Consider the following 139902-nt stretch of genomic DNA (forward strand, 5'->3'; position numbering starts at 1 on the left):
GGGGGATCATACCAAGATCCAATGGGTACACATGCAAAGAAATCAAAGAAGAGACGCACCAATGAACAAGCCACGCCCAATGCGTTTCGACACCCCCTGACGAAGACCGTAGTCGAAACGCGTTGGGCATGGCTTGTTCTTGTGATGGAGTGACGTCCTTTCTTCCACCGGTGGTCCTGCTGATCCTGTTCGTCCGTGGCGAGGCTCCGGCGTCTTGGTGTTTGATCCTCTGGTCTGCAGCTGGGCGGCGGCGCTTTGTACTATCGGAGAGGTCGACAGTGGCTATATGTACTACCAGGCTGGCAAGCATATAATTTTAAACCTTAAATGTACGTGAGCTTTATGTGTGCAGTAAATGTACGTTGAATATATGCTCATTGGTGCGTCTCTTCTTTGATTTCTTTGCATATATATATATATATATATATATATAGAAGAGCATAGGCGGCACTTGGGCGTCTTGGAGAAGAAAAAGACCACACACAGGTTCTATATATATATAGTAGAGTTTGTGACCCGCCACTGTGTTACGATATGTTACTTGGTCCGGTGCCCCACATCCAATAAAGGAAAGATACAGCAACTTGTAAGTATGGCACTCAGGACGCTGAGGGCAGTATCCAATGATAAATTACATGATGTGCAGCGAATCCTGTTTAGGATTCGCTGCACACTTGCAGGGTACCGGAGGGCTGGAGCCAGCCCTCCCTTTCACCCTATTCAATGCCGCAGGGGCTCGCTGCCCCTGATGGCGAATTTGAACCCCTGCGGTGAGCCGGGGGACGGCGGCAGGCAGGGAGATGGAAGCCTCCCTGTCTGACCCAGAAGGCACCAGATCAAGACTCTGGGACCTACCTACGGGATCAAGATAGGTAAGTATCAGTGTGTGTGTAATGTATGTATTAAACTTTTATTTTTCAGGTGTCAGTGTGTATTTATTTAACTATTTTTTTACTGTGGAACTACAAGACCCAGCGGGCCCTTTAATGCCCTGCAGGCTGGGACTTGTGGTTCTCCAAGTCCCAGCTTGCAGGGGAGGCTTGCTGGGACTCATAGTTCCACAGTTTAAAACAATAGTTTATTCATCTTTTTTTTTTACACCAAGATCAGCTCGATGCCCACCGCCCAGGGGCATCGAGGACAGCAGCAGGCTTCAGCCTGGTCAGGTAAGTCCTGGAGGGGGGGGACCCCTTTATTGGGGGGGTTCCCACTCTCCCATGGCCCCTGGCCAGGCTGACTGGTCGGTCGGGTTAATGCTTTGGCCGGGGGGACTTGTATAAAAAGTCTACCCCCGGCTGTGGTATTACCCTGCTGGCTGGTTTGGCCTGGGGCTGGTTCTTAAAATACGGGGGACCCCTAGTCATTTTGTCCCCCGTATTTTGGGAACCAGCCCCGGACCTGGAGCCTGGGGCTGGTTGTTAAAAATCAGGGAACCCCTATTTGTCGGGTTCCCTGATTTTTAATTACCGGCCCCGGCTCTTTCAGCCTGGTGCTGGTTACAGCTGTGGGGGGGAATTTAATTTTCAATTTTTTTTACACCTTGCAGCCTGCACAGATCTGACTGATCCGTGCAGACTGCCTCTACTAATTTGTATTAGCGGCCGTATATACGGCCAACTAATACGAATGGTTACACCATCGGAGGGTTACAAAGCAGTCGTATCTGACTGCTTTGTACATATCCCTCCGGAACACGACTTTGCATACGACTGAAACAGTCGTATGTAGTCGTAGGGAAAATACTAATACGAAAAACTAGGTTTTTCATATTAGTAAATTTCCCCCAATGTGTCAATAATCATCCATCTGCTAAACACTAAAACCATACATTAAATAACTTAATGAACATACAATCCATAAATAACAAGCAATTTTAACTCTAAAGCTCCGTACACACAGGGAGATATATCGCTGAGCGATATATCGCTGAACGATATATCGCTTAGTGTCCCGTTTGCATCAGCGACCAGAGATGGTCGCTGATGAAAAAGAAACTTCCGTGGGAGCCCGGCAGTGGAAATCAGCTGGTCGCAGGAGCATGTTCCTGCGACCAGCGATCACTACAGGTGGAGAAAATGGGAGTGCGCACCCGGCGATATATCGCCGGTGCGCACTCCCATTGCGGGCAAAATGGTCGCTCAGTTACCCAATTAATGATAAGGTATCTAATGGAATTGAGATTATGCCGTGACTCTACAAAATGTTGAGCCACCGGCTGCTCGCTACCCCCTTTTTCAATAGCACCCCTAATCGCCGATCTGTGCGCAGCCATTCTGTCTTTAAATTTACAAACGGTCTTGCCAATGTAGGCAAGACTGCAGGGGAAAACAATTTAATACACCACATGTGATGTTTCACACGTAAAGTGTTCTTTAATGGGGTATTTGATACCATTATGGAGAAAATAATTACCCGTAAGTAGATATTTGCATGTGGTGCAAGGACAGCCAAAGCATCCAAGATGTTTCTGTGACAAGAAATGTTTTGAACCTGAAGATTTATTTTTAGTTACATCGGCTCTCACCAATAAATCACACAAATTTCTAGGCCTCGAGTAACAATGCATAATTTTTGTGTTAGCCAGTCCTAGATCTTTATCTGACTGTATAATTGGCCAATGCTTACAGGTATCTATCCGTTCTATCCGTTTCCTCTGTAAAAACTGTCATTTGCAGGCTCACACCCGTCAATACTGATGCTACGTCATCGGACCCAAAACACTTACATGTGCTTCATATGTGGGGTCCCTGGAGCTCTCACCTTCCTAGACAATCACATAAGTCACATAAAGCCATTAAGATATGTACATAAATATATACTACACCAACAACATAGAAAACATATAGAAAGAGATATACAATTATTATCCCTATAGATTGTAAGCTTGCAGCAGGGCCCTCCTACCTCCAAGTCTGTCTGTTGCTACCCAGTTTGTTTTATCACTGTCTACAATTGTAAAGCGCAACGGAATCTGCTACGCTATATAAGAAACTGTAAATAAATAAATAATGGACTAATTTAACCCCAAGGTGGCTGTACTGTTCAGAAACATAAGCCTACAAACAAAAGTTAATGAAATGGATTGACTTTCATGTTACTCTTCCCTTGACCCTTTCATTAACTTTTGTTTTTAGGCTTATGTTTCTGAACAGTACAGCCACCTTGGGGTTAAATTAGTCCACAATTATATAATATGCAAATTGGTACTTATATGTTAGTTGGGCGCCCACTATAGTTAGTACGCTCATACCCTCACTATCCATGTCGGCATGGAGTTGATTATATATAGTGTGGCGAGCGCAGCGAGCCACCCAGGGCCGGATTAACAATGGGCCTGATGGAGCTACAGCTCCAGGCCCACTCTCCAAATAGGCCCATGTTGTAGCTGAAGGCCAGGGCTTTCCTACGAGCCTGGCCCCACATCTCTAGACCCTGGGGAACTGGAGATACCGCCAAGCAAAGCTGGAACGTTTTCCCCATAGGATAACATGGGACCCACTAATTCCGACCCCCACCCGGTTCCGATGGCTGCCAGTTTCCCCTACAGCATCACAGAAGCTTGAGGTTGACCTCCCTCGAACCCAAATTGCTGGGCCTTCAATCTGATACCAGGCTAGTCCATATGGGTTCATTGGTTCTAGAGCAGGGCTGGGCAACACCGGCCCTCCAGATGTTGATGAACTACACATCCCAGCATGCCTTGCATCAGTTTCAGCATGGCCACATAGCAAAACTAATGCAAAGCATCCTGGGATGTGTAGTTCACTAACATCTGGAGGGCCCGTGTTGCCCAGCCCTGTTCTAGAGATATTGTGGGTAAACTGATTTTTTCATTTCTGAAATGTAATTTCATGGCTGTTCATGTTGTTTGAGGACAGATATTTCTGGAACCAAACGGTCCAGTTTCACGGGACCAAAATCATTCGAAGCCCACATGAAAATGGGTCAGTTGGTTCTGAAGATATAGCTGGTTGTTTAAAGGGGGGGGCTTGGTTTTCTCTACCCCTCACTCCAGAAAATACACTAGGCTTGTGTAAAAGGGGCCATGATCCTGGGACCATATTCCTGGTTAAGTCCCTACATTTTCTGGTGTGAAAGGGGTATTATTTGAAATAGCTGGGACCTGCAGTGCTCTGAATACAGCTGGGCAGCCCCCTGTTCTCTGCCCGGCTGTCAATGGCTGTCATTTCTGCCCAGCGGCGGGTGTCCCCCAGTTACCGCAAGCATGTATTCCCCTTTGGCAATGGGCATGTAATCCCACATGGCAATGAGCACGGAACCCCTGGCAATGAGCATGGCACCCCTGGCAATGAGCATGTAGGTAAGTAGCACTTATGTAGCATACTTTTTAATAGGCATTATGGTGTTTGGCATAATACGTAGTGGACATTATGGTGTGTCGCTTAACATGTAATGGGCATTATGGTGTAAATTTTTAATGCACGCCTTTGGCGCGCAATGCCCCTGTTTAGGAAGCAAATTGTGCATTATTGCTCAATCTGTTTGGTATAGTGTGTACTTTGGCTCGAACCATGTGGCAAAATGTGAATTTTGCCTTCATCTGTGGCATAACGTGAATTTTGACTCAGTCGGTGTAAATTTTGCTCATTCCATGTGGCATAATGTGTAAGAGGCAAGTACAGTATAAGATTGCTATAGAGTTAAGATTGTGTTGCATTAGTTGTAGAAGGGGTATATGGAGTGGTAAACTTAGGTGACCACATAAAGGCCCTTATTCAGATCTGATAGCAGTACAAATTTATTTGGAAAATGGGCAAAACCATGTGCACTGCCGTTGGGGCAGATGTAACATGTGCAGAGAGAGAGTTAAATTTGGGTGGGGTGTGTATTTACCCTGCACAGAAACAAAACAACTCACACAAATCTAACTCTCTGCACATGTTACATCTGCCCCACCTGCAGTGCACATGGTTTTGCCCAGTATTTACACAAATAGAGACATACCCATGAGCAGACCACCCAACCACTGGTCACGCCCACCACATTATTAGGTGCTGGCCACAACCCCTATTATTGCGCATAATAGGCCCTTGATCATTTTCAGCTCCAGGCCCATTTAGACCTTAGTCTGGCACTGGAGCCACCGAGCCCGAAGTGTGGCAAGCAGACGTGGAAAATTAAGTAAATAGCTTAGTGGGAGCCCAACTAACATATAAGTACCTAAAAATTTGTTTACAAATTAATATTTCCTTGCCTAGGTTGCAAGGAGGAAAGGGAGAAAACGAAATGTGTCACATTAAGGTGTAGCATACTGCACTATTGAGTCACCTCCTGCATTAACTTCAGTTTTACACATTGATCATAAAATACAGCTTGTTTTACAGGAACTTCATTTCTATCGTATATAATTAATGATGTGATGATCATAAAAGTCTTTGTTGTACATTGTTGTACATTCAGTATGTTTATACTGTACGACCCATTTTGTGTCATCTCTTCTGGGGAGACATATTCCTTCCAAAGTGTTGTGCACCCAACATAGCTAGCACACCTGGTACCTTTTATGGTTGGAATAAATAACCCATAGAAGTTATTACCCAAAATGTCTGGACCAACCCTGCAGTATTCTTATTTAGCTCTCTACTTTAAGTCATCAACTATCTCTGTTTTTCAACTTCATGTAATTCTAATGCCTTTGTTCAATGTATCATGTTTCCAAAAACTGGAATAAAATCCCTTATTCAAAATGCTCTGCCCTACTCCAATCTTTTCATGCTGCAAAACTACTGTACAAGCATAAGACAGATATTGTAGATACACATGTTGGTATTTAAAAAAAATAAAGCTATAACATAATAAGTATATATACATAGGCGTGTGCAGCACATTTTATTAGGGGGTGCATCACCTATTGTGCATGTCTAACAACACCCATTGGGTACACCTAACACCACCAATCAGGCGTGTCTACCATCATCTTTTGGCACTCACTACAATATAAAAGTCTCTCAGCCACAACATAATCTCCTGCCTATTTCAGTCAGTTTTTAATCTTCTTATTACTCTCTCATGCAAATAAAGTCAAAAACCTATATGGATGACAGAGGTGTGTAGTGATATGACAATGGTCTAGTACAATTTACAATGTAAAACACATAATTGAATGATGGGCTCTTCTTTTAATAGAACACAGTTCTAAAAAGCAGAAGTCTTTGTTAAAAGGTATTGCTGGTTGCTAGCGGCAGGGAGGTGTTTATAAGGGCGGGCACAGCATTAGGGGTGCCTGGGCACCCCTAACACTCCATGTGCACACGCCTATATATATATATATATTTTTTTTTTGTATTGATTATTTGAATGTTAAGGTGAGTTAGTTTGTTGTAGTGAGTGCTGGGCCCCCTGTGTTTGTATTTACTAGAGTGTGTGGTCACAGGCCACCGCACTCCACCCTGGGATGTGGGTGCTGTTTGCACCCCATTCCTAGGAATGGCGAGTGTGTTGGTACTTCTGTATCTATATATTTGGGTTGATTTTTAATTAACCTCTGTTACTGTGATCATAGCTTTCTCATGCACCCTTGATAAGCTCATTTACCTGAAACCTGTGACAGCTGCCCCTTTAATACTAATTCAGGTGCTGTGTTTGGGATTGTCTCACCTTATAAAAGCCATAAGTTACTTGGCAGTTGAGCATTAACCCAGGAAAAAAAACACATGTTCATTTTAGCTATGATGTGTAAGGAGGTGCCAGGTTCCCAAGAAAACCAATTGTTAGTGTAGGACTTGCAGTGAAATGGGGTCCCTTGGCGATGGGCTGCAAGCTTAAATGCATTGATCAATTCATGAACTAAAACCCCATTATTTATTTAATTGATTATTTGAATGTTAAGGTGAGTTAGTTTGTTGTAGTGAGTGCTGGGCCCCCTGTGTTTGTATTTACTAGAGTGTGTGGTCACAGGCCACCGCACCCCACCCTGGGATGTGGGTGCTGTTTGCATTCCATTTCTAGGAATGGTGAGTGTGTTGGTACTTCTGTATCTATATATATAATATATATATATATATATATATATATATATATATATGTTGCAGCACCCTGATGAAAATTATAATAAATCATTGAAACGTTGGTATACAACACCTGACTGGGACATCTTTCCTGATTGAGTGCCGTCGTCTGCATCCTATAAACAATTCGGGGATTTGTACCCGTCTTTTGGAAGGCACCGTCTGTTCAGTTTTTCCCACTGCCGAATTGGAGCTGAGTGCCGCTACCCACGGATATATATATCTATATATTAGAGTTTGTGACCCGGCACTGTTACGATATGTTACTTGGTCCGGTGCCCCCCACATTCAATAAAGGAAAGATACTGTACAGCTACTTGTAAGTATGGCACTCAGGACGCTGAGGGCAGTATTCAATGATAAATTACGTGATGTGCAGTGAATCCTAAGATTCGCTGCACATTCGCAGGGTTCCGGAGGGCTGGAGCATTCGCTGCCAGCTCTCCCTTTCACCCTATTCAACGCTGCAGGGGCTCGTTGCCCCTGACGGCAAATTTTAACCGGGAGAGCTGTCCGGGGACATGGGTAGGGAGTCGCTGTACTGCTCCCGCTCGTGCAGATGTAATGAGCGGGAGCAGTGTGAAGTGAATATATGAATATGTAAATGAGTGGCTCCCGGCTCCCAGACCCCTGCTGGCTAAAATATTTTTTTTTTAAAAATAAATAAATAAAAATGAAATATATATTCATGTGCTTCAAGCACATGAATAAAAATAGCATGCCCCTTCACAAAAAAAGAAAAATCTGATTTTTTGACACAAAAAAACCCTCTATTTTAAAAGATCACTTTCCAGTTCACCTTTAAAAAGATGTTAAATGCAAAATGGTGAATCGTGGCGAAAATCAAGCTGAAAGCTGTTCTCCATCCTAACATTGAATACACTCTTGGCGAATCCCAGTGAAAACCCCATTGAAATACATGAGCGAGTTGCAGCGAGCATGAAACTGAGAACTGGCCTGCATTCACTGTTCACTGTCGGTGAACAGTGAACATTCAATAAGGTGAATCAGATTTTCAGTGAATAAGATTTACCACAGGGAGTGAAAACAGCTTGATTCGCCAAGACAAACGGTAAATCCAGAGCATTGAATACTACCCTGAGTCAGAAATCACGGCAGACACAGCAGGTTTTGATCAACGTTTCATTTCTTTATAGAAATTTCGTCAGGAAAACAATATTCCATAAACAATCTTACCTTATATCGCACTCCAAACCAATGACAAATGTGCAGCCCTCTCCCCGTTCCCACACCACGCACACCGGCAGGTGAGGTCATCAGGTACATCCCTGGCACCTGCCAACTACATCAGATGCGTTGCCCTCACAACCACATCGCGCAGTAATAGCAGTGTCTGCCAGAGCGCTCACTGACACGCCCCACCTCCGACGCCTTACCAAGGGGACGAGGATACAAAAAGTACAGGTGCCAGTAACCACAATACATAGCAGAACAGTTATAGAGTAAAGCAATATAGCAGATATAAATCAATATGCATATGACAATAAAAAATGCTTATGATATCAATAATGAGTAATATGGGGACCTGTATAAAAAATATAAAAGGTCCACATCGTGATAAAATATCACAAACAGTAAAAGCATCCTGTATCTAAAATATACACAATGGGGGAAACTTATTAAAGGAAATTTGTAAAAAAATAGGTGTATTTGTATCCAGACATACACTTATTTTTGACATTTACTATCCCGAAAATACGGCAATTCGTAGTCGTATTGATGTTCTATCAATAGGAATACAAATTACCGTATTTTCGGGTTAGTAAATGTCAAAAATAAGTGTATTTCTGGATACAAATACACCTATTTTTTTACAAATTTCCTTTAGTAAATTTCCCCCAATGTGTCAATAAACCTCCATCTGCTAAACACTAAAACCATACATTAAATAGCTTAATGAACATACAATCCATAAATAGCAAGCACTTTTAACTCTAAGAAAAAATCCCAGAGAAAATATTTTAGACATCCCTCAAGAAACAACTCAGATATATATCTAAGTCATGAGATGGAAACAAAAAAACCCAGATCATTTAAAAGAGTATAGTGTCACATTGTCATTTAAGCCCCCAGGAGCAATCACATTTAAGCGATGAATCCAGGATGCTTCTAAGCGAAGCAGTGCTGCACCTCTATCACCTCCTCTTAAAGAGGGAGCTACCCAATCAATTATACGGTATCTAATGGAATGGAGATTATGCCGTGACTCCACAAAATGTTGAGTCACCCACCGGCTGCTCGCTACCCCCTTTTTCAATAGCACCCCTAATCACCAATCTGGCGCAGTCATTCTGTCTTTAAATCTACAAACGGTCTTGCCAATGTAGGCAGGACCACAGGAGCAAACAATTTGATACACCACATGTGATGTTTCACACGTAAAGTGTTCTTTAATGGGGTATTTGATCCCGTGATGGAGAAAAGAATTACCCGTAAGTAGATAGTTGCATGTGGTGCAAGGACAGCGAAAGCATCCAAGACGTTTCTGTGACAAGATATTTTTGGAACCTGAAGGTTTATTTTTAGTTCTCACCAATAAATTACGCAAATCCCTAGGCCTCGACTAACAAGGCATAATTTGTGTGTTAGCCAGTCCTAGATCTTTATCTGACTGTATAATTGGCCAATGCTTACAGGTATTCCTAATCACTGTATTGGATTGACAATTCAATTGGTTGACCCATGGTAGTTTGTCCTGCAGGGTTTTTGGTGTTTTCTTCTTAAGTAAATTCCTCCCTGGTAATATTTAGAACCTTCTCCTTCGTTTTAGTCATCAAATTTATTATAACCCCTCTGAATGAAACGTATTATTTATTCATCAATTTGAAATGAGGCCACTTTTATATCATCATTGATGCGCCTTAGGCGCAACATCTGTGAGTACGGGAGACTGTACTTAAATCTTTTTGGGTGGCAACTTTTAGGCAACTCGAGCTGAGGCTCGAAACGCCATTGACGCATAACAGTAAACACTGATTATTTTCATCACAAGTCCTGGAGTGACGTTTTTCTTTTGCTGCTATCCATACATTGGAGTTTTCATCCCCAGGAACGGGCACCCAGGCAAGTCATTATATGCTGATCTGGCAGCTGGGCAGTGCCGGTCTTTTCTACACACACACACACACACACACACACACACAGGATTGATAATAAATAAATACTGTTATGATATATATTTACAGAGTTGATAATAAATCAATAATTTACTGTTATCTTTTTCTCTTGATCTTCTCAACTTTCATGTAATGTAAGCATTAATAGCCCTTATGCATCAGCTACAAAAATCAATAAAGTTTTACCTTTTTTAAGTTTCGATGAGTAATGAAGCCGAAGAGTAGACAAAAGGCTATGATCAAATAATATTTATATTTTAGTAGGAAGTTCATTTTGCCTGCAGGAAAGACAGAGATGAAATTTGATTTTAGTATATCTGTATACTGTAACTGTCTAATAAAACTAGTCTGTACAAAACAAATGAAATATTCATTGTAAAATATTTAAGTCAAACTCACCACATTGATGTTTTCAGTATTAGATACCGTTCACAACTGAACAAGAAGCAGTGCATTTGAGAAACCTGTTTAGTTTAGCAGACAGACTGGTTTGACTGCACGGAAAAAAAATGCACACTACTTAGCCAGTATTTCTAATGCTTGGTAGTCAGGGTACTAATTAGGTCACCTCAGGGGCGTAACTAGCACTTCATGAGCCCCATAGCAAAATCCTGAAAGCTCCCCCCCTCACTAAAATGTCCACAGGGGGGGGGGGGGAGAGAGAAAGCTTGAGGGAAGTGATAGCCAAACGGGTTGCAAAAGAGGGATCGCAGCAGGTATCGGAGATATCTGCTGCTATCACTTCTACATACTGTACATGCCGGTGGTCCTATATTTGCGGTTAACCACCGAAAATGTGTGTTTCCTGGGAATTAGCTACAAATATTACATGATGAATGGGCCCCTAAGTGGGGGAGGGAGAGAGATTGTGTGATGGAGTTAGGGTAGGGGAGTGAGGGGTGGGAGGAGGGAAAGCAGGGTTTAAAAGTATTCTGACAGATATTACTTTGTCTCTCCTAATACCCCTCCCCCTTCCCAATACAGATGACAATATGTACCTCCTCCTTTCCCCCCTTACCCCAGTGCAAGCAGTGCTGTGTAGGGGAAGTGAAGGAAGGGCTCAGAGGTGGTAGAAGAGGGATCTGACATAAATATTGTGCCGCCCGTCTCCCCAGACCCCTCTCCCCCCTCCCCCAGTGCACTCACCAGGACGCAATTCATTTCACTGTCACAAGCTCTAGGTCAGCGGCTCAGACTGCTGGGTCTCCTGCTCGGTGACTCCACTGGTCTCACGCTTTGTGCTGCTACTGGGTCTTTCATTCGGCGCAGCAGTCTCACACTCGGTGGAGCCCTTGGCCAGGTCTCGCTCTCGGCGTAGTCTCCTGCTCGGCGGAGCAGGGTCTACGCTCGGCACCTCCACTAGCCAGGTCTACCGCTCAGCAGTGCCACTGGCTAGGTCTAGCTCTGCACCGCCGATGCACGCCATCATCAATGCCCAGGTCACCCACTCAGTCAGGCACTGTCCTGGCAGCAATATTTTAAAATATAAAATCAAGATGGTGCAGGGGATTGCTTTGGGGCCCCCCAAGCCGCCGGGCCCCATAGCAGTTGCATCCCCTGCACCCTCTGTAGTTACACCACTGGGTCACCTAATCTCATGTATGGATATCTTTAAAAACTGGACTGTTAAGTAGCTCATACACGTTGCGATTTTGTGTGCTGTGCGTTTTGTACTGTACAATGGTGCTGTGCATTTTTTCCTCTTCGATGCAATGCGATGTGTAATGTGTACTGTGCGATGCGATTTTACCCTTTTTTTAAAGTATATAGTCCCTAATGGTCACTAGGTACATCGCATCGCACTGTACTACAAAAGTGATGCGATGCAATGTAGCACAAAAAGTACTGCCTGCACATACTTTTTGTGCTATACAACATTGTACCTGTGAGGAAGCACAGTGGCGGATTCAGGGGGGGGGGGGCACCAGGGCACGTCCCCCCTATCATTTGTAGCTGAGGACCAGGGCTTTCCAACGAGCCCAGCCCCGTGTCTCTAGCCCCCCGGGAACCGGAGATATCGCCTGGCAAAGCTGTAACGTTTTTTCCCCGTAGGATAATATGGGACCCGTCAATTCCGATCCCCACCCGGTTCTGACGGCTACCAGTTCCCCCCCTGGCATTACAGAAACTTGTGGTTGATCTTATTCAATTCCAAATCGCTGGGCCTTCAATATGATACCAGGCTGGTCCATATCGGTCAATCGGTTCCAGAGATATTGCATGTAAACCGATTTTTTTTTTTTATGTAATTTCATGGCTGTTCATGTTGTTTGAGGGCAGATTACTCTGGAACCAAACGTTCCAGATTCACTGGACCAAAATCATTCAAAGCCTACTCAAAAGTTCTTAAATATGATACTTGTCTCATGTAAATGGGTCAGTTGGTTCCGAAGATATAGCCGGTTGAATGAGATAACTGGTTAAAGGGGGGGAGGGGTGGTTTTCTCTCCCCCTCACACCAGAAAATGCAGGGACTAGGCTGGTGTTAAAGGGGCCAACCTGGGAATGCCTTTTCTGGTGTGGGTATTATTCCAAATAGCCAGGACCTGTAGTGCTCTGAATACAGCCAGGCTCTGCCACTGTCAGTGGCTGTCACTTCTGCCTGGCGGCTGTCCACCATATACCACGAGCATGTATTCCCCCTTGGCAATGAGCATGTAATCCCACATGGCAACGAGCATGGAACTTCTGGCAATGAGCATGGAACCCTTCTCCCTCTACACCACCTCTCTGGGCACCCTCATCAGCTTCTATGGTTTTCATTACCACCTTTATGCTGATGATACCCTATCTATCTCTCCTCCCCCCGACTTATCCCCATCACTCCTGTCCAAGGTCTCCGAATGCCTCACGGCCATCTCAGCCTGGATGACCTAACGCTTCCTGAAACTAAACATGGCTAAAACTGAACTTCTAATCTTCCATCCCCCGAACATCCCCTCTTCTCCCACTATCTCCATCAGCATTGGTGAAACCGAGATCACGTCCACCGACCAAACGCGCTGCCTCGGTGTCATCATTGACTCCTCCCTCTCCTTCACCCCCCACATTCGTGCTCTCTCACAGTCTTGCCGCTTTCACCTACGCAACATCTAACGCATCAGACCATTCCTCTCCACTGACGCGACCAAAATTCTCATTCACTCTCTTGTCATCTCCCGCCTTGACTACTGCAACATCCTTCTCTCTGGGCTACCTCTCACCCGCCTCGCACCTCTCCAATCCATTCTTAACTCTGCTGCTAGGCTCATCTTCCTCTCCCGCCGCTCTACCTCCGCCTCCCCCCTCTGTTTATCTCTTCACTGGCTCCCCATTCCTTTCCGAGTTCTCTTTAAACTCCTCACCACCACCTACAAGGCTCTCTCCTCCTCCACAGCTCCCTACCTCTCTTCACTGATCTCTATCCACACTCCCTCCCGTCCTCTTCGCTCCATCGCTGACCGCCGACTGACCTCTCACCTAATCACCTCCTCCCACTCCCGTGTCCAAGATTTCTCTCGCGCTGCCCCCCTGCACTGGAACAACCTCCCGCCAGCCATCAGGCTATCTGATTCCCTTACCTCCTTCAAGCGCTCCCTCAAAACCCACTTTTTTCGACTAGCCTATCCCTCCTCCTAACCTCTTTTGATCCTCCTATCCTGCCTCCGTTCCCCTCCGTTCCTACTTATCCTATTGTATTTCGTTCGTCCACCCACCTATTTTTAGTATGTTAACTCTTATGAGCAGGGCCCTCCTTCCTCACGTACTCACCCTACCTGATTACCTCACCTGTGCTCCTGTCCTGTTCTTCCCTTCCTCTACTTCATCTTCAGTCTCCTTGACAATTTTGACACCTACTTCTGAACTGATGCTGATTTTAGTTCTACCAGCTGTACCCCTATTTATACTGTATCTTTCAACACACCCTGCACGTTACCTTGTAATTTGTTTTTTTTTATTTTCTATGTACGGCGCTGCGGACACTTTGCGGCGCCTTATAAATAAACGTACTACTACTACTACTACTAATGAGCATGTAGATAAGCAGCACTTATGTAGCATCATTTTTAATAGGCATTATGGTGTTTGGCATAATACATAATGGCGTGTAACTTAACGTGTAATGGACATTATGGTGTAAATGTTTAATGCGCGCCTTTGGTGGACAATGTCACTGTTTATGAAGCGTATTGTGAATTTTGGCTTAATCTGTGTGGCATTATGTGAATTCTGCATCAATCCGTATGGCATTATGTGAATTTTGGCTCAATCCATGTGGCATTATGTGAATTTTGTCTCAATCCGTGTGGCATTATGTGAATTTTGGCTCAATCCGTATGGCATTTTCTGAATTTTGGCTCAATTCGTGTGGCATTATGTGAATTTTGACACAATCCATGTGGCATTATGTGAATTTTGGCTCAATCCATTTGGCATTATGTGAATTTTGGCTCAATCCGTGTCTTATGATGTAATCTTTGGCTCAATCCGTGAGGAATTATGTAAATTTTGGCTCAATTCAAGTGGCATTATGTGAATTTTGGCTCATTCCATTTGGCATCATGTGTAAGGGGCAAGTATAAAGGGGTCTATTTTTTTGTTGCATAATGTTTAGAGGTTGTATATGGTGTTGTACACTACACTCAAGGACACTACTGTTGAGTGGCCACACCCACTATTCCGGAGTGTGCCTTTGGCGCGCGCACAATTACATCCTTCACTTTTGTCGCCATGGTGGGCCTGCGTACTTTAAATGCCAGGGCCTATTTTTAATCTCATTCCCACCCTCTGTCTGCCAATCTCTTAGCATGTACACTGGCACCACTCAAGCCAATATATGCAGTGTACTTAGCTGTCTGCTGCATGACCCTCCATGGTCCTGAGGATAGCGTTGCCTCCAGAAATCCAGACTGTAAGCAATAAGAAAACACTCTCCTCTCAGCTCCACGCAGTGTAGATAGAAAGGTGCCAAACAGCAGAGTGAGGAAAGAGACTAAGGGGGAAATTTACTAAGATGAATTCATAAAAAAAATTGTATTTTCATACAAAATACATACGAAAATACAATTTTTTTGGGCGTATTCGTATTTTTGGCATTTTACTATGCCAAAAATACGAATTTTCGTATTGGTATTGATGGGACATTCGTATTTGTATTTACAAATATGAATGAATACACCATTAATACAATATGACAGAAATCATCATTCACCTTTAGTGTAAAAAAATTAAATAAATAAATGCAAAAAAGAGCCGGGGCTGGTAATAAAAAATTAGGAAACCCGGCAAATAGAGGTTCCCCGATTTTTTAAAACCAGCCCCAGGCTCCAGGGCTGGATCCCAAAAATATGGGGGACAAAATGAGTAGGGGTCCCGCGTATTTTAAGAACCAGCCCCAGGCCAAACGAGCCAGCAGGGTAATGTCACAGCCGGGGGACACATAAGTTCCCGTGGTTAAAACATTAACCCTACTGACCAGTCAGCCTGGCCAGGGGCCCAGGGGGAGTGGGGACCCCCCAATAAAGGGATCCCCCCCTCCAGGACTTACCTGACCAGGCTTAAGCCGGTGCAAGGCTTCTCAGCACCCTAGGCAAAACTTCAAGCTACCCCCCCCCCCGCCAAGTCCCCTGCTTTTCCTCTGCACCCTCCCCTTTGCCACCCACAATAGAGTACAAGGAGTAGGGGGGCAGCAATGTAGGAAGTATGGAGGTGAGGTCTTAGAAGTTCCACAGCAGCCACCTGCATTATGTACAGCCTTGATTTTTTGATTTGCAGACTTGGTGGTGCCCCCAAGATCCTGGCACTCTAGGCAGCTGCCTAAAGCTGCCTAGTGGTAGAGCCGGCCCTGCTGGTGACCCTGGAGCGGTGGTCACCGGGCTGATAAAGTTGTGTAAAAAAAAGAATAAACTATTGTTTAATACTGTGGAACTATGAGTCCCAGCAAGCCTCCCCCGCAAGCTGGGACTTGGAGAACCACAAGTCCCTGCATGCGGGGCATTAAAGGGTAGTTCCACAGCATTAAAAATAGTAAAATAAACACACTGACACCCTAAAAAAATAAAACTTTAATACATCCAGAGCCCACACATACTGATACTTACCTATCTTGAGCCCGTAGGTAGCCCTCGGTTTTGGTCCGGTGTCCTGGTCCAGGTCCGCTAGGCGGCCAATAGAATCATTCAGAGGAGAGGTGCTGAACATGAACCATCAGCGTCTCTTCTATCAGTTCGTGACAGGGGACCGCCGGACACTCACGTTTTTTTGTTTTGCGAAGACCTAGACTACTTCAGGATAGAAGAGGACAGATCTTCGCCAGAGGGGGCTTGCAAGTAGAATTTGCTTCCACAGGTCCCTTATGGATTACTTCGGACCCGGACGCCCACATGGACCCGGACGCCGACACGGACCCGGACCAAGATGTGCCCAATAGATGAGCTCCTGTACCTGGCTGCGACCTCCTAGGAGTTCAGCCAGGAAGCCCCTTCCAAAATCGCGGGCACCATCGCGGGTTCGCCCGTCGCCCAAGATCCCCCCCTATGCAGGGAGCCGGCTCCGGGGTCCCCCAGGGCCCAGGAAAACCCCCCTAAGATCGGAGGTTCAAGCGCTGCTCTGAGAGACCAGAGAGCGTCTCTCAGCGCACAGGGAACTGACAGGACGCGCTTCTGTCAGCCCCTGCTGCGCTGTCAGTGTGAGGATTCTTAAAGAATCCTCACACCATGCCTGCCTAACTAAAGTGTAAAATTAATAAAAAAACAAACACCCTAGCTAGCTCTCTTTGTGGCTGCTCCAGCAGCCCTTCAGCATAGCACCCACTCCGGTGGGCACCTAAAACGAAACTGAAGAGATCTGGGATGCAGGAGGGAGGGGCCTGCCTCTCAAGTCTTTAGCATAGGTGCCTAGCTCCTTCGGACCCTCCTACATCCCAATGTTGAGCTGTGTCACCGGGATGAGTGAAGAGAAATGTGCCTTTTTGCAGATAACACAAAGGTATGCAACAGGGTAGACACCCCAGGAGGGGTAAAACAAATGATTGATGATCTAGGTCAGGGGTGGCCAAACCTATCCTCAAGATCTTCCAACGGTGCATGTTTTCGAGGCAACCTGTGGATCTACAGTAGGAATGAATGCAGCATGTTTTAAAATGTGACAGTTAGTAATGACTACAGCTGTGCACCAGCTAGGTAACCTGGAAAACGTGGACCGTTGGTAGATCTCAAGGACCGGTTTGGCCACCCCTGACCTACAGATGGAGCCGGGCTTGTCTGTGCAGGGGATGGCGGCAGAATCGCCAGCCGCCATCCCCCGCCAGCCGACATCTGTATCTGTGAATGGGGACGCGTGCGCATGAGATGCGCGCGCGTCCTCTTCCAGCAGCGCTTCCTCCGGGTCCCCGCCAGCTTGTCGGCGGTCACCCGGGGTCCCCACCGCCTCCCCGCACCCCCCCTAACCCTGTCCGTCTCCCTGAAGCGTAGATGGACAGGGTTACTGTCGCCCCGCCGCCCAGAAACTGAGACGTGCGTGCGCGTGAGACGCACGCGCGTCTCAGTCAGATGGAGCGCCGGGCTGCTGGCGGATCGCCAGCGTAGGCAGTCTGGCGATTCGTCAGCAAGAAGGAGCCCGGCTCCATCTGTAGGTAGATTAGAGGAATGGGTACAGACAAATTACAAATGATGGTATACCCACTGGCGAGACTGGATTTTAAACTTACACAATAAGGTATCTTTAGTAAAATGAGGGTCAGAGTCTGAGGTCTGAAAATCTCAAAAAACAAAAGAAAGAACCATAGTGCAGTTTTGTAAAACACTTCCAACGTTTTTAATTTTCACAGGCCACTCACATGATATGGGTCATAAAAGCGCATATGACAGGTCTTTGATAGCAGATTGAAGAGCTGTTTCAGACCTAAATGGGCTTGATGAAAAAATAAAATAGTGCAATCCTGTGGCTTACAAGTTGGAACAATTTATTGGTAACACTCACAATTTATAAAAGAATAAAAGCATATCACCCATTCCGGGTATGTGAGAACACGGATCATCAGTGGTTTCCTCAGGTAGAAGTATCCAGAGGTGGTCCCCGATGTCCGGTCCGTTTGGTGGTGATAACTGTGCTTGAGCGCGCTTTCGGGCCAAATGTGCCCTTCCTCAGAAGCATAATAATCACCATCTAACGGGGCGGCTCTTAAATCCCCCGTTCAATCAATACAACAATAAACATTCTATTTGTTAAAAACGAGTGGATGGAACTAATCAAAACAGAGGAATAGCGGAGACTTCCTGTGGAACGCAAACAGGAAGCCTGCATGGAACGCAGAACAGCCATCTCCTGCGTCACTTCCGATTAGGAACCCGGCTATACATCCGGCTAGGAACGTTTCTTGCAGAGACTTTGTACATAGCCGGAAACGAAATAGCGCAGGACATGACGTCACATCCGGCCGAAATCAGCCGGAGTTTCAGCTGTTAATTGTTGTATTGATTGAACGGGGGATTTAAGAGCCGCCCCGTTAGATGGTGATTATGCTTCTGAGGAAGGGCACATTTGGCCCGAAAGCACGCTCAAGCACAGTTATCACCACCAAACGGACCGGACACCGGGGACCACCTCTGGATACTTCTACCTGAGGAAACCACTGATGATCCGTGTTCTCACATACCCGGAATGGGTGATATGCTTTTATTCTTTTATAAATTGTGAGTGTTACCAATAAATTGTTCCAACTTTTAAGCCACAGGATTGCACTATTTTATTTTTTCATCAAGCCCATTTAGGTCTGAAACAGCTCTTCAATCTGCTATCAAAGACCTGTTATATGCGCTTTTATGACCCATATCATGTGAGTGGCCTGTGAAAATTAAAAACGTTGGAAGTGTTTTACAAAACTGCACTATGGTTCTTTCTTTTGTTTTTTTAGTTTTTCAGACCTCAGAATCTGACCCTCATTTTACTAAAGATACCTTATTGTGTAAGTTTAAAATCCAGTCTCGCCAATGGGTATACCATCATTTGTAATTTGTCTGTACCCTAAGCTACTTGTGGTGGAAGCTTTTCTTGGTGTTACCCTGGGCTGGGACTTTATTTGCGCTGTGGATATCAGAAATCTTTCTTTTGAGATTAGAGGATTGGTCAAGAGCATGGCAACTACAGTTTAATGCAAAAAAATTCAAAATCATGCACTTGGGTCTCAAAAATCCAAAGACTATAGTATAAATGGCACTATAATGGAAACTACTGAGCAAGAGAGGTGTCACTATTTCAGGGGACTTAAAGGCAGGTAGACAATGTAACAAAGCAATGAAGAAGGCAAGTCAGATGCTTGGTTGCATAGGGAGAGGTATCAGCAGAAGAAAGAAAGAAAGAAAGAAAGAAAGAATAATGCCACTGTATAGGTCATTGGTACTGTGTTCAGTTCTGGAGGCCATATCTCCAGAAGGATATAAATACATTAGAGACTGTCCAAAGAAGGGCAACTAAAATGGTGCATGGCCTACATCACAAAACATACCAGGAAAGACTAAAATATCTTAATGTGTATACTTTAGAGCAAAGAAAGGAAAGGGGGGACATGATACAAACTTTCAAATATATCAAGGGTTTTAACAAGGTACAGGTGGGAGACATTCTTCACAGGAAGAGGAGCAACAGAACACGAGGACATGGACTGAAACTAGAGCAGGGCTGGGCAACACCGGCCCTCCAGATGTTAATGAACTACACATCCCAGGATGCTTTGCATTAGTTTTGCTATGTGGTCATGCTGAAACTGATGAAAGGCATGCTGGGATGTGTAGTTCATCAACATCTGGAGGGCCGATGTTGCCCAGCCCTGAACTAGAGGGAGGAAGATTCAGGGGAATATGAGGAAGCGAAAAGAGAAATGTTGTAAGCAGCGCTTAAAATTAATGATGGGTGAATCAATTATGTTAAAAAAGGACACATTTAATGTAATACAAATGAATAAAATAATTGCAATAGGTATAATCTTAAAAACAATGTAAAAATTTAAGATTATACCTATTGCAATTGTTTTATTAAATAATACATTAATGTGTCCTTTTTTAACATAATTGATTCACCCATCATTAATTTTAAGCGCTGCTTACAACATTTCTCTTTTCGCTTTGATTTTCTTGGGGACCGACCCACCCCATTTAAGCAGCTGCTATAAGGAAGCAAAACAGATTAAAGCGCTCTCCAGTCAGAGGCAATCTGTCCCTGACTTTTGTATTCTTCGAAATTTGAGGAAGAATTACTTCACAGAAGGAGTAGTAGATAATTTTATTAGCCTTCCATCAGAGGTGGTAGAGGCAAATATAGTAGAACAATTTAAACATGCTTGGGATAGGCATGTCGATATCCTTTCAAAAAAATAAGGATCAAATATGGTTTGAAAAAGGGGCAGACTAGATGGGTCAAAGTGGTTCTTATCTGCCAAATTATATGTTTCTATGTTTCATATATTCACTTGTCTCTGTCTTTTAAATGCAATCTTACATCTTAATTCCCAAATTAAAAGCAGTTATCTGCACTATGGGGGTTATTCAGGTTGATTCGCAAGGCTGCGAATTCGCAGCCTTGCGAGTCCACCAAACCCCGCCCGGCGAACGCACGCCCCCCCCCCCCCCCCCAGCAAAGTGCGGCTTCGTCCGCACAGCAGCGAATGGATGTTTTGCATAAACATCCATTCGCTTTGCTGGGGTGTCCGCCCACATCATTCGATGGTCGGTGACCATCGAATGATGTTTAGCGTGCACGCTTATATAAGTGACTTTTGAGTTACTTAGTTTAGCGTGCACGCTGGCGTGATATGGGCGGGCAGCTGACATCCGGTGATGTCAGCTACCCAGCCCACACACCCGCGTCACTGCCTCATTAACATGAGAACGCCCAGCGTTCTCCTGGAAATGCCCATGGAACGCTGGCCGTTCCCATATGGTAATGGGGCAGCCTGGCGCTCCCCACCCATCTCCGCCCCCCCCTCGCTGCCATGGGTGCGTGCACCCGGCGACCCGAAAGGTCGCCGTGGGTGCACGCACCATGCGCCTGCACATGCGCAGAAACGCGCCTGCGCAGACGCACAACATCGGTACTGCGTGCAAATGCGCGCAGTACCAATGAAATCTGAATAAGGCCCTATATTTGTTTTCTTTTGCCTCCCTGGTAACTACCTACTGTGGGAGGTTATTTATACAGGTTACCTCACAATAGTCATCCACATTCATTTGGACTTTTAGTGTATCCACCATAGAAAAATTGACTTTTCACACCCACATGGGTTATATCATATAAGTATTTTATTATATTTTTGTTTGTACATTTATGGTTATTCTTTGAGCGCTTACAGTATGTATGCACATTTTTTAGCAGCCATACCTGGCATAATGTATAGAGGCAACTTTACCTGGCATAAGCCAGAACCTAGGGGCACCAAATTGAAATTTTATCTTGGCCCTGCCAACCAAAAAACATTCTGACGCCCCTGATACAAATTGCTTAGTACATACCCTCTCCATGCAGGAGAAAATGCTCTGTTCCTGGACTTCCCTGGTGATGTATGATTGCCATCACCTGTGGTGAAACACCTTTACTTAGCTCCCCCATACCTCCCAACTTTCAAATAGACGGAGGAGGGACACAGATAGATGCGCGCCGGAGGTGCGCCGAAAATTCTGGGGCGTGGCCTAATTAAAGGGGCATGGCATATACTCGCAGCTCCCCCGTGAGGCCACGCCCCATTCCAACGCTATGGGGGCATGACCCAGAGCCATGACCCTGTGAGCCTCTAGCCATGCCCCCAGCCTGCAGGAATAGACGCTGTGAGCATGCTCACAGCGTTTATTCACCGCTGCTCAGCAGCTGACAGGGGGACTCCCAACATTCCCCCTAGCCGCGGGACACTGCCGGCCGTGGGAGGGACGCGGGAATGTCCCTGAAAACGGGGACATTCCCGCGGTAATCGGGACTGTTCGGAGGTACGCTCCCCACAGGTGATGGCAATCATACATTACCAGGGAAGTCCAGGAACAGAGCATCTTCTCCCGCATGGAAAGGGTCAGGTAGGCAAGTATGCCTTAGTAGGAAAACTTTTTGGTACTCTTTACCTAGCACGGCGCCCATCGCATGCACTAAAAAACGGGTGCGACGCGATGGCCGCGATTTCCCATAGGGAACAATGTTAAAAGTGTCAATGGACGCGATTTTAGTGTTTAATGCCTCAATGCCCGCGATTTTTCCATAGGAAACAATGTTAAATGGGCCACAGAGCCCAAATAGTCCCCCTGAAGTCTGAAATGGCCCCCACAATTGTTAACGCCACCCCACGATCAACGTGAACCCGAAGCGTGGCGAGCGCAGCGAGCCCGCGAGGGGCGGCGGTACGCGTCCTCCGACCTTTTCATACCCCCACTATCCACGTCGGCGTGGAGTTGAGAATAGAATAGTGTGGCGAGCGCAGCGAGCCACCGAGCCCGAAGCGTGGCGAGCGCAGCGGATACCTTCACAGGTAAACGCGTCCCTTCGCGGGCTTCACAGGTGTCCGCGTCCGCTCGCCACGCTTCGGGCTCGGTGGCTCGCTGCGCTCGCCACACTATTCTATTCTCAACTCCACGCCGACGTGGATAGTGGGGGTATGAAAAGGTCGGAGGACGCGTACCGCCGCCCCTCGCGGGCTCGCTGTGCTCGCCACGCTTCGGGTTCACGTTGATCGTGGGGTGGCGTTAACAATTGTGGGGGCCATTTCAGACTTCAGGGGGACTATTAGGGCTCTGTGGCCCATTTAACATTGTTTTTCTATGGACAAATCGCGGGCATTGAGGCATTGAACACAAAAATCGCGTCCATTGACACTTTTAACATTGATCCCTATGGGAAATCGCGGTCATCGCGTCGCACCCGTTTTTTTAGTGCATGCGATGGCCGGGATTTTTTACCCCCGATAACCGCGATGCCAATCGCGGGCGCTGTGCTAGGCAAAGAGTACCAACTTTTTGATGTAAGAAGGAACTAGGGATACCAAACAACTTGCCCACTTTAATTATGGCATATATATATATATATATATATATATATATATATATATATATATATACATACACACACTTTAAACTTCGTCTGGACTTGCGTAGCTCGTCACGTTTAATCCATATATGGTATTTCCTAGGCATTCGGCCAATCGAGCGCTTTTTGCTTCCCGTGAGCATCCTGGATCTTGGTTTTGCGAACGTTATCAACTTGTCAGCCGTGCGCGCTCCCGGCCCATGAAAAGCGGAAGTGACGACGAAGGCGACGCGGTGCTCGGCCCCGGAGATTCAGTTCCCCTTCCTTCCCGGCGTCCATTGGGGGGGGGGACCCAGGCATTCTCCGGTATCAGCATCTTCCCCGTCTGCGCTCACCATGGCGACCAATTTGCGGAAAGGAGGCGGCGGGCTGATCGGGCTGGTAAAGGACGCCTTTCAACCACACCACCATCACCCGGCAGCGCAGCCAGGGGCGGTGGATCGGAAGACCGTAGAGAAATGCTGGAAGCTTATGGACAAGGTGTGCTTTAGTTGTTTTTATTCTTGGTGCTCGTATGTGACGTTAACCACAGTGTGTTCCGCTTCTGTAACGTCATATGTCACCGTGCGCTTTCTCCAGCGGGCCCCTTACAGAAGCGCAGGTGACACATGTAAAGTGCCTAGTGTAGCCTTCTCACCCAGATTCTATAAGGGTTTGTAGCCGGATTTGTGTGTTTGTGTATGCTTTTTAAAGTTTCCATGTATTTCATTTCGAGGTACTTCCTCATCTTTACGGCTACGCCAGTTACGTTAGCCGCTACAGCACCGTTGTCCCCTCGTGGGCCTGTTTCACTCACGCTTGGGGCTCGGTGGCTCATTTTGCTCGCCACAACTTTGCTAGGGGTAATTGATGGTGGTGTGGATCCAGGGTGGTGGTGGTGCTGCCGTACAGTACGTAAGATCCGCAGCATAAGCGGTGGCCGCAAAGATGAGGAAGTACCAAATCGATTTTGTCCTAAGGACAAGTCAGCCCCGATTTCCCCTGGCAGCTCCCCGGGGGAGCTTGATAAGATTTGGCACTTGATGTGCCATTTTTTTACATGTGATAAATCTGATGTGATTTATCACATGTAAAAACCCAGGGAGCTGCAGGAGAGCTAGGGGACCGGTCGGAGGGGGGGCGTTGCGGCAGGAGCAGACTGGGCGTGGGGACCGGTCCAGGGAGCGGCAGGAGCAGACTGGGCGTGGGGACCGGTCCAGGGAGCGGCAGGAGCAGACTGGGCGTGGGGACCGGTCCAGGGAGCGGCAGGAGCAGGCTGGGAGTGGGGACCGGTCCAGGGAGCGGCAGGAGCAGGCTGGGAGTGGGGACAGTCCAGGGGAGCGGCATGAGATGTAGCGGCAGGCACGGAGCGGGGACCGCGGCGCAGATGCAGAGCAGAGAGACCGGGGGGCGCGGCGGGAGAATAGAAGAAATCCTATTCAAAAGACTGGGTGGCCGCTGATTGGCTGGGAACTCGGGCAATCAACGGCCGCCCAGTCTTTTGAATAGGATGGTTTCTATTCTCCCGCTGCTCTGCGGTCCCCATGGCGAGCGGGAGAATAGAAACCATCCTATTCAAAAGACTGGGCGGCCCTTGGTCACCTTACCCCACCCCTCCTTTCCCCCCCATCACCTCACCTCTTTTCCCAACCAAGCACGTCACCCTCTCTATCGGTTCCCCTGTTGCCTCACCCACTCTCCATCACCTTACTCATTTGCCCTCTGACACCTCACCATGTATCACATCACCCCCTCTCTCCCCCTGCTGCTTTCTTTTGTGGGTGAGCTATAGTGCCCATACATGGTACATCTTGTACCATGCGATTCTGAGCATTGCATGGAAAAACTATGTGCAGCACATTCTTTCTGAACTAGATCGCATCTACAGATGGAGCCACTGTCATCTATCCCTATTATAGGATTAAGTGAGTAATTGGATTACCCTGCTAATCCCCTAAGGTGCGTACACACGGGGCAATATGATCGCTGGCAATATATTGCTAGCAATATATTGCTCAGCAATCATATTGCCCCGTGTCCCGTTTTCATCTGCGACCAGAGATGGTCGCAGATGAAAATTTAAACACTGCTGGGTGAAGAGGCAGGGGATGTCGCTGGTCAGAGGAGCATGTTCCTCCGACCAGCGACCATTCAGGGGCTGAAAATGGGAGCGCGCACCCGGCGATTTATCGCTGGTGCACACTCCAATCACTGGCAATATGGTCGCTCAGCGACCATATTCCCAGCGATTTCAGCCCCTATCGCCCCCGTGTATACACAGCATTACTCTATTGTTCTATGTATTGTTTTGCAGCTGAGAACAATAGGCTAGCCATGCTGAGCCATGGCCTAAGGAGGATAGATGAGATGGGCTCCTACTGTAGTTCAAAACGCATGCTGTTGTAGCACTTGGCATGCGTTTATGTAAAATGTGATGCGATCTAAATAAAATGTATTGTGCACATGGCACCGTGTATGGGCACCCTTAAGCTTGTCTGGCTCCTAGATTTTAAAATTTTTTGTCAAGCCCTGATATATAGTAAGCTCCACTGGGGCAGGGACTAATGTGACTTCAAATATTCTCTGTAAAGCGCTGCGGGATATGTACGTGCTATATAACAAATTTAATAAATAATTACATGGCAATTAAAGACTGTTCCATCAAATTACATGACATTGACAGGCTATCAGGGTGGCGGATAAATATTCTAATGCTGGCCACACAGCAGACCAACTTTCCTCCAACCATTAGTTGCTTGGATGGAACAAAAATATGGTACTGGATGGGAACAAATGTAATATTTACTTCAGAAATTTGCTTCCAAAATCTGGAAAAGTATAAAAATTGTTGTTCAGACATGGTACTGTAGTTCAACCTGTTTAATTTAAACAATTTGGCTGAATATTTTTGTCCATTTTCCTGGGTTTGTAAGCACATTTCTGATTGTCCTTTGCTCCCATCTAGTACCATATTTTTATTCCTTCCCAGCAACTAGTTGGATGGTTGGAAGAAAGTTGGTCTGATGTGTGGCCAGCATTAGAACCGCACATGAGAAGAGAGAGCCCTGATCGTGAGAGCTTACATTCTAATGGCAGTATTCAATTCTCTTGAAACAGGGCTGTTTTTTTGCCGAAAGGCCGGCCAATTTTCCGTTTTATAATCGCTGTTGTATTTCTATGGGGATTTTTGCATAGTTCGCCGAAAGTATAATCAATGCCAAAATGAAGAACTGTGTTCACTTTTTTTTGGGTGACGTTCGCTTAATCAGCTCATGGGCTCCAGTATCGGGAATGCTGGCGGCTGTGGCCATCCCCCCTGGTGTTGTCTGCGCCAGATTTCACAAGTTTCGCAGTCAGGGGCAGTGAGCCCCTGATGAGTTGAATAGGTTGAGAGGGAGGGCTGGCGGCAGACAATGAGGATGGCGGAAGCACGGTGAGCACAGGCATAACCCAAAACAGCGTACACTGCCCTGCGCTCGCCGTGCAGTTGAATGGCCGCTGATATCGTTGCACAATATTTGTTATACCTGTGTCTGTTGTAGTTAACTATATCAGTCGCTGCTCCCGTTGTGTAAGGTGCATAGCTAAAACATAATGTAGAACACTGGCTCAATTTTATCTTTATTCTGAGCATATAGTGGCTCCTGTTAACTTTATAATAAACCTTTTGTGCTTCCTCTTAGTCATTGTACTTTTAAGTTGGGTACACACTGATTGATGTTAATGAACTATCATTATTCTGTCCGTTAGCGTATATGCTGTTGCTTGTGATTATCGCCAGTTTTGATTTGCATCACATCAAACTTAACATATCTAGCATACACACCCGATATCTGACTAAGGGAGCTCGATCACCTAACCCCCCGTATCGCCTTGCCTGAAGCAGGATAAATCATCTGATGGTTGGTGTCCATCTAATGATTTCTCCTGGGCTCCGAAATATCAGTCAGTGGTGGCTAACTTAAATTTGCAGTTGGATACAACAAGATATTGGGAAACCACTGGCGCTTTAAGGATGAAATCAGCCTCCTTTTAAACAACGGGGTTTGGGTGCCCAGTCACCTTACAGTGGACATGCGAATGGACAATCCAAAATCAGTCACTGTAAGCTTGCAAGTGGACAGACACTTACTTCAAAGTTCTGTCCCGCTTGCACATAACGGTTTCTTTTTCTCCCTCAATAGGATATAGCAGCACACATGAGTCAGAGACGCTGACACTTACTTATTAATTCGGTCACGCGTTCACTCAGCAGGTTCTTTTTCCCTCGCCAAAACGGACTCTTGTGCTTCAAATAACTATTTATTCACACACGATAAAACCACAGACAAATGCAAGGTAGGCAGACAGGACACAGGAATTCAGGGCAGTGTAGTTGCTCCGGCGGTACGGCGCTGCAGACGCTCCCGCTGTGACGCTGTTCCAGAAGCGAGTCTCCCGTCCTCCTTACGTGCTGACTGACTTTAGCAAAAAGGTCAGCCCCGGCAATCAACGCGTTTCGGAACAGATGTTCCTTCTTCAAGATCTGCCGTTGTATCTCCTGGACCTCTTTTTATAGGAAACTCCACTATCACATGGCTCCTTTCTGTCCAATGTGAGAGAACCTATAGCCTGGCTTCATTTAACGCAACACATGCTGATACATTTTAGTAATCACTAAATTACAATGTTGCAAGGTAGTGATACAATTTTTAAAACAATGCCATACATCCAATATGGGTAATAATTATACATCAATAAATAAATATAAAATGCAGTACATAAATACAAAAATATATATAATAAATATATATGATTAAAATTATCTCATAAAACACATATTTAATAAGACAATAATATAAGCATTAAAAAGCCAGGCATGCGAGAGAAAAGGAGATAAAAAAACATAATTAATATAAATTCATACATATATTTTATAAAAAACATTTATATTCAAAATCAAGGTTTAAGCCACTGGGTGTTAAAGTTTTGAGCTCAAAAATTGTTCTCATCTCTAATTTAGCAAGGTCACTTTCTACATTACGTTTTCTCCAGTTTTTATTGCATAACTTAATGCCGCAGAAAGATTTTAACTGTTTAATGTTACAGGAGTGCTTTTCTTTGAAATGCATAGAGACACTATGCAGTTCGTATCCCTTTTTTACATTTCGAACATGCTCTCCTAATCTTTCTTTTAACATCCGGCCTGTACGGCCAACATATTGGTATCCACAGTTACATTCCAACAAATATACGACATTTTAACAGAACCACACGTAATAATGTCCCTGATAGCATATGATTTGTTGGTAACATTGGACTTATATTCAGAGACCTTATTCACAGTAGTGCAGGATTTACACATGGTGCATTGGCCACAACGATAAAACCCCTTTGATGTTATTCTAGATGGTCTTTTATCAATAGGAATGGCGCTTCTCACCAGAAGATTTTTAAGGTTGTCGGCCCTCCTATATACAAATCTAGGTTTAGGTCCTAAATATGTATTGAGGCCAGGATCCTTGATAAGGATTCCCCAATGTTTATTAATAATCCTTTCTATCATACGATGGTGTGAGGAGAACTTGGTAATAAATAGTATCTCACTGTTATCTTGTTTCGACTTAGAACACAAATTTTGGAGAAAAAAATCTATCTGGGATACTGTACTTATCCCTCGCTTTCCCAATGGCCAAATCATCATAACCTTTCTCTCTGAAGTTATGCTCCATTGATTTTGCCTGCGTCTTGTAAGTTTCAACATCACTACAATTCCTTCTTAACCTTTGGAATTGACTATTAGGTATACTACGTATCCAATTGTAATGATGGTTACTGTCAAAGCCAATGTACGTAATTTCTAGTTTTTATAGATCCTTCCTCTATATAAACAGTTAAATCTAGAAAATTCACCTCTACAGGACTGATGGTAAAAGTAAGTTCTATATTGACTGTGTTGTTATTAAGGTGGGTGCAGAACTCAGCGAGGGTAGCATCATCTCCTCCCCAAATGAACATCACGTCATCTATATAACGTGTCCAGAGGGCCAAGTTGGCAATCCAGGGGTGGCCTGTCCATACATTTTTGTCCTCCCAGTGTGCCAGGAAGAGATTGGCGTACCCCGGTGCCAACTTCGCCCCCATAGCTGTGCCCCGCCCCCATAGCGGTGCCCGCCACCTGTAAGTAAGGATCGCCCTCGTACCAGAAAAAATTGTTGTTTAATATGAGACCAATCCCATCCAGCATAATTTTTTTTTTTTTCCTTTTCAGATATATTATGTTTATCCAGATGGTAACTCATGGCCTCTAATCCATCACTATGCTGGATGATGGTGTACAATGCCCTAACATCGGCTGTCACCAAGCAGTAATTTTGTTTCCATTTTATCTCATTTTTTTTTTTTTTTTTTTTTTATGACCGATATTGTATCTTTAGCATATGATTTAGTATCTTTGACCATCGGTTTGATGCGGTTATCTAAGAAACTAGACAGATTGGCCGTCACTGACCCTATACTGGCCACTATGGGCCTCCCTGGAGGTTGTGTCATGGATTTGTGTCCTTTCGGTAACACATACAGAACAGGTGTTGACGGGTTTTCAACAAATAAGAACTCAGCCTCTTTTTCTGTGATAACAGATTCAGCTGTGTACAAACTGATAAACACTTCCATTTTTTTCTGCAGGGTGGCAGTGGGATCACCTCGTAATTTTTTATATGTGTCCTTATCCATTAACTGCCGTATGATTTCGGCACACTTCTTTGTCCTGCCCCATTTGCGTTGGGACGCCCATGAAATGCTGGGCGATCCCATGTCCCAGTGCTGCCGCCACCCCCTTCCCTCCTTCCACGCTGCGAACGGCCTGGCAGCATTGTAAATCACAGAGGTAGTTTGCAGTAGGGGTTTGCACATGTGTACAAATGCGCATGCGCATAACCCGACCATCGGGGCAAGGACCCGATTTTGGTTCATTGCAAATGAAGTGGATGCCTATGTGTATGCACTTTAAGATGGTGTTTTATTGAGATGCTAGAATCTGACTTGATCCAGAACTGAAACTGGCAATGTTTTGGAGAAGTTGAATATTTCAACTGCTTTTTGAATATTGACCTGCATACAGGAAGTTTAGAGCATTCCTTTTGAATTGTGGAACTGCTGTGGAGTCACAAAGTTTAGTTGCATTTCACAGTAACCTAATAGAAAGTATAGGGATATATATATTTTTTTTATAAGTTGAAAATAATTCTATATTTTTTCAAAAGCAATGCTCAAACTCTGTCCTCAGGACCCCAACACTGTTCAAACTCACTGACAGTTGCACTCAGTACTGACTGACAACAGATTTTTAAAGATCCACGGGTGGAGCTAATTATTTCACTTGATTCTGATCCTGAGGACGTCTTTGAGAACCTGTGGTCTAAAGTGACAGAAGGCTGTCGAAAGACTTTTTAAGTTAAATTGTTGCACAGTTTCTGACACATGACACTATTGTTATACATTGCAAATGAATGCATTTTAGTAGAAAATATGGGTTTGGTGTGCTGCACAAGCCTACTAATGAAGACCTTTGCAATTTCAAGCAATTTAATAAAGGGTTCCCTCCAGTATCCCAGGAAGGCAGGGTGCTGGAGGAAAAGGGGCACTTCATATGCGGTGGGGCGGGCACACCGACGTCACTAATGTGGACGGGCGCACCTGGTGACGTCTACATAGGGGTGTGCAGAAGTCTGCAGCGGGGACAGGCGGGCTAGGTTGTTTTAGTAGTGCACCGCAAAACGGGCAGGGTTCGTTTTGCCCTTTAAAAATCGGGCAGGGCGTGACGCCCCACTAAAACAACCTAATTAAATGCAGTTTTGGTAAAACAAAAATAAATGTTCTTTAACATATTTATACTCGAAAACTAACAAATCATAACACATACAACACTTCTAGCCATTATTATATTCTCAGATTTTTTTTTTTTATTTTTTTTTTTTGATAATCTATGGCAACCACCTAAATAGTACACATTATACGCTACAGCAGGGCTCAACAAATCCCTGGCGACCAGGTTCTGCTCTCTGGTGAGCAGATTTTTTTTTTGCAAGGAGGGAGGAAGCAGAATCTCGTTGTGTGCATATCACCCTCCAAAGTGATTGCAAATACGCGTGGACAAGGTAAACGCCAACTTGTCACATCAGTGCTGGTCGTACAGGTGAGAAGTGGACGTCATGGAGCTGGAGACTGCCGGGGTGGCTGCTGTTGCCGGGAGCAGGGGAGATGGCAGCAGGGGTGGGTGCCTCCTCTCCCGACCCTCACCTCTTCCACCTCAACCACTCTTGCTGTATACTCACTCCCTCTTGCTCCTGTCACCTCACTCCCTCAAACCCCCCTCACACTCATCTCACCTCCTCTGGCCCCAGTCACCTCACACCATCACCTTAACCCCTATCCCCCCCCCCGTCTATTTCCTCTTTTTCACTCTCTCCTTGCTGTCTCTTATTTGTGTCTCTCTCCTCTGCCCCTCTATTTATCTCTGTCTGCATCTAGACTAGCCATCCACCCTCCTTTTTTTGTGTGGGGGTGGGGAGGGGGGTGTTATAGTTCCCATACATGGTACGTCTTTTTATCGCATCAAATCACATCGCATATAGTTCAAATGCACCTTTTTTTTTTTTTACATAATTCTGCATTGTCCCACTACCACAGAATAACTGGTTGATTTCTTCAGGTCACTTGCAGAAATGTTATTAGAAGTTTGAAAATAAGTGACATCAGTGCGGGCGGCGGGCCTGGCATCTACAACAGTACTGGGCTTCCACCAAGTGCATCGGCCTGGTTGGAAGGTAGGCTGTTCTAGCAGGGTGCTACTAGAGGGCAGGGTGCAATTTGCCCTTTAAAAATCAAAACTGCAATATGTTAAGATAGTGTGTATCCCCAGGAGATTTGAAAATGATTGCAGACAATTTGCCTATGACCTGAACGATGCTATGTGGCCTTAGACCTGGTTCACTACAGTGGTCCACATGTTCTCCACGTTTGGAAACATGCATAGTGTACCCTCTAAGCTTAATTTTGCAGGGTGCCGCACCCCTTTTTGTGTGGCACTGTGCTTCCTTACGCTGCCCCCCACCGCACTGAGAACTTTCGTGTGTGCCATCATGTGTAATGGACATTATGGTATGTGGTATAATGTGTAAGAGGCATTACAGTGTGTGCCATAATGTGTAATTGTCATTATGACAGAATATTTAATGAGCATAGCAGAGTGTGTGTGTGATGGGTGTAATCCTAGTGCAGTGTGTTTTTTTTTTTGTAATATAAAACGTGACCTCCCGATTGAAAAAAGCACCCTGTCCGGTGGTCCGCACTCTACCCTAAAAAAAATCCTAGAGTGAACACTACATGCACTTGTGTGTATAAATCTGTAGGATATGGATGCCATGATTAAGGTCCTGCGCTAGGACTTAAGTCTGCTTTTTGGCTTTGTTTGTGCACTGTCATTTTCAATAATGACATTTAAACTGCAACTGCTTGGATTTGGTGAATACTCAATATTTGTTTGATTTGTTGGTTACAGTTTCTTTAAAGGGTGTGTGTGTGTGTGTGTGTGTGTGTACACACACACACACGTACAGATTTTTCTGTCTGATCTATCTGGTGGGAACAAAAACCTGGAAATGTATGGGAGCAAATGACAATCAAAAATGTCCACCCAAATGCAGGAAAAAAAAAATGCTTTGATAAATTTGGGTACTTGTGTACTAGCACGGCGCCCATCGCATCGCAGACCATAAGGCATACGATGCGATGTTGCGCAATGGCAGGTGATGTTGTTATACAATTTTAAATTGTATACCATCGCATTGTACCATCGCATTGTATCGCATATCCAATGGTATGCGATTTAAAATTGTATAAGCACCCTTATGGGTTTTTCAATGTTAAAAGTGCCCCCTATAAGATAATTAAATGTCATGGGTGCTTACTATGTTAAAAGCACCCCCACTATCAACGCCAACCCGAAGCATGCGAACGCAGCGGTACGCGACCTTTTCATACCCCCACTATCCACATCGGCGTGGAGTTTATTTTATATAGTGTGGCGAGCGCAGCGGAATACATGTAAAGTAATACGCGGGGCTTGCCACGCTTCGGGCTCGGAGGCTCGCTGTGCTTGCCACACTATATAAAATCAACTACACGCCGACGTGGAACGTGGGGGTATGAAAAGGTCGGAGGACGCGTACCACTCGCCACGCTTCGGGTTGGCGTTCATAGTGGGGGTTCATTTAACATTGTAAGCCCCCATTAGGGTGCTTATACAATTAAAAATCGTATAGGGGGCTTATACAATTTAAAATCGCATCGGGTGTATGGCATGCGATTATAAGTCGTACGACTTAATATCGTGGGCGCCGTGATAATACACAAGTACCTAAATTTGTTATATCAGAATGATTTAAACAATTTGTCTGACTGATCAATGTCTGTTTTTTGATTGTCATTTGCTCCCATACATTTCCAGGTTTTTGTTCTCACAAGATAGATCAGACAGGAAAATCTGTACGTGTGTACGCACCTTTACCTGGTGTCTATAAAATGAATCATCTATATTGTGAGTGCATTGGATTAATACTGAATACATCACAACTATGAAAGAACATATTGTATTATGTTTTATAAAAAAAAAAATGTAAAAGTTTATATTTTAGATTCCTCAAATTAGCCCCCTTTTGCTTTGATAACGGATTTCTCAATTTGCTTCATGAGGTATTTGAATGGTTTTGAATTTACAGGTGTGCCTTGTCAAGAGTCAATCTGTGGAATTATTTGCCTTAATGTGTTTGAGACAGTTGGTTGTGTTGTGCAGAGGTAGGGTTAGTACACAGAGGGCACCCCTATTTAAATAATATTGTAATCCATATTACGGCATGAACCACTCAACTCAGTAAAGAGTAACAGTCCATCATTACTTTAAGACATGAAGGTCAGTCAGTATGGTAAATTTAAAGAACTTTGAATGTATCTTCAATTGCAGTTGCAAAAACCATCAAACACTATGAGGAAACTCTCTCCTGAGGACCGCCCCAGAAACGGTAGACAGTCACCTCTGCTGCAGAGGATACATTCATTAGAGTTAGTAGCCTCAGAAACCACTACAGATTAAAGGCCACACAAATTCTTCATAATTCAGGTAGCAGACAAATCTCAACATCAGTTTTTAAGAGGAGACTGTGTGAACCAGGCCTTCATGGTTGAATTGCTGCAAAGAAGCCACTGCTGAGGATCAACAAGGAGAAGAAGAGAATTGTTTAGGCCAATGATGGCTAATCTTGACACTGAACTACACATCCCAGCATGTCCTGCATCCGTTTTAGCATGGCCAAATAGCAAAACTGTAGCAGGGCATGCTGGGATGTGTAGTTCAACAACATCTGGAGTGTCAAGGTTAGGCATCGCTGGTTTAGGCCAAGAAACACAAGGAATAGACATTAGACCAGTGAAAATCTGTACTTTTTTTTTTTTTTTTGGTTCAAACTGCTGTCTTTGTGAGACGCAGAGAAGGTGAGCAAATGGTTATATATTATATTAAATTATAGACCAGTCCAGCAAGAAGGCACTTAAAAACTTTTTTTCATCCAAAATAATGCTGTATTGGATGGACATTTGCCAAGTACTTTCGGAGTCTCAGCCCCATCCTCAGAGTCCACTCAAACATCACACACACACACACACACTACATAGTGTCTTTGTTTGCGGACAGGCGCTGGTACCCCCTCTCTCGGAAGTCTGATACCCGAACTTCCGGTATCATGAACGCGGGATGTAATTTTCATCATTTTTGTAAGACTTCATGAGCGGTACCATTACATCATAAAACACTGGAGTCACGGTTATTAACCGATCAGTCGTGCAGAATACAGTATAGGTGAAGTTTTCCAGTAACACCTTTTAGATTGTTGTAGGCAATATTAAATCAAATTAGTACCTCTCATTGTCCGATAACCTCATATGTGGGGTGGCCCAACTGTTGCTAACTTTAAGTAGGGTAAACCAGTCTCCAAAGAAGTAACATCCAATGGATATCTCAGTAAAGTAGATCTTCCTCGTGTCAGTGTTCTATTCAAGTTATTTGTAAACATTATAAAATAGTTTATTGTGGACGCAAGCTGTGTCTGTTAGCATATCGTACCTCTGATGTGGTTTATCACATGTTAATATATTTTAAGAGTGTACAATTGCATATGCTGTTGTATTGTCTTGTGGTTTAACACAAAAACATATTTAGTTAGTAAAGTTATAATAGCAAATATAGATAATTACAGTTTAGTATGGCTCTAACAGTATAGATGGAGCCGCTCTCATCAGAGCTGCTCCCGGCATGACTACTGCCATGCGCCAGAATGGGGTGCGCGCACATCGAGACGCTCGCATGTCCATCTCCTGATCGCCTTTGCCAGAAACCTGCGGATGGCATTCTGGCGGAAACAATGAGAACAGCCCTCTAGTGTTCACTCTAGGATTTTTTTTAGGGCAGGGTGCTGACCACAGGGCATATGTTTCAATCGGGAGGGCACATTTTACATTACAAAAAAAAAATCATATACAAAAAATTGAGACACTGCGCCATGATTACACCCATAACACATTGTTACACTCCATGCCAATCATACATTATACACCACACACACTTTACGCCACACCGTAATGAACCTTAAGGTCCCTACACACACAAAGATGTGTCACATCTTTAACTACCATCGTTCATTTTCACCCTTGAAGTGAAAATAAACGACCTCAGCATTGCAGTGATCGCTGGTGCACGACTGATGACAAACGACCACAAACGATGCAGGTCCTTTTTCTATTGAAAAAACAAACAATGTTAATGACCATAGCCAAATTGACCTGCATGCATTGACGATGGCTATGGTCTTTAACGACCCACGGGTACGCGCATCGTCGGTAGTCGTCCGTCATTCCCAGCATAAACACTAGACGATGTTGAAAGATTCACCTACTGAACGACTAAGTCGTTCTGGGTTGTTCAGGAGGTGATTTTATAATGGGGTCGTTCATCATCATTAAGGCATCATCATAGTGTCTGTATGGGCCTTTACACTATACACCACACAATAATGCCCATTACCCTATATGCCACACACCGTAATACCACTATATGCCTCCAGCTGCTGTAGTACAAACCAGGCGGCGTTACTTTAGCGCACTCACGGGTACAAACTAACTCCACACTATGTCATGGCCAGTTAATTAACTAATGATAAAAGTGCTGTGCAGTAGTAGTGGTGCTGTTACTGCTTTTCCTTGTTGGTGTATACAGTGGCAGATCCTGGGGAGCAGGAACAGGATGATCACCCCCTTATAACTTTTCCCAGTGGAGTGGTGCAACGGCCCCTGCTGACAGCTGCTCCATGACTGGGTTGTTATACACTGCTGCAAAAAGGGAATGAGTGCTATAATGTACAATAACCTGATTGTGATTCCCTTCTCTGGATTCAGCACTGGGTGTACCTTTTAGATAATTTTTTTAAGAATGATAGATTTGGCATAAAAAAAGAAGGCACAATCCTACTTATCAACACTGTTTGGGACATAAGAAAAAAAAAAACAACTTGGCTCAGTAGATAGTATATTCTTTATTATTTACTTTTTTTACTTGTAAGGTGTCAAAGTTTCCGCAGCACCATATAAGTATCTGTACAACTACAAGTCCCAGCACATGTACTCTGACTAGCCTGATATTAGTCAGGGAACGTGCACAATATTGACATCTGCAGCCACCTCCCCAAATATATATGGGGCAACCAGACATTTGCACCAATGTGGGAGAGCATTTAATCTGTATGTCCCTCTGAGCTGAGCAGGGATTGGCTGAGCCCTCTTGCTGTGTGGCTATGTGAGGTGCTGTAAGTAGGGGCCGGGCCGGGCTGAATCTCCAGGGCACTCGACTGACCCACTGGAAGGAAGGAGACCTGTGGCTGTGATGGGGCAGGGCAGGCTTCTCCCGCCTATCAAAGCAGCAGCTTCCCGGCGGCGCTCCCCGCAAACACTGCCATCTCCCCCCAAGCCGGCGGGTCCCGCAACGAGGGTACCTGTCACAACTGGCGATGGCAGTGGGTCCCATCATTAGCGGGTCCCGACTCCCTACATAATGCCAGTGACAGTGGACCCTGTCATCAGCTCGGCAGTAGGGGTGCCTGTCATTAGTGCTGGTGGCAGTGCCAGCGGATGTAGTAGATACAAGGACAGCCTCTGTAATAGGAAATGCGGGCATGGGAGGGACGCGGACTGCTGGAAGGGCTTACACGGCCACGCTGTTCTGAGTTAAGCAGAATGTCCGCTCTTCCAGCTGCGCTGACAGGCCATTCAACTCATTGGCTGAGAGCAAAGTATCAGCTGTTCCAGCCGAACCCTCTCCCTGGCGGAAGGGCGCACAATATAATCAATTTTCAAGGGCAGGGAGGATTTTCAAGTAAAAAAATGGGCAGGGCGCGGCGCCCTGCAAAACAAAGCTAGCGTGAACACTACTCTCTGTAGTTACAGCATAGATGGATCTAATATAGATGATCATTATAATCAACAAATACATACGTATGCAAGTGCTCCCTGGGTCCAGGATTACCCATGGCCAAGTAGAAGACATAGATTGTTACTGTACTGTTCCTGGTGCCAGATATTTATACACTGTCTCCAAGAGCACATTACAAAGGTGACTTTTTCTCTCATTAGTATAAGCAACACGCCCTCCAAGTTCTTAACGGCCCAAAGGCTGGCTCTCATGAGAATGAGGGCTGATAGACATGCAGCCCCTCCTTTATCAATAAATACCTTTGTACATACCTACTTACTTATACCCTTTTCACACCGGGCCATTCCTGGGCCGATCATGCCGGGCCATTCCTGGGTTGGCCCCTTTCATACCAGGGTGTTTAACAGTCGGGATCCTGGCGACGGGTAAATGCCTGTCCGGCACCCATCCTGATGACTACTATTGAACAAAGTCTGTTAAGTGCTGTTTTCTTACATGGGAGTTACTGTATTTACATAGCACTGTTTTCCTATATACACTGCTATTTATACGGCACCCCATCGGCTACCTAGACACAGGGGTGAGAGTGCAGGTTGTGTGTGTGTGTGTGTGTGTGTGTGTATATATATATCAGGGACATGCGGTGAGGTAAATGGCTAAAGAGTCCCTGACAAGTACCAGAGCCAGATTTGCACACATTATAGGAGTACATGCCGGCATTATACACATGTACAGAAGTATACACTGCTGGAAATTCGCTGGGTTTTGATAAGAGATGTGCACGAAAGGTAGCCAGGTGAGGCACTGCCTCACCTGCCATAGACTTTTTACTCCAGAATATTGACTATAAAAATAAGAATTTCTCTACCGTCCAATGGGATACTGGGTTCACTACTATGGGAATTGAGACCTCCGCAGGAGAGACAGGCACATAAAAGAACTTTCAGTGTTGGTGCACTGGCTCCTCCCCTCAATCTCCCTCCACTAGTCAGTTTTGAAAAATGTGCCTCAGGGAGAGGCAGTGCTTCTGGATGCTCCAGAGTTTTTTCGACATTTTATTTACAGTTAATTATTTTGGGGCGCTGTGGTGACCACACAGCTGTCCTGCTTCGTGGGTGTCAGGGGAAGGGTCAGTCCCCGGCCTCTTCAGGTGCAGAGCTGACCCTGCTGCAGGACACTTCGGTCCTGTGTGGGGCTTGTCACCGCACAGCATTGCGCTGTGGCGAGCAAGCCCCCCAGCCGCCGCACACCGCTGACAGGTCAGAAGACTACAGTGGTGAGTACAGGGGGTCCCACAAGGGGACTCCGCAGCCATTTGTTGTGCGGCATGATGACGGGCAGTAATGGCGGCTCTCTAGCAGGGACCGCGTGAACCCCACATCAAGTGACACTGGCACAGGGGTGCTGCCGCTGGACCACCAGGGACACCCCTTAGGTTGTTTTTAAAAACCGCCATTATGTGCCAGTATAAAATTAGATGAAGCGCCAGCTCCGTGTACAGGGGGGGCGGTGCTTCACGCAGAGCGTGACCAGGCTCTGCTGGGCGCGCGCTGTCACTTCCTGCTTCTTCACGCTGCAAGACTCCATTACAGAAGGGCTCCTCACTGGCGTGATGGATCCGGTTCCTTGCAGCACGGCAGAGACAGCAAGTTAATAGCGATTTAGCGCTGCAGCGCTATCTGGCTTGTTTATAGACACTGTGTTCAGATCACTGTGTATAGCGTTACCAGCTCACCCAGATCTGTGAGTTCAGGTTAAGGGTGCACTCGGTTCCCCAATTGCTCTGTTTTTTCCCCACTGATTAGTTACAAGGCACACATACTACAAGTCACATAGTCTGTTTAACAAATACCAGTGGCGTGGTGTGTGCGCGTGAGTGGCTGCGTGGGGGTGAGTTGTACTGCTGTGTATCAGAGGTACTGTCTCATCATGGTAATGGTGTGTAGCACCAAGTTTGTGCCCAAGTCACAGTCCCAAGTTACTTGTGAGGCTTGCATGTCACCACAGCCCAGTGGTGCTGACACTCAGATCAGTGGGGTGCCCCCACAGCTTGCGGGGACGTCTCAGGCAGACGAGCAGGAGCCTGCTTGGGCCTCCAACATAAAGACACTGTTGGATTCTGTAGCTTCGCAGCTTTCCACTAACACTCAGCAGACGCAGAGGGTTCAGAGGGAATTGTCCATGTTATCTGCCAGGGTTGATATTCTTCATACCCTTAACATTCCTCCTCCTCCCGCACATCCCCAGAAGAGGCCGGCTGCTGCGATGGCCCCTGACTCGGATGATGACGATGAGGACATACTGGAGTAAGGAGAGGAGCAGGTTCAGCAGGATCCAGTCCCTGAGTTAGCAGTACATGGTCCTGAACCACTAATCAGGGCCATTAGGGATGTTTTAGATCTCCTGCTGGAGGCATCCACAGAAGGGGATCCTTTCTTCATGACTCAGAGGAAACAGCCAGTGTACTTCCCTGAGCAGGCAGAATTAGAAACGGTTTTCAGGGCAGCATGGCAGAACCCTGATAAAAGGTTCACTCTGTCTAAAAGATTTACAAATGCATATCCTTTTGAACCTGTGGGCAGGAAAAAGTGGGAGGAGCCACCGGTAGTGGACTCATCTGTCTCCCGCCTTTCAAAGAAGGTTTTGCTGCCAGTCCCGGGTGTATCCACCCTTAAGGACGGGGCAGACAGAAGGCTTGAAGCTACCCTCAAGTCTATGTACACGGCTAGTGGGGCCTCTCAACGCCCAGTTCTAGCCAGCTGTTGGATGGCTAAGACCATTCATACCTGGTCAACCCAGATTCAGGAGGGGTTGTTAGGTGACATGACTGTGGCCCAGATTGGCGACAGTCTGCGTCACATTCAGGACACCGCAAGGATCCTTTGTGAGGCACAAAAGGAATTGGGCGCAATAAACGCGCGCAATTCGGCCATGGCGGTGTCAGCCAGATGGGCCTTGTGGCTACGTCAGTGGTCTGCGGATGTGGACTCTAAAAAGAGCGTGGAGGGTATTCCCTTTACAGGCGAATGGCTCTTTGGAAGTGAACTAGATGGCTGGATTTCCAAGGCCACGGCAGGAAAATCCACCTTCCTTCTATCAGCACCCACAGTAATAAAGCGCACCTTCACAGGTAATTCCCAGCAGTCCTTTCGTGGGAACAGGTTTCGCCCCAAGGCAAGGGGCGCCTCCAATGCCAACAGAGGCACGAGAGGAAAGTTTAGGAAACCAAACACCTCAGGTATCCAAGAACTTACCAATGCCACGGCTACCTCTAAGCCTGCAGCATGACAGGGTTCTCCCGCCACGAGAATCTCTCGAGGTGGGAGCGCGATTGTTGCATTTCAGCCATGTATGGGACGCCTCCGGCCTGGATTCCTGGGCCAGGAGTCTCATTTCTCTAGGCTACAGGCTGGAATTCGACAAGCCTCCTCCCAGAAGGTATTTCAAGTCGGCCCTTCCAGCATCCCAGGAGGATCAGGTTCTCCTTCAGGGGGCCATTATCAGGCTCCTTCAGACACAGGTAATTGTGCCAGTTCCAAGCACGGAGCAAGGCCAGGGATATTATTCCAACCTATTCCTGGTACCGAAGCCAGACGGCTTAGCAAGGCCCATCCTGAACCTAAAGTCACTGAACCCCTTCCTGTGGGTGTTCAAGTTCAGGATGGAGTCCTTGCGGTCGGTGATTGCCAGTCTAGAAGGAGGGGAATTCTTGGCCTCAATAGACGTAAAGGACGCCTATTTACACATTCCAATTTGGCCCCCGCACCAAATCTACCTCAGGTTTGCCTTAGGAAACGACCATTACCAATTCCGGGCCTTACCCTTCGGGCTGTCCCGCGGGTTTTCACGAAGGTAATGGCGGAAATGATGTCACTGCTCAGGCTTCAAAGGGTAAATGTCATACCCTACTTGGACGATCTGCTAATAAAGGCAGGGTCGGCGGAAGCCTTGCGCAGTGCTCTCAATCTGACCATGCAGATTCTAAGCGACCACGAATGGATTCTGAACATGTCCAAATCATCGCTGGTTGCGACCCAAAGGATGTTATTCCTGGGCATGATCCTGGACACATCGGTACAAAGGGTTTTCCTGCCGATGGAAAAGGTCAGTGCGATACAACAACTTGTCAGGGAGGTCCTACTGACTCCCTTGGTACAGATCCATCTTTGCCTCAGGCTCCTAGGCAAGATGGTGGCTTCATTCGAAGCAATACAATTTGGCCGGTTCCATTCCAGAGTCCTGCAGCTGGATATTCTGACAAAATGGTCCGGCTCCCCCCTGCAGATGCGCAGAAGGATTGGCCTTGCAACAAGAACCAGGATCTCGCTACAGTGGTGGCTAGATTCATCCAATCTGTTGGCAGGCCGACGGTTCCAGGACTGGATTCTGGTGACCACGGATGCCAGCCTGAGGGGCTGGGGGGCTCTGACACAGGGAGTCCACCTCCAAGGTCGGTGGTCCCCACTGGAGTCAGGCCTACATATCAACAAGCTGGAGTTGAGGGCGGTCTTTTTAATATAAATACTAGGCACTAAATGTGTATGTTTGTCTTTTTATTGTAAAGTATCACTGGCCAGTGAATATATGTTTAAATAAATTTTATCTTTTTCATTTACATTGTTTCAGGCGCGTGTTCATATATGTGTATATGCATGCATATGCATATATGTGTATGCATCTATACTTTTAATCTATTTCTTCACCTGGTATATATCTTTCCTCCGTTCCCAATGATACCGAGGGTGTTGAAACGAGTAAGGTCTCAGCAGGTGCAAACCATTCTGATAGCACCGAACTGGCCCAAGAGGGTACTCCACCTCAGAATGTCTATCAGTGGAGTGGTGGCCTCTTCCTCTTCGTCAGGATCTGCTAAGTCCAGGGCCGTAAGCCAGTCTCTGCTGCAAATTTTCACCGAGTATGGAAGATTTACATCAGGTGGTGTGAACGTCAAAAAGTACACACCTTCAGATTCAAGGTATCAGATTATTGGAGTTTTTACAGGATGTTTTCTCATTGGGACTGGGTTTACAGTCTTTGAAGGTACAGCTTTCTGCTTTATCTATCTTTTTCCAGAAAAGGATAGCTTTTCTGCCTGAGGTTCAGACCTTTTTACAGGGTGTTACCAGGCTAAAGCTGTCTTATAGGCAGCCGGTGGCGCCGTGGGACTTATCTTTGGTTCTATCTGTACTTCAGAGCCCTCCTTTTGAACTGTTCAGGTCAGCTGACCTTAATTATGTGTCTTGGAAACTTACATTTTTGTTAGCCATTGCTTCGGCTAGGCATGTTTCGGCATTAGGAGCGTTGTCCTGTAAATCTCCGCATTTAATTTTTCATGAAGATAGGGCTGTGCTTTGAACAGTACCTAAGTTCTTGCCAAAAGTTGTCCTTTCATTTGAACCAGGATATTGTACTCCCGGTGTTTTCGCCTCCAGAAGGGGCTAAAAATAGGGACAAATGGAGAAAATTGGACGTAGTTCGCGCCTTGCGAATTTACGTGGAAAGGGTAAAGGACAGCCGCAAAACTGATCTGTTGTTGGTTCTGTATGATGTGCATAAGAGAGGTTGGCCTGCTTCTAAGCAGACTATTGCCAGGTGGCTTAGATCAGTAATTGCCTTTTGCTTATACCAAGGTAGGTAGACCGGTTCCTTCTATGATTAATGCACATACCACCAGGTTGGTAGCTTCCTCTTGGGCTGTGCGTCATGGGGCTACAGCGGAGCAGTTGTGCAGGGCTGCCACTTAGTCCTCTGTTCACACCTTTACCAAATTTTACAGGTTCCATGAGTTTGCGTCGGAGGACACTTCATTCGGACGTTCAGTGATTAGAACTGGCGGTCTGAGCGTATTCTCCCATAATACCGGCTCATGAACGTCCCAAGGTGGAGCTGTGTCTCCAGACTTGATGGAAGAAAAAAGGGGATTTTTGTAAGAACTTTACAGTTCGAACCTTATGAGTCCTGTCCGGTGACTCAGCGATCCCTCCTCTACGCTCAGTAAGTCATGCCGTGCACGTGTGTCACGTTATGCAAGATGTCGGGCATTGTACGGAGTTGTGTATCCTAGTGTGCTTTTTAAGATTGAACTGGAGCATGCTGGGATGCAGAAGGGGAGAAGCCTACAGCCATAGGTGCCTTGGCTCCTGCGGACCCTCCTACATCCCAAGGTGGAGCTGTGTCACTGGACAGGACTCAGAGAAAGGGGTTCGAACGGTATTTCTGTAGAGAATGAATGTATGGCGCCACTTGTGTGTCCTTAATAAGTTTTGATAGAATATGCAATGTCCCCTTTCCTTTTATGGGTTTTCAGCCAGTCTTCAAATGGAAAGTAATGGTAAGCTACTGTACTTAGAAAAAGTAAAACGCCTCCATCACTGAAGGGGGCGGGCCCGGCCGCCCCAAAGGCTCTGCACTGCCGGGTAAGCTCCAGCATCGCTGTTTACTGCAGCGCTGGGCTTCCCTGGTACCACCAGGGGAGTAGGAGGTAGGTTGTTTTAGCGGGGTGCTGCCAGAGGGGCAGGGCGCATTTTGCCCTTTTAAAAAATCAAACGGGGCACAGCGCCCCGCTAAAACAGCCTAGTTGATTATGTAAATAAAATGAGATAAATTTAAAATGTAATAATGAATGAAGGTTACATTTTTGTGTAATACAAGAAGTGGATCACAACTGTGATTACTAAGTGAATATGAGACTTAACCAATAATATTGTTCCTAAAAGTATAAGAAACGGTCCAGACAGAGGGGACAAGTGCTCTATGATAAAGCTCCACAGGCAGTGCCAGAAGAAGCCTTCAGGAGGGCCCGGGGCACTTTAGACAAGGGGGCCTCCTTGCACTTGTCATTACTGGAGTCCATGGGTGGTGATACAGGACACATTTTGCCGCACCCAGGGTGTCTTTTTAAACATTAGTCTGTTGAAAAAGTCACCCTAAGTGTGGTAAAATGGTCTGCACTGTTGCCAGATCATTGTGCCCTGTGTCCTGGCTTGCTGACCGATGTTCGTGATATTCATTAAGTGGGAGCCGCCGCTACCTGTCGCGCTCAGACGAACAGCCGCGGCTGAGCTGCCATCCAAACCTAGCTGCCGCTACTACGAACTCACAGCTAAATACAGGAAGAGTGCGCAGTGCATATGTAATTTAATCTTTACCATTTGAAACCTGAGTATGTTGGGATCAGAAACACAGTTCCCTGCTTACTGACCGGAACAGACCGCTAAAGAAATCTTCACACAGAACTAGCCTGCAGTCATATCATGCACATTAATAGTGCATCATCTCTGTGCTGCGGAGGAAGAGAGAACTGTTTTACCCTGTGGTGCTTCCTCTTGAATTCTTAACACTATTTCCTGTGGCTAAATCAAGTGACAACTCTGATCTGCTGCATGCAGAGGTCCTTATCGAGCGGAAGCAAAAACGCCAAGATGTCTGAACATATTGGCTTCTGAAGTAAGGAAGAAAACTTCTCCCTCATGGCTATCCCTTTTAGTCCTTCACAGCAATTTGCAGGTCTTAACCAACAAACATTCCAAGGTCTCAAGCACAGTAGGGCTTTCCCAGATGCCACCACTACACCGCAAACATCAGCATGTAATCCTGCCGATACGTGACCTAAAAAGCCAAGTGTGTGGCTTTTTTTCTTTTTCTTCTAGAAACCTATCAATAGGTTTCCATCGCCATAGTATGATGACGGGAAAATTGTTAGATTTTTCAGATACCATAGACCAGTGGTTCTCAAACTCGATCCTGAGGACCCCACACAGTTCACGTTTTCCAGGTCACCCGACAGATGCACTCGAGTGGAGCTAATTTAACTTGAATCTATGAGGAGACCTGCAAAACATGCGCTGTGTGGGGTCCTGAGGACGACTTTGAAAACCTGTGCCATGTCATTTTTCTGTTATTGGTGGTGTCTGTAAATCCCCAGTTTGTTGTATCACAGGGGTAGATTTATTAAGTGGCGATCAGGGGAATATACGCTATCCCCGTGTGTTATGGCAGGGAATAGCGCTTCCCCTGATCTATGACACCCGCCGTGCAACCAGAGATGGTCGCTGATAAAAGGGAACCTCTGTCGGGGAAGCCGCAGAGGGACTCAGCTGGTCGCTGGAGCAAGCTTCTGAGACCAGCTATCATTAGGGGGCTAAAAATGGGCGCTCGCACCCGTCAATTTATTGCTGGTGTACACTCCAATCGCTGGCAATATGGTCGCTCAGCGACCATATTGCCAGCCAATAAAGCCAGCGTGTACGCACCTTAAGCCTAGTGAAGAGATAAAGAGGAGATAACCAATCAGCTATGTTTGGAAAATGACAGGTGTTGATTGACTGGTGCGTTATTTCCTTCATCTCATCACCAGGCTTAATATATCTACCCCATTATAAGCCAGTGGCCTTTCAGTAAAATAGTGTGCTCTGCTTCACTGCAAAAAAATGTTCAGGGATTAACTTTGCGTCCAAATTCCCCATCTCTTATCCGATCCATCAATATGTGAGATGTGCAAAAACACATTCGAGCCACAAAGGCTCCACTTTACAGGACTTAATAGATCAGTGCTAACAGAAACAACCACATCACAGATAACGACAGTTTTTATTTAATGTTACAGCTATTAAGTATAATTTGAATTACGGAAAGAATCCATAATAACTGGAGGATAGTCATGTAAGAATATGCAAACTTAAATGGCTACTTTTTTTTTTTTTTTTTTTTTTTCTCAAAAACTTCTCAGAATTAAGTGTTTAGAGGGAAGAGGAGTACTGCTCTTCAGCAGCCACTGGGTCCGAAACACTCACTGATCAAGCAATCAGCTGTGCGGCTGGCATTAATGGTCAAAATAGGGTATCCACTGGTGAGCCTATTAGCAGTAAAGTATTGCTGCTAATAGGATATCCCCCTCAGATGCATGTTTTCACACACAAAAAAAAAGACTCCAGAAGCTGGCTGCGTGGTGTATTGAGGTGTACAGTATATGAGAACACATCTGTACATTTAAGTATAGCTACCTCCTACAAATTATGTTATTACATTCCTATTCTATCTGGGATAAATGTAAGGGGTATGGGTCATAGGGTCAACAAGAAGGTCGACCACTGAAGTTCGTCATGGGGTTAGGTCGACACAAGCCTTAGGTTGAAAGTCAGAAGGTTGACATGGGGTTTTGCACTTTTTTTTTTTTTTCTTCTTTTATTCCCCAATGGTGAAACAGTCCACATGGACACTAAAAAAGTGCACCGCGTTGACTCTGTGCTACACTCAAGACACTATTTTAGTCTTGCACCACGCCCTAGTGGAGGTTAGGGCATGAAATACCACCTGTCCGCTCAAACCCCCCCCCCCCCATATTGACCTTCATGCACGTCGACCTAATGCATGTCGATCTAGTGACTGTATACCATATCTGCATTATCCAATAAAAAGATTCTAAAAAAAAAAAAATAATCTGTTTTATTTAAAAAAATTCTTGGAACTATCACTATTGTTTTTTTTTCTGAAGTAATTCTACATTTTGCTGTGGGTTTATGAATGGTGCAATGTATTTTCTTCATTGTCACAAAAATGATCACTAGACATAGCCTTCTTGCAGGTTCTCTAGGTTAATTCTGAACCATTTGTTGTATCGATTCAGCCTTTTGGGTTAACTGTAATGGCTGCTTGCATTATTTTATTAAAAAATGCTTAGTAATAATTTTTAGTGTTAAATGTATTTTATGAAGTTGATGTCTGGGGTTGGGATCGTTTGGTCGAATGTCATTACATCGAATCCATTAGGGCGAATTGCTAAAAGGTCGACATGATTCTAGGTCGACATGGGAAAAGGTCGAAATGATTCTAGGTCGAAAGGTCATTAGTTCGACAGGTCATTAGGTCGACAAGGTCATTAGTTCGACATTGTCTAGGTCGACATTCACAAAGTCGACATGGGGTTTTTCACTGTTTTTTTTTACCTGAATGTCAACACAGTCGACATGGACACAGTTTAAAGTGCACTGCATCCCCTCGCATCGCTCGCTATGCGTCGGGCACGGTGCCTCGCTACGCTCGGCACACTATTTTATTCTCCCACCACGCCCTAGTGGATGGTAGGGCATGAAATACCGCCTGTCAGCACATGTCGGCTCAAAAAACAGTGAAAAACCCCATGTCGACTTTGTGAATGTCGACCTAGACAATGTCGAACTAATGACCTTGTCGACCTAATGACCTGTCGAACTAATGACCTTTCGACCTAGAATCATTTCGACCTTTTCCCATGTCGACCTAGAATCATGTCGACCTTTTAGCAATTCGACCTAATGGATTCGATGTAATGACATTCGACCATAATGCATTCGACCAAATGACCGCATCCCGATGTCTGTATACATTAGGGCCGATGCAATAACATGGCAAGGTTCTGCCAGTATGACTTTGCAAAATGTTTTTCATATATTTTTTTTGTTTGTGGTCTACTAAGATGCAAGTGAAAATTAGCTTATCTTTTCTTCATAGTGGCTTTTGTGCAAAGGTAACACATTTCAAAGCTCTGGCTCTGGTGTTGGTTTAACCCATTGAGTGCCATGTGAATTAGTCAAATATAGGTGTGAAAATTTCCAAGCAAACCTTTTTTCTCCACAAAAATGATGACCGGTACTGTTTACCTTGTTTAGGAAATATATAATCCTTTTTTTTTGTTTGTTTTTTTACACAGCATTTTTTATTTGAATTTATATAACCAATGTGAGCTATGCATCTCTCAAATGTTGGCACGCAAAGGGTTAATTTTTCAATCTCCTCGTGGTACAAACCTCATTTGAACAGGGCCTTTCTTACAACATTAAACAGAAAAGTATGTACTGCTCTGTGTAATATATGTTGGCTCTTATTTTATAGACCTTTTTTTTTTTTCTCATATGTATTCTTGTATTCTCTTGTTATATTTTTGGAACAATTTAACCTATTATTACTAATATTTCCTCCCCACATAGGTTGTTCGGTTGTGCCAGAACCAAAGGCTTGCTTTAAAAAACAGCCCTCCTTATATATTGGACCTGCTGCCTGACACTTACCAGCATCTCCGTACCATAATGTCTCGATATGAGGGAAAGATGGAGACTCTTGGAGAAAATGAATATTTCAGAGTTTTTATGGAAAACCTTTTAAAGAAGACAAAGCAAACAATTAGCCTGTTCAAGGAAGGCAAAGAACGCATGTATGAGGAGAATTCCCAACCAAGGTTTGGTTATATATGTTCTTTCATGGATAGTCCAATTACCTTTTGCCAGATTAATTTCTTTGTCCATTTGCAGAGTATCTGCTCATGCAAGTTTCCATCTAAAACCCACGCATGCCATTGCATCATCTTCTTGAACCATAGTAGTGCAGATAGGGATGAAATAGAAGACCCTTAAACTAAAAAACACTTTTCTCCAGAAACAGGCCAGTGTTTTATTTGCCTTTAGGTATTTAGTGTGTGATCTCCCTTGTGGGATTCTGGTCTCTGCTGAGACCATCTGGACTTGGGAACTTGCAGGCACCAAGAGGGGGAAACGGTCATCTGTCAGATCACACTTAGGTCGACAGTCATAAGGTCGACCCCGGAAGGTGGACTGGCCCCAAGGTCGACAGGGTTAAAGGTCGACATGGTTCTAGATCGACAGTCATTAGGTCAACATGAGTTTTTCACAGTTTTTTTGAGCCGGCAGGCAGTATTTCATGCCCTACCATCCACTAGGGCGTGGTGGGAGAAAAAAATTGTGTGCCGAGCGTAGCGAGGCACCATGCCTGAAGCATCTCGAGCGATGCGAGGGGCTGCGCTTCAACTCCAACTGTGTCCATGTGTCTGGTCTCTGTTGCAGTTTTAATGGGGCTGGGCAAAAAGCCACCTAGGCCTGCGTCATCCACTAAAGTTGAGCTGAGTTCCCACTGGCAGTGCTGACTTCTGCGGTTGTCTGCATAGTGAGCTGCTCATTTACTAATGGATTTCATCCATGGTGGGAGGTAAAGCACAATAGTTAAGTTCATCTGTGACTGGGGGGAAGGGGACCTCTTGAAGGCTAAGTACAGATTGCTTGTGTTTAGTTTTTTGTGCTACTGTTGCTTAAGCATTTTCTCCTGCTTCATCTGCCAATCACCATGTAATGGCAGATGATACCGGTATTCTGTGCACCGTTAATGTGCTTAATGCAATGTTAAGTAGCAAGTTGGACCCTGGTGCTATGCCTTGACTGTCGTGTGGGGTACGTTAACATGCAGGTGCCAGGAGGTGCTGCGTTTTGAAGCTGGTGTTGAACAGACTCTCCGGTAAGTCTCCTAACGATGAGCTGTGTGGGAAGTGCGCCCCCCAGACCCGTGTCTCCAGCCATTCTGATACAATTCAGTCACTTCCTGTTTAAACCTTTTAATCAGGCTGGGGGACACTTCATTTCCTACTGTTCTGTTTAGATTCTAACAGTTTAACGGTGTTCCTGATGCTCCTTTCTGAATTCTGTATTGTTGCACTGGCCTGGTGGGAGTTGTGGAGGAGATGATCTTATTTAAAGTAGCAGACTTTTATATCAGTAGCCTGCTCAGTACCCGTACATAATCATGCGGCTCAGTGGCCCCATCTTAAGAAAAATGTATTTAACTGTAAATGACCAAAAAGCCTATTTTCCCATGAAATGTGACTGTAGCATAGTTAGAACCAGAATTTGAGGCATTGATTTTTAACCCTTATTAAGCTGACATTGTGGTCAAGAAACACAAAGGAAATGTGTATAAGTTAAACTTTCATAAAAATTAAAAAGCCTATTCAGTAGTGATAGCAAAGTAAGAAGGATATTCAGTTAGCTGCATTAATTTTCCATTGCTAATTGACCCTCCTGGGACTATATAATACCCCTTTCATACCACAAATGCCATGTCGCACCCAGGATCAAGACCCGGTTTATTGCACTTTCACACTTCCCCTTGACCAGAATTCGTGGTTTAACGACCTGATGATCACCCTAGTTCAGAATGCGGTATGAAAGGGGTATAATGAGCCCAGGTGCCAGGCAGGCATAAAAAAAAAACCCTTGAAACAATTTCATGTTTTCAGCCTTGACCACCTATATAGGGCCTTATTCTAGTTCACTTTTTCTGACAAAATCCTTCTTAGATGGACAAAACCATGTGCATTGCATGGGGACAGATGTAAAATGTGCAGACCGAATTAGATTTGGGTGGGTTATTTTGTTTATGTGCAGGGTAAATACTGACTGCTTTATTCTTACACTGCAATATAGTTCTCACTTTGAAGTAAAACCCCACCCAAATCTAATTCTCTCTGCACATGTATATCTTCCCCACCTGCAGTGCACATGGTTTTGTCCATCTAAGAAGGATTTTGTCAGAGTGAACTAGAATAAGGCCCATAGTTCCAGGAATATGTTTTTCTTTTTGCTTGCCTGAAAATCGGGTAATTATTTGGGGTGCAAAAAATGGGAAATAATTGAAGTTCTCACCTTTCTTTCTGTCTGTGTCTCTCACTGACACTCACACTCTCTTTCTCGCGCTCTCTCTTTCTCGCGCTCTCTCTCTCTCGCGCTCTCTCTCTCTCGCGCTCTCTCTCTCTCGCGCTCTCTCTCTCTCGCGCTCTCTCTCTCTCGCGCTCTCTCTCTCTCGCGCTCTCTCTCTCTCGCGCTCTCTCTCTCTCGCGCTCTCTCTCTCTCGCGCTCTCTCTCTCTCGCGCTCTCTCTCTCTCGCGCTCTCTCTCTCTCGCGCTCTCTCTCTCTCGCGCTCTCTCTCTCTCGCGCTCTCTCTCTCTCGCGCTCTCTCTCTCTCGCGCTCTCTCTCTCTCGCGCTCTCTCTCTCTCGCGCTCTCTCTCTCTCGCGCTCTCTCTCTCTCGCGCTCGCTCTCTCGAGGTCTCGCGCTCGCTCTCTCGAGGTCGCTCGCTCGCTCTCTCGAGGTCGCTCGCTCGCTCTCTCGAGGTCGCTCGCTCTCTCGAGGTAGGTCGCTCGCTCTCTCGAGGTAGGTCGCTCTCTCGCGCTCGCTCTCTCGCTCTCTCTCGCGCTCTCAAAAAGATTATATTAAAGTTAAAACCCCAGTTTGTGGGGGGTTTTTGCATCCAAATTTTACCTATTTGAGATGAAAAAATTTATGAAGCTTTGTATTGCAGGAAAATGTTATTCAAAAGTATAATACATTTGGTATGTCCTTTGCAGTCTAGTATTACCTGTACAACTGCAGCTGGCTCCTCATAAGATGGAAGCATGAATAGCCATTTCATGCTTTGTAGTTAGTGTTTGATATTCTTACTAAATGTTTTTGGATAAAAGTAGGAAGTTTGAGTATAAGTTAAGGGGGAAAATGAGGAAGTGTAAATAACCAGACAGAAGCAGTCTTTGAAACCGGAACATTGTGAAATGGCCTAGAGAAATGATAATATAATGATTTGAGTTAAAAAGAGCTGGGGGAAATGTCTGTGCATTTTTTTTTTTCTTGCCTCACTAGTTTCCTTGACACAATATTCATGTGGCCACATAGAATATGTGATTACTGCTGCATAAATTACTTTAGAGAGCATATTGTGGCTAGTTTACACGGGATGTGGCCACAAATCATAATTTGGATATTTTGTTGCCATTGTGGATAAACTACAGTTATGTGTTGTGATGCACACGTATATATTAGGTCTAACAGTTAAGTTTCAGTCATCATGGTAAATACCTCATCACTCTCAAAGTACTTTCCTTGGGCAGCTATGCACAAATTTCAGTGTCTTCTCAACCCTTTAAAACTATTTTTAAATAGTTTTGTGGAATAACCTTCAGTTCTGCTGTCATATTACTCCTGATGCCTTCCTTTTTTAATATCTTTTATCATTGGTTATACCCCGTTCTCACTGCCGCAAAAACCCGGGTATTTACCAGGGCGAGCGGTAATTTCCTGTGTCGCGTCTCGTTGTGAAAGGGTCTTTGAGAAATTTCCGGGTGTTATGACCCGTGAATTACACATAGGTTTTTTGCAGGGTTTTTCCTGGGTAATACACAGGCGTACGGCAGTGTGAACCGCCTAGACATGGGTTTTTCACACAAGTCGCCAAAAACAAACATTGGGGGATGTAATCAGGTGACATGTGAGGTCCATTTAATGCTGCACAGAGGAGAGCAGAGATTGTACACTGGAGGGATGAGAAAGTGTTGGAGCTGCTGGCTGTGAGAGGAGAGGAGGAGATTAAAAAGCAAGTGACTGGCACAGTGAAGGACTCCACAGTTTATTAGAACATCACCAAAATCCTATCTGCCCGTGGCATCCTCAAAACACAGCAACAGGTAGTGCATAAACGGAAAGCTCTGCGCAAGCAGTATTCTAAGGTCCATGACCAAAATAGGAGGACAAGTGGTGGTTCTCGAGTGGACTGGCCATTTTATGACCAGTACAATGTGATGTTTGGGAACTCTGCACTGGCTAGCACCATTTCACTGTCCTCCTCCAGCAGTGTGTGTTCTGAGAATGCAGCAGCACCCATTGACCTGGAGGCCATAGATGGTGAAATGGATTCCTGCTCAGTCTAAGAAGAGGTCCTGGATACATCAGTTCTCTAGCAGAATTCCACAGTGGGTGAACCATCATCAGCATTGTCACCGTCGCTAGGACAGCGACCACCATTGGCGTCTCCATCAGCGTCTGGAACAGCACATCGAGCTGAAGGTATTACAGCCCGTGAAGCGACGCCGGTCTGTACAGATTTAGGAATCAGTATTATGTTGTTGGGTGTCATTATTTAAAAGTGCTTAAGTTTTATAGCGCTAAAGTTGTAAAGTTTGATATTTTTTTTATATTTTTTTCTATACAAAAACTTTATACAGTATGTCCACACACAACAATACAATTTGCAGTGAAAAGCACTTTATATTGTACATATGAATAAAATATGTACATAAAAACAGAAATGCCTTATTATTTTTATTATTTTTATTACTATTTTTATTATTATTATTATATATATATTTTTTTTTTTTTTTCTTAAATGGGATAATAGCCATGATAAAAAAATTAATGCACTGTGCTGGTGGGAAAAAAAGGCCTCTTTAAATGACATCATCTTTGGCCAGCCAATAAAAGCTGCTTTTTAAACAGCCATCATAGCAATTTTTTACAAATTTCCCAACAGCCAATCAAATCTGCTATTACATTTCACACACCTGTTCACAGGCAGACCAGGGGAAGCAGTGTGAAAGGGATATTCCCGGGTCTGAGGTGCAGTATGAAGGGGGTCTGTGAGCGGAGATGCTCTGTGCCCCGTCAAAAATCCGGGAAGAAAAACCCAGGTTTTTGCAGCTGCGGCAATGAGAACGTGGTATAACTGAAAAGTTTTCTTCATAGCCTAAACCATGAAAATTTGAACTAAAAGCTCTTATGTAGAAATATTTACTTTCTATTCAATCCAGATCGAATCACCTGCCATGTACACATTAGATTTAAACTAAATAGTAGAGGTATATACTATATAGTCTTGCCTGCACAGTCTATTTACTATTGGATTGCGATGCCGTGCATCAGGATCGAATAGAAATCAAATGCCTTCAATTTCCGCTACGATAAATTTCTTTATATAAGCCAAATCGAAAAGAAAAATAGACTACATTTAAACCTTGTACTGTATATGCGCTATTACTCTTGCCAAGTTTTATCAAGATATTTAACGTACGTTTGTTGCTTTTATTCAAGCTCCAACTTTCTTGCGGCAGCACACAACTCACACACACACACACACACACAAATTGACACCTCTCAGGAAGAGTTTGCCATCTATCAACAACAGCTGTGAATCACTGGTGTTCTCAAACCAAATTTAATTTTTTGTCCAGTGCTGCCATGGCAAGCGTATGTGGCGAGTTCACAAACTTAGGGGGGTATTCAATCCCGGGTCGACTGTTGATCTGGCCGTACAGCCGTGATGCTGGCCTGTTTTCGTTTTGTTCGACCGCAGATCGCCAGACGCGATTCAATGTCCCACTTCGCGATCGGTGAAAAGGGGACATGTCTGCGTAAACTGCCATGGATTGTCGATCTTCGGCCGCAATCGCGTCAATTCACGGGCGAAATCGTCAAAACAGGCCCGACTGCTTTTAAGTCGGGCCCATTCTGTCGATCTACCTCTTCAATGCTTTCGGTAAAGACAGCATTGAATTAGGCGTTCACCGCTATTTCCCCCATCGTAAATAGTGGCCCAGATTGAATACCCCCCTTAATTGTCAAATCTCGTATACAATCTTGCCACTTTGTGTCTTAATTTAAGCAAGGTCACATCCTTGCAAATTTATCAAATACAATTAAAATTGTCCCAATTTAACCAAGAATATTTGGACACCTGCATATTAAGTTTGCTCATGCAATTTATTTACATATGAAGGATTAGATTTGGTTATCGATGAGTCCTGTGGGTGCCACAGTGTCCCTATTAACCATGTATCTTGGTTCTTCCTTGTTTGTGCTTAATGTACTGTAGTCCCCATCTCCCTCTCCAGTTTGGTTTTAATTCTGTGATTACGTGAATTGAAATAATCTTGGATTGCTCTTTTGGAATTGTTTTTAATATGCGGAAAAGAGGCAAAACTGCGCAGAATCATATTATTACAGTATATCGAATAGCAATGTATTACCAAATGACAAAATAAAAAGCAAAAATATCTATAAAACTAATTTGTAGCCACAATTAGTCCAAACGAAAACACAAATATTCGAGCTACCGTTGGTGCCCTCGCGCAGCTTCCCCTCACCTCTCCCTCCGATTTGTCGCCTGGGTGCTGGGTCGCCATAGGCCGCTTGCAGGTGTCTGTGTGGGGCCTCCGCTAGGCCGGACCACTGCTGGGGGATCCCGGCCCTCTCTCCTCTTCTTTTGATATCTGACCGCTCACCCGTCTTGTGATCCAGCAGTGGGGTTGGGGGGGCCGGGGGATGGGAGCTCCAAGGATGGAGCGGGGGCTCCACCGTGTACTACCACCCCAGGGGCAGCCCGCAGGCCATTGGTGCTGTGGGGGGGGGGAACGCCGCGCTGCTAGGCTTCGGCCCTCCTGCTAGGCTTCGGCCCTCCTGCTCCAGTTTGCAGATCCTGCTCATCACCACGCTGCACGCCGCCCGCTGCTCCAGAGGCCGGGGATGGTGGAGCTCCGTGGATGGGGAACCGAAGCTCCACGTGCATGCAACCTCCCCGGCCTCCACCTGAAGTGTAACTAGCAATTAAAAAAGACAATGACAATACAAATAGTATAAAACACTTTGGGTACAGAACCAACAAAGCAGGTGGTTATAGGCGTTGCAATACGGCAGTTAGTGCAAGCTGCACACCCAGAGTTTGAAAAAGCAGGCATTAATAGGTTAATCTGTTTTTTATGCCAACAATGTTGCTTGACAGTCCTGTATCATCACAGGAGTGACAGATTCATCTTTATATAGCATGTTAGTGATGGTAAAGAACAGATATGTGCAACATAGATAGCATGCCATATGGTTACCTTGCTCTGGGTTCAGTTCAGATTCATGTCTGGCCAGATAATAAATAAAATACCTTGCAGGGTTGCAATATGTGGGATATTCCTTTGTGCCTCCCAGTTGTTGACACTGATGCCGTGTTCTCACTGCGAGTGAGAGACACGGCTTTTACCCGGCATTAAAATGCCGGGGACTGACGCGCTGGGACCCCGTTCTCACTGCAAGGCAATTTTCCCGGGTGAAGAAGTTCTACCCGGGAATTTGCCTTTAAACACAGGTTTTTCGTCAGTGTGAACGGGTCAACCTGTGTCTGCATATCCGGATCTCAGACACGGGTAAAAAGAAGGGTTTTACCCGTGTATGAAATCCGGATATGCAACCCGTTCACACTGCCAAAAATCCTGTGTTAAAAGGCAAATTCCTGGGTCTACATGCTAGACCCGGGAATTTGGGTGCAGTGAGAATTGGGCATGAATGTCTTTTAGTAGGCAACTGTATCCGGAGTATCCACCAGTGTGGAAACTTCTGCAGGTACAAGATGTAGGTCGTCTTATGCATATAAGAGAAGGATGTTTTGAAGCTCTGTTTTTAATATGTGATGACAAATGGATGTTCTTGTGATCCCTTTCTGATGTTATATGCTCTGTTTCCCTAACTTTCTGATTATTCTGGCTTTGTACAGTTTCGGGCATGCGAGAATGTGTATTATAACCTTACTTTGGCATGCAAGTCTTTTCTATTGTTCTGATAATGATGTTTGTTGAAAGTGGAGATCACCTTGTTTGGGTTTCATGCTCCTGTTGGTGGTTCAGAAGCCTTTTCTTTCTAATGATGTGTACACACGGGGGCGATATGGCTTGCGATGTTGCAGATATAGTGCATGTTGGAAGCCATATCGCATACCGATTGTGTACTTTTGAGGGCTTGCAAACCTGATGCTCTGCCAATGCGCGCTCCCAAGTGAGCGCAAATCGGCAGCGACATAGTGAGGGCAGGCAAGACTATATAGTGCAGATCTGCACTATATAGTCTTTGTGCCTAATACTCACTATAGCTCCGGCGGCTAGAGGGGCTTCTCCTGGGGCTGCGCTGCAGGGCTGATGACCCGGAAGAAGTCCGCCTAAAGAGGAGGGCGGGGGGTGTGGCCTGATGTCTGCACGGCGGGGGGAAGCTGAAGCTGTAGCTGTGCCGCGGCCCTGGGTGTCGCAGCACGCTGACTTCTGTGCCCCTGCCCGGCACCTAGTGAGGTGACGGGTACTGTCCTTTCCTTAGTGCTCTCCTTCATGCCGTGCGATGCAAGTCCCTATGCCATCAGATCGCATCGGGACTCGCAACGCACGGCAGCATGTCGACCTTGTGTACACACCTTAACCCTTTTTTACTTTTTAAATTTATTTACTAGTCTTGGTTTTTATTTTGGGTGCTTTTCTGAAAACTTAGTTTTTTTGGTTGTAGAATGTCCATGATTGCTTAATTTCTTACAAGGATGGACCAATGCTTGCTAATGGTTCTCCTAACGTGTGCTTGTCTAGTATTTTGTGCGCCCAAATAGTATTTATTTATTTTTGTATTCTAGAAGTGCCCCACTTTGTCGTGCTCAGTCAAATGCATCTTTGTCTAAAAAGGCCCATACACACTGGGCGACTTTGAGCTGAAAGCCGCTCAATACAGCAAGTTTGAGCAGCTTTCAGCTCAAAGCCTCCAGTGTGTATTCCCCGGCGGTGAGCGCTGCTGCGCGCTACCGTGTCATCGCCGGGAAAGCCGCTTATCTGCTGGTATTACCAGCAGATGATCGGATTTCAGGATGGCTTTGCATAGCACTGCGCTAAATTGCCTAGTGTGTATGGACCTTAAGTTCGTCACATTGTTTTTTCAGCAGTTGAGATTTTAGTCTTTGTACTTGTGTCATAAGTCATTAATTTATTTGCAGTTTCCCCTGATACTTTTGAACTGTCTCTTTTGATGTGTTCTAATTAACCAATCTGAGAAGAGAGCTTGATGCTAGTATAAAGATGTTTTAAGTCTAACATAAAAACCTGTAGTTTAATTGAAAGTTGGGTACTTGTGTATTATCACTGCGCCCATCGCATCCCATACCACTAATTAAGGTATGCGATGGGAGCCGATTTCAGACTTTCCCCGGGCTGAGTATACAATTTTAACATTGCGTCGCATCGCATGCCATTATAATGGCATGTGATGCAATGCAACGCGATCATGCCCGATATGGGCTTATTCCCATGTTAAATGCCCCGCCAGACCCGATTTTTTTTATTGTATCCCCACCCTGATGGGTAATGAGTATGTTAAATGCCCCTCCATTGTTAACGCCACCCCACTATCAACGGCAACCCGAAGCGTGGCGAGCCCGCGAGGGATGGCGGTACGCGTCCTCCGACCTTTTCATACCCCCACTATCCATGTTGGCGTGGAGTTGACTTTATATAGTGTGGCGAGCGCAGCGAGCCACCGAGCCCGAAGCGTGGCGAGGGGACGCGGAATACGAGCCCGAAGCGTGGCTAGCGGACGTGGATTACTTAACATGTATTCCGCGTCCCCTTGCGGGGCTCGCTACGCTCGCCACGCTTCAGGCTCGTATTCCGCGTCCCCTCTCGCCACGCTTCAGCTCGGTGGCTCGATGCGCTCGCCACACTATATAAAATCAACTCCACGCCGACGTGGATAGTGGGGGTATGAAAAGGTTGGAGGACGCGTACCGCCTTCGCTCGCCACGCTTCGGGTTGCCGTTGATAGTGGGGTGGCGTTAACAATGGGGGGGCATTTAACATACTCATTACCCATCAGGGTGGGTATACAATTAAAAATCTAGGTCTACTAGCATTAGGTCGACACAAGCATTAGGTCAACATGGGGTTTTTCAAAATATATTTTTTTTTTGGGGAGCTGACATGAATAAAATAGTGTGCCCTAGGCATGGCTAGCACAGCGGTGCTATGTTTCAGTGTCGACTATGTTGAAATTCGGGACAAAATAATGTGAAAAACCCCATGTCGCCCTTTTGACTGTCAACCTTCCCCACGTTGAGCTAATGCTTGTGTCGACCTAATGACCATGTCGACCTTCCTGCATGTCGACCTTTTCTCCTTTCTACCCAAAGATCCAAACCCTTCTGAGATTACTTGACTAGCATTTAGTTCAGTGCTAAATTTAAATCCTCAATCCTTTTTTTAATAAGGCTAGTTTCACCTTTTAAATTCTTATTATTATTATTATAATAATATATTATTATTATTATTATTATTATTATTATTATTATTATTATTATTATTATTATTATTATTATTATATTTTATTTATTTATTTTTTATTATTATTTTTTTAATATTCAATCATATTTATTGGTTTTTGCAAAAAACTAAAATGAGAAAATATCCCCATTGTAAATAGACAAATTATGGCAGGCATTGATGGCTTATATCAAAATAATATCGCAGTAGTACAGCGGAATATAAATATTTTAAGGATATATACTGTAGCATAGACATGTAAATGGTAGTATTCCTAACCTAAAAATATAAAATCCCAAGTACTTGTAGGCACCATACAGGCACAGTGAAACTTACAAATCAATAGGAATAAAAGGATCAGATTGAGAAGTTCCCGCCATAGCCAACTAATGCATTAATAACTGGAAACACACACACGTATAACCCATCCCTAACTCAAACATACTTAGATCCCTCATCCTTGCTCCCTCTATCCCCCTCTAAACTATGCTAATCTAAACAAAGTCTAGACTGTTTAAAAGTAGTATATATTGACTTTTTTTGCAAATTGTGTAAACGCTGTGACGTTAAACATATATTTAGGGGGGTATTCAATCTGGAATCCCCAGGACGTTTTCAGTCCCCTTGACTGCAACTCGACAATCGGAATTCAATGTTCCGACTGTCTAGTGTCTCAAAGTCCAAAGATTGGAGAAATTGGCCGTGGATTGTTGAAAATAATGAATTTGATAATTTGCTTCCTTTTCTGACCAAACCGATCAGACTTTAAAAAAAACTGCCTTTTAATGCTATCGGAACAGCATTGAATAGGCGACGGACGCTGTTTTTTATGCATCTCTCATTTATTGCCAATTTGTTTTTAAATATATTTTTTTCATGTTTATATTGGCAACAGGAATATATTTTGATAAAAAAAATCACTATATCCTTGTTGCACGGCTTTGCCCAGCATGCAGTATTCTACCCAGTGCTATTTTTCAGCCGGAACTGTGGGGCAGATTTATTAAGCTCGTGAAGTGATAAAGTGTCTGGCTTTTATCACCGGCCAATGAGCTCCTAACTGAAGTTACAGGCTTGGTTTGAAATATGACAGGTAGGAGCTGATTGGCTGGTGATAAAAACCCAGACACTTTATCACTTCACTGAGCTTAATGAATCTACTCCTCAGTTCCTGAACCTCTAATTAAATATGACATCAGAAACTAGGTTCCAGAACCGGTTCTGGGCCAAAGTGTACTTTCCATAAGATATGTTTTATTTTAAAGTCACCTATGAGTGCCTTTGTTTCTAAATACAATATATACATATCTTATTCTGTCTGTCGGTGTGTCTCTGTCTCTTTCTTTCTTTCTTTCTTTCTTTTTTTTCATTTAATCGATTCACCCCCAGACTCGGAGTTCATGGACCTGTTTTCCAGAAAAATAGTACTGGTTATACCCATCTAATACATATTTTACCCAGGATTCGGTTCTCCCCCAGTTTACAAGCTTGTTTGCGAACAGAGCACAAAAAACAAAGTTTAGTAAAACTCTGCAGCACATGTCAGTGCTGCAGGTAGTGAAAATGCTGTAGGACCACGCTACAAACACAGTTTATATAGAAACTGTTGCGGCGGGAAGGTAAAATAGTACATGCTCCTTTCCACCACATCAATGGGGGGGTATGCAATGTGCCACCACTATTTCTGATGTGGGAAATAGCGGCGGCTCCCTATTCAATGCTGTCATTAAAGACCGCATTGATGCGGGATCACGGCAGAACAGGCCTGACTTCAGACGCTGTCGGGCCCGTTCTGCCGATAACGGCCGTGGATTGGCATTATCCGGCCACACCCCCTTTGCGCCCATCGGCAGGCGGGACATTGAATCCCATCTGTCGTTATGGGGTCGATCTGACCACAAACGGGTCCCAGATTGCATACCCCTAATGTATGGCTAGAATTAGACTGCAAAGTAAATTTAATGTGTTCAGATCCCTGTGGCTTAGTGGTCTGAAAATACACTCAAGTTGGAATTAGGGTGTATATAATAGAGCCAGTAAACTGTACAATGGTTAGACCGGATTTTTTAATAATAGTCTTCTCATGTTGCTAGCAGATATTGTACATCCAGGGCCTGATTCAGATCCATTCGGTACGGCGTGCATTCGCACGCAGTACCGATGTTGCGCGTCTGCGGTATCTACGCATGTGCAGGCATATGGTGCGTACACCCACGGCGACCTTTTTTTTTGGGGGGGGGGGGGGGGGGCAGAGATGGGCGGGGGGTGCCGGGCTGCCCCATGCCAATCTGGGAACGCCCAGCGTTCCATGGGCGTTCCCATGAGAACACTGGGCGTTCTCATGGTAATGAGGCAGTGACGCGGGTGTGGGGGGCGGGTAGCTGACATCACCGGAAGGCTGTCCATCCCGGGGAAAATGAACAGACCGTTATTCAGCCCTGCAGTCGACACCCATCCCCCTTCCCTCTGTCATCTTGTCCATATATGCTGGGCAAGATCGACCAGTGTATACAGACCTTTTTTTAGATACATATTGTGTTTTTATTAAATGTTGCACAAATAAGACTGACTGACTTGCTTCTGCTCTTCATCCACCAGGAGGAACCTGACCAAATTGTCTCTCATCTTCAGCCACATGCTTGCAGAGCTTAAAGGAATATTTCCTAGTGGATTGTGCCAAGGGGATTCTTTCCGGATCACAAAGGCAGATGCTGCTGACTTCTGGAGGAAAGTCTTTGGAGAAAAGTACGAACTACAAATGGTTGTGTCATGTCAATTAGCACAATTTCTTGAAATTTGCGTAATATGAGCAGAAGTAGAATTTATTTTATGTTTTAAAAGATCCTATATTGGCTTTTTATTTTTAGCATTTCCAGCTAATCACCAATGTGTAGATTACACACCACCCTGGTAGTTATGCCACTTTCCCTGGCAGATACCTGGTTACTGACGGTAGAAGGCACATTTTTCGGTACTTGTGTAGTATCTGGGCGTCCGATTTTGTGATTGTATGCCTTACCTTAAGGCATACAATCAGATGCGATTCGATGCGATTTTGCATAGGATTCAATGTTAAGAAGGTCCTGTTCATTTCCCCACTATCCAAGTGGGCATAGAGTTGATTTTATATAGCGTGGCGAGCGCAGCGAGCCCGAAGCCAGCCCTGCGAGGGGACGCATATTTCTTAAAAAGTATTCGGTGTCCCCTCGCGGGGCTCGCTACGCTTCGGGCTCGGTGGCTCGCTACGCTCGCCACAGGTTTATATCCAACTCCATGCCCACTTGGATAGTGAGGAAAGGAAAAGGACCCCTTTTTCCCATTGAAATCTATGTTAAAATGGACTCAGACCATTTTAACATTGAATCCTATGGAAAAATCTTGACCATCGCATCGCATACGATTTGGTCGCATGCGATCCGATTTCTAAATCGTACGCCCAGATACTACATAAGTACCCATTTTTCTACTACCTTTTCTGTGTAGTTGCAGCTCTGTCTCCTAGTATGTCACCCATTACAGAGTGTGCCTCCAAATATGAACATATAATCAGCAAAACATGCAACAAGCACTCCTTAGGAATTAAAAGTTTTCAGTGACTACTAAAGTCCAGTCATAAACTAGCTTCTTAATCCTTCTCCCAGAGAAGAGTGTTAAGATGTGGGCTAAACTAAGGATTCTGAATTACCACACTTGAGCTCAGATTAAACAAATGTCTTTTTCACTTTTTCCTGTCATTTAGAATGCAAAAAATGACATTTTCTTCACAAGAAGTTTCTGTAATATGGGTATTTCAGTGTTTGCAAATCAACATTACTGCATAAATTGCTTAACTTTTTTTCTTATGAGAGCTTAAGCCTCTTTCTCTTCCAGTTCATGGGGAACACTGGATACTATGGGGTATAGCTGGTGTTGAAGAAGTCTGTACACTAAAGAGTTAAACTTTCAGAACAATTTTGGCTCCTTTTAACCTTTAGCACACCCCACAGTAGCATGAAAACGTCCGTATCCCGGGGTGCCTCTCCCTTCAACAATCCTTCCAACCTATATCATGTATGAATTTATCTAAATCCTTTTTTTTTTTTTCCCTACTTAACTTGTGGTTCCACCTCTATTCCACCTGTCTATACTGGGATCTAACACTTTTTAAAGTCACCCAACTGCTTTGTCTATAAACTCTACAGCTCCGTTTAGTATCTCATATTGGAATGGTAGAGGTATTTACACTGCCAGGATACAAACATGCAGGCAGTATAGTTGGCATTGCAAAAAAAGCATATCTACCCATTTTATCTATTTCTTGCCTTTTTAATTCATAAAAGTGCCATTTGTATGAAAGATTGATACACCTCTAAAAAAGTTTGAAAAGCATAATTGGAACATCCATCCAACCCATGCCTTCTTAAGTGCCATGATTTTATCTCCCGTCAAGTGGGTTTCATTTAAGAAAACCACCTGTGCACCATACTGTTTTATCTGTTCATGACAGCCTTTTTTTTATTTTGATGTTTAAACGACGTACATTCCAATATACTGTTTCACCATTCCTTATTTAACATTTTCTGCCCACCCATCAATGGTTTTAACTAATTGACTGCGATTACCAAACAAAATTTGAATACCTTGTCCACCCCTGTATACCACTACTCCAGTAGTATACCTAAATCCCTCACAACTACCATGTTGCACACTGTCCTCCCTTTGATGGTTACCGAGGGATGCTCTTCCACCGGAAAAAATACAACATACAACCCCCACTTGGGGCAATAGCACCTGATCTATGATCACCCCTACATGTGATTCCCCCTGACATGGCTCATCTTATTTTATAAAGTGCATACACATGCTGATTTACATTTTGGTTTAAAGAGAAGTAGAAAAAAAAATTGCACACTTCTAATAACATCTGGTACTGTTATTCCATTAGTAATAATATGACTATCATTCAAGCTCGCTGCCTAGGTGTCATCCTGGACTTCTCAACTTTTTCTTTGTTCCCCACATTCAGTCTGTCTCTAAATTATGCCACATGCACCTAAAAAAATGTTCAAAATTCCCCCTTACCTTATACAAGACACTGGAAAAACTCGAATCCATGCTCTCATCTCATCATCTCATCATCTCATCATCTCATCATCTCATCATCTCATCATCTCATCATCTCATCATCTCATCATCTCATCATCTCATCATCTCATCATCTCATCATCTCATCATCTCATCATCTCATCATCTCATTCATTGATTATTGCAATAGTCTCCTTATTGGCCTTCCCCCAATACAGACTCTCACCACTACAGTCCATCATGAATGCAGCTGCGAGGCTAATCTTCCTAGCTACAGTAGGCGTTCATCGTCTGCAAAGCTTCTCGGTCAGTCACTTCATTGGTTACCTGTAGTCTACTGTATTCAATATAGACAGTGAATAGTTTAAAATATAGCGCAACCAAAAAGCATGCAGCAGTGGGTGAACCGTGTTTTTTGTCACAACACCAAGAATACAATAGAGGTCAGAAAGTGGTTTGTTCACCAATCAGCGCTACTTTGGGATGTTCCCATTAAATACACCATTAAGTAATGGATAGATATTCATACATAACTTTTTTGTAGACAGATGGGATTTCCAATAATCAGAGTGTAGATTGAATCTGAAATGATACAAAAGTACCCTTTTGTCCCCAAAATTTTGGGACTCACATTAAGGGTACATAACACAAACACATCATATTGTAGTATGTTAAAAGCAATTGAAGTTTTTAATGTGTTAAGAAAACTCACAAGGTTTGACGAAAAATAAAGCATGAATACATGGAATCCCCAGGCAAAAAACTGCTAACACGTTCCCCAGACTTGATCCTCAGGAATGTGGAGTCCAACTCTGGAAATCGGGTCACCACAAGAGTCCTCGGAATGGAGGGCAGCAGCAGGCCAGCCAGCAGGGATCCAGGAACAACACCAGACAACTTAATGCATTCTGGGGAGTCTGGGGAACATGTTAGCAGTTTTTTTGCCTGGGGATTCCATGTATTCATGCTTTATTTTTCATCAATCCTTGTGAGTTTTCTTAACACCTTAAAACTTCAATTGCTTTTAACATACTACAATATGATGTGTTTGTGTTATGTACCCTTAATGTGAGTCCCAAAATTTGGGGGACAAAAGGGTACTTTTGTATCATTTCAGATTCAATCTACACTCTGATTATTGGAAATTCCATCAGTCTACAAAAAAGTTATGTATTAATATCTCTCCATCACTTAATGGTGTATTTAATGGGAACATCCTAAAGTAGCGCTGATTGGTGAACAAACCACTTTCTGACCTCTACTGTATTCAATACAAAATTAGGTACTTATGTAGTATCTGGGCTGCCGATTTTTTGATTGTATGCCTTAAGTTAAGGCATACAATCAGATGCGATGCGATGCGATATCGCATCGCATCGCATGCGACCATCGGATGCGATGACCCGATTTTTCCATAGGAATCAATGTTAAAATGGACTGAGTCCATTTTAACATGGAATTCAATGGGAAAAAGGGGTCCTTTTCATACCCCTACTATCCAAGTGGGCATGGAGTTGGATATAAACCTGTGGCGAGCGCAGCGAGCCACCGAGCCCGAAGCGTGGCGAGCGAAGCGAGCCCCGCGAGGGGACGGTATTCTGTGTCCCCTCGCGGGGCTCGCTACGCTCGCCACGCTTCGGGCTCGGTGGCTCGCTACGCTCGCCACAGGTTTATATCCAACTCCATGCCCACTTGGATAGTAGGGGTATGAAAAGGACCCCTTTTTCCCATTGAATTCCATGTTAAAATGGACTCAGTCCATTTTAACATTGATTCCTATGGAAAAATCGGGTCATCGCATCGCATCCGATGGTCGCATGCGATGCGATGCGATGTACCCGATTTAGAAATCGGCAGCCCAGATACTACATAAGTACCCAAAATTATTTTACTTCCACATAAAGCCATAAACCAAACGACACCAACATACACCTCTTCTCTTCTCTCAAAATATCTTCCGACTCAACCTATACGCTCCTCACAAGATGAAAGTCTCTCATCCACACTCATTACTCGCTCCCATTCCCGATTGCAGGACTTTCTTCGAGCTGCACCCACTCTGTGGAGTGCCCTCCCAAGCACAATATGACTCTCCTCCAGTCTCCAAACCTACAAGTGTTCCCTGAAACCTCTACAGGCAAGCTTATCAAATTCCAGAACTTTCCAATCACATCCCCACTGTATAGTCCACACATATCCATTCTCTTATTTTTCACATTTTCCATCCTCCTGACCCCTGGACAGACTGCTGGGTCACCATATCATACATACACCAGGAACCTTTGCATTCTTGTGGAATTAATGCAATAAAGAATATCTATCCTTGTGTATCAATGCCTGTATCCCTATAGATTGTAAGTTTCCAACCATGCCCTCATACCTTTGACTGTCTGTAAATACCCATTTTGTTGTATAATTGACTCCTATTGTAAAGCGCAACAGAAAATGCTGCGCTATATAAGAAACTGTTAATAAATAAAAGTACCTTTTTTTAATGTCCTTAATTTTTAGGGCCGTCCAGCCACACTGATACCTCTTCTGGCCTCATAAAGGATTTAGTCTGTCCATCTGCTACCATCGTCCAACTTTGCAGGGAAAATCATAGAGTACTGAATATTAAGTTCCCTTAATCTTTTCTTAACATTGATCAATTTAACTTTCTTTCCTCTACCTCCCCCATGGCAGCCATCCCCTGTGGGTTCTCTCCCATCTGGGTAGTACTTGGAAAGGAAAAAAGACACCTGGGCCTATATAAGGCTCCTCCCTGGTCTCTGTCTTTTTTTTTCCTTTCCCACAGGGTAGTGCATGGAGCAACAGGTTAGGGAATTTACATGTTGAAGCTGGCTTACCCCGACGCCTGGAGCGCTCCTGCGGGTGAAAGAAGGAGATGCCGGCCTTCAGAGGTATCATTGCCAATTGGTCCTCTTCAACAAATTTTCGTGCCCAAAGAGGAATCGAAGGCAGGTTCTTCCCAAAACCGAACACGTAATGACACCAGGCCTGAGGCGGTAGGGACCAGTTTGCTTCAGTTCAGAAGCACCTGGCAGGAGTCCACTTCAGACAAGTGGGTTTTAGAAATGGTGAGAGAAGGTTACAAGATCGAATTAAAAAAACTGCCAGGAAACTTTTTAAAATAATCCCCGGTGCCTGAAGACCAAGTGGAAAGGGATGCTTTATCAAGTCTACAAGTGGTGATAGAGCAGGAAGTGGTAATAAAGTTACAAGAGTCTCAAGTGGGCAGGGGATGGTACTCCAGATTCTTTGTTGTACAAAAGGCGTTGGGCGGATTCAGGACGATATTAGATTTAAGGAGGCTAAATCGCTTCGTTCAAGTAAGAGCCTTCAAGATGGAGTCTGTAAGAGCGATACTACTGGATCTAAGACCGAATATGTTTGATGTCTATCGATCTGAAGGATGCCTATCTGCATGTACCAATATTCCCAGGGCACCAGAAATTTCTGCACTTTTGCCTCAGTGGAATACGTTATCAATTCACGGCCCTTCCGTTCGGGTTAGCAACATCCCCTTGAACAGTGTTTTTCAACCACTGTGCCATGGCACACTAGTGTGCCTTGAGCTGTTCTCAAGTGTGCCCCCAGATCTAGATGCCTAAACCAGTTTACAGCCACTACCACTTCATCTATTTACTGGTCGCCTCTTTTCATGTGAAGAATGGCCAACGTATTTTATTTTTGTTACCTGACGGGACCAGTGTGATTATTTTTTTATATGGGGGCCAATAGGTTTGGTGTTTTTTCTGTGGGGGCCAATGTGTTTTGCCCTGTGGGGATCTCATGGTGTGCCTTGGCAATTTTTAAAATCTTATTTAGTGTGCTGCAAGTTAAAAAGGTTGAAAGTCACTGCCCTAGAACTTTTACCAAAGTGCTGGTTGTGGTGATAGCGAAACTATGAAAAGAAGTTATAATGCTTTGGCCGTACCTGGATGACATATTGATAGTGGCAGACACAAGAGACTTGGCGCTAAAGCATACAGAGAGAGTATTGAAGTGCTTGACAGATCACAGGTGGCTGATAAACTTGCAAAAAAGCCAATGAAATCCGTCAAACCAAAGAAATTTGGGCGTGACATTGGATATAAGGTTAATGAGAGTGAAATTAACTGAGGAGAGAAGGCAGAAGCTGGTACACTTCATGGTATCAATGAGAGGGCGAAGTTCCACATTAGAAAATTGCAGAACTGTTTTTTTGTTTTTTTTTGTCCCAGTGGGACAGGGACCGCAAGAACCTGGTACAAAGGATTGTAATTTCAAAGAGAGCAAGAGAAGACATAAGATGGTGGTCAGAAGTGAGCCGATTGGAAAACGGAAAATCGTTTGCAGCATTGGATCAAGTAGTTGTCAAGACGGCTGCCAGCCAGACAGGCTGGAGAGCAACATGCGGATAGGAGATAGTACAAGGGCTATGGCCAGTACAGTTCCAATCAGCCCATTCCAACATAAGAGAAATGCGGGCAGAGAGCTTAGCTTGCAACCATTTTGGCAAGACTCAGAGACAGAGTCAACAAATGATTGTTGGTCAATACAAAAATTGTTGGTCTAGGCGGAAGACAATGTAGTGAGTATGGTCGCGATATTCCTAGCCGGAAAAGAGAACCTGTTGGCAGATGGGTTGAGCAGAACCACATGCGTGCCAGGAAAATGGGAACTGAACGAAGAGGTGTTCAGATCTTTGATAAAGAAGTGGGGACTTCCAGAAGTAGACCTGATGGGTACGAGGGAAAACTGGAAAGTCCCAGTATATTATTCAAGGTTCTGGGAGCCACAAGCAGCTCATATAGATGCTTTGACTGCCAAATAGTCCATGAAAAATGCCTATGCAATCCCTCCTTTTCCAGTAATACTGAGATTTCTGAGGAAAGTTCAAAGAGAGAGTGGTGGTAATAGCGGTGTTACCCTATTGGCCAAATTGCTACAGATGGCAATAGACAATAGACAAACCTTGGAGACTTCCTCAGGCACCGGGTCTATTAATACAGGGCAAAGTTCGGTGTCCGCAGCCGAGAACGTGGAACTTGACAGCATGGCTGTTGAGGCCAGAAATTTGAAAAGTAAAGATCTCTCAGGCCTAGTACTTAGCACTCTGCTGAGAGCAAGGATGGAATCAATCTACTTCTAAAATCTGGAAAAAATACTGTCCCTGGTGTACAGGAAAAGGGTGCGTGCCATGAGAAATCCCAGCAATTCTGGATTTCTAACAAATATTGGAGAAGCGGTTATCATTAAGCAGAAAAAAGGTACAGCTATCGGCCTTAGCAGCGATGCTAGACCAAAACCTAGCCGAAAACAGGTATGTCAAAAGATTTGCGCAGGTGGCAAAAAAGATAAGGCCGACCTTTAAGTGTCCAATGGCACCATGGGACTTGAACTTAGTACTTATGGAGGAGCCTTTCGAGCCATTAATGGATATTTTCTGTTTACATTTTTTAACTGGAAGGTGGCGTTCCTGGTCGCCATAACTTCGGCCAGGAGAGTGTCTCAGATTGAAGCTTTATGGGCATAAGAGCCCTTCCTGAATATTTTTTTTGAAAACAAAGTAATCATACGTACAAACCCACAGTTCTTGCCAAAAGTGGTATCCAACTTCCATGTCAACCAGGAGATTGTGCTACCATCACTGTGTGCAAACTATATATGTTAATATATGTTAAGAAAAGTCAGGAAGACAAAAATCTGTTTATCCTAACAGAAGGAGTGAAGAAGGGGTCTGGCGCATCAAAATTGAAGATTGCCAGATGGATTAAAAGCTGTATTTATAGAAGCATACAAGATCAATAAGCAGGTGCCACCAGAAGGATTAAAAGCGCACTCAACTAGAGCTTTGGCCACTTCATAGGCAGCAAAGAGGCTGCATCAATAACAGACTTATGTAAAGCAGCTGGATTGGCGTCGGTGCATACCTTCACCAGGCATTACAGAATTGATGTGATGTCATTTTTTTTTTTTTTTTCCTTTTCAAGTACTACCCAGATGGGAGAGAACCCACATGTTATGGCTGCCAAGGTGGAGTAGAGGAAAACATATTATCAGGTAAGAATCTGATATTTCTGGACCACTTTGGCATAATCAGGGAAAATCATTATATGTACACCATCGATCACCATCCGACTTTTACTTCTGGCTGTGTGAATTATTATGTCTCGGTCTCTATAATTCAGCAATTTTGCAATCCTTGTTCTGGCTGGAGTGCCAGGTGGTTGGGGCCTTATCGGTACTCAATGGGATCTTTGAACACAAGTGTGCAGAAAATACTTCTTTGCCAAACAGTCAGCAGCCACTTCTCCAACCATGCATCCAGATTATGTCCCTCCGTTTTTTTTTCTGGAATACCAACCAGTCCCATATTATTACAGTGAAGGCAACCTTCCATCTCAGATAATGGATTATGTACATTCTTAATTAACCCTGTAAGTGAATTGACCTGGGTCACCAATGGGGCTTGCTTATCCTCCAATTGAGAAATTCTGGCCTCTGTTTCAGTAACTCTGGTTTGTATACTTTGCAAAGAATGTCTCAATAGTGCAATTGTGGCCTGGGTCTGCTCTTTCTTTTCCCCTAACCTCGCTTCACTGCCATTAATTGCCTCCAACCATTTTTGAAACGTGGCCTCTGGCACAGGGTCAGCAAGAGTCGACTTAGACATTAAGATTTATTGGGTGACAGACTCCCGGGAGTCCACATTTGTGGAACTCGTTTGATTGCTCGTTCCTCTTTCATATTTCTCAAGCTTTGCAGCTGTTGCTGTTTGCTATGTTTTCCCCATTTCCCTGTCTGGTAAATACTAGCACAGAACTTGGCTATTCACCCTTATTATCTTTCAGGTATTCTAAGGGAATATACTTGGTTGGTATAACACAGTCCGGACTCCACACTTTTATCACTCCTGCAGAGAGTATCAGTTCTGAGAAGGGATACTTATTCCCTCGACATTGCTTTATAAAGGGCAGCCAGTTATTCACTCCACAATATATATCCGTCATTGCTCACCCTTATTCAACCCCAGGTACCTGAGTATTCCTGGTAAGTGCTGCTGCCTTCTTGTGATTTTGTCCTCATATTCTGTGACCGCTGTTTGGCCCCTGCTGTTTTCCTTGCTGCTACCAAATGGCTTCCGTGCTGCTACTTATTTGTGGTCCTCTGCCACCTCCTCCCAGAAGGGATAGGTTGCCGCTGCAGGGACCCCCTCTGACACGCCGGTGCACTCTCTCTCCTGTGACGACCTCCGTGCGCCAGCCACCCAGGCCAGTGCCGCTGGCAGTGTAACTCGCAGCACAGGATGTGCAACTTAGCAGCCAGCTACCCCTGTCTTTCAGAGCCTGCCGCTCACAGGTCTACTGTCCATCTCCTCCACACTTGAGGTGGTTAAATCGGCAGTTTTGCACTGTGCCTTGGGGGAGAAACCTCTCCACGTCACGGCCTGCACCTCAAGCTGCTAATCAGGACGCCATCATGTCAGAGGCCTATGTGGAGACTTCCGTGATCACTCCCCCCAAGGAATTTTAATTTCAATATAATTTTATATAAAATTGCAATAAACCCATATATCACATTGCACAATACTAATCCACCTCCCATGAGTATAAAATCAATAAAAAAAAATAAAAATAGACCGTAATAAACCGTATTAAAATACACACATCCTCAAGCCCTGGGAGCTTGTATTGTACCTGCTCACCAGGCAACATAAAGCCTCTCTTCTCTTAAGATTCTATCAGAGGACGGTATGAGGCTTATCTTGCCTGGTGAGCAGGTAAAGGAGAAAACTATATGTTTGTGCTTACTGTTAGATTCTATGTCTTTCGCTGGACCATTCAGTATATGATTCTTTTGGTACTGGTTTCCTAGCACGGCCACAACGATTAGGATCTCGGGCATCGCAGGTAAAAAAAAATCGCGTCGGTCGCATCGCATGCGTGCAAAAAAATCGCATGCGATGCGACCGACGCGATGCCCGCGATTTCCCATAGGGAACAATGTAAAATGCCTCAATTTACCCAAATAAACATAGGGAACAATGTTAAATGGCCCAGAGACCCCAAAAAAACACCCCTGAAGTGTGAAATGGCCCCCCCAAAAACTGTTAACGCCACCCCACGATCAATGTGAACCCAAAGCGTGGCGAGCGCATCGGTACGCGTCCTCCGACCTTTTCATACCCCCACTATCCACGTCGGCGTGGAGTTGAGAATAGAAAGTGTGGCGAGCGCACCGAGCCCGAAGCGTGGCGAGCGCAGCGAGCCCCGCTGATACCTTCACACGTATCCGCGTCCCCTCACGGGCTTCACAGAAATCCGCGTCCCCTCGCGGGGCTCGCCACGCTTCGGGCTTGGTGGCTCGCTGCGCTCGCCACACTTTCTATTCTCAACTCCACGCCGACGTGGATAGTGGGGGTATGAAAAGTTCGGAGGACGCGTACCGCCGCCCCTCGCGGGCTCACTGCGCTCGCCACGCTTCGGGTTCACGTTGATTGTGGGGGGGGGGGGGGGGGGGCGCATTTCACACTTCAGGGGTGTTTTTTGGGGTCTCTGGGCCATTTAACATTGTTCCCTACGTTTAATTGGGTCAATTGAGGCATTTTACATTGTTCCCTATGGAAAATCGCGGGCATCGCGTCAGTACCATCGCATGCTTTTTTTGGCCGCATGCGATGTGACCGACGCGATTTTCACCTTTTCAATGCATTTCAATGGCAAATCGCGGGTGTCGGTCGCATCGCATACCATTATAAATGACCCGCGATGCCCGCGATTGTGGCCGTGCTAGGAAACAAGTACCATTATTTTTGCTGTTTGTTTTGGGATGTTTGGTCACCTAGTCTTTATTTTTTTTTGTTTCGGTTTCTTCTTGGTTTCGTTTATTTAAACCAAAGTCAGATGGTTTATTGAGTTCTCTCACACAATAAACCAGGCCAACTCTTTTGGAAAAAAGAAATCCGGGTGCCACACACACGCCGTCTATACCCAAGTGGTCTTTATGTGTCCCCTATGAAATTAGAGAAGTGGACTTTATGGTAAACAAAATAATTCTGATTCTGGAATATTGTGTATTCTTTTTCAAAGACGTTAATAGCTGCAGTTTTGACCAAGGTACTGTTTACTTTGTAAAAAACAATCCTTTTTTTATTGATACATTTTTTTCTCCCCCCAAAGAACTATTGTCCCTTGGAAGAGCTTCCGTCATGCCCTGCACGATGTCCACCCTATTTCCTCTGGACTAGAAGCCATGGCTCTAAAATCCACTATTGATCTCACCTGCAATGATTACATCTCTGTTTTTGAGTTTGACATTTTCACTCGGCTTTTTCAGGTAAAGTAAATTATAATTAGGGATTCTCAGATACTTGATGCGTCTGAGCTTATACAGATAAAGTTTGATATTATGGAGGATATTAAATAGAAACGGTATAAACTATATAATATTGTAGAAAAAATAAAAAGGATTGTGCCAGCGCTTAATTATTACGAGACGGTTCAATTTAGAATTTTTATATACATACATACATACATACATACAGTCTCTGGATGGAGGCACTCCCGAAATAAAGAACACAACCAAAAAACTGGTTGTGTTCTTTATTTTGTGAGTGCCTCCATCCAGGGACTGTATTTCGGACCCCTTGCTGGGGTAACCTAGGAGGGCACCCCATTACCTAAGGTGAATACTGTGAGTGCTACCCATCTGGATATATATATATATATATATATATATATATATATATATATATATATATATATATATATATATATATATATATATATATATATATATATATATATATATATATATATATATAATTTTTATTTTATTTTTATGTATTGCAAATAAAATACATTTGACATCAAGCTAAAACTTGAGCTGTATTTGCTGTATGATGGTATTCAAATTTAGATCACACACTCCAACTGTGTAAACTTTAAATTTGTGTATATTACCATTCCATACTGGTGAGATGAGATTCACTTTATTGTCATTACCACACAACAGGGCAACAATATATAATGGTATAGTGGCTGATGGGGTCTGAAGATGAATGTTAAGGATGTTAGCATCCCACGTTCACAAACGTGCCTCCCACAGATCCCTTTGTATACTCTATAATTTCAAGAGCTCAGGACTCCTTGAGAAGACCATTCCAACTTAGCTGGTTCAATGAGCGTTCATTTACACTTCCAACCCAACTCATCACCATCTTCCGGCTGATATTTCCTGAGACTTCACCACTCCAATAAGAACTGTACCAAGCACATTGGACGATTTGCTTTTGTTCCTAATTAACCAGCTAATCTCATCTCACCAAAATGGAATGGTAATATACACAAATTTCAAGTTTACACAGTTAAGAAGTGTGATCTCAATTTGAATACATCATACAGCAAATACAGCTCAAGTTTTAGCTTGGATGTCAAACTTATTTTATTTGCAATACATAATTTTTGTTGTGTTTTATATATGTCTATATCTCTGTAGATGGAGGCACTCCAAAAAATAAAGAACACAACCAATTTTGTACTTCAACGTTTCGTGGCTTTATTCACTGCGTCATCAGGATATATATATATATCTCCATGGGGTGGGACGACACTCACTTGAAAAGTTCATTAATGCTGGGGTGCAAACTCAAAATAGTCCTCCATGTGGAGTATATTTAGTATATACGTGCGTACAGGTAAGGTCACTCGCCAGACTGAAGTTTTTAAATCATTGCTTTATTTCATCATATCCATACGCTGCCAACACTCTGGTCAAGTTTCGACCCGAATTAGGGCCTTTATCAAGACTTGTTTTGTCAGCCATCATAAATACATCGAACAAAATGTTACCATTGGGTTTAAATTTACAGAGACCCAGATGGGTGGATTCCCAGAAAAGTATTTCAACAAATCATTAAAATATGAATTTATTAAAAAGTATACTTATCAGCGGTTATTATCAGCAGAATTTCCAATACAGCATACACATCAGCAAACTCAGGAGCCCCGCCCTCTGCGACAAGAGGCTGAGTTGGTTTCAATTCTTCCTGACACTTCTGCAGTCAGTGTTTCATCCAAGAATGAGGTATTTTTACACTGACAGAGTCCCGGGCAATATAGTCCACAGAACTCCTGAGCACGCTGTTTCATCGGTGCAAAGTTCAGACTGTAACATTATAATACATATACCTCAACCATGAATGTATTTTCCCAGGATTAAGACAGTGTTGAAAAACACTTGACTAGTAGTGACCTTTGTCTATTGACTAAAAACATATATTAGAAACTAAAATAGTCTAAATCAGCTTAAGTGAATATACATATATATACATATTCCCTTCTTGTCCTACCACCATTTATATTCATATGACAAACACCCACTATACTTCTAAAGATTACAATGTATACCAAAGCAATAACATATACATTTATAGTATATTCCTACCAAGTTATATTACAACCCTTTCTGACATAGAATTGAATTGTCAGTATACTACCTGACGTAGAATGATTAACTACTGTGTCAGCATAGGTATGTGTACTGAGGCTTGTTTGACTGAAGGTAGTACAAAACAACCTGAGATCACTTAAATCAGACTAATGAAATATAATGTATATATTTTATATTTTCATCAGTCCTGCTACACAAGTACACACCTATATAAAGACATAAATACATATATACAGATCTGATTAGAAAGAGTGTATCATTTCCTGGGTGAGAATCAGTGCTCATTTACAATTTAGTACTATTCCATCCAGCTATCGGGTACCGCTATGGGGTCAAATTTGGCTCCGGCCTATTCAAACATCTTTATGCAGAGCTATGAGGATGAGTACACCTTGTCTAGATATGGTACCCAGATACTGTATTACAAAAGATTTATTGACGACGTGATCCTGATATGGACGGACACCGAAAATTCTTTCCATCAAATGGTAAACTGTCTTAATAGCTTGGATCATCCAATCAGGTTCACGTCGGAAATTAGTACTACGTCCATAAACTTCTTAGACGTGACGCTATTTAAGGAGGGGGATAAGTTGGGTTATGCCCTATACCGGAAACCCACAGACCAAAATACGATGCTGTGGGCTACAAGCCATCACCCGGATTCACTAAAGACCAAATTGCCCATATCTCAATTTCTAAGGATACTCCGTAACAACTCAAGCCTTGGGAAAGCTGAGGAGCAACTCCAGGAGTGTTGCCATAGATTTCGGTAACGTGGGTAGAGGCGACAAGATATTGAAAATTGCCTTAACAAAGCCAGACGAAAACACCAGGACCAGAACAAGGATGGCATACAGAAGAGAAAAGCACCATCCATGGTATTGGGCACTGAGTGCAATACAGGTTTAAAACGTGTCCGACGTGGTATTAAAAGGAATTGGCATCTCTTCTCTTCTGATCCTGCGTTCACCAACATGGAGAAAAAAACACCTCTTTTGAGTGTGAGACGAGGTCGCAACCTCAAAGATTACCTGTTGAGACCAAATATGCCTATCTCCTCTGTGAAAACAAAACCAACATGGCTGTCCCAACAAATTGGGTGTTACAAATGTCTGGGATGTACAACATGTCGATCTTTAATAACTGGACGGACATTCAATCATCCACAGACCGTTGAGAAAATTACATTACGTCATCGCCTAACTTGTCTTATGGACTATGTAATATACTTTTTGAAATGCCCTTGTGGCTACCTTTATGTAGGGAAGACCATTAGGACTTTTCGCGAAAGAATGACACAACACAGGTCTTCTATCAGACTAGCATACAGTACTGGGACATCTGATAAACCTGTAGCAGTCCATTTTGTGAAGGAGGGCCACCAAATATCGTCATTGAAATATGATTATTGATTGGGAACCCCCCTCTGAGAGAGGAGGTAACCGCAAAAAGGCTCTCTTACAAAGAGAAGCTCGGTGGATTGCAAAATTAGACACTGTAGCGCCGAAAGGCCTGAATGAAAGCAATTCTTTATCAGCTTTCTTATGAAATTATTGTGTTCTTGATGTGTATGCTTATGTTATCTGAGGTAATAGGTGGCAGTGATAGTAATAAAATTCTCAAGTGTATTTGTAGCTATTAGAATGCCCTCTAGATGGCGCCTAAGCAGGTACAATGTAAAGAATAAAACCTGTTGGTTGGATTACATGCAACTATTTTAAACAGCCCCTAGATGGCGCTGGAGCATAATTAATAGCCTGCTTCCGGCTTCACTATGAGAATTTGCGTCTCCGGTGCGTTCCAGGCACCCTGAATGACGCGATAGAGATGTGACAATGCACTACTATAGTAGCGGGTCATGTGACACGCTTGTTGCGGTCACATGCCCGGAAGTAACTGGAGCATATGCGGTTCAGACAGACGCTGATATGCGTCTCAAATGACGTTTTTGGCGCCCAAACACACAATAAATAGTGGGTAGGTTTTCTGGACAGTTGCACACGGCATTGGCACGTGCAACAGATCGTGTTGCTACTCTCTCCACACCGCAAGGTATGTTGTCTAACCTGCTGGGCACTTGGCATGCACTGTAAAATATTAGGATAATGGATAATATAACTCTTGTTAAAGTGGTGGGTAGTTTGATATATGTTTAATGTTTAAAACTACTTGACATATGTAATGAATAATTTTTAAAGCTATTTGGCATAGGTAATGAATAATATCTGGATAGAATAGTACTAAATTGTGAATGAGCACTGATTCTCACCCAGGAAATCATACACTCTTTCTAATCATATCTGTATATATGTATTTATGTCTTTTATATAGGTGTGTACTTGTTCGATGTATTTATGATGGCTGTCAAAACAAGTCTTGATAAAGGCCCTAATTCGGGTCGAAACGTTAACCAGAGTGTTGGCAGCGTATGAATATGATGAAATAAAGCAATGGTTTAAGCCCTCTGACGAAGGGCTTAAACCATGTATGGAGAGGTAAATTCATCTGTCCTCTCTTTCAGTGAACTGAAGGAGAGAGGACAGATGAATTTACCTCTCCATACATCACCTCATTTTGCCCCATTCAACATCGCTGCAGATTTTTTAAATTACCTAAATCGGTTCAAGATCTAAGGAAGAACCAGTCTCCTTTTTTTAAGCTGAAAGCTTATTTCTATTGAGTCATTTTTGTTGTACCCCTGATGAAGTCCTAGCGACGAAACGCGTTGGGTCATTGGAATGATGAAAATATGACTACATAAGAATGAAATATTGCTGAAAAATTGTTTTATCTATTTTTAATAAATTGTTTAAATTACGAAAAAGTGTTAAATATACACCTGCTTTATGGTGGTGGTGTTGACACACACAAAGGCGCACTCTATATCTTTGTTGCATTTTCCGTTCTCCTTCCCCCACTAACAGGGGGGACTTGTAGAGGTGCGGCCTACCATTTCAGCGCAGTGAAAGGGTTATTTCACACATATATATAAATACATCCCCAGATAGATAGATAGATAGATAGACATACATACATACATACATACATACATACATACATACATACATACATACGTGTGTGTGCATATGTTTTTTTTTTTTTTCATTTAATACTGGGTGTGCCACATTCGTTTTACCACATGGTGGCAGTATATCACCAAAAATCACTAGATTGCACAAAGCACTGTGATTACTACCTTTATCCTTTTCCTTGGATCCATATACTACAATTGAGAAGGCAAGCTGTGGATAAAAGGAGATCAGAGGAAAAGGTGGGATCCTTAAAGATACTGTTATAAGCATTTCAAAGCGTATCATACGGTACGCATATCACTTCACTATTTAAGGATATACATATTGTATATATTCTGTATACACTGAAGGCGCAGGTGTCTATCCTAGAGATATATATATATATATATATATATATATATATATATATATATATATATATATATATATATATATATATATATATATATATATATATATATATATATATAAAAAATTATTAACATTTTAAATAGAACCGTCTAATATTATGGAGGATATTGTATGGCTGTTATTTTAAGTGAGTCATGTTTTTTTTTTTCTTTCCAACAGCCATGGTCTTCCCTCCTCAGGAACTGGAATAGTCTGGCTGTGACTCATCCTGGTTACATGGCCTTCCTGACTTATGATGAAGTTAAAGCTCGCCTTCAGAAGTTCATCCACAAGCCTGGAAGGTGAGTACATTTACTCTTCCATTAAGAGGAGGCAGAAAAAGCAGTTTGAGGGCTAATAAAATTTCTTCTAGGCCAGTGGCTCCTAAACTGTGTGGCACTTGCAGGGGTGGTCTAGGACCAGTTCAAATTATTTATTTCAATGTAATCAGCAATACTAGTGCTTTTGGCTTCCAATCATATATCTGTAGGCAAACAAAAGCAACTCCTGTCCCTCATCACTTAACTGAACCCAAGGATGACTATATAAACCTATATAACTGTATACACAATTAACTTGAATTTCTCAATAAGAAAGTTTTGGCCATGGGGTACCATGAAAATTTTTCTAAGGTACTATGAATTAAAAAAAAAGTTAAGGAATTACTGTTCTAGGCCTGTAGCATATGGATACTTTTTTAAATGGAATTCTACATTAAAAATATAAATATTAATCATGTTACTATTTTAGTCCAAATTATGATCTGGAAGATGACCAAGGACCACCACCACTAATAAACTTATGATTGAATTTTTTTTTTTATTTTTTAAGTTTAGGACATTATTTGTAATATAAGAGAAACAAAAAAATATGCCTACATAGTGTCTAGCATGTGCTTCCCCACACTGTGCCCATAAGCACCAAAATTACTTCCCATACCCTTATGGCATTAAATATATTTCCAGTGTTTGGAGGGGTCCACATTCCCCATCTTTTTTAGTGCATAAACTGCAGACTGCCCTTAGCACAGCATTGTAGGGTGCAATTTTGCCAGTGATGTTGGTAATCCCTAATTGCAATATAGTTTCTTGGGGGATTATTTACTAAGATGGAATATTTATTTATTATGGGATGTTGTCCATAGCAACCATTCAGAAACCTACTTATTTAGCACCTTCTTGTCTAGAAAATAATATAATCTGATTGGTTGGCAATAACAACATCCCGTTTTAGTAAATTTGCATCTTGGGGTCCAGAGGAGAACCATTCTGTACTAATACATAGAAGGAGCAGCTCTCATCAGAACTGCTCCTGGCAATCGAATCGCCAGAGCCGGAAGGGGGCGCAGGAGACGCTCGCGTGTCCAGTTCGAACGGAGCACTGAGGCAGCTCACCCAATGCCCCCAGCTCCCCGCTAACCTGCATGTCTCCCTGAAGCAGAGATGGGCAGGGAAAGTGCTCCGTGTTGACGGACGCGTGTGCATGTGAGACGCGCCTGCGTCCCCGTAAAATACATTGCTTCTCCGCCAGCTAAGGGAATCTGGCGATTCCCAGCGCTGGTTGAGAGACGCTCCATCTGTAGTAATTTAGGCTGAAGAAATATGTTAGACTAGATCAGTGGTTCCCAACCCTGGTCCTCAAGTACCCCCAACAGTACACGTTTTTCAGGTCACCCGGCAGGTGCACAGATTATTCAGGCACATTTTAAAAAGATCCACAGGTGGAGTTAATTATTTCACTGATTCTTTGTGGAGACCTGCAAAACGTGCTCTGTTGGGGGTACTTGAGGACCAGGGTTGGGATACAACCGGACTAGATAAATAGGTTAGACTCAATTGACTAAGTCAAAACTATATAATTTCATTAATGTCCACGAATTTATCAATTTTTATTTTAAATGCATTTATTGTACTCTCCTCTGTAGTTTTAGGGAGAAAATTCTGTTTAAACCTTATTAGTCAATATACTTGCCTTTTCAATAGAATACAATCCCAATTCATAATGTCTAAAGAATGTTGTCTGCAACTGATCATTTTCCGGTGTACCTTTCTCTTGTAGTTACATTTTCCGTCTGAGCTGCACAAGACTTGGTCAGTGGGCAATCGGATATGTTACAGGGGATGGGAATATTTTGCAGACCATTCCACACAACAAACCACTGTTCCAGGCTCTGATTGATGGCTTTCGGGAAGGATTGTAAGGGCACCATGAATCACTTAATTTTCAGAATTATTTTTCATCCTTACAAACTAAGGTTAATGCTAATCATATTTTGTTGTTTGCAGCTATCTTTTTCCTGATGGCCGCAACCAAAACCCAGATCTGACAGGTCTATGTGAACCCACCCCTCAGGACCACATCAAAGTTACTCAGGTACACCAAAGTATGATTTATTTAATAACCATTCCTGTAACTATAATGGCTTCTGTGTGTGTGTGTGTGTGTGTGTGGTAAACAGACTCCTGCACCCATATAATTTTACATGCATCTCCTGAATACGTTGTCAGTCATCACTGTAGTGCAGGTGGGAAAATGGGCCATTTCTTTTTCTATAAACTGAGTATAGGCATATCGACTCCAGGAACCAAAGAGTTACAGATTATTCCCAGCAGTCCTCTATTCCCGACCCTTAGCTAAAGCCCACCGTTTTTTTCCTTTGGTGGCAGGAGCTGGCCACTTTTCAGGTGGGAGATCTTATTTCAGATTACAGATTTTTTTTTTTTTTTTACTAAACTTAACTATAAGGCATCCATTCTATGACCATATTGTTACTCCGCCCCGGCGGCGGGAGCACTGGCGACTGGTCCAGTGACTGCCTTTGCTGGTCTCAGGGGAATGCACACCTTCCGGAGCCCGCAGTCACAACTGGGATGCTGGAAGGTAAGATTGGCTTACTTTATAGGGAGTTGCAGCGATGTTCCCTGCAGTTTGAAGCCTGTGTTCTACTTAAATGTGTGAAGAATGTATTGTGCGTTCTTTACATGTCTTCCATGGGCAAAGCTAATAAGGCCACTCCTCCAGTACCTCCTACTTGCGCAGTCTGTGGCAATATAATCTCCCTATAGGACCCTGATAATGGCGGTCTATGTGGGTTGCTTCACAGCTCCGACTCTTGAGACCCCTTCAGCTGAGACAGCCTCTCTGGATCCGGTTTGGGTATTGACGCAGGTAATCACCCAGCTTGCTGATCGCCTGTCAGCCCCCGCACAGTCTATACAGATGTTATTACAAATGACCGCTTTGGTGCAACAGCACCTAGACAGGTATAGAACATACAGACACAGACTTTCTGCTAGGGAAAGTTCTACCCCAATATCTGAGGGAGAATCTGACCCAGAGTCCATTTCAGAACACAGTTAACTCAAACTTAAGGTGCTCCCGTCACACAGCTCATCGCACAGCACAAAAAGTATGTGCTGCACATACTTTTTGTACTAGATATCATCTCATTGCATCTCATTGCTTTCCAAAACCTGGGCGATGCGATCTAGTCCAAACTGTATATAATAATTGTACCGTGTATGGACACCTTTTAGAGTTTTCCTCTGTAACTGACAATTCTATATTTATTGCTGAGGTTGAGACGTTTCTTATGGCAGTCCATATATGTGCTACAAATTGAGGGTGCTGACCCATCACCTAGGGACAAAGCTCCGTTATTTAAACACCAAAAGAAGTCCATCCGGTTTCCTTCCTCTACTCTTTTAGCAGACATTTTGGAAGTAGCATGGTCTCAGCCTACTAATGTTTTCAAATCTGTATGGTATCTTTTTACCTGCTGCCTCCTAAGGATCATGCTAAGTGGGAATCCTCTACAGTGTACGTACATGTGACTAGGTCTTCAGTCCTGATCTCAGATACATCTTCCCTTAAGGACCCTACTGATAGGAAGTTTAAAATGTCCTTAAAATGGCCTATTCTCACTCAGAAACTGTTGCTCACTCAGCCCTGTGTTACTGTGGGTTACTAAGGCCATTTGGATCTGGACAGAAAAATGAGTGCAGGAACTTTCTTTTTGTAGAAGTAGGAGGGAATTGCTCGCTCATGTGCTGAATATTCAAAGGGCTAGTACCGATGGAAAAGAGCCATAGACACAGTGGCAGCATTCCTAACTTTGGCAGCTCCATCCAGAACCAAATCTACTTTTTGATCCTTTGGCCCACCAGGTAGAGCAAAGCATCAGGCATCCTCTCTATACCAGGCCCCCTGCAATGGTGCAAAGTACCATGCTACGCACTCATGGGCTAACAGGCACCCATCTCCAAAGCAGACTGACAACCATGACAGGGCGGCCTCCACTGGGGGACCGCCTTATACCGTTTGTCCCCTTATGGATAGAAACTACGTTGGATGCCTGGATCAGAGATGTCTCACAGGGATATGTCCTGACCTGGAAACAGTCCTTTTCTACTGGATTTTTGGAGGATCTCTGGAAAGCAGAAACTGACCTCCAATGTAATCGCAGTCTCCCCTTCTTAGAGGGTACAATGGGGTTTATTCAAACATGTTTCCGGTAAAGAAACCGGACGGCTCCTACTATCCCATCTTTAATCTCAAAACATTGAAAAGGTTTCTGAGTATTACCAGGTTCTGCATGGAGTCCTTTTCTACATTGTTCTGGCTATGGAATCTATGGACTTTATGGCATCTCTTGACATTTAGAATGCATATCCCCATTCATGCCAGCCACCAACAGTTCATTTTTAGGTTTTATCATTCAGCTTATCAATTGCGTCTCTGGTATTTTACTAAAATATTGCTGGTCATTGCAGAACATCTGCTCAATTCTCGGCAACAGTGATCTTCCTTCTACAAGACGAAGATTCTAACCCAACAATCCAAAATACATAGTTTCCTCGTCACCACAGGGTTTCCATTCATGCTTGAATGAGGATCCTTGATTCCATTGAGGACTCCTTCAATATGATGGAGTAAGCACAGTTTAATCATGACCTCTTCAGTTGAAGGTACTAGGCAGCTATAGCAGGTCCCATTTGCACAGACCATTATTATCTCCTGGGAAGTTCGGTGCTCCTTGGCATGGTGACTCATCTGATCCAACCTAAACCAGGGTTGCTGTTTTTGGATTCAAGATTGGATACTGCTAACTATGAATGCCAGCCTTCAAAGCTGGGCTGTGGTTTCCCAACATCACACGTTCCAGGGACATTGCAGGAGAGAAAGCTTCCAGTCAATATCTTGGAGCTCACAACAATATCAATGGCTCTTCACTCAGCCCAGCCTCTCCTACATGATTGTCCTGTCAAAATACAGTCAAATACAAATGCAGTTGCCTACATAAACTGGCAGGGTGGCACTCAGTCAACAGGCCATGCTAGAATCAAAACACATCTTCACTTGGACAGAACGTCAGCTACCTGAACTGTCAATGTTGTTAAATCTGGGGGTCATCAATTGGGAAGCAGACTTCCTAAGTAGTAGTAGTACGTTTATTTATAAGGCGCCGCAAAGTGTCCGCAGCGCCGTACATAGCAAACAAATGACAAGGTAACGTACAGGGTGTGTTGAAAAATACAGTATAAATAGGGGTATAGCTGGTAGAAATAAAATCAGCATCAGTTCAGAAGTAGGTGTCAAAATTGTCGAGGAGACTGAAGATGAAGTTGAGGAAGGGAAGAACAGGACAGGAGGACAGGTGAGGTAAAGAGGTAGGGTGAGTACGTGAGGAAGGAGGACCCTACTCATAAGAGTTAACATACTAAAAATAGGTGGGTGGACGAACGAAAAACAACAGGATAAGTAGGAATGGAGGGGAACGGAGGCAGGATATGAGGATCAAAAGAGGTTAGGAGGAGGGATAGGCTAGTCGAAAAAAGTGGGTTTTGAGGGAGCGCTTGAAGGAGGTAAGGGATCAGAAAGCCTGATGGGTGGCGGGAGGTTGTTCCAGTGCAGGGGGGCAGTGTGAGAGAAGTCTTGGACACGGGAGTGGGAGGAGATTAGGTGAGAGGTCAGTCGGCGGTCAGCGATGGAGCGAAGAGGACGGGAGGGAGTGTGGATAGAGATCAGTGAAGAGAGGTAAGGAGCGGTGGAGGAGGAGAGAACCTTGTAGGTGGTGGTGAGAAGTTTAAAGAGAACTCGGAAAGGAATGGGGAGCCAGTGAAGAGATAGACAGAGGGGGGAGGCGGAGGTAGAGCGGCGGCAGAGGAAGATGAGCCTAGCAGCAGCGTTAATAATGGATTGGAGAGGTGCGAGGCGGGTGAGAGGTAGCCCAGAGAGAAGGATGTTGCAGTAGTCAAGGCGGGAGATGACAAGAGAGTGAATGAGAAATTTGGTCGCGTCAGTGGAGAGGAATGGTCTGATGCGTGAGATGTTGCGTAGGTGAAAGCGGCAAGACTGTGAGAGAGCATGAATGTGGGGGGTGAAAGAGAGGGAGGAGTCAATGATGACACCGAGGCAGCAGGCAACAGGATGTGCATTCTGGAGAGTTGGCTCTGCTTTCAGAGGTATTTCAGCTGCTGGTCCATTCATGGGGACTCCAGTAAACCGAAAACAAATTCCTAGTATACGCAAGTATACCTGACCAATAAAGCCGATTCAGATTCCTGGACATCGACATGAGTGTCTCGACACAATCACTAGGTTTCCTGGTAGGCGTCTTAACAGTTAATTTGAAGTTTCAACTAGTGAAGGTCTTTCAAGGTCTAGTTTGGTATGATGATGTAGATTGGTGATGGTGAGGGCAATTACCATTAAGCGACAGTAATAAAGAGATTCAATCTTTCTCTAGCGTTTTGTATTTACAGCAGCTGGTATAAATATTAGCAGCAAATCAACCTCACTGCTTAAAACGAGTAAGTACATATGTATAGAGAAATTACTGCACTGTAATGTCCATTTTATGTAATTCCAATTTTTTGGGCAACTAAAAAAGGTGTACATACCTACTGAATATCGTACCAAAAAAAGTATAATTTTTTTTTAATTCCATAAAAATGAGTTTGTAAAAACACAGTTCATACTGTATCTCCTAAATAAATGGTTTTTGAGCAAAACCGGGTTAGCAGAATGTGTGTAATATGAGTTTAATAGACTATAGGCAACAACGGAACACTGCTTATTTGGTATACCCGACAGTGAGAGCCGGTAAATGCGCCTAGATGCAATGCATTGTATAGGTCAGCATTCACTAAGTTGACCACTAATGGTGAACTGTGATTAGGTCAATACCCAAGAATGGGTAACATACACTAGGTTGATATTGACAGAAGGTCAATATAAGCATGGATGACACAGGAAAAAGGTTACAGTTTTTCATGTTTTTTTTTTTTTTTTTGTGTCTGTCAACATGGACACTTTGAGTGTACCGCATCCCCTCGCATGGCTTACTATGCTGCAGTCATGGTGCCTTGCTGTTGAACTGTCAATGTTGACTATTTTTAAGTGTCGAACTTATCACATTCATCCATTAGCTGCCAACCTAGTGACTGTTGACCAAGCGATTGTTGACCTGATATGCTCCCGTTGAGCATCTTCAGAGAGTGACATTTCGACCAGGCCCCACATCCTTCGATGGTGAAAGCTCCTTAAACTGGGGTATCTTGGACAGCTAGCCTTCCGACCTCTGCAGAACACCTTTTGGAAGGTGGCCACATGGGACCTCTGCTGAATCTTCTTTTTTTTTTTTTTTTTAGGTTTTATGCCTGTTGATACATTTGTGACTCAGGGTGTAGTCCAGGAACGTCCCCTCCTTTTTGAAGGCACAGCTTTAGGATGTTTTATTAACAGGTTTAATAGTGTGTACACACGGTGAGATTCCCTTGCTATTCGACTTAAGACTCGCGTGCTATGCAATCTTTGCTAACTCTGTACTATTTACATACAATTCATACAATCTGCATTAGATTTGCACTATATAGTCATTGCTGCCCTGTCTATCTGGGTTTTGATTTGTGCTGTCCCAGGACCGCGCATCGGGATCGCAAGGTAAAAAAGAATTGCATGCGATTTTGACTATATAGTCAAAATCTAATATCATATCTCACAGTGTGTACACAGCATTATTTACAAGTTTCTTATACAGTGCAGCAATTTCTGTTGTGCTTTACAATTGAAAATCGGAGTAAAACAAACTCGGTAGTTGCAGACAGTTAAAATGGTTACAAACGTACAATCTATAGATTTGTTCCAGCATCTCTCCATGTGCCCCCTAGTGGAATAAAAATAAAGTTGTACGGTAGCCTTTGTGGCTGCCAGGGAGCCTATGCATTTTTAAAACATTTTAAACCACCTCTGGTAATAACATTTATCTTTTCTTTTTCCTTGCATTTGGATATCAATTGGGTTAACACTTGCAGCACAAACACTAAAAGTGCTAACAAAAAAAAGTGGTGACACATTTTCTTTCTCTTACTCCCACAGGAGCAGTATGAGCTGTATTGTGAAATGGGCTCCACCTTCCAGCTCTGCAAGATATGTGCTGAAAATGATAAAGATGTTAAGATTGAACCTTGTGGACATCTAATGTGCACATCTTGCCTCACTTCCTGGCAGGTCAGCATTTAGCGTTTTTATTTAAAATATTTCCATTGAGAATACCAGAGCTATTCTTTTTAATATATTCATTATTATTTTTTTCTCCCTTAGGAGTCTGAGGGACAGGGCTGTCCATTCTGCCGCTGTGAAATCAAAGGAACTGAACCAATTGTAGTGGATCCTTTTGACCCTAGAGGTGGTGCTATGGCAGAAATGTTGCGTCACTGTCTTGACGGAGTACCTTCCCCTTGTTATGATGATGATGATGACGATAGTGGAAATGATTGTCTCTTTATGTTAGCTGGTGCCAAGGTTTGTCTCAGACAAGATGTCCAATATTTATTTGTGACCTTTTTAATGTAAAATTTTTTACATTTTTGATCTTGGACTGACTTGCACATTTTGTAAATTGGGAATCGCAAGAAGGCTGTTTATTAATTGGATTTTCTCGTCCAGGAATTCTACTGGTAATTTTTCAGTTTATACTTTAACAGTTTTGTCTTCTACAATTTTAATTTGTCCGTAGGTTGAGAGACCCCCATCACCATTATCTGTTGCTCCACAAACTGCCCTACCACCTGTCCCGCCTCGTTTAGATTTGCTGCAGCAAAGAGTCCCAAATCCCGCAGGAGCTTGTAGTCCATCAGCCAGCTGCAAAGTAAGATTTTTTTAATGGTTATGCTCTTACTTTAAAATTTAATGAAAAATGGATGTGACTGACCTGCAGTCTATTTTCTTGTTGTATGTGATTATCAAGGCGTCTAGCAGTTTACATCACAAGGATAAACCATTGCCTGTCCCCCCAACACTTCGAGACCTTCCGCCTCCACCACCACCAGACAGACCACACTCAATGGTGAGTGACAACAGACCACAGAGGAGACCTCTTCCTTCCACCCCTTCGGAAAAGCCACTCCTATTTTCCTCAACCCATCCTGCAGAACCTTGGCATGTGCGATCAGTACCCAAAGCTCCAACACCCAATCTTACTCCTAGTGAACCATGGGCAGGAGGAATGGAGCTTCCTAACAGACACTCTTTGCCCTTCACATTGCCTTCACTTGTAGATGACAAAAGGGACCGCCATGCTAGCACACAGAGCTTGGACAGCACAGGCACAGTAAGTAATGCTTTTCTATAGAACAGGACACAATTCATGAATCTTATTTTCTTATTTTTTGTATAATGACACACATTAAAACCGCATGCCTATGTAAGCCGTGTGTCACCTCAGGATGATTCTGCTAATATAATGGTCCTAAACCATCTAGTGATAATGTTGTGTGATATACAAGGGTGATTGAAAAGTATTGCGACTTCCTCAGTTTTTCAGTAATTTAGGTAGACATGGCAACACCACTGTATGCTGGTTATTGTGAAGCTAATACATTGAGTTGTCTGAACCTTTGGTTGGACTTCTGTAATCTTGGTTTGGTCACAGTTTGTGGGAGATTTTTGCACAACAGTGGTTCTATGAGATTACATTAGAGATGTGTAATTGTATTTTGTGTTCAAAAAAAAAAAAGCTGAACTTCATGCAATGTTGCAGCAAGCAAAATAGTTGAGCAACGGTTAGCCATGATGCAGTATATTGGTGTTCAAAGCACTTCAAAGAGGGTAATATGCAAGTGACTACATTCAAAGAGACCATACATCAATATTGTCAAAGCCGCAGAAGGAAACTTTATGCAAACTTTCGACTTTGCTTTGCATCCCAATCAAACGGGTTCAGCATAATATGACAAAGGAACTGATAATTGACAATGCATTATATTAGCCAGGTGGGTACCCAGCAATCTCACAGAACAGCAGATGGGACAATAAGTTGAATTATGAAGAACAAGGGTCAAATGTTGGAGAGGATACTGGATTTCCTCACATTGTGGTGATTGCTAATTGTGTATTAATTATGACCAAATAAAGATGACTATGGCAGTTCAACACCACCTTGATGTATGAGATTCACAAACAAATTGTTGCCACATCTACCTATGGGACAAAAAAACAGAGGCAGTCTCACTACTTTTCAATCTGCCTTTTGTATATGACCCAGTATGGGAATTCTCCCTGGATAGGGTATGTCACATATTTGTATAGATTTGTTTTTTCACTATATTTTATATGCTTTTCACAGAGTGTAAGTGTGGAGATGTTGTCAGGGCTTGATGTGGATGATCCAAAAGTGAAGCTCTCCTCTTCTGCAAATGCAATCTACTCTTTGGCCTCCAGGTATGTTTTCATGTAGTTCTGCTCCAGCAAATGTTCACACAAATGATTAAAAAGAGTAGTGTAAACACACTTGTATAATGTTGTGGTGGTAGATAGTGTTCTTGTTTCAGCTCCAGTTAGTTATCATTCCCTGCCCTCCCAACAACACTCGTGAGTTTTATGTAGGGTACACACCAGGACGACCACCGTCGTTCACGACCGATAGACGACCATGGAACGATTTCCCTTGGACTTCCCGGGAGCTCCCAGGCAGTCCCCAGCAAACGATTAGCAAAAATTGTGGGTTTTTTTGCGGAACGATCTAGATCCGATCCCGATGTGCCCGCGATGGTCGTTAAGACGGTCGGATCGCTGGTTTTTGTTTTTTTTGCAAGAACACATGCGACCGTCGTCAGATGGGCCTTTGAAATTGTAATGAAGGGGCTGGACTAGCAGAGGGGGAGGACTAGCAGAGGGGGATAGGAATAGCAGCAGCCATTTTAAACCAGTGTATTTCTGCTTTGTTACTAGTGAGGCTTGGTTTATACCTGCTGGACATAGCTATTTACACATTACTTTGTTTTGCCTGCCATTACAAAGTGTCTTTTAACCCTGCACTATGGAGAATGCAGTGATGGGTAGTCACCAGCAACAGTACCTGCTCTATTATGCAGTTTTGAAGCTCAGGCGTCAGAGAGCCCAGCGCAGGAGAGAAAGATCATGCTGGACAAAGCAGTGGCTACTTCAGCGTCAGACTCGTTCGCACATGCCACTGCTCAGGGACATCAGGGAGAATAACCCAGACGATTTTCGTAACTTCTTGAGGATGGATGATGCCACATTCCAGGAATTGCTGCGTCTGGTGACTCCCCACATCGAGAAGCAGGATACCAAGTATCGCATGGCTATCCCTGCTGAGGAACGGCTGGTGGTGACCCTGAGGTTTCTGGCGACAGGACGGTCTCTTGCTGACCTAAAGTTTGGATCCCTCATCTCCCCGCAAGCTTTGGGCCTCATCATCCCGGAGACCTGCAAAGCCATTGTGAAGGTGCTGCAGTACCAGTATTGCAAGGTAAGGATGAAATATACACTGTACACTTTATTGTGCAAACAAAATATTTTTATTTATAATTTAGGCCTAGGACAGAAACAGGTTTTTTAGGCCTTTCATGGTTAAAACATGTAAAATAGTAAATAGATTGTGTCAACACAAATATATTATAATACCATATATAAAAGATATTGTACAAAAACACACACTATATATAAAGATTTAAGTATGTATGACCCAGTTTAAACTTTCCCAATAAGTACGGGCTACTGTGTGGCAGAGGATGTCTGCCGCAGATAAGTAAAGGCTGCGGCCCACATGGCGCATGGCGCAGATGCAATGGTCCCGGCCCCATTGATGTGCGCCATACGCCATGTGAGCAGTGGCCATCACATACCTGCAGCTGAGACCATGTCTGCCGCACAGTACCCCATACTATTGGCAAAGAAAAAAGGGCAATAAATGGAGTTTGCTATCCAGATTGAGGAGAATCCTGTTCTCCCTCTGGTAATGCAGGTACAGGTAGCAGCATATAAATAAACAAAAAAAACACACTCTGGTAACTTCTGGAACATGCCCTTACAACAGTAGGGATAAGGTACTGTGCGGCAGAGGATGTCTGCTGCAGATATGTAAAGGCTGCGGCCCACATGGCGCATGGCGCAGATGCAATGGTCCCGGCCCCATTGATGTGCGCCATACGCCATGTGAGCAGTGGCCATCACATACCTGCAGCTGAGACCATGTCTGCCGCACAGTACCCCATACTATTGGCAAAGAAAAAAGGGCAATAAATGGAGTTTGCTATCCAGATTGAGGAGAATCCTGTTCTCCCTCTGGTAATGCAGGTACAGGTAGCAGCATATAAATAAACAAAAAAAACACACTCTGGTAACTTCTGGAACATGCCCTTACAACAGTAGGGATAAGGTACTGTGCGGCAGAGGATGTCTGCTGCAGATATGTAAAGGCTGCGGCCCACATGGCGCATGGCGCAGATGCAATGGTCCCGGCCCCATTGATGTGCGCCATACGCCATGTGAGCAGTGGCCATCACATACCTGCAGCTGAGACCATGTCTGCCGCACAGTACCCCATACTATTGGCAAAGAAAAAAGGGCAATAAATGGAGTTTGCTATCCAGATTGAGGAGAATCCTGTTCTCCCTCTGGTAATGCAGGTACAGGTAGCAGCATATAAATAAACAAAAATACACACTGTGGCCCTTGTGTGGCAGAGGATGTCTGCTGCAGATATGTAAAGGCTGCGGCCAACATGGCGCATGGCGCAGATGCAATGGTCCCGGCCCCATTGATGTGCGCCATACGCCATGTGAGCAGTGGCCATCACATACCTGCAGCTGAGACCATGTCGATGGTAAATGATAAAGTAGCCTATTTTTTAAGACAGATCCTCAAAAACAGGACACTCTGGATCTTCTATCAGTAAAGAACTGTAGAATTGACGGTACTGGGGGGGTTGAGAAGGCTGTGTAGGTGTTGACTGGGTATGTGTTGGAATTGTGCTCGACTGGCCTGCTACGGTGGCAGGCGGAGTAGGCACTGGTGATTCTAATGACAGTGGTGTGTCTGGTGCACTACCAATGCCAACTATTTTAGTGCCACTGTTGAGATACCCTAAACTGCCATTATACACCAACTCCATGCATAACTTTTCAAAAGTAAGTTGCTGGTTAGGAGCCATGTTGCGAACACACTCTGCCACATAAGTGAAGTAGTTGTCATGTTTGTCCGGGTTTCTTTGCAGGACTTGATGTGCCCGCATCATAAATTCTTCATGTGCCGCTGCTTCTCCTTTTTTTCCTTTGCCACGCATTTTTTTGGCACGGGGGAGTGGTGGAGTGGGTTCCAGGGTGGGTGGCGGAGTGCGTGCCGGAGTAGGAACTTCGTTCGATGTGCATGCATTCTCAGATAGGACAGATAGGTCTGGGGTTGCAGGTGGGTAGTCACCAAGCTGTAAAAAAATTGAACATGTTTACTAATCAATTCTATTTACTTCTAATTTCAGTTCCCTACCAGCGTGAATGAATGGAAAGTCATCGCAGAGGAGTTTGAACAGCGATGGAACTTCCCAAATTGCGGTGGAGCCATTGATGGCAAACATGTCCGCATAGCCCAGCCTATCAATAGTGGTTCCTACTATTTTAATTACAAGGGCTATTTTAGCATTGTACTAATGGCTGTTGTTAATGCGAACTATGAGTTTATCTTCCTGGATGTAGGAAGGAATGGCCGTGCATCGGATGGTGGCACTTTCAAGGACACAAAGTTCTACGAAAGGCTCATAGCGAACACCCTTCACTTGCCGTCTGTCCAGGAAACTAAACAGGGGCTTAACTTTGTTTTTGTGGCTGACGAGGCTTTTGGCCTGCACGAGCATGTCATGAAGCCATATGCGCAAAGGGGGTTGAACCATGACAAAAGGATCTTTAACTACAGGCTATCCAGGGCACGGCGTGTTGTGGAAAATGCTTTTGGCATCCTGGCAAGCCGGTTTCGCATTTTCCACACTGCCATTAACCTGAGGGTGGACAAAATTGACTGGGTTGTCACGGCGTGCTGTGTCCTGCACAATTTGCTCCGCAGAAAAGCCACACAGCAAAGGGCTACAGGCACAGCACTCCAAGAAGACCAAGAACTGCCAGAGGAGGTAGTGCAGATATCCTCCTTGCAAACCCCAACACAACACTACACAGGGAGTGCACGAGCCAAACAGGTGAGGGAACAGTACATGGCCTACTTTAATGGGGAGGGCGCTGTGGATTGGCAGGAGGAATCAATTAGATAGCCAAAAAAATAGACTCACCGATGCAGACTGCGAATTCTCCTCCTCCTCCTGCGCCGTGACTTCTTGGTTTTCATGTTCTACCATAAGGACTACTCCTGTCCTCATCGACTCCTGGCTGAGGGTGAATGTCAACCGGTCATAGTACCAGAGCGATGTTTGATACATCTCGTCGACTCCAGCACCAGACTTCTTTGCAGCCTCCACCTTCTTGTGTTCCTTTAAGAACACCGTGCGCAGATTCTGGATGCGTTTCCTCACCCATTCAACATTGGCCTCTGGGTGAAATGGAAGACTGTAGCGTGCCAAGTCCTCCAAGGCTTGGTTTCTTTTCATTTTGTTTGAATACTCCTTGGATTTTGTTCGCCACAGGCATTCGTGTGAACGATATTTTTCAATAAACCCTTCAAGAAACTCTTGTTCCTTTGCGTTGGACATTGGGACTGTAAAAAGATAAAACCATTTTAGTTGTTATAGTTATACCCATGTTTTGTTTCATATTTAAATTTTTATAGTTATAGTTACCAGTTTACCTAGTTCTTATGTTTTAAGTATTTAAAATGTTAATAAACTTTTATGAAAACCACTATACATTTTATTGTGCAGATTGCTATTCACACACACAGGTGAATGGGGCCTAGCAGAGAGGAGTGCATGGAATACTGCAATGGTGGACAATGGTTTATGTATATATATATATCTATATATACACAAACACACACACACACAGGTGAATGGGGCCTAGCAGAGAGGAGTGCATGGAATACTGCAATGGTGGACAATGGTTTATGTGTATATATATCTATATATACACAAACACACACACACACAGGTGAATGGGGCCTAGCAGAGAGGAGTGCATGGAATACTGCAATGGTGGACAATGGTTTATGTATATATATTACTATATATACACAAACACACACACACACAGGTGAATGGGGCCTAGCAGAGAGGAGTGCATGGAATACTGCAATGGTGGACAATGGTTTATGTATATATATCTATATATACACAAACACACACACACACAGGTGAATGGGGCCTAGCAGAGAGGAGTGCATGGAATACTGCAATGGTGGACAATGGTTTATGTATATATATCTATATATACACAAACACACACACACACAGGTGAATGGGGCCTAGCAGAGAGGAGTGCTTGGAATACTGCAATGGTGGACATTGGTTATATGTATACACACACACATGGGGCCCACCCAAAAAAAACAGTGACATGGTCGGGTGCACGGTTGCCAAACCAGTGCTTTATACACACTATATACATTGGTGGCATCAGTGGGCATGCATAGAAGAGCATTGGGAGTGCAAACATACCAGGTTGTTGTTCTGGGAGATGAGACAAGAAGGAGAGTCCAACTGCTGCGCCAGCGCTGTTTGCTATGTGGAAAAACATGGCGCCGGGGGAGTGTTTAGGAAATGCCACTCAAATAGGCTGGATCAAACGACGGACGCACCGACGGACGGACGACGGAGGCGGCAAAAAACACTCACGATCTGCATACGATTGACGGTCGGTCGGCCTGGGATTGACGGATCCTACCTGCAGCACGTAGGACCAAAGATGCGACCAAACGAGCGGCGTGAACGCGCATTGGATCGGAATCGGATCAAATAAATGTCAAAAACACACGATAGTACATACAATCTGCATACAACCGGTCGGAATTGGATCTAAATTGACAGAATCGGGCCCTAGTCGTCCTGGTGTGTACCCAGCATTAGGTTCAAAACTTGTAAATACTTATACAAGGTGTGTGCTTTTGTTAATCTTCACATTATATTTGCATGGAAAAAAAATAGCTTTTATTCATCTGAGGACACTTCTTCACCAAAGGCATTACTGAGGATTAAGTTAAGTTAAAGATTCTGAGAAAAGGGCCTTGACCCAAGATAATTGCTGCCATGGAGGTGGTGTGGTTTTAGTTTTTTTTTTTTTCTATCTTTTTCAAGAATTTGATTAGTCCTATGAACTGGAAGAATTTCCTGATAATCCTGATTTTAGAAGAATCTATTTAAAAAGAAAAAAAATGTGTGTGTATATACACACAAACACACACACACACACACACACACACACACATATAAACACACACACACACACACACACACATATATACACAGAAGTACCAACACACTCGCCATTCCTAGGAATGGGGTGCAAACACCACCCACATCCCAGGGTGGGGTGCGGTGGCCTGTGACCACACACTCTAGTAAATACAGACACAGGGGGCCTAGCACTGGTTTTAGGGTTTTTTTTCTTTCTATCTTTTTCAAGAATTTGATTAGTCCTATGAACTGGAAGAATTCCTGATAATCCTGATTTTAGAAGAATCTATTTAAAAAGAAAAAAAGTGTGTGTGTGTGTGTGTGTGTGTGTGTGTGTGTGTGTATATATATACACACACACACATTTTTTTTCTTTTTAAATAGATTCTTCTAAAATCAGGATTATCAGGAAATTCTTCCAGTTCATAGGACTAATCAAATTCTTGAAAAAGATAGAAAGAAAAAAAACCTAAAACCACACCACCTCCATGGCAGCAATTATCTTGGGTCAAGGCCCTTTTCTCAGAATCTTTAACTTAAGTTAATCCTCAGTAATGCCTTTGGTGAAGAAGTGTCCTCAGATGAATAAAAGCTATTTTTTTTCCATGCAAATATAATGGGCCCAGCACTCACTACAACAAACTAACTCACCTTAACATTCAAATAATCAATAAATAAATAATGGGGTTTTAGTTCATGAATTGATCAATGCATTGATCAATTCATGAACTAAAAAAACATTATTTATTTATTTATTGATTATTTGAATGTTAAGGTGAGTTAGTTTGTTGTAGTGAGTGCTGGGCCCCCTGTGTCTGTATTTACTAGAGTGTGTGGTCACAGGCCACCGCACCCCACCCTGGGATGTGGGTGGTGTTTGCACCCCATTCCTAGGAATGGCGAGTGTGTTGGGACTTATTTGTGTGTGTAGTTGGGGAATCATAGGAGAATCTGAAAGAGGTTTCCAATTGTGGCTAGACCCTGTGCTGTGATTAAAATTATGGGATGAATATATAGTGTTTGTTTATTATTTTACTAAAGTATACATACAATCGTCGGGCCGTTCTGGGTCGGACGGCCGTTCAATTGTATAGGTGTGTACGCTGTCCCGATTCCATCTGTACGATCGATAAACGGGCAAAAATGGTCTTGTCCGTCCATACTCGGTTGGTGGAAGGTTCGGTGCGGTTTAATATTTATCTGACCGGACGGGCCCATATCGGAACAAAAGTGCAGTGTGTACGCATGTTCGATCTATATGCTGGCCGTTCTTGTGACTATACTGCCAAAGCTGGAACGCCCATGTGGGCGTTCCGTAGCTGCATGATCTCTCCTACAGCACAAGAAGCGTTCACCTCTCCCCATGTATATTTAAAGAAATAATCATAATATACATGCACCCCATCTTTATAGCAGGTCGCCGTATCTGTCCCTAGTCACACTGCCGGCAGGGTGACTATGGATAGATACGGCAAACTGCTATAAAGACGGGGTATGCGACTACAGTCAGTTTGCCGTATCTGTCCATAGTCACCCTGCCGGCTGACTGTGTAGACGCTTTCCCCCGTCTTTATAGCACGTACCCGCAGAGTGATGTTTTAATCTCCTGAGTAGCCAATGTGTCGACACACCGTGTCACTTAAATTGTATCCAGTGCAAACACTGGCAATCTATAAGGCACTTGTGATGAAATTAAAGAAGTTTGAGAGTAAACTCTGAGAGAGCGCACTAATTCAATAATAAATGGTTTATTACAATAAAAAATCATTGAAAAGCAGCACAGGTTATAAGGGACAATAAAAATACACAATTACATATAAAACATTAACCACTCCTTTCCACGATAAAGCAAAAGTAATTGATCCTCTCAGACAAAAATGGCTTAAGCCTTAAAAAAACCCTACCATGGGTGGCTGGCCAGCACTTTGGATATTTAATGTTAAGGATAAAACCGGCACTCCCTTTACTAATGTAGCAATTGCCTTCCTGTCAACTTAACTGTCTTTGCTTGTGGCACTTATAGACGTTTTGTAAAGAAAGAATCACAGTACACTGCTGTCTTTTTATCAGCGTTTCAAAGCTGTATTAGCTTTTTTCATCAGGATAACAGAATGCATAAAATTATCTTACCTTTGTACAACATGATCACCCCCGAGCTCAAACGCCACAGACCTGCATGACGCAGGAAATATGATGTCACATTTCAGTGAAAAACCCATCACCAGTCAAACATTACAATATAACATTCACGAGATGGGAGTGGCCACAGCGGCAGCTTTTCCTCGGAGCTCCCCAGCGTGCTATCCTACTTTCTTCTGCGGCAGACGTCAGGGGCCCCAGGGATTACAGTGGGTAGATAGTGAGGTCACGACCTTTCCAGCACCAGAAAGGATAAAACTTCTGGACTGCCCAGAGACAGCCCTGGCTCCTCCCCTCCTCTACCCTGCCTCCTAGGCTAGCTACTTTCAGTTCTGATTGTGCCCGCAGGAGCCAACACGCATTTTGAAAGGAGCTGCTTTTAGCAGCCTAAACTTCATTTTTTATTTTTTTTTATTCTTATTTTTACACTGACTGGAGTCAGTGACAGAGCAGCAGCGCTGAGGGTCTGTTAGACCCCTGCACTGCGCTCCATCACCCGGGACCCGGCAGCCGCATCACCTCACACGTGGCTTCCACAGCGGCGGTGTCGGCTGGCTCCAGGCACTGAGTAGACGCAGCCGAGACGGGGACCGGGACTTCATCGATGACAACCGCTTCAGGTAACACGCTCCCCGCTGAGAGTGTGCGCATGTAGTAGCGGCTGAGCAGCTCGGCGAGGGGGACGCCGGGCTGCACTAGCAAGCAGCCAGAACGCCGCCTTTCAATAGGTTGTGCACCCTGCCCCGCTGGACCACCAGGGAGACTTGAGTGTGGGCAGCGGCGTCGGTATGCGGGGCCGCCCGGCAAGCACTGGATCCCCGCCATTTTACCGATGCCGCATGAGTCATTAATCCCAGGTGGCCATTTGCTAGTAGGGAGAAGGGAGCCTCTCCTCACACAGCCCCTCTCCCAGAGACAGGAGCTAGGATATACCCACGTGAGTTTCCAGCCCTGGTCTCTTCCTGCCTGCCTGCTGCACAGTGATAGAGGGACACGGAGAGCACTTTGCCAGTCCGGGGTCCACCTCTTCACAGCCAGGCCATTTGAGCAAATCCCCCTTGTACCTCTCCTACTGGAGCACAGGTTACAGCAATTTATGCTCCTGCCGACCATAGTGCTTTGCGGAGCTCAGTGCCATTTTATTATTTGCATTATATGTGTGCTGTGTCTCTTATACGGTGTTAACACCATCACTGCACGTCAGAAGTATAGTGTGTTACCTGTACCAGTGTAGCTGCCTCTTGTACAATGTCAGAGGAGAGCGATAGTGGCTCTTTTATTGGTGTCCTGCACACATTGCAAGGCTGGCCCGAGTACCACCGGCCAGCCTGGACAGTTGTGAGTATAGCCTGATGGCAGTCCGGGGCTACCCTTTCAAAAAGGTCCGCCATTGGAGCTGGCCAGGAGGGGAGCTTACCGCAGGGTTTGCTCCTAGAGGCCATGACACTTCCCCAGCTATCACACGGCTCTGGTGGTCATTTTAACCAGGGTTGCCGACCCTCCCGGAATTTCCGGGAGTCTCCCGAAAATCAGGTCCCCCCTCATGCCCCCCGGAAGGGTGGGCAACCCTCCCGGATTCAGGGGGCACCCCCCGCTGTCCCCCGGATCGCGGCATTAAAATGCCGCAATCCTCGGGTCTCAGAGGAGGGTGCGGAGCTAAAATGACAACCGCGTCATTTTAGCCCCGCCCTCCACGGAGATCCGTAAATTTACTGCTTTAGCACCATGGGGCGGGGCTTAGTGATGTCACGCTTAAGCCCCGCCCCCTGAGCGGCTGCTGAAACTCTACTCTCCGGGCTTCTCCCGGAGAGGAGAATAACAAAGTCGGCAACCCTGATTTTAACATACTTAACACCCCTGCACGCTGCTGGAGGCTCCAGACTGATGGTGCCAGGGCTGTGCTCCAACATGTCCCGGTCTCCCAGCTGCATCTATGACTGCAGCTGCTCCTCAGGTTTTGTGATCAGACAGTGGGGTTTAGAGCATAGTGGGACAGTATTGGGCTCATAGCACTCCTGTGTTATATACCATGGTGTCTCTCTTATCCAGTGATTCTATATCTGGTTACCTATACCTGCTCTCTGTGTGTGTGTGTGTGTGTGTGTGTGTGTGTAGTGTAGTGTAGTGTAGTGTAGTGTATAAGTGTATATATTGGCAGGTGGAAAGTGTATAACTCAGTGTACACTGTCCTCTGAGGGGCCTGCTTTATCAGCCCCCTGTGTTCCATCCCAAAGGGATTTTCCTGCTGCCTTCCCTAATGTATTTTTCCTCTGTATTACTGCTACCACTGGGTGACAGAGAGATCGTTAGATCTATGCAATAAAGGGATGCGGTCATCTATTAGAATGAACTTAGGTCTACAGTCATTAGGTCTACCCCACTAGGTCGACTGGCAGGAAGGTCGACATGACTTAAGGTCGAATTTGCATAAAGGTCGACATGAGGAAGTTCGACTGGTCATAAGGTCGACATGGGTTTTTCACTGTTTTTTGAGCCGACATGTGCCGACAGGCGGTATTTCATGCCCTACCATCCACTAGGGCGTGGTGGGAGAATAAAATAGTGTGCCGAGCGCAGCGAGGCACCGTGCCCGAAGCATCGCGAGCGAAGCAAGCGATGCGACTGTCCGATTCTCATTGCCAACTGTGTCCATGTCGACTGTGTCGACATTCGGATAAAAAACCAGTGAAAAACCCATGTCGACCTTATGACCAGTCGACCTTCCTCATGTCGACCTTTATGCAAATTCGACCTTAAGTCATGTCGACCTTGGCCCATGTCGACCTTAAGTCATGTCGACCTTCCTGCCAGTCGACCTAGTGGGGTAGACCTAATGACTGTAGACCTAAGTTCATTCTGACAGATGTCCCGATTCCGCAATAAAGGCCTCTGCTTGTGCAATGTGTATCTGCTGGCAGGCAGGCATGCAGACACCCCCTTTCTGTGTTACAGAAAGATACACTGTGTGCTCAGATTACAGTTTATGGGGGGACAGTTTGCAGCCAGCTAGGTCATACAGAGGACAGCAGGAAGTCTTATATCCTGCTATCAGGGTGACAGAGGTCACTGCCTTACCCTCAGTATCTGTGCATTAGAGAGTAACATTGCACTGTCACACAGACAGCTGGTTGTGGTGTGTACTCACAATACAATCCAGTGTGGGATCTGACTATGTAGTTGGGATTACATTAGGATCACATGCAGATAGCATGCAGATTGCACATTTGAGATCATGATGCATCCTCTTGGCAGGCCACAAATGTCTATATAAAGTCTAATGCAGATAGCATGACTTGTATGCAGAGTCGGCCTTAGGCATAGGCAAACTAGGCAATTGCCTAGGGCATTTGGAATGCCTAGAGGCATCATCAGCTTCTGCTGATTAAAATGATATGCAGCATGCCTATATTCTGTGTGTGAGTGAGGCTGTATCTGCATATGAAATAGTGTATTCATGGAAATCTCTGTAACATAGCATTCTCTATGCAGGTACAGCCACAGTCGCACACAGAATATATTCATGCCACATATCATTTTAATAATCGAAAGCTCCTTGTGTGTGCTGGTCATAACAATGCAAATAAGATGAATTTTCAGCAAAAAATGCACCCAACGTTAGCAGAACTGGCCAGGAGCTGCATGGCCTATTGAGTCAAGATGTATGAGGAAACATCTGTATCCAAGCAGAGGCAGAGGTCACAGTGTTAGCGGCTGTGCGAGTGCTGTCTGTGGGTGGGTTGGTTGTGCAATAGTGTTCGGCATTATGTGTGTCATGTATAAATGCATTAATAATGTGCGACATGTGTAACAGGCATTATGTGTGTCATGTGTATAAGGGCATTAATAATGTGCAACATATGTGTAAGGGGCATTATGTGTGTCATTATGTGTATAAAGGGCATTAATAAAGGTTGGTATAATGTGTAAGGGGCATTCTGGTTATAAGGACATTAATAATGTGTGTCATGTGTAAGGGGCATTACTGTGTGGTATTATCAGGGGTACCGAGAGAAAGGGGTAGGGGGTACAAATTACCCTGGCCAAAGTCTGATGGAAGGGCCCAGTGGGGGCCCCGGGCCCCCTCCCCTTAAGTGACAGCAGCAGCTGCCGCTCTACTCCTCTGCACACCACACACTGATTTGTGCTGGGTTGCAGTGTGGCCATGGAGGTGCTTAAAATACAATATTTTCTCAGGATTTTTTTCTAAGGTTATAATGTGAATAATGTGAGGAGTAATGTACATAAGGTAAAGTGGTACTACTGTGTGATGTAACGTGAATAAGAGGCACTATCGCATGATATAATGTGAATAAAGTTGCACTACTTTGTGGCATAATTTGAATTGGGGGTATTATTGGGTTGCCATGCCCCTTCCCAGCAAGAACACACCCCTGTTTGGGCTGCGCACCGAATTGTGCACTGTTTCTATTTAAAATATTGCCGGTAGGAGCACAAAAATGATGACTTATGATGAGGGTTGATGGTGCTGGGAAAGGGGAGTAGGGTCAGAGGCGGAACTAGTGGCGGTGCTAGGGGGCACCAGCCAAAATCTTGCCTAGGGCGTCATTTAGGCTAGGGCCGTCTCTGCTTGTATGTAACTAAAGGCCCCCATACACTAGGGCGACTTCTCCTTAGGACAAGTCGTCCCCGACTTCCCCCTGAGCTTCCCCGGCTGCTCCCGGGGGAGCTTGATTAGATTGGCACTTGATGTTCCATTTTTTACATGTGATAAATCGTCTCGATTTATCACATGTAAAAAACCCGGGGGGGGGGGGGGGGCTACAGAGCAGGGCTGCTGGTGGGAGCAGGGGGGGGCTGGGGATGCTGCGGGGGACACAGGCGGCATAGAGCCGGGCAGAGGGAGCCGGGAGCTGTCAGTGCTAGAAAAAAAAGCCTATACAATGAATGGGCAGCCTGTGATTGGCTGAGCGCTCTCTCAGCCAATTGCTGACTGGCTGAGAGAGCGCTTAGCCAATCACAGGCCGCCCATTCATTGTATGGGCTTTTTTTTTTTTTTATTCAGTACTGACACCTCCCAGCTGAGCTCCCCCTGCCCGGCTCTATGCCGCCTGTGTCCCCAGCCCCCCCTGCTCCCTCCACCGCCGCGCCGCCCCACTAGGTCCCAAGTCGGGTGGTCGGACGTGCAGCAGGTCCGACCACCCGACGCAGATCCGATGCTCACGGGACCGCGCATCGGATCTGAGGGGACATCAAAACTAGCCGATTTCGGCCAGATCCGACTGATCTGGCCGAAATCTGACCAAAATCGGCTAGTGTATGGGGCCTTTACTCATAAGTTAGCAAAGATTTTTATAGCAAGTCAAATAGCAAAGGAATCTCAGTGTGTGCAGCCATTACAGTTCTGGTCCAGACACTTATAAAGTGTAAAAGACCTCTGCAAACTTTCAACCCCGATCGGCCATATTGCAGGTCTGTTTAAACCTAATAAAGTGCGATAGCTCAATCAGCAGCCCTCCCGTCACTATCCAGACGAGGCGCACGGCTACGAGGATTTAGTCCCCACAATACCATGGGTTATTTAACCCCTTCCCGACATTGCCTTTTTTGTTAATTTTTTTTTTTTTTTTCCTCCTTGCGTTCAAATAAGCGTAACTTTTTTAATTTTCCGGCTATATAAACACATGAGGGCTTTTTTTTTGCGGGACAAGTTGTACTTTGTAATGGTACCATTTACTATACCGTATAATATTCTGGGGAATCAGGAAATAATTCAATGTGGGGTAAAAAAAAAAAAAAACGCCATTCCACAATTTTGCGCTGGTTACGCTTTTTTTGGAGTTCATAGTTCGTTTAAAATGATGGGTTATCTTTATTCTATGGGTCGTTACGATTCTGGTGATACCAAACTTATATAGTTTTCGTTATGTTTTACCACTAAAAAAAAAATAGCAACTTTTACGGTTTTTCTAATTTGCGTCGCGTCGCCATGTTCTGCGGCTTATAACTTTTTTATTTTTCCACCTACGGACCTGGGTGAGGGCTCGTTTTTTGCGGGCTGAAGTGTACTTTTTAATTAATACCATTATGGGATATGGGCGACTTTCTGATCTCTTTTAGTTATTTTTTTTTGGGTAGGCGATGCGACCAAAAAACGTAGTTTTGGCGTTGGGAATTATTTTCCGTTTACGCCTTTAACCGTGCGGGATAACTAATGTTATATTTTAATAGATCGGACTTTTAGGAACGCGGCGATACCAAATATGTTTATTTTTTTTATTTTTTATTTATTTTTATTTGTGAAATGGGGAAAGGGGGGTGATTTGAACTTTTAATATTTTTTAATTTTTTGTTTTATTTTTAAACTTTTTTTTTTTTTTTTTTTTTTACTTTTACTACAAGGCCCCCTAGTGTACTTGACCACTAGGGGGCGCGATCGCCTGTACTAGGTTCAGCCATAGAGCTCTATGGCTGAACATAGTGATTTTCAGCACTTCCTATTACATCCTGCCTCAGGCAGAATGTAATAGGAATGCTGACACGGCCAGCACAGGGGTCTACATTAGACCCCTGGCTACCATGGCAACCGATCGGCACCCTCCGATCTCGCCGTGGGGGGCCGCGATCGGCGCCGGAGGGGGGCGCCCCCCCTCCGATCAGCTATTTAAGCACTGCGGGCGCTTTGCCCGCGGTGCTTAAAGGGTTAAACGGCCACGATCGGCGAACTCGCCGCTCGTGGCCGTGAGAGCAGGTGCCTGGCTGTAATATACAGCCATTACCTGCTCTCTTTCAAGCCAGCTCACTCCGTGAGCTGGCTTGATTCCCCCGCAACCAACACATGACGTATATATACGTCATGTGTCGGGAAGGGGTTAATGCTCTGACAGGGCACTATGGCAAATGTCACTATAGTGGACCCTGAAGTATAATTTCTCCGCAGGATAACCTTCGGTATTCCTGCTCAATGGAAGTTGGAGAATAATTTGACTTCGTATTCCTCCAGGCCTCTAGTAGCCTTGCACCCCAGCCAGGTAGCATTTTCGGGGGATGCAGCTGTGGAGGTGCGGTATGAATTGTGTAATGGTTACTAACTGTGTGGAGTTTATGTAATTCTCCCCGTACTTGCGTGGGATTACTCCAGGTACTCCCGTTTTCTCCCACAAACAATTCGGTTTGTCAATTCTTATGGTTTTCCACTAAATTATGTTAGCCGAGTAACACTGCCTGCAGCTTTTATAATTAATAGTGAAGTACAGATGGTGTAGTGGTTAGCATTACTGCCTCACAACGCTGAGGTCATGGGTTCTATTCCCACCATGGCTCTAACTGCGGAGTTTATATATTCTCGCCGTGCGTGGGTTTCCTCCGGGTACTCCGGTTTCCTCCCACATGGCCTTGACTACACATCTCTTCGGGGACGCATTCTCACTTTGGTAACCAGTAAAACTTGTACCAATGTTGACGGCCGGGTTCACTTCAGCGCCACCAAATGCTATATACCAATATGCTGCCTTTTATCTGTACGACCTATTATATGGAGGTACATATATACATAAATTGACGTTTATATGCATTTGTGTATGTGTGTGTGTGTGTGTGTGTGTGTGTATGTATATGTATATGTATGTATGTATATATATATATATATATATATATATATATATATATATATATATATATATATATATTCTTTTGTGTTGTTCGGCACTCCGGACGATGTAGTCACTTACCGCGGTGCCCTTAATATCGTTTGATACAGGGTGCAATCCCCGTCCTGGGATCAGGCACAGGGGAAGGAAAACGGCACTCGTGGATTTTTGTAATTATATTTTATAAATTTATGGTGACATCAGATACAGCATACCGACGTTTCAAGGCTTGTCAGCCTTTTCTTCAGGATGCGCTGTAAAGTGCATATATTGCTATATATGTATGTATGTATGTGTGTGTGTGTGTGTGTATATATATGTGTGTGTGTGTGTGTGTGTGTGTGTGTGTGTGTGTGTGTGTATATATATATATCTATATATAGATATATATATAGATATATATATATATATATATAGATATATAGATATATATATATATATATATAGATATATATATATATATATAGATATATATATACGGTGTAGACGGCGCGGCACTCGTGACTAGTTCAAAGGAAACCAGATGGAAGCCTAATAGCTTATCAACGTTTCAAATTTTATTTGTCATCAGGATCCTGATTTAGGGACGCGTGTCCTGTCGGCAGAGGTAGGGAACCCTGCCCGTCTCCTCTTCAGGGAGGTGGGGGGTCCGTTGTAAGGGGACACGCGCGCATCTCGTCTGTGCGGGTCCTCTTCCGAAGGCTGGCGCCTGGCAAATCCACTGCCAGCCCCTGCAAAGATGACACACTCTCCATCTGTATTTTGTTTTTACTTTTTTACATCAACTTATTAAAATTTTCTTATAGCAACTGACACTGCAGATTACAATTATCAGCAGCCCCAACCTTACACCAATCTGAAGTTATTTAAAGATGTATTTCCCAAAGACAGCCTTGCCTCAAATGTTTGAGATAGATATTGCCAGCATACTCCTCCTAGGGTCCCCATGTACTTCCATCATAAGGATTTGTGCATATGCAGTTATGTGATTTACACAAGTGATCTCTCATTGTAAAATGCATGGCTACACTACAACATGCCATGTATCTCAGACTGGCACATTGTGCTTCTGTTTGTCCACATGTCATGAATTGCAGCACCAGGATAAAAATAGTTTGTCCTGGGAAGCCAACCTGTGACACCTCTGCAAGTCCCCTGTAGGACCCCAGTGTGCCACAGCACCCATTTTGGGAACCAATGCTTTGGATAACTTTTATTTGTGCGGCACAATTAAATTATTTAATACTATTGGGCAAAAACTCTTGTCCCAAACAGTGAATGATCCAGATGTCATTGAAAAACCCACTATGTAAAGTTTGATAGGGGTGTTTTTCTTTTTTAATTTGTTCCACATAATCCCTTTTGATTGGCATGATTCAATAGTAAAGTATGCTCCTTGATTGAATTTATGAAAGATTTCTTGGTTTTATAGAAGTTCGTTATTCTTCGTCCTAATGTGTTTTTTTTTCTAGTCCCTCACTATTTCTTCCTCCCCAATTTCAGGCCATTCCCAGTGCCAAAGCCTCCTTTGGGGGATCACTCTGAAAGTTATGAGGACTCTGAATATATGTGTCCTTCCTCTCGACCTGTAATTCAACCTGTGGTACAGAAAACAGAGACAACAAGGCCTGGTGAAACAACTCCTTCTGGCATGTGGTTAGTGTCGTAAATACCTTTTTGTTCTATGACTGACTTTGGAAGCCAAATAGTTTTCTAGGTTATGTAGTGTGCACTGTAACTGGTGAAAGCAGTAGTAAACAAACATCTCTTTTCTGGTTTTTTTTCTTACTTTAGGTCTAGTGAACCACAGGATGAAAGCGAGTCATATGAAACTATGTATAATATCCAATGCCAAGCTGCACCAGTCGACATGGAGCTAAGGACAGAGGGAGGTGAGAACATAGTGGAGGAAAAGTGTGCTCTGGGGATGCCACTTTAATGTTTTATGCGATTGCTAATCAAAATCTGTATTTGATATTACAGTATAATCTCCAACTGGGATAATTGTGATTATATTGGAATAAATAATGTTTTGGCTTTTCCAAAAATGGTACAATAAGACAATAAAATCTCCATTTACGAAAGTAAAGTTGAATGTCGATCCTTAAAGGAGTTCTTTACTCTTAAAGAGGGTACAAACAGTAAGATATGCACTATATTTCTATTCGATTTTGCTTATAGAAGCAAAATCGAAAATACATTTATATATACATTGCACTTACTGTGATAAAGGGAGTCAAATTCCAAATGGAGTGCTGTGTATGATTGCCTATACGAGGCCAATATATAGATCCAAGAACAGGGCACTCACCAGACTTCTTGTATAATTATAGGAGTTTTATTCTTTTAAAATGACTGCATAATCAGTGGCAAACGCAGGATTTTCAGAAGGGGGTTTTCAGAAGGGAGGAGCAAAGCACGGAGATGGACACTTAGGTGACCCAGTATATGCCGGGTCAGTTAAAGTATTATAGATAGACCAAATATATATAAATAATAATAATAAAAAAAAACATACATACATACATACATACATACATACATACATACATACAGGGGCAACAGCAGTGTAGAACCCTGGGCATAGCAATGTATTGGGGCCCCTACCGATCCTCCAGCGGTAGGGGTGGGGTAAGCTTTGATGTCCTGCGGGTGGTAGGTGGTGTTATATAAACCGCTCAGCATGTAGGGCCTGGATCAGTAATTTCCACTAATTACCCCTTTACTGCACAGATGGTGGGAGATGGGGTGGGAGAAGGGGGCATTGGGCTGAATGAAGGGGCCCTGATACATAACTTCCAGGGTGGTAGAGGATGTTTAATACGCAGAGGGGTGTAAAGTGGAGTGGGCTTATTTATTCATAATTTTCTGGTGGGAGGACAGCTTGCTTCACTGCAGATATCTCCAGTTCCCAGAAATAGATTTCTTAAATTTTAATGGTATTAAAAACTAGAGAATCATACCTACCAAATGGTATTGGGGACTAGGGGATCAGAGTTCAGGAGGCAGAGCAATCTGCCAACAAGTATATATAACTACATACCAGGTGAGTGGAGCTGGAGCAGTAACCAGCTGCTGGAAGGCTGATATCTCTGGTTCTGGGAACAGTAGAGACAAGCTACTTGTGTCCATCAAAGGGGAGAGTCCCAGATTTTGGAATATACCTTCAGAAATACTCTGTCAGACAGAACCTGAAATATCTGACTGGGAATAACAATTAACATGCTTGGATGGGGACCACTGCTTTGAAGTCAGATATCTCTGGTTCCCAAGGGCCGATTTTTACAAATATTGTATCCATGGAAAGAGGAGACCCTCAGCTTTCAGATGAGGGCTCTTAGACTCCTGGGGGGGTTTCTGGGTACTCAGAAACCCCCCCCTGCGTGCGCTACTGATAATCCCAACCTTTTGGACCCCCTCAGGGCCTTTAGTCATGGCACAGTCCTCCAACAGAGACCCAGGTAGCGAATGAAAAACCTATTCACCCAGACCAACATATATAGGTCCCCAATTAAACAATCATCAGGTATGTGCTGTCCAATACTGAGTCACATGATCATGTGACCACTGCAAGTAGTTTCCTCTGTACCAAATGCATATTAGCAAAATACACCTAATTTGCTAGATATGGTCGCACACACCCACTTCCGGGTTGTGCGTTCCACTCCTGTTACGCCCCCACATCACTGGACCAGTAACATGCCGCATAATGACATGCGGCACCAATCATCTCCCCCATCACTGTACATTCACAATCGCACACTAACCTCAGTCAGTGCACATGCACCGGCGCCCGCTGTTGCCGCAGTGCACGGGGACCACATACCAATGTTTCCCCCTCCGGGATCCAACTCCTCCGGTCATCTGACCTGGAAGTATCCATGTTCCCCATGTATGATGTCGCCCTCTCCCGGGCATCATCCCTCGGTCATGTGACCAGGAAATGTCTAACCTACGCGTTTCAACTGCAGCTCTGTGCGTTCCACCTCTGTTCCCTGATGACGGGGATTTATCCCCGAAACATGTTGGATTAAAGACAGCTTCATTACTCTGCTGACAAGACTTGTGAGTGTCTCCGTTATTTCTACAAGTACCATATATACTCGAGTATAAGCCTACTTTTTCAGAACATTTTTTTATGCTGAAAAAGCCCCACTCGGCTTATATTCGAGTGAGTGTCCCACTTGAGTCAATACGTTTTCCCAGTTTTTTGTTGTGAAATTAGGTGCCTCGGCTTATATTTGGGTCGACTTATACTCGAGTATATACGGTGTGTGTGTGTGTATGTATGTATATATGTGTGTGTGTGTGTGTGTGTATATATATATATATATATATATATATATATATATATATATATATATTTCTGCTGTATTGAACATAATAATTCGCCATTTGGTACTTATGTTAGATGGGCACCCACTAAGCTATTTGCTCAGTTTTACGTGTCCCCTCGCGGGGCTCGCTACACTATATAAAATCAACTCCATGCCAACATGGATTGTGGAGGTATGAGCGTACTTACTATAGTGGATGCCCAACTAACAAGTACCCGCAATTTTTTTCACGCATGCTCTTTAAATCTTGCTGTTATTGGATATACATTAAATTCTACATATTTATTTGCATGAGGGGCTATACATATACCTAAATACTTAAACTGAAGAGTCCATTTAAACCTGCTGTTCCTCAGGTATGTGGCCAGAGATTGGGGATATATTAGACTTGTCCCAATTTATATGCAGACCTGAAAAAGTACCAAATCTGTTCAGTATGTCCAACATAGTCTGTAAGGATTACCCTGCATCTTGTAAAAAAATAGCAGCATATCGTCTGCATATAATGCTTTTACATCCTCGATCTTGCCAGTTTTTATTCCCCTTACCTCCAGATCTAAGTTTATTAAACAAGCTAGCGGTTCATTTGCCATTGAAAATAGAGTGGGGGACAGGGGAAAGGATCCTTCCCATTTTTAAATCTCAGAATAATCAATGCATCCAATATAGTAGGAGGGTGAGAACCCATTCTAACAATGAATTAAACATTTTTTTGTGAAATATGAAATAAAAAGTCACAAAACCTTTTATAGACTTCAGCAGGGATTCCGTCCTTCCCGGGCGCCTTAGAGGCTAGAAGGGAGGAGACACCCGCCCCCTACTTCCTTAATTGTATATGTTGCTTCTTGCATTTGTACATCCTCTTCTGATAATGATGGCATAGAGATATAATTCAGACATTCCTGCGTTTCCGCCGTAGTATGTTTCTCTGGACTCATACAGGCCAGAATAATAAGTGTAAAACACATCTACTATATCTCTCCCTGTATGAGACAAATTACAACTATTTTCATATTTGGCCATATATGATGATAGACTTCCCCTTCTATCTGAGTTTTGCTGGTGCTTAGAAAACTGCATCCTCCGTTTTGATTTTATTATACAGGTATTCCTCCCATTTCCCCTTTGCATCTAGCATACTCATCCTATCGCATAGTGACCTAGATATAATATATTTGGCCTCAAGTTGCTTACATTTTTCTAGATAGTTTTCCTCTCTTCTGCCATTTCTATTTATTGCTGCTATCTTTTTTATAAATGACCATTTCATTACTGCTTTCATAGCATTGTGACGAATAGCGGGGTTTTGATGAGGTATCATCAACTACATAGTCCTCCCACTCGACCAACGGGGGAAATTTACTAAAGGAAATTTGTAAAAAATAGGTGTATTTGTATCCAGAAATACACTTATTTTTGACACTTACTATTCCGAAAATACGGCAATTCGTATTGATAGCACATCAATACGAATACGAATTGCCGTATTTTCGGGATAGTAAATGTCAAAAATAAGTGTATTTGTGGATACAAATACACCTATTTTTTTTTACAAATTTCCTTTAGTAAATTTCCCCCAACATCTCTGTGCTTGTTCCGATCAAATCCAGCCATTAGGGATTCAATTTCCATGCTGCCTCTCCTTGAGCCTGACTTAGATTAATATTTAAAAGTACAGGAGAATTATCTGAAATTGAAAAGATTTTGTATGTCAATTGCTGCAGGAGCTAGTATAGGGTATATCCGAAATCTAGTCTCGAAAAAGTGTTGTGTGTACAGATGGAGTGCCTCTCAGCCAGTACTGGGGCTCGCCAAAATGCCCCCGCTGGTGAACACCGGCGGAGAGGTGCTCCATGTGACTGGGACGTGCATCCAGTTTTCTGGCAGGGTAAGGGGGGGTGCAACGGGGACCGTCAGACAGCGAGGGGGAGGCAGCGGGGACCGATGGGGAGCTCTGTCGGAAGGGGGCGTGCAAGCCCCCTAACGGCGGCTGGTGATACGACTGCCAGACCCCTGCTGAATGACATCGGCTCCATCTGTAGGTGAGTAGCAGGAAATCTATAGAACCTCTTGGTTCCTAATCTGCCATATAGCTATCCAGGCCAGTTCCACTATCAATTTTGAGAATGTGGTGGGTTGAGTTTTGCCTGGTGCAGCCATTTTATCTTTGCTCTCCTTCCATCTATCAAAACATTTACCCAATACATTATTAAAATCTCCCACAGTGGTTTCTGGGGACTCAGATCAGAGCCTGTAGAACTTTGTTATTGTATGGAGGAGAAATATATATCGCCAAGAGGAATATATGTTTATAATTCACAATAGCTTTAAGAAATACAAATCTACCACAAGGGTCGATCATACTTGCTTCTCATTGAAATTTCACCCTTTTTTACCAGAACTGCTACGCCCCTGGCATTTTGTAAATGCTGAATGGAACATAGAGCCTATCCAGGGTTTTTTATAATGCCTTAACACTGTACCCATACAAATGAGTCTCTGACAGGAAATATGGCACAGACATAATTTGTCTGAGCTGGGACTTGACATCATCTTTTTATTTAAGCCCCTAATGTTTCAGCCCAGGAAACTTTGCCCATTCAACTGTTTAGACATCATATATTAAATCCTGTTACAGCTGGTGGCACATAGAAACTGTGATATACTGTAGCTGTACTAAGCAATTTACTTCGGTAACACTGAGCATACATATTTCAAATATTACAGGACTTCATGTAACTGACTTTTTTTTCCCCTGGATGACCACAAAGAAAAAGTGTAAACGCAATACACCTACCCCCACCCTGTATAACCTCTCATTTCCATTCTGAACTAACACATTAACAACAATCACCCTTGATGTATAAGGAATAAAAGCATTCCCACAACTAACAACAATCTGGCAAACGTTTTGAAAGCTAGTCTGCTACCTTCTATATTTGTGCATGTGTGAGAAAGATGTAGTTTCAATCTCTGCCAGCAGATGGCAGAGTTTCGGAGGCTCAGGGACACTAGACGTATATATAGATGATTTTCAGACCTTTTCTTCATTTTCTACGCATCTAAGACAAAGATATAATTGTCACAAATTATCACCTAAGAAAAAATATCATAAAATATTTAGTTTTCAGCTCTCTTGCAGAATGAAAATAAGATTCTATTATGCTTCTATGGTGAAATCGACTGTGGGAAAATATCTCTATAATAGACTTCATACACAGAGCAAATGCAATATAGTGTCTAAACTTGAAGATGCATTTGAAAATATTAGAAGATGCAGACACTTGTTTATCATCCCTGAGGGAACTTGGAAAGGCCTGGCTCCTGCGAAACAAACTATTGTTAGATGGATCAGAGACCTCCTTACTGTCATCTATAAGCAAGAAGGCACACTCAAAAAATAAAAAAAAATAAAGCAATGTCTATGTTATGATCAACGGTGGCTCAAACATTAGTGACAGACATCTGCCAGGCATCTACTTGGTCTTCGATGTTTTCTAGACAGTACGCACTGAATGTTTCAACCGCCCACTTTGTGGACCATGGGGCAGATCTATTAAGCTTAGTGAAGAGAAAGTGGAGGTGAATTGGAAGGTGATAACGCACCAGCCAGTCATCTCCCAACTGTCATTTTTCAAACCAGGCTTAATACATCTGCCCTAGCTAATACTCTATGATTGATTGAAACAGTGGGAGACCAGATAACTGCAAGTTATCGCCAAGAGTGCACATTTGTAATGAGTATTTGGGTAACTGATTGCTAATTTGTGTAATTAACACTGGTCATGATAGTAAATAAGTGGGTTATAATGGCCACAGAGAGAAGAAGTTTTTTGTATTATTCTATTCAACTCTCATACATCAGAAAAACTTTCCTCTAACCATCCAAATAGTTGATTGGTTAGACTGATAATCATGTACAGGTTGAGTATCCCTTATCCAAAATGCTCGGGACCAGGAGAATTTTGGATAACGGATTATTCCGTATTTCGGAATATTTTAATATTTCAATTATGTATTTTAAAGTATCTTGCATTTATGCTGTATAAACACATAATATACACACAAATATATTTTATTACCACTTAAAATACACACAAATATATTTTATTTGTTCAAAAAACAAGGTTTCAAAACGTGAAACAAAATGTGTGTACTATCTCAGCACTGAATTTGAATGCCAAGCAATCATTTTCTTGCACATATATAGTGCCAGTTACAGATCATGTCCCCAGTAATGCTGTTACAAATGTCCCCAGTGAGTTTTTAGCAAAAAATAAAAATTTTCACTTTCTGGAATGTCTGGTTTTCGGAATAATTCGGATAACGGATATTCGGATACGGGATATTCGACCTGTACTGTGTTGGAGCAAATTATAACAAGCAATTTGCTCACAAACCCATGACAATGTACAAAAAAATATAGTGAATTTTGTTTAAATCAGATTAAACTACAGTAATTTTGGAAGCAAATTACACATTACATTTGCTCCCATCCATTATAACATTTTTATTCCATCTAACTGACTGGTTGGATTAAAGTGGGCCTAGTGTATAGTAGTCTTTAAAAAAAAAAAAAAAAAACACATTTGTTTGGGTACTTTTTTTTTTTTTTTATAAAAAATGGTGGTCTGTCTGCATGTGACAAACCATGATGGAGAGAGCCCTCAGCAGCAAAGGGGTTAATTGGTTTACATTTTTTTTCTACTGTTGAACTACTTTCAAACTTAATACCTTAACATCATGAGGTACTGCAGAAATAGGAGCATGCATGTTAACCCTTTGCATGCCAAGTGAATTTGTCATAATAGGTGTGAAAGTTTACAAGCAAACATTTTTATTGATCGGAACACAACATTTTATATTTAAATTTATATAACAAATGTGAGCAACGCTGGCAATTATAGCAGTTATTTTGCGCCTCACATATGTTGGCACTCAAAGGGTTAAGTGTTTAACTTCTTGGAATCAAAATCATTTAGTGGTTTTAGTTAGATAATACACATACAAATCCATTAGTCAAATTTCTGTATGGCAGTAGAAGGGTTTTAGGATTTTGTTTTGGTCTTATTAATATTGGTTTATCTAGAATAACGAATTTATTTTGCTACTGTAAACAGAGTTTTCTGCCATGTCCAACATTGGGCATAATTATGAAGATGAAGAGGATGCTGATGATGATGACGATGACAACAATGGTTATGATATTCCGAAACCCCACTTACCAATGACTCCAGCCCGTCGCACACTTTCTGATATCTCTAATGCCGCACCTGCCTTTACTTCCATGACCATCAGCAGAGATTCTGGAGCAGGTACATCAGAGCATTTAACGTTGTATATATTGACTTTTAACATTTCTGCTTGTAGTATCACTGTGTGCTTGCTAATAGTGCAGTTTATGCTGATCACCTCTAATTAATGGCAGATTGACTAATCTGCATACATAAATGTATCAGTTTGGTTGATTGAACCAAGGACTAATCCATGTGTGCTGTTTCAAATGCAAATGTGTTCTCGTACATCATAGGCCAGTATTCAATGCCGGGGCGAGCGGCCGGCGAGGGGGTTAAACTGCGAGGATCACAGAAAACTAGTGATCCTCGCAGTTTAACCCCCGCGCCGGCCGCTCGCACTATGCAACGTTCCGGGGGAATCCTCGCAGTCACAGAACTGCGAGGATTCCCCTAAACTGCGAGAGCCGCGGCTAGTGCAGCAAACTCGCTGTAATTGGCCTCGGCTCTCGCAGCTTTTGGAGGCACATTCGCAAATTCCCCCTCGCTCAAAAAACGGAGCGAGGGGGAATTTGCGAATGAGGGGTGTCAGTTGAATACTGACAGGGTGAGCGGTGACTGCGAGCAAAAAGTCCTGCTCGCAGTCACCGCTCGCCCACGGCATTGAATATATGCCATAGTTGTAGATGTGCCAAAGAGCACCTTTTTGTGCATCAGATCCCATGAGATTCTGTTAGCGTAGGTAATATTTATACCACTTTTATACCAAAATTCCGGGTCGCACCCAACGTTTTGGACCCAGCTTCAAGCCGGGTGCGACCTGGCGTTTGGTCCATTTAACACCAGTGCTACCCCTCCCCACCCGGCGTTTGGTCCATTTAACACCAGTGCTCCCCCTCACCACCCGGCGCAGTCTGTTCCCGAGCCGCTGCTTGGAGATGACATCATCTCCAATCGCCGCTGCCGGGACCCGGTCCGCTGCACTGGAGGCAAGCCCAGCACTAAGGTAATCTGCTGGGTGGCCCCCGTCCAACCTGCGGACCGCATGTTGTACATCCCCCATTGATGTAAACGAGAGCTGGGTTGGATGAACTGGCGTACTTGTTTACACCGCCCTCTACCCAGGTCCTAGCCGTGTTCTAACCAGGTCAGGACCTGGGTAGAAGTCCCCTGTAAAGGCACATGGCGTGACCCATTTACACCGCCGATGACCCAAGTATTTGTGACGGTGTAAATGGGGTATTACTGAGTTGTGTGGGTTTTTTTTTGTTGGTTTAATTTGATATATGCAACTTTTACTCCAACTATGCTAAGTCCTCCATCTAAAGGCTGTGTTAATTTGGTTGACATCCAACCGTTGGTGTGGGACTGCGTGTGCAGTTGGGGATCACACTTCGTATATGGGCACTACTGTATTTAATTATAAAGGACCAGTGTAGAGGAGCGGTGCTTTTTTTCTCATAACTATTTACATTGTTTTCAATATATTTGATTTAAATAATTAGAACATAGCTACTTAACAGATTGCACATGTTATAGATTATTTCTTATTTATTTATTATTCTAAATAATAAAAAAAAACTCCTATGTTTTAATTCTGTAATATCACATTACAGACATCCACTGAGGGTTTTGCAAAATGATTGAAAATGTATGTATATATTTATTTTAGCAGCTTTGGACTCTTCGGTCCCAGAACGTCCACCGAAGCCTTTTCCCAGGAGGATGAACTCTGAACGCCGCCCTGCACCTGCTGGAGATGGTGCTGCTTCCCTACTCTCCAGTGAAATAGACAGTTTGTTGAGCCAGGGTTACTCACAACAAGATGTGAATAAAGCCTTGCTCATTGCCCATAACAACATTGAAATGGCCCGGAATATCCTGCGTGAATTTGTAGCTATCCCTGCTCCACCACATGTAGCTACATAGCAGTTGGTTCCTCAAATACTCCTGCATATAAGAGTAAAAAAAAGCGTGCACATCTGACCCTTCAGCCCAAGTGCAGCAAGGAACAGTTATGGGACCAGTGGGGGTAATTGTTGGTACAGGATAAATGGAGGAAGATGTCCATACCCCACCCCTAACTGGAAGTATACAGGGTACAGTCTCCAGCCTGCCCACTGATCAGCAGCATTACAAATCAGGTGATTCCTAACCAATCAGAATGCACTGTTACTTAAAGCGATGTTCCATTCTCTTTTATGCCATCTGGTTGACTACCTTGCTGACAATGCAGATGTGAAGCTCTGATTGGCTCAGGTGATCATGGATACACTGAATATTTTTTCTGCACACCAACTGCCTGTCACTATAGGTCCTATAAGTTTGCATATAGCTCTTGAGATGACAATATAAGTGATGTTTGTGTTTTGTTCTTTAGTGTTATTTAATGTACTTTAATACCACCTTGCATAGGTGAAAAATGGGGACCTAAGTGAGATAAGTTGCCTTGGTATAAAACTTTTTTTTTTTTTTTTTTAAATCATGATACTGTAGATGAAGGGTGATATTATGGGTATTGGTTAAACTTACTTATATATGTATGTATGTATGTATATATATAAAATATATATATATATATATATATATATATATATATATATATATATATATATATATTATTCATATTCTATTCCCATTATGTGGGTTAAAGCTATGTTAATCCTGTGACAAGTCATGAATGGGTTCCAGAATTTGGTTGCCCTTGCTCCCAATTCTGGGGTTGCACTTGTGCCACATAACTCAGGGTGTTAGGAAAGCATTTGGTTACTACTCTGAGAGGGAATGTTTTGGGCAGAAAGACAATAGAGATGTGCCTATACTGCTGTTTCACCATCATGATGAACTCTCACTGACCCCCAGATTACATGCAGAATGATTGCGTATTTAACCCTGTTTTAATTGTGTATGCATGTGTATGTATACCGATGTGTCCATGTTCTTGGTTTCAAATAGTCACACCCATGATCACATAATGCTTTTTCTTAAGGATCGCGCATATGATTTTGCACATGGATGTGCGCACACATCACAGCAAACCAGTCACACCCACGGATAGTCATTGGTGTGATGAAGATAGACAAATCTGTCTATGGAAGTATCTATAATATGTATAAATACAGAAATATGTACTGATTTTTCAGTTTGTGCACTTGTAGGTCCTTATTACAAGTGGCTTTTTATATTGAATACTGGTAAGTTTACCATGCTAATGTAGTCAGTATTATCATTAGGATCTCCAAGCATTTGAATATTTAGCTTTTGGTGGCTATCAGCAACTGATGATGAGTTCCTCATAGACTGTAAAATATAGTACATAACTATTTACCCCTATTAGTATCACTTGCCTATTCCTATACTAAGCAATGGTTATGTACGTGTATCTCCCTCTTGAATTTACAACCAATGTAAAGGGGAATTTTGGGGGGGATAGGCTCTCAAAATGCAACGCTGAGTACTCACTAGGCCCATCCTATCAATAGAATGCACAGCAACACCAGATTTGGTAGGTTGTTTCCATACCTTGGGCAATAGCTGCCCTAATCTAAATCTTAAATTTAGCTACAGTACGTTTTTGAAACCTTTTTGAGAACTGCAATATTGTAGTTTGCAGAAAGGGAGTTATTCAGTTGTAACTGAAAAATCCAGACATACCTATTCAATGCAGCAAAAAATGGGTTTGTGTAATTAGTATCAAAGGCGCCCTTCCCAGCAGCCCAATTCTAAGCCCTCACTGGTTCAATCAGCCAGCAGTGAACATATAGAGAGTATTGGTTTGGGGGTTTTAGATTTAGGGCGCTTAGCTATCTAGAAGAAAATTGTTTTTCCTTATTTAAGAAAAAATATAAATTTATTTACACGTATTATCAATCCGGCATCCGTGTATGGCATCAATGGAAATCAATGGAAAAAGCACAAAGGTTCAATAGTAAAAACAGTGGAAAATATAAAACAAAACTAAAAAGATCAAAAAACATGCAAAAAATACGTGCACTGTTCTGCACTTAGTGGACACTGGGCAGTCTTTATATACAAGAAGCGGGGTTGGAATAATTATTATTTGTAGGCTTCCTCTAATCCTGTTATATGAAGAATATGTGTGTGTGTATTGTCCACACTCGGGGGACATTCGATAGTCTTTTTATGGGAGAAGCAGGGTAGGAAAGTGAGATGTTAGAAAGTACCTCTACTCCCGGCTCCAGAGTCCTGTTGTGCTTCTGTAACTTCGTCTCTGGCGGAAACCCGGGATTCCTATCACGCTGTGCGCCTGCAGCCGTGGACCCGGCTTCCAGTCAGCAGGGCGTGTGTATTCCTCCGGGCAGTCCGCTGGGACACAGGTGGACGTGGTCACCAAAGTATTTTTCTCATCTAACAACCTCAACGTGTAGGGAGCAGCTTTTTTAAAACACTTTTTTTCACTGGGACCCACTGGCTACAAAACTTTTACCGTACACAGCGGACTGCACACAGCGGACTGCCCGGAGGAATACACACGCCCAATTTTGTTTTATATTTTCCACTGTTTTTACTATTGAACCTTTGTGCTTTTTCCATTGATGCCATACACGGATGCCGGATTTTTTCTTAAATAAGAAAAAAACTATTTTCCTTTAGATACATAAGCGCCCTAAATCTAAAACCCCCAAACCAATACTCTCTATACCTATTCAATGCGGCAGATTTGAATTTGTTTTATGTTGAATGCGTATCGGAGGAAGAGGAAGGCCGTTGGTGTGGGGGGGGGGGGGGGGGGGGGCACTGTCGTCATCAGCGGCGTCCTTCTCCCCATGCAATTTACAGTGCTGAGTAAGTCTGGACTTACTTGCCGCTTGCAAACGGGGGGAATCCATTTGATGGTAAATGATCATGAATGGACTTCCCCCTGTTTACAGCCATGCACATGGGTGGGATTTCGAAAACGCGCAGCCCAGTGACCAGGTCTGAATTGCGCCCGAGGTCTCTGCTTTCAAGCAACATGTCTGTGCTTCCTTATCCTGTGCACGTACTTGCCTGTTACCATACTACCATATAACCTTCCTTCCTTTTTTTTTTTTTTTGTATAGAACTGCAATATAATATATATAAAATTTGGCCACCAATACCCACCATCAAAATAGTGGGTTCTTGTTTCCTAGCCCGGCGCCCCCCGATTTTGATTGTATTACATCTTATACAATCGCATCGCATGCAATATAGCGGCATGCGATCCGATTTTTTTTATTGTACAAGCACCCTGATGGGTGCTTTTAATGTTAAATGCACCCCCATTGGCAACGCTACCCCCACTATCAACGCCAACCCTAAGCATGGTGAGCGCAGCGGTATGCGTCCTCCAACCTTTTCATAACCCCACTATCCACGTCGGCGTTAAGTTGATCTTACATAATGTGGTGGAAGCGTGGCGAGCGGACACTGATTACTTTACATGTATTGCGCGTCCCCTCGCAGAGCTTGCTTCGCTCCCCGCGCTTCGGGCTTGTATTCCGCGTCCCCTTGCGGGGCTCGCCACGCTTCGGGCTCCGTGGCTTGCTGCGTTTGCCACACTATATAAAATCAACTCCACGCCGATGTGGATAGTGGGGGTATGAAAAGGTCGGAGGACGTGTACCGCTGCGCTCGCCACGCTTCGGGTTGGTGTTGACAATGGGGGTGCATTTAACATTGTAAGCACCCATCAGGGTGCTTGTACAATTAAAAATCGCATTGCATCTCATCACATGCCATTTGCTGCCATGCAATGCTATGCGATATTTCATTGTACAAGCACTCCTGTTAAATTAGCATGAATATCACATCGCATACCACGAAGTATGCTGCTATGCGATAGGCGCCGTGCTAGGAAACAAGTGCAAAATAGTGTAATTGGGTGCAAATCCTTTCCCACTAAGGGTTTGTTAATGCAGTTTTAATATTTTGGAGAAACTTTTTTTCACAGTTGTGTGTTTTAACATTGGAATTGGGCACCTCCTTGTGTTTGGTTCTGTGAATGCAAGTGTGCTATGGATAGATTGTGCAGTCATGAGGTTTGATTGTTGAAAATACCTTGCTATCTGTAGTGACTGAAATATTTTGAAGATTATTGTGAATTATCAAGATGCAGTGTAAATACATTGTCAACATATGTATCACTTCTGCATTCTCAGTGAGATTTCTGTGCATACTGTACTGTACCTAGAAATACAAAACTGTATGACTCGGTGACAGTTATGGTGTGTACACACGGTAAGAAATGGCTTCCGATGTTGCCGATATAGTGAACATCGGAAGCCATATCACATGCGATATCTGATCGCATCGGGACTCACATAGCACAGCATATCGCCCCCGTGTGTACACACCATTAGAAACACACAAATAAATTGAATGTACTTTCCACGATTAGCAAAATTCAGGTGGCATTTTCTAAGAGTTTTCTGTCCTCTACTATATTCACCTTAAAGAAGATGTTAACTTTCTAAATATAACTTGTGTTTCTCTAATAATCAGACACAATAAAAACATAAAAAAACAGGTGCCATATTATTTTAATGATGTTCTTCCGATATATACAATGCTGCCAGTCCGTTCGCAGTGCCTATTACATTTGTGCTGTGAACGAATCTGTGATTTAAGTGCTATTTGATACAAATCAGTGCAATCCTGCATAATGTAGACCAAGTAACTTGAGCCCACTGGCATTTGACAGAAATAGAGGACATTTAAATACCTGCTCATTCTTGAACATCACTCTGTTTTTGATTGGTTATGTTTCACACAACAGTTGCTGCCATGTTAAATGTACCATGCAAGGGAATTGCTGATTATTGCCAATAGTTACCCAACAACTGGTATTCCAAAAATTGCCAATCCATGGCAATTATTATTATTATTTTTTTTAAAGCAGTGTTAAGCTTGAATGTTGAATGACAATATGTCTATTTTTATTATTTTTGTCTTGCTTATTTAATCAGGACCCCTCGAAGGTAAATATTCTTGCAAGTGAGGGCCCCCGTCAAATCCCTCATCCTGACTTTGTATTATGAGCCTATGTTCTTTTAACAGTTGTAGATTATACTTAAAAGGAAAAAAAAACTTATTTATTTAATGACTTTCTTCTGTGGACTAAAGAGCTTTTCTTATATTATTTTCTGGTTTTGTTTTATTGTATAAGTTGTTGGGGAGAAAATTATTTTTAAAATAAAATATTTTTTTTTTTTTGCTGTTTAAATCTGTGCTCAGTCTTAATTGGGGTTTGTTTGCGTGCACCAATAATATTTTCAGTACATTTCTGGGAAGTGGTTCTATTTAGGATTTTACAATCTAATCATTATGATGAATGTGTCTTATCTAAATGCTTTGAGTTGCCCCTTTGTGACCTGGAATCCATGGATAATAGGCAATAATATTTGGCCGGACTTAAGGAAAGATACCTGGTGACAGAGTTTGATGTTTTCAACATTTCAATTGCCAATACCATTAAATCCAACTCTGTGGGCTAAAAACCACATGGCATTAGAATATATCGCATGGCAGCACAGTAAAACAGACAGATGTAACCCTTATTTCGGCAGAAGACTTCGTCAGTCGGCCCACTGATGAAGTCTTCCAACGAAATGCGTAGGAGCGTGGCCTGCGTGATATATTGTTGGTGTCCCAGAGAACACATTGCCAGACAGGACAAAGACTGCGCAGCACTGTGGAAGCACGATCGTTTCTCCTGTGGGTAAAATCGGACAGCTTTGCTGTGTTATTTATTTATGCAAGGAGAAAATAAGACTCCCTTGTTGGGGCACTTATAGCTTTGCTGTGTTGCCATGTGATATATTGTTATACCATGCATTTTTTTAGCCCACAAAGTTGGATTTAATGGTACTTGATTAATTTAATCAACTACAAGTGCATATATTTTATATGTTTTTAATAAAGAATAATGCACCATGAATCACTATTAACTTGATTTTGTAGATGCATTCCATTCCTGAGAAACCCCAGGATTACTAAGTGGAGAGCAGCAGCCCACAAAATATACAAGAGGACCTGGTCTCATCAGCACTGATCTCAGCTGGAGATTGAGACTACTACTTGTGTCCAGATGTATAGACTTGTATTAAAACAGAAGCCAGAGACTAGCTCTTCTGAACCAATTTCTGTGGCCCGTATACAGCTAGCACAGCCTATAAACAGGGAAGAGGCAAAGGCGGCACTCAGTTTTTCATGAACGCAGTGAAAATGTAATCTCTGAATGACTCCTTTGTTTTATATATATATATATATATATATATATATATATATATATATGTGTGTGTGTGTGTGTGTATGTATGTGTGTATATATGTATATATATATATATATATATATATATTGTGCAATTCTTCAATTATTTCTCACCAAAAATGATACAAATGTGTTATAATCTGGGTTTATTAACATACATTAAAACATGATTTTCATGTCTTCCACTGAAAGTCATTTTGCAATCGTACAAGTCTTATCTATTGTTCTTATTCAAAACATGGTATAGCAGAATCTAGAATCCTATGACTTTTGTCCTTAGGACTGCCTCAGGGGTGTAATAGTATTTGGCGGTAGATTGCAATCGTATACTGTACATATAACCTTTGTAGTTACTACAGTATATACATAGGTTCCATCAAAGCTTCTAACTGAAATACGGAAAATTTGCATTTAGTTTGGGTGTCTAGCCTGGATCCTCCAGGATTTTTTACAAAAAATAGCGAATCTATACAGATCTCCTAGTGTGTCTTCTGCCTGATTAAGCAGACATATGAAAACAGTGTTTAACTGTTTTAATGTGTCATTAAATATATTTTTACACATTTGTATCATTACTGGTGAGAAATAATTTGTAGCAGACAAGTATATTTCCCTCTAGCCATACCTTCTCTCCCTCGTCTAACAGAGTAACAGGTGCTATTTTCCACTTACGGTGAGCATTCACAAACCAATAAAATGCCTTTTGGAACAAAATGCATTTTCTTTGACATAGTCATACACTTTGTGATCTTAGTGTATTAACTGTGAATACCGGTAATCCTCCTCTCCCAAGGAGGTGACTTTTCTCCCATTTCTTCCGACGTGAAGGAACAGGAAAAATGTCAGTCTGCCATGTCAGGGCATACCTTATGGCCCGTATTCAATGTGGCCGGCGAGGGGGTTAAATGGCAGGGATCGCAGAAAACAAGCAATCCTCGCGGTTAAACCCCTGCTCCGGCCACTCCACTCTATTCAATGTTCCTAGGGAATCCTCGCTGTAAGAGGACAGCGAGCATTCCCCCCAAACAGCGAGGCTTGCGGCTAATGCAGGGAGCCCCCTGCATTTGAGTGGCAGCATACGCCGATTCTCCCTCGCTCCCAAAAAATGGATGTATGCAGGGGGTCAGTTGAGTACTGACCCTTTGAGCTTTGACAGCGAGCCCTGCTCGCTGTCACAGCGAGCCCACAGCATTGAATACTGGCCTATGTCACTGACATGACACTTTCAAAATATCAAATATAATGGGGCATTCTAGATTATCCGCCATGATCAATTGATATTTCCACTGCATAGACACTGCAGTTATCTGCCCAATCTACTAATTTTGGATGGAACGGCCAGATAATTAGACTATGGGCGGTATTCAATGAGCTGAATCGTTGGTCACAGCGATTCAGTTTTTTCATTCGCCAGCCAATCGCCGGTTTTTTGCTGCCAATCGCCATGCATGGGGATTCGTGGGGAGTCGCCGAGTCACCCTATTCAACGTGGCTGAGAATCGCCGGCCCTAACGGCGATTCTCAGCCAACCCTGCGTTTCCCTAAACAGCTTCATTAATGTCGTCAGTGTTTAAAAAATTGCAGTGAAATGCATAAAAAAAATGCAAATTACCCTGAATAAACGCTTCCAATACAGCAGACGGCAAAATCGGGGTAATCTGCACAAAGGCCAAACGAAGGAGTGAGGTGGGGAGGAGAATCATGGGTAAGTGAGGTGCACCATGGGTAAGAACAGTGCTTTGTGGGAGAAAAAAAAAATACCTCAAAAAATTAAATATATATTTGTATAGCACTTCTACGACCATCACATCACACAAGGGCAGCAAATAATAATACATTACACTTGCACAGTTAAATAGAACACTTAAAACCAATTATTTGACATGTTCCTATAAAAGTTCACCAGAAAAAGATGACGAGGGACACTCGGTGAGGAACGGCGATATGTAACAAGAAAAAGGAATCGCCAACTTCTCATTGAATACACTTTTGGCGATTCCCCTCGACTACCGTCGATTCCCCATGCAAAATCCTATAGACTAAAAACGGCGATTTGTAGAGAATAACATTTGGCGATTGGTGCTTCATTCACCGGTCCTCATCGGCGATTATAGGTCATTGAATAGGGTGATTCGCATTTGGAGCTCCAAAAATCACCGTCAGACACGAAAAAAACACAGAATCGCCATAAAACTTGGCGATTCTGCCTCATTGAATACCGCCCTATGTGGCAATCTGTCTACTAAAGTAAGTGGAAGGCTTTGCAATTTCTCATCCAAAACCAGCCAGGAGGAGATCTATTACACAAAAGTAATTTGATCACTATGTTTGCTTGTATGAAGTAACAGAATAAATGATTCTGGTGTGACAAGATTGTTAACCTGGTAGGCCAGATCTCATTTATTTTGAGTTGAGTGTGTTCTGTATGTAGCCAAATATGACAATCCTGTTTAGTTTTTCTTTACAATCATTAACGGTTTTTGCTATATAAATAGAACAGAACAACACTTCTTGACACATTCATTGTACTGTAGATCACAGCAGTTACTCATCCCCTTATTTATTTCCCATGCTAACTATTTTACAGTAAGTGCTGTAATCTCCTTGAATACAGTTTCTTCTGTTAATTTATTGCAACCTTATTTAGTTAATTTAGCATTTTGTTCAAGAGAACATGTACAATTATAAAAAAATAAATCTACTTTTTACCTGTAACTTATTGTTAGGTCCAATTATACACCATGTTTAGCAGTGTGTATCACATTTGCATTCATTATATTAACTCTTAACACATTTGTCATTTATCTCAAAATCATTTTGGCAATCTATTTGGTTCATTTGAGGAAGGGCTAACATACAGCAATGCGACAATTCTGTATTTGATAAGTACTAAACCCTTGTGTTAAGTGTCTAATCTGGGGAGTAGTCAATATGGATGCTTGGTAACCAGATATGCTTAAATCAAAAATAACATGTTTTAAAAATGTATAACAATATAAGTGTGCAGAGTACACAATATATGGATGCTGAAAATGTATCTACAGTAATACAGATTGCACATTTAGGTTATTTATTTACAGTTCTTATGTAGCGCAGTTAATTCCGTTGCGCTTTACAAAATGAGCTTTTTGCACATGAACGCACATCATACCAGGATTTTTGTATGGGTAGACTGACACAATTTGCTGGGTTTTTTATTTGTGTGAAAGGCGTATTTGTAGCAATGTGAATACTATGCACCAGAAGACTGCTGAGTTGATCTATGACACTTGTATATCTCTGTGAGCATTTAGCCTCCTTGGCCGTTTAACAGCTCTTCAGTTGTGCTGTGACTCTGTAGTGCCGAGCGTCTTTGCATGCAACTCTTTCAGTTAAAATGCATCTTTATTCTCAAAAGTAATAGAAACAAGCAGCATGCCTATATTTTGTGTGACTGCCGTTGTTTTTGCATACATAATGCTAAGTTTCAGGGAGAATTAAATGCATTTTAACATAAAAAATGCATACACAGATGCTCGGCACAGAGTCATATGGCACTCAGACATTGTTTAATGCAGCTTGTAACGCGTGGAGGATAGATGTATGTGGAAACGGCTGTATGAAGCAAAATAGGACCTGATATGGTATGTCCCATCTGCTGCATTGTAGCACTTTATAAGCAGATTTAGTGATGCACACATATACAAGTGGCAAATATTAAATGAATCAGCATGTCTCCAGGTGTGACGAAGATGCATTTTCAGCAAAAAAGACGTTGGATGCTAGCATAGTCTCATGCCACCAGGCGTGCTGAGTGGTGGCTGTTTGGCACAACTGCACAAAAAAACTTGTTACAGTACATCACAATAGAACACAAGGCTATTTTACATTAATAAGCCTGCTGGTTAACTATTCTGGGTCAAGTAAAGTAGTACGAATAAGACCTTAAAAATCATGTATAAATAACCCTAAATGGTATTCTGTATTACACGACTAAGTTTATGAAAGAATATAATGAAACCAAGTTATTGAGAATAAAAAAAAAATTGTAACAGTGCCTGACCTTCAGACCTATTGTTTGTACTGTACAAAGAGTGTATATCTAATAAAAATCATGTTAAATCTATTTATTGTATTATACTCATCTGATCAAATTGAGACTTTAACCTTTCCAATTACTGTTCCAGCTTGCTTGATGTGAAGTGCCAAGAAAAGATAATGGGGCAGATGTATTAAGCCTTAACAAGAGATAAATGCAAGGGTGATAAAGAGAGATAAACATCCAGCCAATCAGCTCCTTACTGCCATGTTACAGGCTGTGTTTGAAAAAAAATCAGTAAGGAGCTGATTGGCTGGACGTTTATCTCTCTATCACCCTTGCATTTATCTCTTGTTAAGGCTTAATACATCTGCCCCAATGTAACTACAGTACTTGTTCAATAGTTTATATATGTTGCCTCAAGTGCCATTATAATTAGAGATGTGCGGGCTCGGATTTCAGAGATCCGAGCCCCCACGGACGTCATCATTCCGAGCCCGATTCCGAGCAGCGCTCGGAGATTCCCGCCTGACTCGGTCCGTCCGCGTGATTAGAACGTCATCTCCCGGCGTCGGATTTCGCAAGGCTTTATAAGCGGCTGCCGCGCCCGCCATCTTCACTCCAGTCAAGTAGTGGGTTGGGAGAGGGTGTGCTGCTGGGGCTTAAACTTGAGCTTGACCTTGAGCTTTTGCAATCGCTGGTGCTGTCTCTCAGTGCTGCTGTGTAGTAGTCTAACTGTGTACTTGTAGTACTACTGTCTCCTCTGTGCGGTCTACCTCTGGTGTGCTGTGCTGCCTGTAATTAATTATTTTATTTGCTGGGGCTGTCTCCCTCAGTGCTGCTGTGTACTCTGTTCTCAGCTTAGCACAACAGTCTAACTGTGTACTTGTAGTACTACTGTCTCCTCTGTGCGGTCTACCTCTGGTGAGCTGTGCTGTAATTAATTATTTTATTTGCTAGGGCTGTCTCCCTCAGTGCTGCTGTGTACTATGTTCTCCTCTGCTTAGGAGAACAGTCTAACTGTGTACCTGCCTGTAGTACTACTGTCTCCTCTGTGCTGGGGCATACCTCTGGTGCTGTGCCATTTATTATATATATTAATAATTAATTAATTATATTAAATAAATATATATAGTCCACTGGTGCTGCACTGCTGCCTGCACTGAATCTGCCAGTCTGGCGGTCTGTGGTCTGGGGCTTACAGCCTAATAAATAATAATGCTGTATATCTTATCTAGTTACCTGTGTGGTCTGGGGCTCACTGGCTAATAAATAATTAAATACTGCCTGCCTAATAAATAATTAAATACTGCCGTATATCTCTACCTTTGTGGTCTGGGGCTCACTGGCTAATAAATAATTAAATACTGTCTGCCTAATAAATAATTAAATACTGCCGTATATCTCTACCTTTGTGGTCTGGGGCTCACTGGCTATACTGCCGTATGTACCGTCTGGTCTGGGGCGCACTGGCTAATAAATAATAAAATACTGCCGTATATCTCTACCTTTGTGGTCTGGGGCTCACTGGCTAATAAATAATTAAATACTGCCGTATATCTCTACCTTTGTGGTCTGGGGCTCACTGCCTAATAAATAATTAAATACTGCTGTATATCTCTACCTTTGTGGTCTGGGGCTCACTGGCTATACTGCCGTATGTACCGTCTGGTCTGGGGCGCACTGGCTAATAAATAATTAAATACTGCCGTATATCTCTACCTTTGTGGTCTGGGGCTCACTGGCTAATAAATAATTAAATACTGCCTGCCTAATAAATAATTAAATACTGCCGTATATCTCTACCTTTGTGGTCTGGGGCTCACTGGCTATACTGCCGTATGTACCGTCTGGTCTGGGGCTCACTGGCTAATAAATAATTAAATACTGCCGTATATCTCTACCTTTGTGGTCTGGGGCTCACTGGCTATACTGCCGTATGTACCGTCTGGTCTGGGGCTCACTGGCTAATAATTAAATACTGCCGTATATTTCTACCTTTGTGGTCTGGGGCTCACTGGCTATACTGCCGTATGTACCGTTTGGTCTGGGGCTCACTGGCTAATAATTAAATACTGCCGTATATCTCTACCTTTGTGGTCTGGGGCTCACTGGCTATACTGCCGTATGTACCGTCTGGTCTGGGGCTCACTGCCTAATAAATAAATACTGCCGTAAATCTCTACCTTTGTGGTCTGGGGCTCACTGCCTAGTACTGCCGTACCTGTCTGGTCTGGGGCTCTCTGCCTAATACTGCCGTACCTGTCTGGTGTGTGGCTCACTGCCTAATACTGCTGTATCTGTATAACTGCCTGCTGGTGCATACTCACTGACATATATAATTGCACTCCAGTGGCGCTGTTCTGTGACATAACTCCACAATAATAATGGAGATCCAAAATATGGAGGTTAACAAACAAAGGAAAGATGAAGATGCACTTCCTCATAGTTCTGAAGCTGCTGCCACTAGTCATGACATAGACGATGAATGGCCTAACTTCATGACTAGTGGTGCAGCTTCAGATGACGAGGAAAGTCCTCCTCTCTCCCCGCCCAATAGGAAATTAAAGAGAGTTAGGCTGACACCGACTCAAAAAAGTCTGAAAAAATTTCAGAAAAAAATTCAGAAAATAAATCTGGAAAAAACTCATCTTTCTAAAGATATATCCCAAATCCCCACGGAGAGTCCGAGGGTGGCGGTGGTTGTGATGCCGGACCTTCCCATCACTGTACGTGAAGAGGTGGCTCCTTCCACCATTTGCAGTACGCCCTCTGCATATGCTGGAAGGATCACCCACAGTCTAGTTCCAGATTTTATTAGTGAAGGTGATGTTGTACACCAGGAGGAGGATATTGATGTAGCTGGCACTGAGGAGGAAGTTGTCGAGGAGGATGGAGACTTGGTTTGCTTAAATGACGCACCAGGGGGGAATGAGGCACCTGTGGGGGAAAAAGTTGTTGTCCATGGGATGAAAAAGCCCATCGTCATGCCTGGACAAAGGACCAATAAATCCACCTCTGCGGTCTGGAATTTTTTTTATCCGCATCCGGACAACAAAAGTATTGCCATTTGTAGCTTATGTAAAACTCCAATAAGCAGGGGTAAGGATCTTGCCCACCTAGGGACAACCTCCCTTCAACGTCACCTAAAGACGCCTCATGGTTCAGTGTTTAGTCCAGAAAGTGCGGCTAGCAGTCCAGCGACACCTAAATCACTTGGTCCTCCTTTTGGAGCCAAATGCCTGAAAAGCACACCACCAACTCCCTCCTCGACAAATTCCTCCTTGATCCGAATAGGGGGGAATCCTGCAGTCCATCTCACCTGCATGAATGACTCCATAGATTCCTCCGGAGGATCCTGCAGCACTACGCCTACTACTACTGCTGCTGCTGCTCCTGGAAGTCAGTCATCATCCCAGAGGGGAAGTCGTAAGACCGCTACGTCTTTCACTAAGCAATTGACCGTCCAACAGTCATTTTCCATGAGGATGAAATACGACAGCAGTCATCCTATGGCAAAGCGGATAACTGCGGCCTTGACAGCTATGTTGGTGTTAGACGTGCGTCCGGTGTCCGCCATCAATGGAGTGTGATTTAAACGGTTGATGCAGGTATTGTGTCCCCGGTACCAAATCCCGTCTAGATTCCACTTCACTTGGCAGGCGATACCCGCGATGTACAGGGAGGTCAGAAAAAGTGTCCTCAGTGCCCTGAAAAATGCGGCTGTACCCACTGTACACTTAACTACAGACATGTGGACAAGTGGATCAGGGAAAACTAAGGACTATATGACTGTGACAGCCCACTGGGTAGATGCATCGCCTTCCGCAGCAGCAGCATGTCCTGCATGCCAGCTCCTTCTTAGGCAGGCTACGCTGTGTATCACCGGTTTCAAGAAGAGGCACAACGCCGACAACCTCTTAGAGAAACTGAGGGAAATCATCTCCCTGTGGCTTACCCCCCTTAGACTCTCCTGGGGATTTGTGGTGTCGGACAACGCCAGTAACATTGTGCGGGCATTAAACATGGGCAATTTCCAGCACGTGCCATGTTTTGCCCACACAATAAATTTGGTGGTGCAGCATTTCATAAAAAATGACAGTCTGTTAAAGTCAGAGGAATACATTTTGGCCACAGTGCTCGATCCTCGGTTTAAAGCGTATGTTGTGTCTCTGTTTCCGGCAGACATAAGTCTACAAAGTTGCAAAGACCTACTGGTCAGGAGATTGTCATCTGAAGGGGACCGTGACACGGCCCCAGCTCCTCCTTTATTTTCTCCCACACATGTGCCTGTGAGGAAACAGCTGCGATTTCCCACACAACCCGCTGGCGGGGATGCAGGGCAGGCAGGAGGGAGTTTGGACATCTGGTCCGGTCTCAAGGACCTGCCAACGATTGCTGACATGTCTACTGTCGGTGCATTGGATGCTGTCAACATTGAAAAAATGGTGGATGATTACTTTGGTGACAGCATCCAAGTAGACATGTCAGACAGTCCTTACCTGTACTGGCAGGAAAAAAAGGCAGTTTGGAAACCCCTGTACAAACTTGCTCTATTTTACCTGAGTTGTCCCCTCTCCAGTGTGTACTCCGAAAGAGTATTCAGTGCAGCGGGGAACCTGGTCAGTGAGCGGCGAAGGAGGTTGCTCCCGAAAAATGTTGAGAAAATTATGTTTATAAAAATGAATTATCACTTATTCAATGAAGACCAGGAATTGCCTCCAGAGATTATAACTGGACCTGTGATTGTGGAGTCCAGCGGGGACGAATTGATAATCTCTGAGAATGAGGAAGTACACACTGAAGGGGGCGAGGAATCAGAGGAGGAGGAGGATGATGATGATGAGTGACTATGACATCTTGTTGCTGTAGAGCCAGTTTATACAGGGAGATATTATGAATTGGTTTATTTTTTGTGGGGGCCCAAACAAACCAATCATTTCAGCCACAGTATTTTAGGCTCTGTCGCTTAAATTTTTGGTTTGTTAAAGTGTGCATGTCCTATTTTCGCAACATAAGGGTGAGCGGGAGGGCCCAAGGACAATTCCATCTTGCATCACCATTCATTATTCCTACTGCTGAGAGTCATTCATATGTGGGACTTGTCTTTTTAATGCATACAACTGTTTGCATTCCACTTGATTGCTGCACCTTCATGGGTGAGAATGTGATCTCCCTGACCTGGGGCAGGAAGGCTCAATTACACTTCTTTTTTTGGGCTGCTAAACTTTTTTGTGGGCGGCTGCAATTACACTTCTTTTTGGGCGGCTGCAATTACACTTCTTTTTGGGCGGCTGCAATTACACTTCTTTTTGGGCGGCTGCAATTACACTTCTTTTTGGTCGGCTGCAATTACACTTCTTTGCGGGCGGCTGCAATTACACTTCTTTGCGGGCGGCTGCAATTACACTTCTTTGGGGGTGGCTAAACTTTTTTGAGGGCGGCTGCAATTACCCTTCTTTTTGGGCGACTGCAATTACACTTCTTTGGGGGCGGCTGCAATTACACTTCTTTGGGGGCACAGGGGGTATCCTGTATTGGGCTGCCACACATTTTTTTAAATATGGCTATCCACAGATTGTTCAGCCTGCCATTTGAGATTGGGATCTTTTATCACAGAGACCAACTGCACATCAGGGTCAGGATCAGCCAGGTTGTTAAACGGGGTTTCGACCATGAATCAATCACATCATAAAATTAATTAATAATCAATCAATCATAACCAGAATCAAGCCAGATAGGGGTCTTGTTAAATATTAAACTGACCAAAACAGATACACACACAACTAGTACTGCCTCATCTACCTGTCTGGTCTGGTGCCCACTGCTGAGAGTCATTTTAATGAGGGACTTGTCTTGAAATGCATACAACTCTTTGCATTCCACTGATTGCTGCACCTTCATGGGTGAGAATGTGATCTCCCTGACCTGGGGGAGTCAGGGCTGGGGCAGGAAGGCTCAATTACACTTCTTTTTTTGGGCGGCTAAACTTTTTTGTGGGCGGCTGCAATTACACTACTTTGCGTGCGGCTGCAATTACACTTCTTTGGGGGCGGCTGCAATAACACTTCTTTTTGGGCGGCTGCAATTACACTTCTTTGCGGGCGGCTGCAATTACACTTCTTTGCGGGCGGCTGCAATTACACTTCTTTGCGGGCGGCTGCAATTACACTTCTTTGCGGGCGGCTGCAATTACACTTCTTTGCGGGCGGCTGCAATTACACTTCTTTGGGGGCGGCTGCAATTACACTTCTTTTTGGGCGGCTGCAATTACACTTCTTTTTGGGCGGCTGCAATTACACTTCTTTGGGGGCGGCTAAACTTTTTTGAGGGCGGCTGCAATTACACTTCTTTGGGGGCGGCTGCAATTACACTTCTTTGGGGGCACAGGGGGTATCCTGTAGTGGGCTGCCACACATTTTTTTAAATATGGCTATCCACAGATTGTTCAGCCTGCCATTTGAGATTGGGATCTTTTATCACAGAGACCAACTGCACATCAGGATCAGCCAGGTTGTTAAACGGGGTTTCGACCATGAATCAATCACATCATAAAATTAATTAATAATCAATCAATCATAACCAGAATCAAGCCAGATAGGGGTCTTGTTAAATATTAAACTGACCAAAACAGATACACACACAACTAGTACTGCCTCATCTACCTGTCTGGTCTGGTGCCCACTGCTGAGAGGCAATTAAACTTCTTTGGGGGCGGCTGCAATTACACTTCTTTTTGGGTGGCTAAACTTTTCTTTACCTGTCTGGTCTGGTGCCCACTGCTGGGAGTCATTCGTATGAGGGACTTGTCTTTTAAATGCATACAACTGTTTGCATTCCACTTGATTGCTGCACCAATCGCCCACTGCTGGTTGCAGCTCTCACCCTGCATTAATTTGGGAGTCTGCCACTGCAGTCTTTTTTTTTTTTTTGGAGCCTTGAAACTTTTAGGGATGCTGTTCTAGCCGACACCTTAAGGTGGACTCTGGTCTGTCTTGTATCCAGCACAGTGGTCTCGTGTGCAAGAGATTGTTCTCTGTCCTCTTTTGGATTTGTGTCACCATCACCATCTTCATGGGTGAGAATGTGATCTCCCTGACCTGGGGGAGTCAGGGCTGGTGCAGGAAGGCTGCAATTACACTTCTTTTTGGGCGGCTAAACTTTTTTGTGGGCGGCTGCAATGAAACTTCTTTTTGTGCGGCTGCAATTAAACTTCTTTGGGGGCGGCTAAACTTTTTTGAGGGCGGCTGCAATTAAACTTCTTTGGGGACGGCTGCAATTACACTTCTTTTTGGGCGGCTGCAATTAAACTTCTTTGGGGGCGGCTGCAATTAAACTTCTTTGGGGGCGGCTAAACTTTTTTGAGGGAGGCTGCAATGAAAATTATTTTTGTGCAGCTGCAATTAAACTTCTTTGGGGGCGGCTAAACTTTTTTGAAGGCGGCTGCAATTAAACTTCTTTGGGGACGGCTGCAATTACACTTCTTTTTGGGCGGCTGCAATTAAACATCTTTGGGGGCGGCTGCAATTAAACTTCTTTTGGGGCGGCTAAACTTTTTTGAGGGAGGCTGCAATGAAAATTCTTTTTGTGCAGCTGCAATTAAACTTCTTTGGGGGCGGCTAAACTTTTTTGAGGGCGGCTGCAATTAAACTTCTTTGGGGACGGCTGCAATTACACTTCTTTTTGGGCGGCTGCAATTAAACTTCTTTGGGGGTGGCTGCAATTACACTTCTTTGGGGGTGGCTGCAATGAAACTTCTTTGGGGGCGGCTGCAATTAAACTTCTTTGGGGGTGGCTGCAATTACACTTCTTTGGGGTGGCTGCAATGAAACTTCTTTTTGGGCGGCTAAACTTTTTTTGTGGGCGGCTGCAATTAAACTTCTTTTGTGGGTGGCTGCAATTACACTTCTTTTTGGGCAGCTGCAATTACACTTCTTTGCGGGCGGCTGCAATTACACTTCTTTGGGGGCGGCTGCAATTACACTTCTTTTTGGGCGGCTAAATTTTTTTTTACCTGTCTGGTCTGGTGCCCACTGCTGAGAGTCATTTGTATGAGGGACTTGTCTTTGAAATGCATATAACTCTTTGCATTCCACTGATTGCTGCACCAATCGCCCACTGCTCCTCGGCTGCACTGTGTAAACAGTGCACAATCAAACCAGATAGGGGTCTTGGTGCTTGTTTTGAGGTTGTAGCAGGGGAGTGCAGCTACGAGTCGTAACACCTTGAGAGAAGATCAGTACTTCTCTACCGGCAAAGGACATCCTCCTCGACAGAGCGCGCAGCTTCACGAGGGACGCATGTGAAGCAGTGAGCAAAGGGAACACCCGCCTAGCGAGCCAGATCACCTGAATCCACCCTAGCGATCAATAGAGTTACAGAAGTCGCAGCCAGATAGAACTCTTCCAGCTGCCACCTAGTCATTGATTAGCCCCCTCCCCTCCACCCATTAGGCAATGATTGACGAGACGAATGGTAATAATAAATAATAAATGAATAATATTACTAATCACCAAATTCAAAATCAGATGAAATTAATTATAAATAATCACAATCAAGACAGATAGGGGTCTTATGAAATATTAAACTGACCAAAACAGATACACACTCTGCACCATCGAGCAGGTGATCACTGACATGCCAGGTGCAACGGTCTTTAGCACCCTGAATGCCAAGTGTGGGTTTTGGCAGATCCCTCTGGACAGAGCCTCTTCCATGCTTACTGCCTTCATGACCCCTATTGGGTGCTACGTCTTCCTACGCATGCCCTATGGCATCACCACGGGCAGCGAAGTTTTCCAGCGCTGCATGGAGCAACAGTTCGCTGGCTCTCCCTTTGACATCATCGCTGTCAGCATCCTCCTTATCTGCACAGCCGGGTCCATCAGTTACTGCCACTGCTGCAACCAATGCTAGTGATGGTTACGCATGCAATATGGCATCATAACGGGCAGCGACGTTTTCCAGCGCTGCATGGAGCAACAGTTCGCTGGCTCTCCCTTTGACATCATCGCTGTCAGCATCCTCCTTATCTGCACAGCCGGGTCCATCAGTTACTGCCACTGCTGCAACCAATGCTAGTGATGGTTACGCATGCCCTATGGCATCACCACGGGCAGCAAAGTTTTCCAGCGCTGCATGGAGCAACAGTTCGCTGGCTCTCCCTTTGACATCATCGCTGTCAGCATCCTCCTTATCTGCACAGCCGGGTCCATCAGTTACTGCCACTGCTGCAACCAATGCTAGTGATGGTTTACATTACATTACATCTTCCATCTGCCACCTTAAAATTGGTTAGCCCACTCCCCTACACCCATTAGGCAATGATTTAAGAGACGACTGGTAATAATAAATGAATAATAATCACAAAATTAAACAATCAGATTACATTATCACACAATCAAGCCAGATAGGGGTCTTGTTGGATGTTAAAGTGATCAAAACAGTTACACACTTGCAGACAAACTCTGTGCTGCACAAAATGCCCACCGCTCCTTGGCTGCACATGGTAAACAGTGCATGATCAAGCCAGATAGGTATCTTTTATGGGCCTATTTTTTTTAAACTGCCATCATGTCTGCCGCTGCAGTGCCACTCTTACATGAGCCACGTGTTTTTGCCGCACACTTGTGTGGCTTAGCATAGTTATCCAGCTACCTCAGTGCAAACTTTGGCAATAAAAACAATATTGTGAGGTGTCAGGTGTTCAGAATACACTGGAAATGAGTGTAAATGAATGTTATTGAGGTCAATATAGCGTTGGAGCAAAAAAAAAACCCACCAAATTCTGCGATTATAGCAGTTTTTATGCTTTTTTAACAAAAAAATCAGAACCCAAAATCCAAACACAAAACACTTAGGAGGTGTTTTGCCAAAACCCATTAGAACCCAAAACCTCAAGGTAATCAGAACCCAAAACCCGAAAAGGGTCCGGTGCACATCTCTGATTATAATGTGAATTCTAATTCTATGATTCTGCTCTGACCAGGTTAAGGCTTTATTTATTTTATAAGGGGCATATTTTCCATCCTAAATCAAAGTGGTTTTAGATGTTAAAAAATGTAATCGTTTCCCATGGCAGTAGAATTATTAAACCATTTATTTAATTTTTTTCTGGTTTCTGTTAAATTTTAGTGTAGTGTTGTGAGCACTACTTTTTCTGGTGCTAGTATATTTAAAGTACCATAAAGGAACAATATTGTGTAATAATAGTACAATATTGTAATTATCTATAAATTTTAGGATTTGTAAGAACTTCTAGTTTAAATATAGAACTAGTGGTCAGAAGTATTTGGTAAATCCTCAGAAAAATACCAAAATACATAAAAAATATGATTACTGTGAATATATATATATATATATATATATATATATATATATATTACCACAATAGTGTCAGGCGCCCTGTATTACAATGATTATTTCTGTCTTTCCATATTATTATTATTATTCCATAAGAACCATACATAAATTTGCGTGTATAAAAATGCTGTTTATTAAAACATGAATTGCTTAAAATCAGGTTCTTATCATAGGAGTACACTCTTTGTTTTTACAGTTGAACCCCAACGCGTTTCGTCTTTTAGCAAGACTTCATCAGGGGTAAAGACATTTACACAGTAATCTCTGTTCAAAAGGATGACGACTTTTAAAGTAGTGTCTTTTTTTTGGAACTTTCTGGTACCTCTGGATTAGAGTAGATCTTATATAGGGATACACTTTGTTCCTGTAATAGGGTGCTAGATGTTTGGCTTAATTAGTGTGGTCCACCTTTTCATCTAGCCGATACGTGGTGGAATGGACGTGACCCTGTTTATTTGTGTCGCTTCCTAATAGACTTATAGACCATTCAGGGGGTATTTTCCTGTAGCCCAGATGTAAGAGTGGAGTGGAGTGGGTCTTAATCACTCTTTTATTTATATATATATATTATAAGGGCACGGTAGTGCCCTTATATTAAGGCTGAATCCAACGAACGGATTTTTCCCATAGGGAACTTTTCGGATGGGGGCATGGTGTTTGAGGGACTGCACCTCAAAAGTGACTGGGCGTACTGAGCTGAAATTTGGCAGGTACGCGTAGAATCGTCAACCGGTGCTGCGTGCCAAATTTCAGGGCGAAATGTTAAAAAATGACCAATTGGGAGCGATCTAAACTTCCAACTGCCAGTTTTTTTCTGCCACTTCAGAAATGACACTTTGTCACCCATGTTAGTCTATGAGGTTTTTTTTGGGAAGGCATAACTCGGGGTAGGGGAACAATTGAGACTTGGGGTTTGTTTTATTAGGTAGATATTGTCCCAGTGGAGTGCCTTTTGGGGTTGAGGATTTTCAGATAGGTACAGTTTTTTTTTAATTTAGTGAAACGTCCCCCATTATAAAGATAGGAGTCTCCAACTTGTTGCGCATGCGCAGTGTGTGGCCAGCAGGGGGAGTACAGAGTTACAGACAGGCCTCACTTGGGAGTACCAAGATGGCCGACGGAGATGCGAGGGGCTAGAACTTTAGACCTGCTGCCTACAGGGGTCCCGCTGCTGCAGCCCCGCAATCCCTCCAAGGGGAGAGGACCGTCGGCGCACCACAGACAGGAGCTAAAAGGTTCCAAACGTATTTTTGCAGTCAGCCACCCGGCACCCACCCACCAACCCACAAGAATAATAGCGCCGCAGACTCGGGAGGGGAAGCTTTCTTGGTTTGCCTGTTTAAAACCCACAGCTCCCGGCCGCCGCGCGCATACACACACTGACATGAGCCCGTGCTGCTGCGGCGCTCAGGTCAGTGTGTGTATGCGCGCGGCGGCCGGGAGCTGTGTGTTTACACTGGCAAACAAACTAAGGAAGCTTCCCGTGCCGTGTCTGCAGCGCCGCGGCTGCAAGTATTCTTGTGGGTGGGTGGGTGGGGTGGTTTGTGTCAGCAAGGCTGGTTCTGGGGTTGGTGGTAGGGGGACCCAGCGCTGTATGTGCCAGTGATGCAGCGGCGGCATGAGAGCCGCAGCTGCTGCATGTCAGTGCATGGACCCCCCTCACTGTCCTCGTGTGTCCCCCGCCCCCCCTCACTGCATATACTGTGTATACGCTGTGCCCCCCCGTGTGTATGCTGTGCCCCCCCCGTGTGTATGCTGTGCCCCCCGTGTGTATGCTGTGCCCCCCGTGTGTATGCTGTGCCCCCCGTGTGTATGCTGTGCCCCCCGTGTGTATGCTGTGCCCCCCGTGTGTATGCTGTGCCCCCCGTGTGTATGCTGTGCCCCCCCCGTGTGTATGCTGTGCCCCCCCCGTGTGTATGCTGTGCCCCCCCCGTGTGTATGCTGTGCCCCCCGTGTGTATGCTGTGCCCCCCGTGTGTATGCTGTGCCCCCCGTGTGTATGCTGTGCCCCCCCGTG

The 139902-nt window shown here is 43.9% G+C and overlaps 2 protein-coding genes across 4 annotated transcripts; one reads left to right on the top strand and one right to left on the bottom strand.

The window, feature by feature from the left end:
- The first annotated feature begins 23400 nt into the window (after positions 1–23400).
- Positions 23401–117794, top strand: CBL (Cbl proto-oncogene). Of its 3 annotated transcripts, none has more exons than XM_083162724.1 (16): positions 23401–23680; positions 48659–48906; positions 61977–62123; positions 73610–73766; positions 79487–79608; positions 81365–81502; positions 81592–81679; positions 87686–87817; positions 87911–88111; positions 88326–88457; positions 88557–88919; positions 89934–90028; positions 107186–107338; positions 107477–107574; positions 115140–115334; positions 116929–117794. In XM_083162724.1, exons 1-16 carry the CDS (start codon positions 23537–23539, stop codon positions 117180–117182), a joined length of 2667 nt encoding a protein of 888 aa, XP_083018850.1. In that variant the 5' UTR covers positions 23401–23536; the 3' UTR covers positions 117183–117794. The 3 variants fall into 3 exon arrangements, with proteins under 3 accessions (XP_083018850.1, XP_083018848.1, XP_083018851.1); XM_083162722.1 differs by having other exon boundaries at positions 23402–23680; positions 116926–117794; XM_083162725.1 differs by having other exon boundaries at positions 23402–23680; positions 88557–88655; positions 116926–117794.
- On the bottom strand, positions 92397–94641 carry LOC146042637 (uncharacterized). The gene is made up of 2 exons (XM_083162726.1): positions 93885–94641; positions 92397–93032 (listed from the first exon to the last, which is right to left on the bottom strand). The coding sequence occupies exons 1-2, from the start codon at positions 94299–94301 to the stop codon at positions 92460–92462; spliced, it is 990 nt and encodes a 329-aa protein (XP_083018852.1). The 5' UTR covers positions 94302–94641; the 3' UTR covers positions 92397–92459.
- Positions 117795–139902: the final 22108 nt, after the last annotated feature.

Source organism: Crinia signifera, chromosome 19 (genome assembly GCF_055691185.1).
Source record: "Crinia signifera chromosome 19, ASM5569118v1, whole genome shotgun sequence".
In the NCBI taxonomy this organism is placed as follows: Eukaryota; Metazoa; Chordata; class Amphibia; order Anura; family Myobatrachidae; genus Crinia; species Crinia signifera.

Bases quoted from the DNA above. Each gene is read 5' to 3' on its own strand.
- LOC146042637 (XM_083162726.1), bottom strand. From the start codon at position 94,301: ATGTCCAACGCAAAGGAACAAGAGTTTCTTGAAGGGTTTATTGAAAAA. The intron at 93,033-93,884 runs GTGAGTCTATTT...ATTTTTTTACAG, and splicing joins AGAATTCGCAGTCTGCATCG to CTTGGTGACTACCCACCTGC.
- CBL (XM_083162722.1), top strand. From the start codon at position 23,537: ATGGCGACCAATTTGCGGAAAGGAGGCGGCGGGCTGATCGGGCTGGTA. The intron at 62,124-73,609 runs GTACGAACTACA...CTCCCCCCAAAG, and splicing joins AGGAAAGTCTTTGGAGAAAA to AACTATTGTCCCTTGGAAGA. The intron at 88,458-88,556 runs GTAAGATTTTTT...GTGATTATCAAG, and splicing joins GTCCATCAGCCAGCTGCAAA to GCGTCTAGCAGTTTACATCA.